This window comes from Schistocerca americana, chromosome 7 (genome assembly GCF_021461395.2).
Source record: "Schistocerca americana isolate TAMUIC-IGC-003095 chromosome 7, iqSchAmer2.1, whole genome shotgun sequence".
NCBI classification, from domain to species: domain Eukaryota; kingdom Metazoa; phylum Arthropoda; class Insecta; order Orthoptera; family Acrididae; genus Schistocerca; species Schistocerca americana.
In genome coordinates this window covers 231,334,078-231,435,340 of record NC_060125.1, presented here as the reverse complement: position 1 = coordinate 231,435,340, position 101,263 = coordinate 231,334,078, and the positions used below count along the sequence as shown (strand labels likewise).

General features: G+C 39.2%; 1 protein-coding gene across 2 annotated transcripts; it reads right to left on the bottom strand.

Annotated features, from left to right (window-relative positions):
• Positions 1 to 42,629: 42,629 nt before the first annotated feature.
• Positions 42,630 to 87,404, bottom strand: LOC124622127 (zinc finger protein 732-like). Of its 2 annotated transcripts, none has more exons than XM_047147743.1 (4): positions 87,187 to 87,404; positions 87,032 to 87,093; positions 62,236 to 62,881; positions 42,630 to 45,008 (listed from the first exon to the last, which is right to left on the bottom strand). In XM_047147743.1, the coding sequence occupies exons 2-4, from the start codon at positions 87,045 to 87,047 to the stop codon at positions 44,726 to 44,728; spliced, it is 945 nt and encodes a 314-aa protein (XP_047003699.1). In that variant the 5' UTR covers positions 87,048 to 87,093; positions 87,187 to 87,404; the 3' UTR covers positions 42,630 to 44,725. The 2 variants fall into 2 exon arrangements, with proteins under 2 accessions (XP_047003699.1, XP_047003697.1); XM_047147741.1 differs by having other exon boundaries at positions 87,222 to 87,404.
• Positions 87,405 to 101,263: the final 13,859 nt, after the last annotated feature.

Below are 101,263 nucleotides of genomic sequence, written 5' to 3'. Positions count from 1 at the left end.
CCTTAGTAGCAAAAGGTGATTCCGAAGGTGCCAATTTACCGTTTATGACGTCCCATATGTCATCCAAGTGCAAATACGCCTCAACGGCAAATTTTCAGGTCGCGTAATTTTCGCGCCCTGCAAGCCGCTCTATTTTCGGTATCTGTGTTGTACTCATTTTACGGTTATTTTCTTCTTCGTATAGCGTACACAATCCAAGTTTATACGAACTTCCGCGCACCTTTTGCGCAAATACACGTCACCTTAAAGCTTATTATTTCACTATAATCCAGTACCTGGGCCCATAACCTGTTGTAGTTTATGCAGATTAACGCATTTTAGTGAAAATGGCGGAATTTATGTTTCTTGAAAGGCAAAAAAAAAAAAAAAGATATATGTAGTTCGAAGGAACGCAGAAGAAAGGAACTGCAGAAGTTTATATAGATTTAACAATGAACACATTATTTGGCTGGCGAATAACATTCTTCCCGAAAATCACGAAAGAAGAGGCGGCGCCCTTTCCAGTTAATGCCAAATGAAAACAGCTTTGCACTATTTAGCGTATCTAGGCTTTCAGATTGGTGTAGGAAAAGTCTCAGAATACACCAGACCACAGCATCACTAACATTTTCATATGTTCTGTAACAGGTTAACAGAAAAGTACCATTGTGAATCCGACTTCCGAAAAAGTTAACGAACTGGCAATCGAAATATAAGTTTCCATGTGCGGTAAGGACCCTAGACTGCACTCACATACCAATAATGAAACCTTCTGCTCATGGAGACAAATGCGTTACTCGAAAGGGCTTTCCATCTATAAATGTGCAGGCGACGTGAGATAACAGTGAAATGTTTAATAGTGTTGATGCTTCATGGCCTGTCTCTGTACATGACGCTAGGATAAGGAGAAACTCATGTGTGTACCATATATTGTGAGAGAACCAGTGAAATGCCTTAATTTTAGGAGACGGAGGATATGGCACTTGCACCGTGGTTAATGACAGCGTTTCAAAATCCCGAAACACCTGATGAGAGTGCGTACAACTGACTTCACTCCAAGGCAGGGCTTCCCAACCTTTTCAGCTGGCGGACCCCTTCTTCAGTCAAAAATCCATGGCGGACCCCTAATCAGTCAAGAGCACAGTAACTTCAAATTTCAGAGCGAAACCCATGGGAACTGAAAGCTTCTTAATGCAGATGCCATGTTCCCAATGACCCCCCCCCCCCCCCCCCCGAAGTATCGATAGTCTTGGTTTAGAGATGAATGAAAGCAACTTGAAATTAACGATCCAATTTGAATTTCCACTGTATCCAGACACTTACTAGTGGATTTACTCCCTTTGTTCAACACACTATGGCCTGATTAAAATTACTTGGTAGTTGAAATTTCACACGATGGAGCTTTCTTCCTCCGAGAGTAATCAACGTCACGTCCAAACTGTTCGCTGTTGACAAGCTGTCGCTTATGATCTGTTCACTTCCACTATTTGGCTACTGTTGTGTAAGGAGCATGCATATTTCGTAACAGTTGTAACAGTTGTGTGTGTGTGTGTTTTTTGTGAAATCGGAAGAAAAATGTTCAATGTAGAGTCTTCCTTTGGTCGTCCTCCCACCTCATTCATTTCAACTGGAATCTTCCCTTGATGTGAAGGCGATGGAGAAACTGCACCCTTCTTCAATGATCCTGACTTCAGCCACCAATCCATGTTAGAAGTAATAAACTGGTCAAAAATCGACTTATGAAAAAGGTAGTGCACTGACAATGCAAGTTTAACATTGAAGTAAAAGTACACGTTTTTCACACGAAAAAAAAAAAAAAAAAGTAGTGATTAATTTGATTTTCACATTTTTATTCCATAATTTTACTCATTATTTTACACGATTTGGTGAAAGGTGGCCGCGGACCCCCTAGAAAGAGCCAGCGGACCCCTAAGGGGTCCGCGGACCACAGGTTGGGAAGCCCTGCTCTAAGGAAAGGGTGATAATCGAGTGGTGCTTTGGACAGGTAAAAAGGCGTTTCCCAATTCTGCAAAATAAAATAAGGCTTGCCCAAACAAAAATCCCCAGTGTGATAATAGCCTGTTTTGTTTTGCACAACGTAGCAAAATATGTAGGGGATGAGGATTTTGAGGGTCCTAGTGATGACGATGACAACAATCTTCCAGTATTGGGAGAAGAGGAAGCAGCAAATGTACGTGTACTATGAACAAATAGAAGACGGGAAATTGTTAATGTAATATGTCAACCGTAGTGTATGGGAGTCTGTCAAAACATCGCATAATTAAACCTGATTTGTGTGTGTGTTTTGTAATTACAATAATATTTCCTGATGAAAATAAAAAACAGTGCCCTGATGTTACATCATAAAATACAGTTTAGTGTTTTTCTTCATCCTCTATCATCGATTTTACTTTCAACAAAAATTGTTTAACATGTAACAATTCAAAGTGGAACAGAATTTTCAGATACTACAGTAAATAGCTTTGGACATAACAGGTTAACTTAAATTGCTGGAACCTTAATATCATTTTTGTACTGTAACTTCAGCAGATTGATGGCCACAAGTTTTTGTTTTACTTTCCCAAAAATTGTTCCAAGAATGTGGTGAAGGTATTTCCCAGGAGCTATAGTAAATAAGTGCACAAACTGTCTGACCTGCACAATTTAAAGTAGAAACAAGTTACTCTTTTTGTTTTACTTCCCCAAACATTGTTTCAAGGATGTGGTGAAGGTATTTGACAGATGCTACAGTAAATAAGTGCACAACTGTTTAAACTGCAGCACTTAAAATAGAAACAAGTTACTCTTTTTGCTTTACTTTACCAAAAATTGTTTCAAGGATGTGGTGAACCTACTTGCCTGACAACAATAAATAAGTGCATACACTTTTTAACATTTCACATTGGATTATGTTACTCTTTATTGTTTCATTGAAAAGAAATTTGTACTGAATAATTTTTGTAAGAGGAAATGGAATTCGGTAAATAAGGAATGTAAATGAACATTCACTTAGGAAACATGTTTTTATTAATAAAAGTTGCAGCTGTAATAGGACATTACACAATTTGTTCTATTGTTTATCTTCACACATCAATTTCTGCTTTCTTTTCAGTATATCTGACTGGTATAATAGCACCAGGCTTTGCAGCTCTGAATTGGACAAATTAACTGTCTCATCAGTTTCCATACTCAATCTCCATCATTTAGACACTCTCTCGTGCCCCAAACCGGGCGATTGAGCAGGTATGACGACTTCGAACCCCTTCAGATCTGTATGATATGCTGCAACAATTTGCAGTAGCTGCAAAATTGATACTGGTTCTTAGAATGTGAAGTCTGTACCAGTTACCTCCGAACTCCCACTCCCTGGAGAAGAGATGATAGTGGTGGAACCACATACTGCACAAAAAAAAGTAATAGTAGTGCGTGTCACAATTCAGTTTCTAGTTAGTATATGAATCATGGACCTTCCCCATGAACCATGGACCTTGCTGATGTGGGGAGGCTTGCGTGCCTCAGCGATACAGATGGCCGTACCCTAGGTGCAACCACAACGGAGGGGTATCTGTTAAGAGGCCAGACAAAAGGAGGTTCCTGAAGAGAGGCAGCAGCCTTTTCAGTAGTTGCAGGGGCAACAGTCTGGATGATTGACTGACCTGGCCTTGCAACATTAACCAAAACGGCCTTGCTGTGCTGGTTCTGCGAACGGCTGAAAGCAAGGGGAAACTACGGCCGTAATTTTTCCCGAGGGCATGCAGCTTTACTGTATGGATAAATGATGATGGCGTCCTCTTGGGTAAAATATTCCAGAGGTAAAATAGCCCCCCATTCGGATCTCTGGGCGGGGACTACTCAGGAGGACGTCCTTATCAGGAGAAAGAAAACTGGCGTTCTACGGATCGGAGCATGGAATGTCAGATCCATTAATCGGGCAGGTAGGTTAGAAAATTTAAAAAGGGAAATGGATAGGTTGAAGTTAGATATAGTGGGAATTAGTGAAGTTCAGTGGCAGGAGGAGATAAAAGAAATTATTCAGGTAGTGAAGGGAGACGAAAATTTAATAGTCATGGGCAACTGGAATTCGAGAGTAGGAAAAGGGAGAGAAGGAAACATAGTGGATGAATATGGATTGGGGGAGAGAAATGAAAGAGGAAGCCGTCTGGTAGAATTTTGCACAGAGCATAACTTAATCATAGATAACACTTGGTTCAAGAACCTGGAGATACTGGAAGGTATCAGATAGATTATATAATGGTAAGACAGATATTTAGGAACCAGGTTTTAAATTGTAAGACATTTCCAGGGGCAGATGTGGACTCTGACCACAATCTATTGGTTATGAACTGTAGATTAAAACTGAAGAAACTGCAAAAAGGTGGGAATTTAAGGAGATGGGACCTGGATAAGCTGAAAGAACCAGAGGTTGTACAGAGATTCAGGGAGAGCATAAGGGAACAATTGACAGGAATGGCGGAAAGAAGTACAGTAGAAGAAGAATGGGTAGGTCTGAGGGATGAAATAGTGAAGGCAGCAGAGGATCAAGTAGGTAAAAAGACGAGGGCTAGTAGAAATCCTTGGGTAACAGAAGAAATATTGAACTTAATTGACGAAAGGAGAAAATACAAAAATGCGATAAATGAAGCAGGCAAAAAGGAATACAAACGTCTCAAAAATGAGATTGACAGGAAGTGCAAAATGGCTAAGCAGGGATGGCTAGAGGACAAATGTAAGGATGTAGAGGCTTATCTCACTAGGGGTAAGATAGATACTGCGTACAGGAAAATTAAAGAGACCTTTGGAGAAAAGAGAACAACTTGTATGAATATCAAGAGCTCAGATGGAAACCCAGCTGTAAGCAAAGAAGGGAAAGCAGAAAGGTGGAAGGAGTGTATAGAGGGTCTATACAAGGGTGATGTACTTGAGGACAATATTATAGAAATGGAAGAGGATGTAGATGAATATGAAATGGGAGATACGATACTGCATGAAGAGTTTGACAGAGCACTGAAAGACATGAGTCGAAACAAGGCCCCGGGAGTAGACAACATTGCATTAGAACTACTGATGGCCTTGGGAGAGCCAGTCCTGACAAAACTCTACCATCTGGTGAGCAAGATGTATGAGACAGGCGAAATACCCTCAGACTTCAAGAAGAATATAATAACTCCAATCCTAAAGAAAGCAGGTGTTGACAGATGTGAAAATTACCGAACTATCAGTTTAATAAGTCACAGCTGCAAAATACTAAGACGAATTCTTTACAGACGAATGAAAAAACTGGTAGAAGCCGACCTCGGGGAAGATCAGTTTGGATTCCATAGAAATACTGGAACACGTGAGGCAATACTGACCCTACGACTTATCTTAGAAGAAAGATTAAGGAAAGGCAAACCTACGTTTCTAGCATTTGTAGACTTAGAGAAAGCTTTTGACAATGTTGACTGGAATACTTTCTTTCAAATTATAAAGGTGGCAAGGGTAAAATACAGGGAGCGAAAGGCTCTTCACAATTTGTACAGAAACCAGATGGCAGTTATAAGAGTCGAGGGGCATGAAAGGGAAGCAGTGGTTGGGAAGGGAGTGAGACAGGTTTGTAGCCTCTCCCTGATGTTATTCAATCTGTATATTGAGCAAGCAGTAAAGGAAACAAACGAAAAATTCGGAATAGGTATCAAAATCCATGGAGAAGAAATAAAAACTTTGAGGTTTGCCGTTGACATTGTGATTCTATCGGAGACAGCAAAGGACTTGGGAGAACAATTGAACGGAATGGACAGTGTCTTGAAAGGAGGATATAAGATGAACATCAACAAAAGCAAAACGAGGATAATGGAATGTAGTCGAATTAAGTTGGGTGATGCTGAGGGAATTAGATTAGGAAATGAGACACTTAAAGTAGTAAAGGAGTTTTGCTATTTGGGGAGCAAAATAACTGATTATGGTCGAAGTAGAGAGACTATAAAATGCAGACTGGCAATGGCAAGGAAAGCGTTTCTGAAGAAGAGAAATTTGTTAACATCGAGTATAGATTTAAGTGTCAGGAAGTCGTTTCTGAAAGTATTTGTATGGAGTGTAGCCATGTATGGAAGTGAAACATGGACGATAAATAGTTTGGACAAGAAGAGAATAGAAGCTTTTGAAATGTGGTGCTACAGAAGAATGCTGAAGATTAGATGGGTAGATCACATAACTAATGATGAAGTAATGAATAGAATTGGGGAGAAGAGGAGTATGTGGCACAACTTGACAAAAAGAAGGGACCAGTTAGTAGGACATGTTCTGAGGCATCAAGGGATCAGAAATTTAACATTGGAGGGCAGCGTGGAGGGTAAAAATCGTAGAGGGAGACCAAGAGATGAATACACTAAGCAGATTCAGAAGGATGTGGGTTGCAGTATGACGACTGGGAGATGAAGAAGCTTGCACAGGATAGGGTAGCATAGAGAGCTGCATCAAACCAGTCTCAGGACTGAAGACCACAACAACAACAACAACAACAACAACAACATATATAGCAAGCAGGTTTACGCAGAAATGTGGAAGGGGTTTGTCTAATTTGATGCATTGTATGCTGTGATACTTTTACAGAAAAGTGGTCAAATATTAGACGAATTTTACCAAACATTGTTTCATTTTCACACATTAAAAATAAGTATTTTTCTGAATCACAATTTCAAAGCATTAAGCACGTAGCAAAAAAAAATTGGAAAGTATGGGGCTTACCAGGAACTCTGGATAGTTGGGTTGCAGTCATCTCCATCTAAATACTTCAAAAATGTTTGTTCCCAATTTTTCAGGGAAATCTTAATTTTTCCTGTCTTATTTATATCCGTCTTGGCCTTTATGCGTGATTTCATATTGTGCAGTTTCTTCATAATCTGCCCATCTGTAATTTCTTTCCCAAAAATAACCCTGTAACGGTGTTGTATTTCCTTAATACAATATGCCTTCTCTCTTCTCGCAGCTGGAGTTTGTGATTTGCTGATGATTGCTGGATAATCTTTTATAATGTTCATGAAGGCTAATTCTGAATCTTCCATTTCAGCACAGAAATAACATGAGAAAAATTTCCAGTATCATAAAACACACACAAATGAAACAAACTGAGAACCAAAGATGTTTGATTTTAATCTCTTTGCTGAGAACTTACTTAGTAAGGAGGGGAGTTAGAGAGAAAATACTCCCGGGTCAGAGTTTATGCTTCCTAGTTTTTATTCATACGAAACTGAGAACTTTCTCTAAGAATGTGCTTTTGCTCTGAGTATCAACTCTGGAGAGTGTTCTCATTTTTATTCATATGACCCAATATGTCTGCTAATTTTCGTAGTTTCATCCATTCTACTGCTAGATGGCTGTTGCGTTAGACCAGTACCATTCACGGCGGATCGTCATGTAATACCAGCTTAAAGCTCATATTACACGATGCCTGCAGGCAGCTCGTGGTCTAGGGGCTACCATTGCTGCCTCTGGATTATAGGGTCCCGGATTCGATTCCCGCCCAGGTTGGGGATTTTCTCTGCCTGGGGATTGGGTGTTTGTGGTGTCCTCATCATTTCATCATCATCGTCATTTGTGAGTATGACTAGATTGGATTGTGAAAAAGAAAATGGACTTTGTAGAAACTGGGACTTTGTACGGGCGCTGATGACCGCGCCATGGAGCACACCACAAACCAATCATCATCATATTACGTGACACACCTACCACATTATTGAAACTTCTGAGAAACCTAACTTTGTGCATAATAATCAGTTATTGTTATGTTGTGCAGCTGTAATGAAATTACACTACAATTATCCAGAATTGTGGACAATGTGTTCATTTTATGTCTTGCTGGTACTAGCAAATGATTATCTGTATTTACGTCTTACAGCATTTTAGATGTTGATGACACAGTCATCTCTGCAGCATTTGCCATGACAGTGTTCCTCTTATTGGTTAAGCAAAGAGTAGAATGACGACGTATTGCCAAGTGCACAAATTGGATTAGACACTGCCTGGGAAGAAGGGGTGAAGGCAGGGCATAAACACCCCACCTCCTCTTAATGGAAGAATTAAGTCCTGAGGATCCACAGGAATTTAGAAACTTCATCAGAATGCATGTGCCTTGTCAGTGGTACATGACAGGATCCACATAAGTGACAGAGCTATTTCATTACAGTGCGACCGCAAACATGCAAAAGGATGTTTACAGTGCTCACTGGTTGCGGCAGGCACAACTGTGCAGTCCTGTGGCTATTCTCACAACACTACCTTTCCTTACACAAAAGATGCAATCAAATCAAATAAATGTTTTACTTTCTCCAGTTAAGGCAATACGTAAACATCTAAAGTAAAATTAGATGCACATTATTGTGTATTTATATAATAGAGGGAAACATTCCACGTGGGAAAAATATATCTAAAAACAAAGATGATGAGACGTACCAAACAAAAGCGCTGGCAGGTCGATAGACACACAAACATACACACAAAATTCAAGCTTTCGCAACAAACGGTTGCTTCATCGGGAAAGAGGGAAGGAGAGGGAAAGACGAAAGGATGTGGGTTTTAAGGGAGAGGGTAAGGAGTCATTCCAATCCCGGGAGCGGAAAGACTTACCTTAGGGGGAAAAAAGGACAGGTATACACTCGCACACACACACACACACACATATCCATCCGCACATACACAGACACAAGCAGACATTTGCTTGTGTCTGTGTATGTGCGGATGGATATGTGTGTGTGTGCGAGTGTATACCTGTCCTTTTTTCCCCCAAAGGTAAGTCTTTCCGCTCCCGGGATTGGAATGACTCCTTACCCTCTCCCTTAAAACCCACATCCTTTCGTCTTTCCCTCTCCTTCCCTCTTTCCCGATGAAGCAACCGTTTGTTGTGAAAGCTTGAATTTTGTGTGTATGTTTGTGTTTGTTTGTGTGTCTATCGACCTGCCAGCGCTTTTGTTTGGTAAGTCTCATCATCTTTGTTTTTAGATTTATTGTGTATTTAAAATGCTATAAGATGATGATATATGTCCGCTAAGGGCGAAAGTAAAATCTTGATGGATATACGTTCATACTGAAATGTCTTCCGCACAAGTTGTAAATGTTATAGTGAATCTAGATGTGAATATGCTTAAACTGTACCCTGTATGTATCTGACATGTCAGCAACGCTTACATATAGGCTTATGTAGGCACAAGTTACAAATGTTATAGTGAATCTAGATGTGAATATGTATAAATTGTATCGTATATGTACTTTAAGTGTCAGCAACATGTAGATATAAGATAGTGTATGCTTAGTTTAAATCATATGATGTTGAACTGTAATGCTTATTTTGTATATGTTATGTGAAACCACATACATATTGACAAAATAGACATCAAGAGGAACTATTCAATTATCAAATGTTTGATGCGTGCTATAAAAAGTTTACATTTATGTACAGGGCTATTACAAATGATTGAAGTGATTTCATAAATTCACTGTAGCTCCATTCATTGACAAATGGTCACGACACACTGCAGATACGTAGAAAAACTCATAAAGTTTTGTTCGGCTGAAGCCGCACTTCAGGTTTCTGCCGTCAGAGCTCTCGAGAGCACATTGAGACAAAATGGCGACAGGAGCCGAGAAAGCGTATGTCGTGCTTGAAATGCACTCACATTAGTCAGTCATAACAGTGCAACGACACTTCAGGGCGAAGTTCAACAAAGATCCACCAACTGCTAACTCCATTCAGCGATGGTATGCACAGTTTAAAGCTTCTGGATGCCTCTGTAAGGGGAAATCAATGGGTCGGCCTGCAGTGAGCGAAGAAACGGTTGAACGCGTGCGGGCAAGTTTCATGCGTAGCCCGCGGAAGTCGACGAATAAAGCAAGCAGGGAGCTAAACGTACCATAGCCGACAGTTTGAAAAATCTTATGGAAAAGGCTAAAGCAGAAGCCTTACCGTTTACAATTGCTACAAGCCCTGACACCCGATGACAAAGTGAAACGCTTTGAATTTTCGGCATGGTTGCAACAGCTCATGGAAGAGGATGTGTTCAGTGCGAAACTTGTTTTCAGTGATGAAGCAACATTTTTTCTTAATGTTGAAGTGAACAATGTGCGAATCTGGGCAGTAGAGAATCCTCACGCATTCATGCAGCAAATTCGCAATTCACCAAAAGTTAACGTGTTTTGTGCAGTCTCACGGTTTAAAGTTTATACGGCCCCTTTTTCTTCTGCGAAAAACACGTTACAGGACACATGTATCTGGACATGCCGGAAAATTGGCTCATGCCACAACTGGAGACCGACAGCGCCGACTTCATCTTTCAACAGGATGGTGCTCCACCACACTTCCATCATGATGTTCGGCATTTCTTAAACAGGAGATTGGAAAACCGATGGATCGGTCGTGGTGGAGATCATGATCAGCAATTCACGTCATGGCGTCCACGCTCTCCCGACTTAAACCCATGCGATTTCTTTCTGTGGGGTTATGTGAAAGATTCAGTGTTTAAACCTCCTCTACCAAGAAACGCAGCAGAACTGTGAGCTCGCATCAACGATGCTTTCAAACTCATTGATGGGGACATGCTGCGCCGAGTGTGGGAGGAACTTGATTATCGGCTTGATGTCTTCCGAATCACGAAAGGGACACATATCGAACATTTGTGAATGCCTAAAAAAACTTTTTGAGTTTTTGTATGTGTGTGCAAAGCATTGTGAAAATATCTCAAATAATAAAGTTATTGTAGAGCTGTGAAATCGCTTCAATCATTTGTAATAACCCTGTATGTTATAGTGAGTGAAAGTGTGGGTGCTTATAATGAGCCAAATATTTTCAGTTCATTTACAGCAGTGAGAGATACTAGATTTCGTTACAAGGGACCATATAAGGTGAAAAAATTTATGGACTCACCTGAAATTTGATGAGATCTCAATGTTATTCTGAATGTATGGACTAGCCTTGGACACTGAAATATATGATACACAATGTGGTTCCAGTGCAACAGGTCGGAAATGATGGCCTTTCTGTTGCAGCATCAGAAATTCTCAATCACGCAGTCGCCTACCGCACTATCCTACAGAGCAGCTATTTTGAAAACGTGAAATTCATTACTATCTCAAAACTGTAAATACAAACTATGCTGTCTAGCTGTGTTGCACCAACAGACTCAACAAGGTGTGCGCGCATAAAAAAAATGACTTAATGTGTGTGAACACTGCCCTGAAAGAGGTGTATAGTGATTACTCCGCAATAATGGAGCCACAGGCTCTAACTTTGAACATGCTCTTTGTCTTGGCAGGGACTTGGAAAATTAAGCTTTCAGAATATGTAAATAAAACTGTAAAATAATAGATAGGTCACGCCAAAGATACAATGTAAGTTATAAATGAAAATAAATTTTAATTTGGTATGACTGTATGTGGAAAGGACACTACTACTGTGAACTGTTGTCCAGTAATTGTGGACGACACCAGTATGCTGTAGGGGGCAGTTGTATTGGGACTTACCCTAGTTTTCATGTATGGGTATAAGTTTTATTTTTCTCTGTTTATTTTTATCCATTAATTCATATAAGTAGTTTATGGCAAAGATTAAAATGCTGTATATCCACAGCCATCAATCCTGTTAAGATACTGAGAAAAAAGAATGAAGAACATTAATTTTCTTGTGATTTGTAAAAACTCCTCTTGGATGTTTCCTTGATCTTGTACTGTCTGTCTTCTCTCAGCCATGATAGAGAGAGGACGTGAATTTCTGTTTAGTTCACTAATAATGTGAAATATATTAATTCTTATAGTAATAAGCCAATGTCATTTATTAGTTCTTTATCTCACCTAATCTATCTATCCGTGTCACCAGTGCCTGTAATACTGCAGTGAAGCAAGAAATTTAAGCAGAGCAAGCAGGGTGCTGTAACATTGTCTTCAAAGAAGAAGGAGAGTTAAATAAATTGAAGACTAGAAGAAATATCATCCAATATGTGTTACATATTTTTTGTTTACATATGAAATCATAAGCCTGACTGTCTGGAGTGTGCATCCTGTGCGTAAATTACCTGAGAAAGAATGCTCCCGAGTGAATGCACTATGTTGTGCCTCTTGTACAGTGCCACGAAATTTCTATCATAATTATTATTCTTAAAATTATTAATTAATCAGTAGAAGTTGTATGGGAAAGGAATGTGGGAGGGAAAGGCAGTGGGTACATGTGTGCCAGAGCCAGCCAGTGATCAAGCTGCACACACAGTAGTGATGATGTAGGTGTATGGATTGGGATGGGGTGACAGGACAGAGGCAGGGGTGACTGATTGTTAGAGGGTGTGGGTGTAAGTAGTTTAGCAGAGATTGATGCCAGAAGAATTACAGGAGTGAAAGATGTATTGCAGTGATAATGCTCATCTATGTATTTCAAAAGAAGCTGATGCTGAGGAAAGGATCCATATGGCCAGGCTTGTGAAGCAGTCATTGAACTTGAGCATGATATGCTCTGGAGTATGTTCTGCCACTGGGCAGTAAACTCTGCAATTGAGACCAGTTTCACATGGGCCATTCCTTCTGGTGGACAGCTGGTTGCTGGTCATACCCACATAAAATGTCGTAAGAGGTTGCAGCAGAGCTGGTATATGACAAGGCTGCTTCACAGTTGGCCTGGCCTCAGATGGGACAGGATGAGCCTGTATCAGCATTAGAACAGAATATGCTTGATGGATGAATCAGGCAAGTCTTTGTACCCTGGGTCTTTCACTGCAATATGTCCCCTGGGAGTGGAAGTGGTGTAGGGATGGTCAAGGATGTTTTGTATGATTATTATTATGATGATGATGATAATATGGTGGTGAGGGGATATGCCAGTATGGTCTTCAGGGCCCCTCCTACATTGTAATGAGACAAGTGTGGGTAAAGGTCACAAACTTATTAAAAAGGCAACTGCAAATAAAAAACATAAAAGTCCATCTTATGATCTTGCATGGAAATCTCATTGTCAGATCTCTCTCTCGTTCTCCCAACATAAAAGGCTAGGCCATAGTCAAGACCAGTCACAAAATTTTGAAAGCTTGATCACACTTGTCTAAAGTAGAGGACTAATCCCCTTCAAAGTTTTCTTCTGTCTTCTTACCACAAAATAAAATGCACCGAGTTAAAATGGGGCATACAGAAACTTGTATGCCACAGGCATCACAGACTGGAGGACACTCCAGTCCTCCCACCAGAGTAAAAAGCCATGCATCAAGGGACAGTACTCACTTCTGTGATGGGCAAGGGCCTCTTCATCCCTACACCATTCACCAGTAGTTTGCTTTGTCAGCTTATTCTTTATTGCTGCCAGCCTCTCCTCCTGCCACAATTGCATGGTTCTGTGACTCACCAGCAAGATGACAATCTGCAGGGAAATGGCAGATTCTGTAATGTTATGGGCCCTGTGGGTCTCCTTGGTGGCTTATTCTGCCTGTTCATTTCCCCAGATTCCTACGTGGTGCCCAACGGAATGACACTTCCTTACCTACTGCCGTAGGATGTACAGCTGGTCATGTATGAGATGGTCTATTCTCTCTGATGCATACATGTGCTTCAATGATTGTAGGACACTAAGGGAATTGGAGCAGATGAGAAAATGTCCACCTGAAGATGTTTCATCTGCTCCAGTGCTTTTAGGGTCGTGTGTAGCTCTGTGGAAAATACAGTTTAGTGACAGCAAAGGCGAATTCTTAAGACACAGTTGTGGAACATGACTGAACACATGATGGAGCCCCTTGTTGTGATTCATTAGTGTACACAACTCTGAAACAGTGATGTGTATCAAAAAAGTTAAAAAACGGAGACAAACAAATTTCGAGTGCAGTCTTTCATCAAATTCATCAGTTCATGTGTAGGAGCAAAGGTGATGATCTGCTCCAGATGCACCACGTGAAGTTGTCGCCTGATGTGAAGTTGCAGGTCACTAGTCTCAGCACAAAGGCTCACTACGGAGCTGGTTTGCAGGAGCCACAGTGGCCAGCTGAATTTCTTCATGGTGCACCACATCCAACAGTTTTAAATAAGCGTGTCACAAAGAACCATACACCGTGCATTCATAAGCAAGCTGAGATCATGCAAGGGCCCTGTAAAAATAGAGCAGGCAAGTTCCAATCTGCTCCTCAAGAATTGTAGCCAATACAGTTTAAAATAATGAGTGCTTTTAGCAACCATGTTAGTTTAGAGTTACATATGGAGCTCAAAAACCCCATTATGTCTTTCAAATTAAGAATAGTGTCCCTCATCTTCAACTCAGAAAAGTTTAAAACATGGTCTGAATAGCTAAAAAGAATGCACACCAACTTCTTCGTTGAAAATTTAAAACAACTCTTCTACTTCCATTCATCCAATGACTGAAGTGTCAGTTGCAACTAATGAGTAGTTGTTACAAGGATTGAAGTGGATCAAGAGAAAGAGAACCCATCAACAAACAAAGAACGCTGGACAGGATATTTAACAACAGATGTGATAATACTAATAGCAATGGCAAAGACAATCACACTTAAAGGACTCTTTTGAGGAACACCATTCTGCTGCTCAAAGCAGTCAGAGAGGGTGTCACCACTCTAAAACAGCGGGTTTAGGTAAAGGACCATATGAAGATGGGAAGACATCCTCAAAAACCCCATTCTTGGAGCTGCCTGACAATAATATGCCTCCAAGTGGTATCATATGCCTCCTCAATGTCAAAAAATTACCCAGGAAGTGATAACAACACAGGAAAGTGTGTTGTATAGGTGCCTCCAATATGGCTAAGTTATGTGTGTGTGTGTGTGTGTGTGTGTGTGTGTGTGTGTGTGTGTGTGTGTGTCATGTGGACAACATACTGGGTCGACTGAATAGCCTTGTATATATTATTATGAATATCTTGGATAGTATTACTGATTTAGCTGTAAGAAAAACTGTATATAATGCATATTTTGTTTCAGTCATTAGGTATAGTATAATTTTCTGGGGGCCTGAAAAAACAAATTTACTTAGAGCTTTTAGACTACAAAAAAGAATCATCCGAGCAATGGTGGGAGCAAAACCAAAGCAACACTGCAAACCTTTATTTGTAAAACTGGATCTAATGAGCATTCCTAGCATATACATCTATGAAACTCTCACTTTCACGAAAAGAAACCCACAACTTTTTGAGGGTAACCTCTTCTTGCATCAATATGATACTAGACATAGAACGAGCTACATGTTACCTACCCACCGTTTAAAATCATATGAAAAAAAACCCATACTATATGGGCATGAAATTTGTAAATAAAATATGGAAAGATATGGATGACCCAAATGTAAAAGGTACCAAAAGAGACCTGGAAAAATATCTGAAAGATAAATGTTACTGTAGTGTAGAAGATTTCATGAATGGCGACAATGCATTATAATTGTAATTAAAATACCTCTTTGAAGATGTTACACCATATATATTATTAGTTTATTGTCTATTTTTAGTATTGTTATATATAGTGTAAAACTGACAAGTCACCTATATCACAATCTTTGATTGTATAAGGCATGTCATGTGATAATAAAAATTGAATTGAATTGAATTGTGGGCGCGTTTTGGGGCTTACGGGCACTCAACGTCAAGGTCATCAGCGCCCTGACACACATTAAAAGAAACGAATGTGATGAAATTTAGTAAAATGGAAGCATACACGCAAAGAAAGTGGGAAAAGATGAAAAATGATGTATAAGAAAATAAAATGTAAGGAAAATGAGGAAGGAGCATCAAGGATGCCACAGGAAATTGTCACTGGCTGACCACTTACATAAAATATGGGCGAGCCAGTCACCCTATGAACAAATTAAGACCTTCTCCCTAAAACCTTGGTAAAAACATACATTGGACAAGTCACAGAACTTTAAAACTTTAAACACATTCATTCGAGTATTTCCTAAAAGAGATGGCAGATCTGGCGGTAAGTCAGCTGCAACCCACTGGTCAAAAAATAAAACGCAAAATCAAAGGCAGAGATACACTTCCTGAACTCACACCAAAAGTGACTAAGGAGCTGCCTGGAGTCTAAGATTCAGACAAGCAACAGTTGACCATCTGCTCCAACGTTTTCCCCACACAGCTAGTGAGGGGAAACTCTGTGATAACTACTTGGGCATTTGTGATCTTTCCCAGGTTTTAAAAGAGGCATTAACACTGCCTCTTGCCACGAGTTGGCAAATGGATCTGACGCCCAAATGACATTAAAAAGAGAGAGGATGATGTCTTTGCTTTGCCCTGTCAGGTGTCACAGCATACTGTAATGGATCCTATCATGGTTGGGAGACATGTCACAAGCTGCACACAGCACAGATCCAGATTCCACATGTAAAAGGGACAGTTGTCCCCTTCATCAGTGGTGGAACAGAAGTCTCAACTGCTCCCCTCAGCAGTCACTCTGCAGTTACAGAAAGCTGTATCCTGATTGGTGGTGACTGTAACTATGGCAAAATAGACCGTCATAGCCTTAGCAACATCTTGGGGACTGGTTTGGAGACTTCCATTCCCTATTACAGCAGCCACTGGGCACTGACCTCCTCTTCCACAGATCCTCCTCATAGCCTCCCGCACAATTGTACTTTTAGTGGGACTGTTTGGTGGTGGTCAGGAACTGTTGCCATGATCTCTTCTTGCTATCCTAATAATTTGCTGACATTTCTCTTTTACTACCCGAGAGGCTGCATGGTTCTTTCCAGTTGGCCGGGACTTGAACAGATGCACAGGCACCCACCTTGACCTGCTGCAATGTGGTATTCATCTCTCCACCAAAGGACAGCTTACTTTTTAGCAGGCCTGAAGCGTAACACATGAATGCATCAGTGGCATGGTGGATCATTTGGGTAATATGATCCAGTCATTCTTGGACATCGTCACAATGTTGAAACACAGCAAGTTGGTAGTTAATCGTTCAGTCTGCTTTACAGGGCACCACTGTGACTTCTCCCCCCCCCCCCCCCATACACCACTCTGTCTGGCTCTGAATTCAGTTCAGGTAATGATCATTTGAGTACAAATCAACAACCAGTTCCCACAGAGTAGTGTGCATGAGGGCTGGAGAGCATAGTGAGAGATCAATAGCAGTTAATGGCCCTGTTGCAGCACAAAAGTGCATGCTCTGTCCCTTGTTCAACAAACATGCACATGAGATAGCTCTCGGTTAATCCCTGGGGTAGGTGATTGCAAAGTATATTATACGCATTAAAATCACCACAGAGGCTGCAGTGGGGAGTGGGGGAATCAGACTACAGTGGTCAGAGAGAGCCTGGTCGTGTAGCACCTCATATGGGGGCAGGTAGAGTGGACATAATGTCTACAAACGACACACATGGATGGTTACAGCAGCCACTTGTACACTGGTCATGAGGGAGAGAAGTAACAAGTGGAATGGATTGTTTAAAAAAATAGTCATTCCTCTTTCAGCTCTCTCTCCACTTAGGTCATTCTATTTGTAGAGTGTGTAGCCATGTAATTCAGGGGTGTTAGGGAATTTACAATTTGTTTCTTAGATACATTCCAGGTTTGCCAAAAGTTTCCCCAAGTGAAATTCTCTGATTTTCAGACAAGTTTTAGCATTTTTCCCTGACAAAGTTTGAGATATCAAGGGTAAGTAAAGATGTTAAGTTGGCAAGAAATGGTAAGGGCTTCTGTATTTCTAAATCTGTTATTAACCCTCTAGTTTTGAATGAACAGCAAGTTGTTTCTTTTACAAGATTTATGGTCTGAAGGGTACGTAAACAGGTAAGTTACTTAAATGAAGGCCATTTTAGATGAACAATTTCTGTTTTTATCAACAAGTTAATTCTAACTTCCCATAATTGCTGACAATTAAAAAAAAATTGATACAAAAATATTTTATTCAATAACTTTCCTTCTGTTACTATTAGCTTACTTTTTTAGTTGATTTATTCAATTTTTAAATACACAGATGGTGAACATTATACTGTAAAATACTCTAGAAAAATGTTACAAAAATACCAATCCTCTTCAAGTACAGAACAAATATTGACACACATCTGGATATCTATGATGTATTCTTAAAAACACACATTTATCAAAGCAAAGAATTAAAGTGTGTACAGAAATTTTACTTGGACTGTATTGTTTTTCATCTATTAGCTATAGCAGTGACATATTATGAAATCATACATTTAAAGGAAACTTTTATGGCAGAATCCAATATTTAATTACAATTTATCACTACAAAATCTCTTACATCATGTTGAACACTTCGATTTTAAGGTGTTTATATTCAGACCATGTGATTGCTTCCATCAATGCTTTTAAAGATAAAACATATTTTCTACACAATTAAAACTTTTAAACACACATGATGACATCAAATCAACATATGAATTGTTTGAATCACAGTGAAAGAATTTAATATGAACAGAAAACTGTTCACGAGATTCAAATCAATAACAAATTTGAAGTTAGTCAAAACTGCTTTTATATCTAAAGCGCTGACAATCTTATGACTACATAAAAATGAAACAAATGTTTTTCCGTTTCATTAGGTGTTACAATCTGTGAAAATTCTGTTATTTTCAGCAAATTATGTGACACATTCAGTCGTTTCACGTAAAATTCAAACAAATTTTAAGATGTCAGAAAACAGACTGCATATATAAAATGAGCAAAGGATTCAGCCATTATATTCAGTCTTAAAGATAGTGTGTGTATTTTTACATAGCTGCAATCCCCGATAATTACAAGCAACCCCAATAATTACCGTCTGTGACTGGAGGGCTAAGCAAATGGAACAACTATACACAAGTGCTAAAGTAATGGAAGAGGACATATATATAAAAATAATAACAGTACATTTCTTCATCTTTGTATACAAGGGTTATCACATATTTTATTAGCTGCAGGCATAGGAAATTTAAAATTTGTACTTGAAGTTAAGTTTCATTTATATTGAATGTTTATCTGCTCATCATCATACATCTGAAAAGTTGTTAAGGAAGAAAATAAGAATTTTTAACAACAATTCAAATCATAACTATAGTACACATCTTTGTAACACATTGCTGGGAATGGAAATTCACCTATGCATTAACAATGCTGATTTACTACTTTTTATGTCTCAAACCATATGTCATTTTTCAAATGATGGGCTGAGGAAAAATATTGCAACTGAGATGGCATCAAAAATTATTCTTCAGAATACATCTCTCTTTTCACAGAAGATTATCGGTTATCACACACCCTCCTGACAGATTAAGAGTGTCTATTGGGTTAGGACACAAATCTACACTTTCACACAGAACTTCAACTGAATTTGGAAAGTTGAGATGCATACTGACAAACAGAAGCAGTGATGTCAGTAACAACTTGGGCTTGAAAAGGCTGTCAAGTAAAACAAAATGATTGAGAGGCTCCTTCACAACTAATGGAAATGGAGTAACAAATGTTTCAAAATACATGCATTGAAATTCTGTTTGGTATCAGTTTATGTCAGACATTTTGTAACTAATTTCTTTATGAATTTTCTTTATTTTGTATGCAGTCTACATCTGGCACATAAGCTGCCTGGCCACTATTTCCCTAAATTAGTACAGATTGTTATGGGCTGCCTGCTACAGTCAAGATTCTGGTAGTAAATGTTACATGTGGGTTTTAAAAAAATGAACACAAACTAAAGTGTATAAAACACATATTCATATCCTGACAAGCCTGATAAACTGAGCATGAAAATGTAGACAGAGGTCTTTTCAGTCACATTTTTCATTAGGTTTCTTACTTTGGTAGTACCTTCCTCCTACCATATAGGATTTACGAACTTTCTAGGCAAGATGATGCATCAGATAAAATGGACATAAAAGAAAGATGTTGTATAACATTAAAGTTTAAAAAATAAGAAGAGCACTGGGGTACATTTAGTGACTTTTCTCTAGCAAATAACAATACTCTGTATTTTCTCAAACAAACAATTCAAATCAATAAATGAAAACCAGTCAAAACTCCTTTGTGAGAGAAGGAATCTCTTCCTCAGTTCCACTCAGTACAGTGGCCCTTTCGGTCAGTATCCATACCTTTTTGACCTCGGTTCTTTAACTTGCTGGACGATGGATGTCTTCCATCTAGGTCTTTTGGCTTCTTCATCTTCTTCATGTTGCTTCTGCTTTAAAGCCTCACCATACCAATCTCGAGCATTCCAATAGTCCAGAATCATTCTCTTGTTAACATTGATCTTGAAGACAGCACCAGTTCGATTTCAGGTTGTCATATATTTGACACATGCCTACCAATGACCCACTTTCTTGGTTGACTATCATACACTCTTTATTAATGGAAAGACCTTGCTCTACAAATACTTGACCATGACTCAGAATGAGAATCTTTTGAAGAAAGCTATACAAATGCTGACAGGTGGTACTACCATCCAAAAGTGATCAATTCTCATTTTAGTCCTCCCATAGTTTGCCTAGATATTCAAAAATACCTCAGTATCATGAAGATGCATAAAGACCTTCTCAACTTAAATCACAGTCCTTAGCACTTAATCAATTCTGTGAAGAGAATTTCTGCAAGGCATTCAAGATTCTAGACTTGCTAGTTCTTGGGCTATTACTTATCACAACAGGGTCACAAAAGCTTATATATCTACACATGCTGTATGTCAAAACTTAGTTTAGAAGGAGATTCGATCAGGAAGTCCCTGTACTCGGTCCTATAAGTTAAAATATCTTTGGCAGGCACTTTTACTTTTCTGAGATCAGGCCATACAGCATGATCTTAGTTCATGTCTCTTGCAAGAATAAGAGCAGCTTTATTATCAAGTTTTATATTACACACTGATTTTGTGGCAGATTCAGTAAATCACTAGGTGGTTCAAAACAGGTAATGGGATAGTAAAAATTCGAGAACAAAATGAAAGGTGACTGGTTGCAGTAATTTCAAGGAGCCCACATTATAAATTGATCTAATAAAAGATACAACACCTCAGTTAGTTTCTAAGGCTGCATTCTTGAAACCCTGATGAATTGTGCGAAGACCACAAGATCTCATAACAATAAAAGTTGACACACTGTCCCCATGAATACTCTTCAGATCAAGACACAGATCCTTCAAGAATGTCCTATTGACATTATGCCCATCCATTGATACCTGAAACATGTTGGTAAGATTCAGATCAGAAGTTTCTATCTTGAAACCATACAACATATCCGCTGCAGTGATATGGCCTAAAAATGCAGATGAAAAATAGTGCATTTCAACTTGTTCGTTAACTTTGTGCCAATATCTGAGAGCAATATCCATTTGCTGCAGCTCGGCCACCTTGTTAAGGCTCTCATCAAATAAAGATTACAAAAGGAACATCCCCTTCAAGATCTTCAAGAACATGTTTCCTGATGTGTGGAGCTAATCCATGAACAATACTGTATAGTGTCTTGGTCTGCCCAAGCTACATCTTACTAGCTAATTATTGTTAGGGAACATGACTGGAAACAAAGCAGTTTGCTTCCTTGCCATAGGAAAGGACATATGATTTTCAACAGCCTGGAGAGTCCGTAATATTTCAGCCCTTGTATCATCATCCCGGATCAGGTACTTTGAAATATGATTGCTATCCAATGCAGCATTGGCGGTAGTGGTGGAAGTGACAACACAACTGTTAGTGACTCAACACAAGTGGCAGTGGTGGAGGTGATGCTGGGCTGCAATAGCTGGGAGGTCAACAAACTGACCGTCAACTGCCAGTTTTTCGATTCACCAATAACTGCGATCTTATCAAACATCAAGGGAGCATCTTCATTCTGCCCAGTTATTTCGCCACATGACATGGAGTGTGATCAAGAAGTACAGGCACCCTGAAAACAATCAAATACCCAAATAGAACTATGACATGACCCTTGTGATACTACATGCCTGCCAACCTCTAAAATTAAAAAAATTGGGAGATGCAGTTTTTAAAAAAATCTGGAGGTACAAATAATCAAAAATTGTAGCTCATTTTCAGTATAGCCCTGAGACAACTGATGTAAGTCTTTTTCTGTGACATCAAAAACTATATAATGACCATAAAAATACAAATAACGACACTGAAACTAACAAAAACATCAATTGCACACAAGTTATCTGTGGCGTAGTTCAATTGTGGTACTAGGTTGGGATGTTTTTTGGCCATTTCTCGTATGATTGCAACAGTTTTCATTCTTGGAGATCTGTATTTTTTCGCTATATTGCTATCTGGTAACATTTTCCTGATCAGTTCACTAAATGATCAGTGAGATTAATTGGTAAACTGTTAATGATTTAATTACTTCTAGCAATGAATTCCATTTTTTTAAATTACTCACAAACTTAACATATTATTGGTGGTTTGAAACATCAATTTTCCCACCATGTGATATGTGATTTATTCATTTCATTACGTACTATTTTCAAATCATTTGATTTGATGTACAGGAGACATGTCAAGGTTTACAAAAGAAACTTTTTTCTCTTTTTTTAAGAGAAATACAAAAGTTTAAATTATATTTTACATTTCTAAGTTACAGCTACACATGTACATAAAATAATACACGTAAAACAATCCCAGTGTCCAGACTGTGAAGCTGTCTTCAACGAATTCATTGACAGAACTAACAGCACTTTTCCACCAGAAGAGTAAAAGAGCATTCTTTTCAGTGAACCAAGCTCCATCTTAAATATATTACTGCCTTTTACTTTATTGAAAATTTTTAACCTCATATACCCTGGCATTTGGGCGTAAAGTTTTAAACAATGTGTTGGAAGTTTAAAGTTATCTCTGTGGCGAGTGCTGTAGTTGTGGTCAAAATGGAAAGTGAGGATATATAGTATTTTTAAATTTTTTAACAGTGGCCAACAGGATTTTTCAACACACGTTTCTACTTTTTTTTGTAATACTGGGAGCCTAGTGACATTTGCTGAATTTCCCCAGAAGATTATGCCATAACGAATAGCTGACTCAAAGTAGCAGTGATTAACTATCTTTCTGGTATCCATGTTTGTGGCATCTGACAAAATACACATTGCAAATGCTAAGTTGTTCAGTTTATTTGCTAAGTAATCTATGTGTACCTTCCAGTTTAAATTTTTGTCAAGATTTAGGCCTAAGAACTTCACGTGGTTTGCTTCTGTGATATCCTGATCATTGGAAGTTATCTTTATTTCAGTCCTTTCTACTGATTTAGCTTCAAATTGCATCATTTTGGTTTTAGTTACATTTAGTTTTAGTTCATTTTGATAGAACCAAGAGTCGAGTTTTTCTAAAGTATTTTTGGCTTTTTTCTGGAATATTTTCAGATACCTCATTTTCAATTAGAACTGATGTATCAACAGCAAATAAGACTGAATGAACATCAATAGCAAGTGCTATGTCATTTACGTAAAAAAGAAACAGATAGGGACCCAATATCAAACCTTGTGGGGGGCTCCTTGGGGGAGCTGTTTTCCAGTCTGAGGAATAATTGGTTTCATTTGAAGTTGAAATTACTCTTTGTTTCCTACCTGACAGGTAAGCATGGTTCACTGAATTGATTTCTACCCTTATCTAACGTGGAGCATATTTTGTGGATAAACTCATTTCTAACATTCACAGTCCTTTCACCCTGTTGGAATCCAAACTGGTTTTTAAAAATTATATCATTTACAGTAAGGAATTTATTAATTTGTTTTACTGCAATATTTTCAAACACTTTAGAGAATACCGACAAAAAGAGAGAGAGGGCAGTAAAATTCCCCATATCTTCTGTCGATCCTTTTTTGAATAGAGGTTTGATCTCAGCATATTTCAATACATTTGGAAAGCATCCCTGTTCAAAACATTGATTTATAATAATTGACAGTAGTTGAGAAGTAATATTGTACACCCACTTGATTACAGATGATGTTATTTCATCCCACCCATGTGAGGGTTTGTTTTTTAGAGACAATATTTTCTTTTCCACATCCCTTTGGGTGATTTTTGCAGTTGTTTAAAAGATGTGTTCTGGCCGTTCTCCAAATTTGTGATGCCTTGATAGAATGTCCCATCCACATCTGATCTTACTACATTTAGGAAGAATTCATTGAAACAACTTGACATCTGAACAGGGTTTACCACAATTTTATTTTCATGTCTAATTTTCAAAATCTCATGAATTTTTATTTTGGCTCCTAATTCAACTGTCATGTGAGCAAAGACAAGATATCTGTATGGAGCAAAAAGTGGCGGTTGACCCCAAATAAAGGAAAGTGTGTGGACATGCACATGAGTACTAAAAGAAATCCATCAAATTTCAGTTAGAAGATACATAATTTGAATCTCAAGGCTGTAAATTCAACCAAATACCTACACATTACAGTTATGAACAGCTTTAATTGGAAAGACTATACCGATAATGTGTGGGGAAAAGGAACCAATGACTGTGCTTTGTTGGCAGAACACTCAGAAGATGCAGCAAATCCAATAGGCTTCCTACACTAAACTTATCTGCCCTCTGTGAGAATATTGCTGCATGGTATGGGATCCTTACCAGATAGGATTGACAGAGAACAGCAGAGATGACCAAGAAGGGCAGCTTGTTTTATATTATCACGATACAGGGGAGGGAGTGTCACAGAAATGGTACATGAGTTGAGGTGCCAATCATTAAAATAGAGGTATTTTTTGTTGCAACGAGAGATATTTATGAAATTTCAATCACCAACTTTCTCCTACAAATAGGGAAATATTTTCTAGACCCACACCTACCTAGGGCGAAAGTATCATCATAATAAAATAAATTGCAGCATGAATGGAAAGATTTAGGTGTTTGTTTTTCCTGCACACTGTTTGAGGTGGATGGTAAAGAAATAATCTGAAAATGGTATATGAACTCGCTGCCTGGCACTTACAAGTGAATGGCAGGCTAGTCATGTAGATAAAGATTATTAAATGCAAACAATGGTTCTTTCCTTGGCATAATAATGCATGGAAATTGTTGCAATATTGCTCCAAGAAAACAGAATGAAAATGTTGAAATAATTGCATTGGTTGCAGCACTGCAATATATTATTGTTATTCTTGAAAAATTTGGTCACACTAATGTCTGTTAATTCATCAGTTACAATCTTATTCATATTCTAATATCTTTATGCAAATTTTCCACAAAATAGGGACCTAGTATATGTTTTATAACTGCAGTACACTTTGTTATGCATATCTGAAGTTTTCTGGCAACATCATTGTCTCAATTTACTTACATACAACTCACTCAAGTGACCACACAATATGATCACACAATGGCAAAAAATGCAAGTGAAGCCTAAGATTCTTTCAAGGTTTTGAAAGGTATTTTTGTTGATGATGCTGCAGCTGTCTTGAGGTTTTTTGTGTCACTATGGCTTATATGTCAGCATAAGGCGTTAGCGAAGTACTACGAGAAAATATGCAATACGCTCTTGTGTCGTTGCCAAAAATTCTTTCTAACCAGTTTGCAAATGTACTATCTCGTAGCCATTCAGCAAACCATTTCTGGACATACTGGCCTTTACTTTACTGCTAAAACAATGTCCAGGTATTATAGGTATGCACGATGCATGCAGCTGCAGATTTATTAATAATACTAGAATGCAGAACAATACAAGAACAAAGACAGAATACCATTTACTGTAAATGTTTAGGTGATATAAATTCAGGAGCTAGTAAAAGTTAATAAACAAAATAGTGCTACATTTTGTATGCTGAATGGTTCAAGTGATTTTAAAAGTAATTTTACCATAAAACCAGGCTAATATGTTGAAAACCTACCATAATGCCCACTTGCCACTAGACAGGTACTCAAAACCATCAGATTTAGTGGGAAAACCACTAACTCGGCATCACTGGCACAATGGCAACACACAAACGCAAGTCCAAATAGAGCACAAAACTGAGCAATATGAGTATACTTTCTACAAACTGTGCAGCAAAGAGGAAAAAAATACAGTCTACAACAGGTTGCACTTTCTGATTTCTACAAACTCAGAGAAGTACATTGATTAAAAAGACTAATAAGCAAAGGACTTTCCACATTGGCCAAAAACGAAAATGATGGGTTTTCAAACAACCATCTTAAGTTTGATGATCATTAGCCAAAAATTGGGAGAAGTAATGGAATAATTTGGAGGCGGGAGAAAAAGCTAAAAATCAGGAGTCTCTCGCCTAAATTGAGAGGGTAGGTATGTACTATCAGGGGAACACAGTGGTTGTCAATAGATGGGTATGTCTGATTTCAGAATGCACACACGATGAAGAAGAGATTAATAAAATCAGACCCCTCATCTAATGAGGAAGCAAAAAGAACAGAAACATTGGGAAAGCAGCACGGTGAGTCGTACCTTGCTGATCCCCCCTCTTCATTCAAAAATCAGTGGCAAGTTTCCATAATGAATGCCAAAACTTGACATTTGAAAAGGATACGTTACATCAAGCTGCACAAGGGCATATTGAAAATGCCAAAGTCTGTTGGTCATTTCTCAGCACCACTCTGTTAGTGTAAGGTTTTCCAGTTCAAACAATGCATTATTGGAATATCCTCTTATAGCCAAAAGCACCACCAACACAGCAGGCTATAAAAACAATGCAGTCATTGAAAATTAAATTCTTTTATGATCGGTGAGATTTTGTGGAGCCTTTAAGAGTCTACGCATCACTTAACAGCTGTAGCAGTTAACTTACTGAGGACTGATGGATAAGGTAAATATCCAATGTCTTCTTGATTGCCTTGGATTGCTTAGCTGCTCCCACATGGCAGATTATGGCCATCTTCCCTATGTTGCTGAGAGCAAAAGACTTGCTGCATACTGTGCAATACGGCTGGAAATCTGATATCTTCTTGTGGGCCTTGATGCCCTCAAACCCCTAGTGATTTAGCACTGAATTTTACCTTGCTAGATTTTACCATGATTTACTACTAGAACATTGTGTGAGTTCCCAATGACTGAGGACGGAAAGCTGTTTGTTGAAAACACTCCTGCAACAATCAAAAACTGGCACGTCTTTGAAGGCGAGATGGTACACAAAAAAAAACGGATTTTCCCCACGAGCCACAGATATTTCTGGCAGGTACTGACACCTGCAATCCTGCCTGCGTGTTTGTGAAGGCCTTGAGACTGCACCCACAGAATGCGAGAGCAAAATATTCACAGCATTTCTCATGCCTCATAAACGGCAAATAATAGCATGGAAATATCTGAGTATTTTTCTACATGATAAGCATGTGGAATTTCCTTATCTACCGCAGTATAAGAGTAACTGTAGACTTATGTAATGGAATGTCATAATTTTTTAAATCTTTTTGATAGGTGCTGAAATGAGAATTAGTGTGGCTTTGCAACAAGAAAGTAACAAAATTACACATTTATTTTATACCAAAGATGTGATTTTTCACAAAATTTTGATCTGAATTGACCACATTTACTCATTTACTAAACCACAGTTTCAGGATTCTGACACAACTGCAAGTGCATTCGGATTGTAATGTGGTTGCATTGTGCAAACCCTGACTTGTTTTGCCTAAGGAAGCAAATTTTAACAAGCAAACATGAGAAATGTAGCTGTTATTCGAAATTAGCCGCTTCTGAGTGAGTGGTCTTTATGAGACAGCAAGTTTTAAACACTACATATACAATGGAGGGGCTGGACCAGTGACCATATTGAAAAACATTCAACTATACTGTGAAATACCTCCTTTGTGAAAACTGACACACGAACACTACACAAACAAGAATGTAAGAAGAGATGTTGAAAAATTTCCAAACAGTATTCCAACTGTGGACTACAGTGTTGTTATAAAACTAATCAATAAAATCAGAAATGAAGTTTCAGAATTTTTTTTTGTGTGGTCATATTGTATGTGGCTGCTTTATAATAAGTGTAGGTGTTTCAAATCCATCTTCCAGTAGAATTAAAAAATGGTACCAAAAATCTAAAAAAAAAAATTGCAAGCAGATGGCATTTCCCGATGTGAACAAACATCTACAAACAAGTACTAACATTAACATCTTTTATAACGAAGAAAGCAAGTCAAATGGTGTGTGTGTGTTTCATTAAGACCACTATGTTATTTTATTTCAATAAAACAAAACACATTTGGCAGAAATATGCATTTCCTTGGAGTCGCAGGACTGATTTAAAATACCTCCAGTGATTTCAGAAATAACCTCAGAAAAAAGTAGGCCTCTTGAAAGAAGAGTATGAGACATGGAAGAGTTGTGTAAACCAACACCATAGGTGACTGCAAATAAAATATTGTTTCTACTATGTTTGTTATTATTAGTTATTACCCACTGTGTTATATCTATTATTTTACAGGTATTGTGAGATTTTTCTTTCAAGAAACATACGAGTACGTAGTGTACAAACCACCAGTGACTACCACAATCTTCTTATCATCCATACTTTCTAATATATAAACTATTTTCAAAGTGCCAAAATGTACTCCAATAAATAAAATGTTTATACAACGCCGCACTGTACAATGTACGAGTACTTGCAGTGAGACAATCGCAATTCTAGAAATCCATCACCCTTGGCATCTGGCCTGCCGAGGAGCACCGCAGACCTCGGTTCCTGGATAAACCATGAAAATCAGTCGCATTACACCACATACAAGCAGACCCAGCCTGCGGGCAGATTGGTGAGACTAAATCCGAAAGGCAGGGCCTGCACATTGGTGGGATATGATGAGCTTCAGATCAGCAGGCCCGATCCATTAGAGATAACCGCAAAAATGGCCTGCAGGTTTGGCCCGTCGCTGAAATCCACTTATGTGGCCAGCTATTCACTAGTCACATACAGCACATTGATGAAATGAGAAAGCGGTGATCAATACAGGCAACAGATTACTTGTGCAAATACGCTGAGAATCAATAATAATGAGGATAGGTAGCAACTCACCATAAAGATTATCGCTGAGCTGCAGACAGATATGTAGAGAAGACAATTACCCTCTCACAACAAAATTTTCAGCAATAGCCTTTGTCAGAAAATGAGAGCACATACACATTTACATGACCCCTCGGACACAACTCACACACACACAGCTGCCATCTTCAGCTGCTGGGCCTAGTCTCTGAGGATCAGATACAAATAAACCGCTCCTCATGCCTCCCGGCCTCTCATCAGCAGCTGTTAGGCTAGCAGCAAAAGTGGTGGCAGTGCTGACAGCAAGCTGAGGGGAGTGGTAGGGAGGAGAAGCAGTAGGAATGAAGGAGCAGGGAAGCGGCACATGTACTCAGCTGCACCCAGCCAGTGATGATGCAGGACGTCTCAGTAAGCAAAACATTTAGGATAAAAACAAGATTTTTCTTTCTTTTTTTTCCAATTTCCCTGACACATTTGAAATTCCCTGATTTCCAGTACTTGTAGCAACCCTGTATCCACACATTGGTCTACACCACACTAAGAGACGTAGTTCCTCCAAATGTATCCTGGACCCTTTCAAGTTTCGCTGAATTATGGAAGCCATCTTAACAATGAGGTTTTCCTGTCTTTCTCTCTGTCATTCACCCAAAGTGGGGAGATTGAACCGGAAAGAGAGGGGTGAGAGATTACTCGTGGGGGGGACTCTGGTTCCCTCAGGGAGGCTTAGTCATCCGTACCATCAATAGTATGGTCATCATCAAATCTATCAGACAGGACCAAGGCTACATTGTCTGATGTCTTTGGACCAGATTGTTTTGAGCTGTAGGTTTTAATCTGTTTTAACAAAAATATGTACTTGGTTCTTTTCTTATGCCTGCTGTGAGGGACTGTTATTCTTGCTGACATTAGGTTCAGCTGCTACCACTATTTCGGATGTAAGAAAGCTCAATTTTTTGACTTGCTGCGTACATTTGTAGCTACCTTGACAACTGGTGATAAATGTATTTTGCTCGGCTGTCAATTACTGGGTGTCAACACAAGTTTTTTTTTGTACAAGCTGGTTCAATACCAAGGTGAACAACTGCACTTGGTGTCTGTGAGGCCTTAAATGTATTCTTTGTGTTGGAGTATGAGATGCATTTAATCACTTTAATATCCTGAATTTTTTCTCCTCTTCCATAAGTAATCTGACCATTGAAATCTACGGCGATATGACTAAAATGTTGATACCTAAAGTGCCGCATTGGACAGGGTCTAACGTTCATGTGGAGATTGCCTGCTTTAATATATTCTGGCAATTTTGGTACTGAATATCAGAAAACAAAATGCAGACTCATGGAGCTCAGGAGCCAACCCTTTCCACGACATTCTAAACTTCAGTGACCCCTGTGCTTCCCCATTCTTGTTGGAGTTCTTTGGTATTCATATCCATAATGTCCTAGCACATCACAATTCCTTTACAACTGAGATCTGTGTGGAGCTCACTATTTATATGATGTTCTCCAAGTAGTTTGGCATTTAAGAACTTGTTTCCTCAGGTAGATTTCGGCATGTCTATCAGAAGCACGCCATTTATCAGCCTCTTGATAGATTTAAGTTGTCCCGCAACTATTTCCACAACTTTGTTGATATAGAAAAGTGACAATTTTTCAAACAAACCTTCTACAAGCTTATCAATGATAAGTTCACTATTTACCACAGGATGTGGTCCATTACTGTCATTGAATGCACTGATATTCACAGGCATCTCAGGTAGACAAGCCACAAGATACCTCTTCAGGTTTTGGGTATTAATACGGCACTATGATCACCTGAATCACTGAAAGTAAAGGAAAGTACGTTAGCCTAAATGACAGTCCCACAAGCAGCTAGGGAATCAAGTGTTCAACCAGACAGAGCCTCACTTGTGTGGGTAAGCCTTAGACAACTGAGGTGCAGCAGGTTCCCAGACGTTGCCTGTAATGACCATTCCACTTCAACAGTCATACATCTCATCAGTGTGCAACACACCTTCAGACTGAAGGTTTTTAATAGAGATTTTACCAACCTTGCGATCTGGATGGTTAAGCCACGATCCCTTTTCCCTGTGGCACACAAAGTTCAACCATCACACCACAGGGCAGTTGATGAAGCAACCCCACAGCTTACGGTTACAGTGCACTAGTGGCAGTAATCAGTTCCCAGCTCAGTAGACCTATAACCACCAAATGATGGCTAATTTCCTTGAGGTTATCATCATTTAGCATGACCCAGGGGCTTAAAAAATGACACAGACGTGGTGAGCATTATCCTCCAATGTTTTGTAGATTGGATGGGAGGCAGAATACTACTTTAGGAGGAGTGGGAAGAATCTTGGGTAGAATGCCTCTCATTTCTGGGCATGATGCTTTGCCTATCTACTATCATGCCTAGATATGAGAGACACCCTACCCAAGAGGCTTCAAGTGATATTTGCTGGCCACCCATCCCTCGGCTACTGCTGCACACAATCCCTTGAAACAGCAGTCATATCCCTGTGGAAAACAAGATGCAAAACCTGCCAATTCACCCACAGAGCACCTCCTAATCTAGTCGTATCACATGCTTACTCCGTCCCTCCAGAGTTAGGGCCACCTGTGAGAGCACCCATGTCATGGATCAGTTCTGCTGCAATTTTTTAACCACCAACCAGTAGCTCATCAGAATGAATGGCCCTTGCCAAACAGTGGTCAAGAGCAACATGACCACCCAGTGACAGAACACACTGCAGAGGACAATATGTGAGAGTTCAGTGGCTACTTGTGCCATCTGGATTGTTCTCCAAGTAATTGCTTTTCTGAACTACAGTGATGGAAAAGAAATCACAAAACCAAGAATGAGTTGCGTGACAAACAAAGTTGGTAGGTGTGCTTATACATCTGACAGATGATGTCTATTCAAATTTTGCCCAGTCGGATAAGAGTGGCGCTAGTAATGCCACCATTGAGGATGCAAATCAGTTTTACTTTAAATACATGCTGTAACTGTTGTGAGCATTAGCTACCTTTGAAACTGGGCATGGCGAGTTGACTTAGTCAAGAATCCCTTTAAGGCAACAAAGATGCCTTTATCACCACCTCACTGAGTTTGAACGAGTCATGTAATAGAACTATGAGAAGCTGGATGTTCCTTCTGCTTTACTGCAGGAAGACTTGGCAGGAATGGAGCCACTGTACATGACTGCTGGCAGTGACGGTCGCGAGAGGGTAGAATTGCAAGAAAACTGGGCTACCAACAGTCACAAGCCATTCCCCGAGAGGGAAAATAATCATGTTCAGCGTATGGCTCTGGAACATCATACTGTATCTACAGCAGCAATTTGAGCAGCAGTTTACACCACAGTGACACAATGAACTGTTACAAATAAGTAGCTTCAAGGACAGCTCCAAGCCAGATGCCCTATAATGTGCATTCTACTAACCCAAAACCACCACCATTTATGACTTAAGTGGTGTCAAGTGAGGGCTGGAGGATAGGTCGGAAATCTGTTGTGTTTTCTGATGAAAGCTGGTTTTGCGTTGGTGCCAGTGATTGCCGAGTGTTGGTTAGGAGGCAGGTAATTGAGGGCCTGCAACCAACTATCTGAGTGCTAGACATACAGGACCTACACCTGAAGTTACGGTCTGGGTGCGATTTCGTATGATGGCATGAGCACTCTCATGATTATCCCACGCAGTCCAACTGCAAAACTGTACATCAATCTGGTGATCCTACCAATCATGCTGTCACTCGTGAACATTCCAGGGGGTGTTTTCCAACTGGATAAAGTTCACCCACATAACACTGTTGTAACCCAACATGCTCTACAGAGTGTTGACACGCTGCCTCGCCTGCTCAATCACCAGATCTGTCTCAAATTGAACATGTGGGACGTCATTGAACGACAACTCCAGCATGACCCATCCCTGTATTGACCAACCCAGTGCAACAGACATGAACTCCATGCCACAAACTGACATCTGGCACCTGTACAATGCAATGCATGCATGCATTCAACAGTCTGAATGGTACATTGGTTATTAATGTACCAGCATTTCACATTTGCAGTGGCTTACCTTGCATTTACATTAACCTGCAATCTCGCAATGTTAATCACTCTTCAAATGCATTCCTGAAATTCCAACCCTCTACATTATGTTTTGGTGTTGCAAATTTTTTCCACCAATGTATGTGGTGCCAGTTATCCTCGCAATATGTCCTTTACTCCCGTAATCCTTCTGGCACCTATCTCCGCTTAACCAGCTTGCATCTCCATCCTCTATCCAACAGCCTCTCTGTCCTGTCATCCCCTTGCCATCCATGCCTCCACGTCGCCACCAATGTGTGCAACATGAACTCAATGGCTCTGATGCTATACACACACTGCCTCTCCCACCCGCATTCATATCCCCCACAACTGTCACCTCCATCTGTGCAAAGGCTAGCTACCCCTCCCCAGCTCCTCTTCTTTCTACCTTTACCAACCCATCCAACACAAACCCTCACTCCATTCCATCAGCTGAGCTGAACTGCAGTCTCAGCAGTGTGTGTTCAACCAATGCAATATAAGTGCACAGATCTCTCTCTCTCTCTCTCTCTCTCTCTCTCTCTCTCTCTGTGTGTGTGTGTGTGTGTGTGTGTGTGTGTGTGTGTGTGTGTGTGTGTCCTGCACCAAGAGAATGCATCTATCAATTCTATCAATCTGCTGTGCTAATAAGGTAAAACGTTACCAAGTATTTCATTAATAGTTTTATACATAATCATGGAACATGAACAAAAACCAGTTTGAACCTAAATTTATTTATGAAGGGAAATAGACAAAAATCTAAAAACATTTCCTGTCAGGGAATAAAATCGTATAATAAATTGTCCAAGGACATGAAAAACATAATTAATATGTTGAAAAATAGTTTGTAAGTAATGGATACTACTAAATTCAAGATTAATTACATGATGACAATGGAATGCAGTTTACAAGCAAATCATGTGCCCAAGATCTATAGAGCTTACTACTTCTGTCTTGTCATTCTCCTGAGCTCAGCAACTATTGTCATTCATCAAAAGGGGGATGCAGACTTTTTTCCAGATGGAATTAATGGACGATGAGCATGGGACACTGTAGTATGTGTATGGTCCTGAAGTTAAGTACTCTGTACAGATCTGAAGGAGTGCAGTGTGTAGAGCAGCATGTTTGCCATCCTGCATTTACCACAGGATGTCCATAGTGTGTGTAGTCATAGTGTGGAGAGATGTGAAGAAATAGTGCAAAACTTTTTATAAGTTAACTTCCACAATATTTTTATGATCAAAAGAACATTGTGTAATAATTCGAAACAAGCAGTTGTATGTTATCTCCACACAGTAAAACAATAAGCAGCAATCATTATGTTAACTATTTTGCAGATACTTTTAACGTAGGAGTTTCAGATGGGGTGGAGGTGTTTTGAACTATGGTTGAAGGAGACATTGGTAGAACTCGAACCTGAATTTTTCCATTTATGACACTGCCAACCTTAGCATGTGATTGTACAGTAGCAGCTACCAAGTGCTTTGCTACTCCTCTTTACTTTTTTCCCCCAATTATTTAAGTGAGTGGAGAGACTCATCTTGGTCGTTCATGGGGTTTAAATACAACTCTCACAAACCCAGAAAGAATGGTGATCATTATGACTATCTGTCAATTCTGCTTTTGTAGAGGCACAAATATGGGTGTACCCTGCAACACTACAAGAAAGGGGTGGGGCTTGTTCACCTGCACTGCTCCACACCCCTTGGGTGTTACACTCACGGCTGATTGCCACATTGTAGTGTCCGTATTATACCAGCGATTTTCCTCTCATTCTCTTTCACTAGTTCTCTTTCTCACAATTATTAATTTCTGTTCCTTCCAGCTCTTAGTCAAGTTATTGTTCTTACTGTATTTTGAATAATCTAGGGGTCATTAATTAAAATGTGTAATCAGTTCTCCAATCACAGCACATCACCAACAAATAATCCTAAAAAAAGTAAGATGAGTAGTGGAGAAAGATTATTGGGTTTCATTAGTAAATGTGTTGTTTCAGCTGATCATTTAAACAACTGATAACTGTGCAACCAGTTTATGCTTAATATTTTACATAAAAAATAATGTGCAAAATAATAAAATATACCAGAGACTACTTTTATTAGCATTCTCTTGTTACATTCATCTCATCCACAGCCACAGAAGTATTTGTTCAGACATTCTAGAAATAAAAAAGTGCCATGAACAAAAAGTAAACATCAATTAAATTTTTACACCACAACAACATGTATTTTGTATAAAATAACTACAATGGTGAATACTGACGTACATGCTATAATACAAAAAAAGGAACAAATTGAGAATATTCTCAATGTAACACCACAAAAATATATAAATAGGAAGTTCTATATAACAAATTAGAGCACCTTCACTATTAATGTTTCATTAAATTGATGCAAGTATGGTGGCCACATTTGAATATTCTCTCAAGACTTGTGTCAGTTCCATCAGTAACACAGTTAGCAGTACAAAATCATTTTAAGTACATTATCACAACATATAAATAGACATATTTTCTTTTCCTCTTGCTCTTCAAAAGACACACACACACACACACACACACACACACACACACACACAAAAGAGTGCAGAATTAAAATGAGACAGTTGAGAACACATCTATAAATTCCCTAGTCATTTACTTATATTTATCAGACTGGAAGTTGGCATAAGCCTCTAGTTTCTTCAGTTATATCTATATGTGACTAGTCATAGGCACCCTGATGTATAATTTCTTTCAAAAAGTATCTGAAATATCTTTGTGTAAAAAAAGTAGACATAACTATTTGAAGTTGTACTAAAGTTCCCAAATCCACTCCTTAATTAAAAACATACAACGAAATTGTTACACTGTCTTAAAAATCACACAATGCAGTTACCTTAAGAACACATGTAATAGGCATTTCTCTCAAATAAATACTGACTGACTAAATTACACATACTGTTGCACACACAATAAAGAACATGCTCTGCTCCTTGCTGGAAATATGTATATTGTTGAGTTTTAAAGAATGTAATATTCTTGTACTTTCTCTATATTGCACAAAGGTGTGAATCTCCAAGTCACAAAATAATTTTCCTCTTTCCTCTAAATTACAATGCTGTTTATACCAAATGATAAAACAACAAAAATTGAAACAAGTACAGGTTTGATATTGCTGAAGTATGGGATGTTTCTGTATTATAACCAATACAAACACACAAAATGTTTGAGTTACTTTGAAAGCATGATGGGAACTTCACTAAGTATAAAGCAAATCGAGAGAAGAAAAAGCACGATATGTTTTATTTAAAAAGAAATAAGAGCTACTTCAAAAATGCTATTGAATTAGTGTTATGAATACTGAAATTAATTACAGTTAAACATCACACTACATTTTCACATGTAATAACTGTAACATTGCAAGAAGTTCTGTACGAAATAAATTTTATCATGTTGAATATAAAGTACATGGATACAACAAAAACAATTATTGCCATTGTATGTGGATGTCCATTTCACCTAAACAACTGATTAGTAGTTATACAACAAAAAGTTAGATTTTCATCTGAGAAGAAATGAATAATGGATTATGACCCCGACTGTGGTCAACAAATTTATAGCATTAGTGGATTTTATGGTCACTGAAGGTATCATTTAAAACTGAGTAAAGTTACAAATTATAAGGTATACTTTGCAAGAACAACAGTAGGAAAAGTAACTGACCATCATGGGCTGCAGAATGCAGAACACAACAGTACTGTTCTTTTCTGTCAACTGCGAAAGGAAGAAAAATAAACTCTGGACAACGAGATAAGAGGATCTTTTGCAAGAATTTAATTAAAAATTCACAAGCTACACCCTCAAAAACAATTCACAAAATACTAAGCAACAAAACTGTGTGGCTTGCAAGATGTATAACCACACACAGAAACATCAATATATGGGGGGCAAAAAGAAAAAGGCATATAAGTGAAGAAGGGTAATGGCTTTCCAATCTGAACGGTTTTTGCCAAAAAGGAAGAGACTCAAAGAAGTGTTACACGCATGCCACCCCCCCCCTCCCCCAACCCAAAACAGCAGTCTTATCATTCACAATCAAATCGAATGAAAGTGAGCTCACGCAAAAGCACGTAAATTTTGCAAAATATTATGAACTATTCTGCTAATTATATCCTTTGACACCAGGACAACTTTATCCTTCATATTATGTACACACATTTATCCCTGTTATTCCAATAACAGTGAGTGCCTAAAAATGTAGCAGTACTGTCTTTCGAATCATCTGAAAAAAAAAGCACCTAGTGCATGTGAAATAAGCATTGTCTAATATTCTGAAAAGCAAAATAGAAGGCAATGTACTTGCATGTAATACAAAAATATCCCATACACAGCATGAACTTTGAACACAGTAACGACAGAACTTGAACAAACAGCAAAGTACATTGATTGAACATTGTGTGAAATATGTAGAAAAATCCATTGTTGAAGATATGACATACATACACATTTGTAGTTAAGGAGCAAATTTATTCTGCAATAACAGGAAACGGATGCTCGATCTTAAACGCAGTATCATCCCCACATGCAGATTTCTTATGGTAATGTTACTTAGTGACACTTATCTATAATTGTCACATGCGTAAAACCAATATTGACAATAAACCCAAGTTCAATTTAATGAACTTTCATTGGGTACATAAAATATATGAAATAAAAACAGACAGAGTTATACAAATATATTGATAGCAAGTGACTTGACAGTCTAATGCAACAATGGAGAGGGATATTTTTCTCAGCAAAGAACTAGTAGAAAAGTCACCTGATAAAAAAAAAATTTAAAAGAAATAATATTGACAACAAAACTGCATCAAATAATACAAAATCCAAACTGTACAGGGAAAATATAAATACAACTTTTGTATTATACCACTTCTCCATCAATATAAATATGCTAATTAAATGACGTGTCATTTACTTTGCGTAAGTTCCAGCGTTATTTCAACTCTTAATAATAATTTTTATAAACATCTCAGTGAATTTACATATTAAAACACTATTGAATTATTGTCTTCATGGAAGAATTTGTTACTAAAATAAACTGCAAACATCAGTTTTTTAATTAATTTCATCGATAACACTAAAAACTGGCCTGAGAAATCCAGTTTCCTGATGGTATAAGAGAGGAACCTTTGCTGTACCCTGAAATACAATGAAACAAATAAGCTGGCTTTTTCAAATGTCTGCAGCTCGACAGTACAGTACTCTTGTTCATAATGTGCTATACATATGTGCATTATGGACTATTACACATGTAACTCCTCAATTTCTGAAATTTACATATTTCTTTGGCTCGTACAATATTTTATATGTGTATATATATACAAAATACATCTCAAATGTTCAAATCACAGCATAAAAGAAACAATTTTATGAGAAGAATACTGAATGGTATGAGAGAATAGGCTACAGGAGGAATATTTGTGGTAACACTGGGTAATAATCATCCAGTTTGGATAAAAAAAAATTAATTTTGCAACAGGTAGTGCAGAAACTTTGTTGGTAACTGCACATATTTGTTACTGTGACATTTAAAACCAGACATGCAATACAGTAGCAAGAAACTACCATGCATATCCAACACTTCCCACCAGCCCACCCTCATCACCACAAACCAACAAAAACATAATAATCTTTGACAATAGTTCATAATTGTCCTTAAAACGTTACTTTGGACCATAAGTGGATTTATACTGTTTGGTCAGACATAAGATTATTTTTGAAATATAATTTAGTTGCCATATTTACTTACATATAAATGGAGCACATACCAACAGAAGATCAGCGACAGTCAATAAAAGAAAAAGACCCAGCTAAATCTCAGACTTTCTAAGTTAGAGTGGTGGAAAACTCACAAAGGGGCTCGACAGTGAAGGCAAAAATAATTTTAAGATAAAAAGAGTTCAAGAGGTACACATGATACAGGAAAGAAAAGGAATGTCAACACACTATTTCAAAAGCAAGATATAATAAAGATACTTCATAATGTATCCTAAAAAATAATTAAGATGTAAGTTAAGTTCCATGCATGAGAGAGAGAGAGAGAGAGAGAGAGAGAGAGAGAGAGAGAAATTGAATGTAAAATAAAAGATACAATGTATCAGTAAGAAATATGCAAAAAGAATGGATGTAAGATATTTTGCAACAGGAAATGAATGATAGAGAGCAATGAGAATTAGAGAACAGAATAAAGTGTAAACATACCTTCCTTAATGGAGGTGAGCGTTTAAAATCTGACAGATGTCTAGATCATTAGTCTATGCACTAGCTCAGTTGAACAAAGATGGACTTTTTCGAGTAACTTCTAGCATTTGTCTCAAATGATTTAGGAAAACCAAAGTACACGTAAATTAGGATGACTGGGCAGGGACTTGAATCTCATACCCCCTATATACATCATCATCGTATGGATGCATCATATGCTATTAATATGACACGAAGTTGAAAACTGAAGGGAAACCAGTTGGAATATATGGGGAATATATCAATGATACAGTACTAAAACTAATGCACATTTGATCAGAGAAACATTACAGAACCCATACTTGCACTTCACAAATTATAAACTCCGAAAAAAGCTCATATGGTGGTATTTGTTAAAATGAAACAGGTCTTGCACCTATGGTATTAAAATAGTTAGTAGCAATGTTGGATACATATTTTACGATGCAACAAAGGAGAATCACATTGTTTGGAAGGAATACCAATATTACTGAAGTGCAATAAAACAGTATTCTGTTCATTGAAGAAATCTTACGATTATGTATGATAAATCTGAGAATATATCAGTTATCAAATACAGAACTGTAATGTTATACGAAGAGTGGTTGTTTACTGCCTACAGGTATAAGAGAGAGCAAACAAATATTCCTGAATTAGCGAAACAATTGTTGGGTGGAATGAGATTTTGTTCCGTACCAAATCAATCTGCCACAAAACCCAAGTATACGCCTAGCTGATGAATTCAACATACACAAATGTGTGAAAACATCCCTCAGTTACACAACAGAACGATTCTGGTATAAGAAAACACAAATTTGTCACATGCTAAGGGGTTAAAGTCATTGAAACAAATGTAGGAAATATGATTCATGATTGGTACACAATGTAAACTAATGTCCATTGCTATCTGCAGAGCTTGGAACTCCACTCCCTCAATTATTTGGGACTGAAAACAATAATCTTTATATACTGGTTGACTGTTTGACATTTAAACAGATTGGGACAGCTGAAGAACCTGAAAACATTAGAGTGAAAACTCTTCCTTTACACTCCTTGATCATGCACTTTTGTGAAAAATATAGCTGAGTACTAATAAGGGTGGGAATTGATTTTAAAAAAAGGCAAATTAATTTTAAAATAGAACTGCATCCTTTCCCAGTAATTTTGCAAGTATTGTCCAACTTCGCCTATACTAGTTCAGTTATCACCTTGAAACTTAACGCTAATGAAATATTTTATTATTTTGTGTGACTTTGACAGTTACATTTTAACAGCCCATTTAGCACTGATGATGGACACTTCCCATCTACCTTAATGAACATCCATGTAGAAAGTCAATCACTTCATCACTTTTTTTAATGGGAAAACAAATGACAGAAAAGACCAAGATATTCTGCTAAATGATAGTTGTCATATTATTTCAATCATTATGCATGGGAAAGAGAGACAATTGCCTTATGTACCCTGCATAATACTGGGATAAAAATAAAATAATTGTAACAATAAAACCAATTACTTCTATTGCCTCCCTCCACCCCAATATCTTTAATTCTATTTCTTCCACCATCCTTCAGTCTTTGGTTAGCATATCCTAGAGATCCATTGTTCGATATCTTGTTCATAGTTACACTGAAATAACTGCTTTAATATACATCAAAACAGACTGACGAATGTTTAGGGGTTTCTCTAGCCACTGCACAGTGAAGTTGTCACTAGTTACATTACATAATTCATAAGAAATGTACAATTACACACACATGTTAAAAACAAATATGTTAATGCACTGGTTACATTCACTACTAAATGTTAGGAACATTGCACTGAACCACAAAACTAAATGCCTATTTTGACCTCTGCATTATTCTAATTCTTAATTCTTCCATTAAGCAGTAATGTATTAAATGCGACAGCAGAATGAATGCACTAGATAACAATTTGGAAATAGTCTAGTGAAACTACAAAAAACTTTTCCCAAAACTTAAAAACAGTTGAACAAAGACATTAAAAGCTTTTATGGTTATTAATAGCAAACAGCTGTTTCCAATGCCATTAATGTCACCACAAGAATTATGTGTGTGGTCATGAAACATGTAAATGCTGCACTGTTTAAATGATTAACTTATTCTTATGTATAGTACTCTGCTTGATACTCTCTTGAATAGATACGGGTGGCAACATTCTCTGTCACTATAACATCAGTGATTTTACTCAAATCTATTTATGTACCTTTCTTATCACTGATACAATACCATAAAATCAATTAAATGTGTGGAATTACACTAGTTACAGATGCAAACATGTGAATAAACTTCATCATACTGTTTACAGCCATGAAATTGTGATGATCCTCTGTACTTTATATCTCACTTAATATGTTTTCCGCCTAGATCACTAGCAACAATGTAGTAATGTAAAATTAAAAGAAACAATATTATTTTTGTAACATCCTTAAACAATAATTCAAATAACAACATCTGCCACATATATCTTAAATGCACAAACTTCATATTTCTTCAATGAGACTGTGAGCAATCAAACATTCACCTTTCCATTCAGTACTACAAAATGTATGAGAACAGTGGTATACATCAACAGTAATTTACATCTCACCATTTTCTGGCACACATATAAGCACTCAAATGTATTTTAAGATGTTTGAATCTAATGCTTCAAGAAATGTAGCACACTGTCAAAATACTGAGAAATAAATATGTGATACCTTGCACGTTCATCAACGTGGTACTTCATTGTGGCAGAAATACAGTAATTCACATTACAACAAGTAAACAATGTAACACACAGACCACCCCACAGGAAGAAGCAATTAAATCTTCCAATTGGATACTATCACATTTAATAATATTTTTAAAAAAACCTTTAACACTAACAGACACTTATAAACTAACACAAAGAAGTAAACATGTTTTTAGTACTTCGTTACTTTCTGTGTTCCCTCAACACTGATATCCCCTATTTTGACAAGATGTTATGCACGAAGTTAAATACACTGCTTATCTTTTTTGTGAGTCATGTAAATAAGACTTGGTGGTTTATAACGCTATTCTAAATTCTGTATCCTTCAATTGACACACAAATAGGTTTCCCTTTATAGTTTTCCTGAACTTTCTACAAAACTGATGACTTAATAAAAATATGTATTTTACAGAAATTCTAGTTTCAAAATTTCCCAGTGAGCTACATGACCTATACCACTGCTCTCACCCATTTAACATTAAATAATGTTTAAAATCATTTCCAGTTTACACACCAAGGAATCAGTCATCCACAGTAGACAGCCATAATATATGTTGAAGTAAACTATAGCTTTGAACATGACTAATCTTGTACTATCATAGAGCCACAAGTATATTTTCTTTTGCAATGCTCAAATTTCTCAGTTATAATACATATTCAATTCACCAACAAATATTGTCATAGTTATTGTTCAGTTACAAAAATTTCGTATTATAAAAATATTGCCATCATTTCTGAATATACAGTTATCAAAAAATTTCTGCATTAAATATGATCTATGAAAACTGTCTTGAACACCTGTGAGACAATGTCAAAGGAGGTTGGTAAATGAAATTAATTTGCACCAAAGTAGTTTTAAAAAATGTGGAAAAAATTGCTTGCAATACAGTATATTCGCTTACATATGTTCAGGGAAAACAAATAAAATTACATGGTGAGCATCAAATATTATCTTGTGTGTAATAAGAAGCTACAGAAAGAGAGACGTTGAATAAACACTTAGGTGCAAAAAAATTGATACAGTGCACTCACCAACAAGAAAGATGTTGGTTCACTTACAGAAGAACATACATTGCATTTTAGACTATACCTTCAAACATCCATTTAAAAACACTACTGTCTGTATGTTACAACTACGTCAATTCTTCCAGGACAAGAGCAATGATTTGATTAGCTATACTTTAGATATCTGTGACTTTTGAAGACTTTCCTGCGTCTTATTGTGTGGAAATCATAAAAAGTTTATGTAACAAACCATAATCATGTCAATATTTTCAGAAATCAAAATTCCTATTTAAAATAAATTAACTGGCAATAAACAACCAGGACTGTTGCAAAAACAAAAGATTTCTTTCCTTCCAAACCATATCATCATCAATACTGCATGTCTTGCTATGATTTTCAATGTTAAATTAAAGTATAAGGAGCTTAATTTGTAGATACATATTGGTCATCAATAAACTAATTGAAAATCTAATGCTTCAAACATGTCAACACACCTCTGGTGTTGATAGAGATCTATTTTTCAGGTTTTTCTTTTCGTACTTTGTTTCACTTCAAACTGGAAATCCAAACCGCTGTGATAACATACAACTGCAGACGTCTTTGGACTGACGAGTTGAAATTTTATTCCTTGCCCAAAAAATGAACATATTTAACTAATATTCAAAAACCATGATCCTGATGAAATCTGTTACATCCATCATGAAATTTTCACTGTTTTACAGCAAAATGGTGGTTTCCTCATTGCAAATGAATTATAAATGACTATCTCCAAAACAATTTTTAAGTGCACCAGCAAAAGATATAAAAACATTCAAGTAAATTGTAACACTTGGTACACAAGTACCATGTCAACGAATATAGCAGCTGGATGTAAGAAAATATTGAACAATGCTTTAAGACATTCTCAGCAAGTTCTTAAAATGTATTGTAAACTGAATTGTTAGCTGGAAAGATATTAAATGGTTTTGTAAAATAAATAAAAAAAAGGCCTTAGCCTGCAGTTGAACTTTTGCGGAAGTAATTATGAAGGCAGCAATAATATTATACCCTGACAGTTAACAATAATAATCTCAATTTTCTAGTAAGATTTAGCTGTATAAAATTCAATAAGGCTCTTTTTGGGCATTTTGCACTCCAACACGTGCTACAAGTGAATATATAAGTACTTACGAGATAGGTTAAAGGCAACGCAAATATACAGCCATGTTTCTTTCTGCCTTAACACAATTCCTAACACTTAAATCTCTTCAATTTCTATGTTGTTTACTGATGCAATGTTATCTCACAATGATTAAATAACATTTGATGCAGTCTGCTGCAATGACACTCATGCTGTTTTGTGCCTTACTAGGTATCCTTCGTGCATTTTTGCCTGGATGATGACAGTCATTCTTTCCCCACTTTTCATTTGAAACTAATCCAATTGGCGTCCATTCCTTTAAAAAGTAAAACAGGAATCTGTAAAAGTAACTGTTTTTTTCATAACCAGCTTGACGATGCAATGAAGACTTTTGCATTAGGATAGAAAATTATCTGTTAAACTAGAATTTGGGATTTCCATATGACAATAGCTCACAGATGTGAGAAATCAAATCATTACCACTGGTGCATAAATTCTGTAGCAACAGCTCACATACACGTCAGAAGACCATTTATCAGTAATACTGAACAAGTCAATGGATTTACAAAATGTGTGTGGATGGGCACAATAAAAAAGAATGGTAGAATATGTTTTTATTGTGCCTATCTGTGACTCAACGCCTCCTCCATATGGTGAGAAGCAAACTAACCTTTCCCTATTGTTTTCCATACTAGACCTGCCACAGTTTCACAAAACGTGTTTCAGACAAAGCACGAAACACCATTGCAGCGTGATGACAGTTCTCCATTGGATCTCTTTCTCTTCTTTTCCATAGTTGTGAAGTTTTCATCACTTGAATCTCCAGTGTTTAAGTTTGGACCTTCTACATGGACACGACTCTCATGTTTCTGAAGAAGAAAGTTTCGGGTAAATGTTGCATCACAGCTGCGGCATTTGAAGGGTCGTTCCCCTGTGTGTGTAAGGATGTGCCTCTTGAGATCTGTTGACCATCCAAATGCCTTGGGACAAAGACGACACGGGTACCTGTATTCAAAAATAATAATAAATTATGGTCAGTTGTTAAAAAAGTCTCTGTTACGAGAGCCTGTTGCAGTAAAGACGTTAGGATCAATAAACGAAAATATTATAGAAAATTAACTACAATAGTAAAAAATAAAACATATTTTTTAACTTTTTTTACAATGTATACTACTTTGACAATTTAAGCTCGCTTTTATAACTATTTTCAATGTCACAGTTGACATTAATTATCCAAAACTTCAACAACACATAATTAACATTACATAAAATGCTTGTTCAAGCTGTGGCAAGTTAACTGTGAAGAAATAAAAGAACAAACTTCTGTCCATTTTTGCACATACTGAGAGATTGTTACATATTTCCCATGTATTCAAAGATCAGTTCGCCAGTCAGGCGAGCAGCGCATACTCATTTTACTCTCACTGTACTACTGTAAGCAGCACAAAATGTACATGAATAATTTAATTTTTCCCATGAATTTCTGGCAATATATACGTAATATGTTACTATTTGGAACATAGTTTATGCAAGATCTGGTTAAAACTACACTATGGTAGCATATTAAAGGGAACATCACAAGTCACAGTCATTAAATCATCACTTTGTCACCCTAATAAAGTCCCCCAACGTAAAACTGAAATCCTCGTCAAAATGTTGTGCTTTAAAATGTACACAGCTAATTGTGAAGAATCTCAATGGAGCATGCCATTTAACCTAATTCCCTCTGTATTTCTAACTTCAGTTTGTCTGCAAACTGAAGAGTGATCAGGATACTCTCTTCAACCCACTGTAGCAACTACAGGACATTTCACAAAGTTATACAGCCCTTCCAAAAAGCTCCTTTTAAACCAGTGTCTACGGAGTGTTCAGAGGTGCCACGGGAGCTTTCATTTTCCATTAAATACATTCATATTGTAAGGCATACATAAATTAGTTTCTCTCTGAACTAACATCTTAGTATCTGTGTGATAAGATTAATGAATGTTGGTATTTGTTCTACTTTTTCTTTACCACTGCAGTATTGGAATGGTATGATACATTTGGTGACAAGGAATTAACTCAGTTTCGCAAGTTATCAACACGAGAAAGAATTATTTCCTGTTATTACACAGGTAACAAGAAAGTCAAAGACAACACAAACGAAGAACAGGTGACAGTCCTTTTTGATTTTAGCTATGAGGGCACTCAGCCACAGTGTAGGGCATGTTTCTTCCAATATAACTCAAATAAATAAGGACATAAATACTAGACATTAAAGTCTGCACTGTATGAATAAATGACAATGCCACACAAGCAGATCCAGCTACTGCAGACCAAGTTGCCTGGAAACCATATCAACACTGTCTGTTGATTTCAGCTCAGGAAGGCTATTTATTCACAAATAGTAAGCAAAGTTTTTGCAATAATTTGTGACATATGCAAATTTCTTGTATACTTACACAGACCATGAGCCACTGGTTACTCTCTCTGGTTCACATTCAAGCTTCACAGATAGAACTGCTTGAAGACTACAGTGAAGGCATCACATTTACATGATTATAAATATTCAGTTCTGTACAGCTAGATTAACCAACATGTCAACACAAATGCATTATCTAGATTTCCAAACACATCCCAACTTTTTAGTCAGGAAACCCTATATTTTCACAAATATACACATTCCAGAATGAGATTTTCACTCTGCAGCGGAGTGTGCGCTGATATGAAACTTCCTGGCAGATTAAAACTGTGTGCCCGACCGAGACTCCCGAGTTCGAGTCTCGGTCGGGCACACAGTTTTAATCTGCCAGGAAGTTTCAATATACACATTATTGAATACTGCGGAAGGGTTTTCATACAAACAGAATGGAAAATCTCAAAGGATCCGAATGCATCTTCTCCACCAAGGTTTAAACTATTTCCTTGTGGAATAGACTACAATGTAGTTATAGGAGTGCTACTACACACATCATGTTATTTATGGTTATTAAATAAGCTAAAGCTTTTTTATCTAGCTCCACTGAATTTGAAACTGGCATTTAAATTTGCATATTTGCCCAAGTTTTTGAACTGTAGCCACTGCCTGAAAATCACCCTTTTTTCAGGAGAGTTTGAAGGTTGGTAGGAGTGCCTGAGAATGTTGAATTCTCACATCATGGTATCATCATATGATCCCGTGAGGGCCTTTCAAGCGTTCATCACACGATCTACTTCCGGAGGCCAAATAAAAGGTCTTCATTTTTAAGATATTTTCTTATAAAAAATAGTCCTTTTTCTACACTTCTCAAATCACTTTCATGATAGCCATATTGTGATACGCTTCAAGCTAGCAATCTGCTATTAACAGAAAAATGCCAACACCACCTCTCATTACTATACTAATAACATAAATAACTTCGCTACATTTGTGGTGAAGTGACATTTACTTTGATAAAGCGTTCAATTGTGTCTTCTATGGGAAAAGTGCATACTGTTTGTACTCTAGCTCTAAGATGGAAGACTACAACAGAAAATGGACATCTCATACAGTGTACTACATGTTTGTCCAACCTCAATGCACAAACAATTGGGGAAGTATTTGTATGTCATTCAGACTGCTGATATTTCAATGGGAGTCTACTAACTGTATTAATACTAATGACTTATTATTGTATGATTCTTCCTATGAACAAAGGAGACTTTATGAAGATAAAATCAAAAGCTGTATATCCTACACTTTGATTAAAATAACTTTTAGACTGGCGGGTACCTGTGGTTGCAAACAGAGTAGCCAGCTGGTATACAACACACCACATGTTCGTACAAACAGTAATTGTGCACGAAAAAAAGCTGTTACCAACTGTACAAACCGTCGTCGTCAGTGGTAGGGAGCATAATGGTGGTAGTTGCAATAGCTGTGTATTTGGCTCTCATTCATTCCCCCACCCATCCCCACCTGGCCTCCTCCCATCCCTACAGCCTGTGTCCCTCACAAGGCTCTAGAAGTACCAGCTGGACAGGCAGCACAATCAGCACGTGAAGCCTGAGAAATATTTCCAACTGACTGATGCCCAGCTCTGTCGTATCGGCCACCGCACAGCAGCCATCAGCTCGGCACGGCGTGCTACAACACGCGCGGCACACAGCGAGTACAGCTGGCGACGCACACGATGTCAACAACTGGCGCCACTGGACGCATCGTCGCGGGGTTAGCGGCAGCGTACACACACCACTATCGATACGAATTACCCTGGTGGCACTGCCCTTGCCACCAGAGTGAGCAACCGTATAAGGGCGCCATCTACCAACACACTGATTGGCCGGACCTGCGGATTTAAGCGAGCTCCCTGAGCCCGTTTAACCAGTTCAATCTTCGCTAATGACTGTGTTACTACCCGGCTGCTGGATTCACGACGACCGAACCGTACTGTGGCCTCCCTGGCTGGAAACTTGCGACGCGTCGGTATCGACTGGTTGGCAGTGGTCTGGACTTGTATTCTCTACTAGTGAGTCTGATTTCTCCTTGGTGCTACAGCCAGTGAAGTGTTGTGTAGTCGAACTTAAGTTTTGTTTTGAGTGGCAGAAGGTCAAATAAATTTGGTTATCACGGAATATTTATTGTGTTATAGTGCGGACGTAACACAACAAGCTCCTACTACTCAACTCACTGAAAAGCCAAAATTCACTTCAAATTTTTCACGATATCCTAATAAACATTCAGACATAGGTTATAACAACAAGATAAAAGTTTCTATTACAACAGACTTCGAGAAAGAAACTAACATTTTGTGAAAATCTGTTGTTTTGTTTCTTACAATCAGTTTTAACAATGATTACAGGGTGTTTAAACCATCAGACAAATTGTTTCTCCTATACATATTCTCTTTCCTTATATATAATTTTAAACAAAACCTGTACACAAAACTATGTGATGTTTTGCTTTCTAACTCCCAGTTGGTTTTAGCAGAAAACAAAGTTGTGTTTATGGCTTATCAGCTTACGATCAGAAAACTATTATGGAATCTGAATCGTCCAAAACTATGTAATCCTACCCTTTTGCAGATTAAAACTATATCAAATATTGTTACTGAAGCTACCATCCTCACAGATCCAGCAGCAGGAGAGGTCTCTCTTTCCCTGTATACCAATAAACCCAACCGATTTACCTATTCAATGGAGGCAACTTCAGCTCCCATCAAGGTTTGGTTGGCAAGAATAATAAAACAGGATCAAGGTCAGAGAGGGGAAGAGCAAATTGACATAGAGAGCAGGAAGAAGGTAATAGACAGAGAGGCAGAGGAGGATGTAGAGAGAAACAGAGAGAGGGGTGGGGGGAGGTGGTCAGAGAAATGGGGGGAGGGGGAGCAGAATGATGGACAGAGGGGGGGGGGGAGGAGGAGATGGACAGGGGGAAAGGGGAAAGGAGATTAGGACACACATCGTATTTCCAAAAGTAATTATCATTTGCGAAGCTTCACTGGATTCGCTAGTATAATATATGCCCCACAATGAATTTGCTGTTGCAAATGGTAACAGAACTGACCAACAGGAGTAGTTCGTTAAAACTGAAGGTAACCCCACATACTACAAAGACGAGATTAGTCAGATGCAATGAATACAATGCAGAATCCTGATCCTGATCCATGGCAACTGTTCGCTGTCGCTTTGTATATCTTAATGGAGAATTTTCCTCAGAATCAGCCACCATTAATAGAAGAATATTTTTTTTATTTTTTATAAAGTATAAAACTATTTTTACACGGCCACAATCCCATCATGTCAAGGTTTGACAAAACAGCGTAACTACACTTGATCAGTCATCCGTCCAAACATCTTAACTATTGTGTAATAAAATCACAGGGAGTAGACAAAAACAATGAAATACCAAAAACACATCACTGTAACATGCCCAATGCAGTGTACAAAAACCATTGGCATTCAAAACAGCTTCTAGACATCTCGAAATGAATAACAATAAGTCCTATGTCATTTTAAAAGTAATTTTATACTACACTTCCTGCAAAACAGTGGCAAGTTCAGTTAACAGTGATGGAGGTGATAGCGATTACACATTCTTCTCTCCAAAATAGACCACAAAGGCCTCATAATATTGAGGTCTGGTGATTTTGGTGTACAGGGGAGATGCGACAATTCACAAAATCGGTCCTGGATGATGGGAGCTGTGTAAACAGGGGCCCTCAAATCTTGGAACACATCATCATCGGAGGAACAAATATTGTAAAATGGGATGGATTTGATCAGCCAAACAGGTCACACAATCCTTGGCAGTAATCCATCCTTGCTGAGTGGCCATGGAGCTCACGGAATACCATAATATGGCTGTGCAGATTATCACTGAACCCCCACCATCTTCACTTGACACCATGCAGTCTGCGTAGTAAGCATGGTATGGTGTATTCCAAATGTAAACTCGGCCAGAAGTTGGAAACAATGTGCAAAAAGACTCATCCGAATAAACTACTTTCTTCCATTGCTCTGTAGTCCAGATTTTATGGCTTCAGCAACACATTTTCCTGCCAAGAGGCATTTGCATCACTGGTGTGTGGTTTTAGAATTCCATCTCTCCTGCAATTCCCAGATTACAGAGTTCCCTTCACATTGTTTTGGTACTCACAGGATTTGCTAGTATGACTTTCATTTCTGTAGATATTTTGGGTGCTGCTGGCCTCTTATTTTTCATCACAATCCTCTTCAATGACGGTCTGTCAAACACTCAACATACGCTTTCATCCATGTCTTGACTTAGCAGATAACTTTTTCCACTTTCCCTACACACAAAGTAAATCTTCAATATGACGACTCTTTACCAATACAAAAGAAACATATCAAATACAAGACTGTGGATATTTTAAAGTTACTCTCACAATATTAGGATTGCTATTTGTTTACTGCTTCCTGTGCAAGGGAATGGCCATGCAAGAGACAAACATCATTTGCAAAAAAGTGACCAGAGGTATTTATTCACTCATTGAATGAAAATATCATGCATCGGTCATTGATAGAGCCAAGTGTACAACTGACACTGGGTATTAAAATTGATGCTTATGAAGAATTTTTGTAAAAGTTTAAATGTAAATGACATTGCTTTCACTCGCATACTTAAAGATAACACGACCGTTTGAAAAGTAAATGAAAGAAAGACTTTTTAAAGACAGTTTCGACATGGAAAAAATAGCTTTTTTTTTTTATGGAATGAAGGTACAAAGGGAAATGGAGTGCTGTCATCACAAGTGAGTAATGCTGGACATGGAAAACTGGTACTTTTGCAACAGCATACCAGAGGCAGACCACAACAACACACTGCAAATGTATTAGAATTTTAATGTTTCATTTTTTTAGTCACACATACACAAAGATCATACCCAAAAAATGAGAGCCAATCAACAAATTTAAAATTCATTTACAGGTCCTGTGACCAGAAAAACACAATGAAATTATTACCCTAATGACCCCCACATTCAACTTTGAAATTTTTAAACAAGACTATCTGTGACAGAAAATTACAGAGTAATAACTACTAGATAGTATTTGAAAATGGAAGTTTTAAAATAGTTACATGAAGCGCACTGGCACACATGAGGGTCCATTCTTCTTCTACTGCCACCGCAGCCAAGGCTACCACAACATTTCACAAGACACCATCGAGAGCCATCGCTATTCGACTCACCCGCATCACCACGATGCAGCATGTCACCAGCTGCCTGGTGGCAGCACGATCAACATCAGAAAATAGCATTGCACTGGGGCCCACACACACTGCTAACGGTCAGCATCACCTCGACCACACCGACCAACAAACCTTCACAGAACTCCGGAGTGAAGACCACTAACTCTCATTTAATATCTCGGACTCTGCTCTTGAAATGAATCACGATTTGTATCTTGGGCCGGGTCTGGCTTGTACTCTGGACTTGTACGGAATAAACCGTTCGGATTAAAACAGTTAGAACTTTGTGTGTGAGCTTAGTACACAATTGGCAATGAGTGCAGTTAAGACTCCCACGTTTCTCACCAATTTGATGACAACCATCATGTCCCTGGTGGTGGTACTACAAAGTTAACTGCAACAGCAGCTGAAAAAGCCAGTGATGTTTGGAACTCCAACAGCACGAACACGTGGCCATGTCGGACAAGGAATTGACCAGACTTTACTGGCAAAGCCACGGCAACTACTGGTCCATCTGCCTCCCTTCTCCAGCTACAATGAGTCTGCAGAGGGCTGGGAGGCATACGAGAAGCATTTTGGCCAATACTTCGCCACCTTCAAGGTAACAGACGGAAACCAATTAGGCTCTTTTTCTGTTGTGGACTACGCCCCATATCTACCACTTGTTCAGAAAGTGTGCCCTGTTTCAGGAATCCACTTCCCTATCATTTCACGAAATTTTTTGCTTACTGGTGTCTTATTATTGCTGGCATACTCATATAATTTACTGAATGGTGGAATTTCATCAGTGCAGGAAGCAACCTCATCAATCGTATCACGCTTGGGTTACAGAGTTGTATGGTCTCAGTCAAAAGTGCTGCTTAGTTACCTCTCAGTATAAGGAGTCTTACAATGATGCTATGTTCAGGACTGGTATATCATTTAGGCAGCCCCAGATGAAGAGGTATGCCAAAGGGCACTAGAATATGAAGACCCCCACCTTGGAAGAGGTCTTTTCTGCTGCTCAATCATCTGAAGTTTCTCATGCAGCAGGCCACTTGCTGGATTCTTGGGCAGACGTGGCCACTGTCAACATTGACAACAGCAGGCACTCGGGTTCAGGCACATCCTCGGAAGTGGACATTGTGGTGGTGCATCATGCCCATAAGCCATACAACACGGAAACACATCCAAGGTGGGTTGTTTCCCACGGTCACCTTTACTGCTCGTTTTAGTCAACATTACCACCATGTCTGCCCGAAGTATTGGTCCTCCAACCATCGCTGTCGGAAGGAAGGACATACTGCAGCAATCTTGGGCTTCGCCTGACGGATATTAATATCGTCAGCACTGCGTGTGCCACTTCTGAAACAGTTTCTAAGAATTTGTTAATCAATGTGTATCAATGGAAGCCACTTCAGTTGCAAGTAAATACAGATGCAATAGCTTCTCTTATCAATTCTCACAATACCTGTGCCTCAGTAAGCTGCTGTTGTCTCCCGCTACATGTCGTATTGTAGCCTACGACAGACAACAGATCCCCATTCTTTGACAATTTACAGCAGACACGGCATATGTTAGACAGTGCTTTTAGGAAGAACTTGTTTGGCCTGGATGCCTCCATGGCATTTTGGGTTCACAGTCAACAATTTGGAAAACCCAGTTTTCAACCATGTGCCGCACCAGGAAGTTTATGAACTTTACAAGGATTTTATGGACATTACTTTGTCTGGACTCAGCAAGGCTACAGATTTAACCATCCATATCACCCTCATCAGCTATGGAGGTGAGTGAACCTATTTCATCCTAGCACTTGGTACGCCATAAGTGATACTCAAAAAAATCATTTAGCAAACTCAGTACATGCAGCGATTTTAAGATCACAATCGATACACGGGCTGTGGTTGACATATACCCCATCCAGTGTTCAGATGAATTCGTGGGGAAACTGGCAGGAGGACAGCATTTTTAAAGGTGGCTCTGTTGGTGGAGTATTTGCAGCTCCTGCTTGATGAGCCATTTCAGCAGTTACGCATCATCAACACTCCCTACGGTCTCCACAAGTATAAACAATTGGTTTTTCGGATAGGAAGTGCTCCCACTCTTTTTCAGAATTTCTTGGGGTAACTCAAATGATGTGCATTTGGAAAATATTGTGGTCACAGAACCTCCCACCAAGGAACATTTGTGGTACCTTTAGCTTTATTTCAAGCTCTGCATGACTTGGGTCTCAACTGCAATCTGGACTAATGACACTTCTTTCAGCTCTCTATTGAGTACCTTAGCCACATCATTTCTCACTGGGTGATCCAGCAGATGAACAGTCACGTCACTGCCATTGGTGCTCTTCTTTGAGCCACAAACCAGGTTTTTCTGGGCAAAATTGTTTATTGTCATACAGTAATCCCACAGGTGGCTATCATCGCGCATCCTCTTAACCTGTTACTGAAAAAGGGCGTGCCATCTGTTTGGAAGACTGTGCGACCAAGCACTCACTGCTTTGAAGGACAGTCTTTATTCATCCCCTTGCCTTGACACATTTCAGATGGATAAGCAGATTGTTTTGGCTACTGATGCTTCCCAGTTTGGCCAGGGGGCTGTGGTGGCCCATTACAATTCCGACAGTACAGAGCAGCCAATAGCGTTTGCCCCCAAGACACTCAATGCGGCACGAAGGATTTATTCCCAAATTGATGAGACACTTGCTGTTATTTATGTGATGAAGAAATTTCATGTTTTTATATGGTGTGACTTTGTCATGGACCACAAGCTATTAGTTGCTGTCTTTATCCTTGCAGTGCACCTGCTGGAGAAGACCCCACAGACTGCAACTGTGCCTTTGTCCTCAGCTATTACCATTATGAGATTCACTTTTGCCCAGTGGTTCAGTGTTAGAATGTAGATGCTCTCACTTAGTTTCCTATGGATCCCAACAACAGCTTTAAATGGACGGAAATCCTTTGCTTTTATCTCAATGAGGAAGCTCAGCAGGTGGTAGACAACTTTCCACATACGAGCTCAGGCTACCTGTGTAGATTCTGTTCTCTGCCAGGTGGCGCAACACAACCAGGGGGATTGACCATAACAATCTTTGTCCTAAGTGTTGGACCCCATCCATATTTTTTTGTGCTGTCCTACAGACTGACTCCTATTGATTGTGAGACTGTTTACAACTGAACATGCTGTGCCATGGACAGTCATTCCAGATTTCCTATGGCAGGGCGTCCTTTGGCTGTTGCATAATAGTCACTAGAGGGCATCACAGGATGATGATTGGTCACTGCTACGTCTACTGGCCATGTGTTGACCAGGCAACTGAACAATGAATTACTACGAGTCCCAAATGTCAAGTCATCAGGCCTCTTAGTGGCAATGTCGCTCCCAGTGGTGGGAACCCAGGCAGCCATGGGAAGGCATCCAAATTGGATTTTGTGGGCCCTTGTCTTGGATGCATTTTAGTTGCTTGTCTTTGCTGCACACTCCCGGTTCCCATACATTATCAACTGCTGCTTCATGATCAAGGAGTCTACCATGTGTGCCCTCACCCAGTCCATCTCCACTGAAGGTCTTCCACACACAATCGTGGCGTAACAGGACACAATTTACCTTTGCGTTCACCAGGTCTAGGTGCCCCCCCCCCCCCCTTTTCACATCTAACCCAATGCGAAAGCAAAATGCCTCATATGCACATTTAAAACGCAGATGAAGTATGCTGAAGGTGTGCCAGGGGCAGAGGTGTCCACGTGTTTTCTGCCTGTGGAGGGGTGTGGGGGGTGTGGGGGTGGGGGCAGGGGGGGTGGTGGTGGTGGTGTGGGGGGGGGGGGGGGGGAGACAGTGGCCCCTGCCAGCCCCGCGCAGACCTCCCAAGCTGTCCCCTGTACCGGATCTTAGTTTTCCATCCTCTCCACCAGCCCTTGAGGCACCTTCTCTTTCTATGGTCCGGCTTTCTACACTGTGCTCCCCCACATTTCCAATGTCTTTACCCCCACAATAGTCAAGGACCAGTGGAAGACATAGTACTTCAATGGGCAAAGTAGTCGGGTGGACTGCAGAAACTGCCCCAGCATATTCCTACTTCTGCCCCAGAGAGGAGCCAGACATCCACACAACTCTCACTCTGCAGTCCCTGACAGCTGGTGTCACACTGCAAAGTGTCTGCCCCTGGAAGTTTCATTGCCAGAGCCTTCTCCAGCCCTACCACAAATAGGGAGCTTCTGCCTGTGTTGTGGGCGGTGGTATCTGATGACCAGGAGGCCTTCCTGCATATTACATGGCAGCCCATGGTACAGGGGAGGGACAGTGCTACTGCTCATCTTGTATCGCTGTCACCTGACTATAATATTTTGCACTGCAACAAAGCAAGCCTTCACTAATCAACTAACCCATGTTGGCACCAGGTGGCTCAGGGGTGGCTGCCAGATGGCAGCATGATCAAGTGTCAGAATAAAACACTGCATTGTGGCTTGTGCACACCACCGACTGTCAAGTCAGCACCACCGCCATACGCTGCTCACCAAATTCATATTACACTGGAATGGAGAGCATTCAATCTCATTTGGGTATTGTATATCCTTTTATTAACTGGGGACTCCACTCCTGGGATGAAATTTAATTTGTATCATGGACTTGGCCTGGCTTGTACTCTGGACTTACAAGATATGTTTTAACTGTGTGCACATTCAAATGGTTAGAACTTTTTTCATGTTCTCATTTCTGTGTGGACTGACGACACTTCTATATTTCCACTGGCTTAGAGTGGATATCAACACTGAAAGATTAGTGCAAGGCTATAAAGGGCATACTACTGACATCAGACAGAATTTTAATTGTATGCCCCTTGGCACCATTCTCAGCTGCAGCCATGTGCTGCTGTGTAGGCACTGGTTTATCTAGCTTGGAAAAGCAAAGACCATACCCCCTTTCCCCATGAAAAATATTATTCTCCAAACCAAAATCCCATTTCATGCCCCTCTTTACAGACAGATGTATCAATGCAGTATTGGTTTGAAGAAATTCAGGGTATGCAATGCTTGCTGACCAACAGCAAAGCCATAGCTCTTACCACAACAGGTCCCATAAACTTGATTGTGCACCTGGGCTGTGTAGGCAACAAGCACTGTAGGTTAGTCGGGCTTACCAGCACCCATAGACCTACTCTTCAATAATACTCCTTTTATAATCAGTATCACATTATAAAGTCATAATGGCTGCAGTTTATAATAACCCTAAATTAGGCTTCACAACTAATGCAAACTTTCTGTTATAAACTTATTCTGTGTTAAGAAAAAATGATTTTAGAAAAATGATACCTTTTTTGTGTTTTGAAATTTCTGTAAATGAGATTTACAATGCCAATATTTGTGCTTATAACTTGTTAAATTTTCATCAATAGCAGACAAATACACGTCAAGATAATTTAAAGTGAGCAATTCCTTGTGAGGACACCCAAAACTCTGACCACCTTCTGTTTCTTGGGACAGGAAATGTTGCTGAGATACTGAACACATTTTGCTGAATTGTTCGCCTTTTGAAACATAATTCATCAGTTCTGTATAGCAAACCATGCCTTTTCAGATTATGTATGTTCATATTGTGTGTACCTTGTAGATTCGGAAATCAAATAAATATTTACTTTGCCATGCACACTGTCTGCCAGTCCCTGGGGCGGTAAGTGTTGCTGAGAAACTGCATGAATTTTGTTGCAATGTTCGCCTTTTGCAACATCTGATATATCCATTCATTATTCGTGTCCTTCAGATAAGATACGTTTGTCTCTTTTGTCTTGTGTAAGTTAGGAAATCAAACTGCATCTAATAGATTGACTCTTTAAGCTGAAAGGAACCAGGGGCAGCTGAAGAAGAGCAGCTGACGACAGCACTGGCAGGAATACTGAAATGCAGACAACAATGAGTTGCCATTCTAAAGTGCATGTTTACTTGCTACCGCATACATAAATGCCCTTAGCTGTCAGACCTTTCTACTTGCCGGGTGTAAAAGGATGCCTATATCCTTCTGGACATTCTATCTGCTAGGTGTACATGTACACCTCTGTCTGGACACATTACCTAAACGGCACACATGTATGCCCACAGCCGCGAAACATTTAAACACAAGGTCAAAATAAGTTTTCACATAAGCAGCAAAACAATTCATACGGCTAAAATAGCCCACCCTTCTTACCACATTTTGGTATATATATATAAATTAACTGATGACAACTGCACCTGATATTCACAGAGCAAACAGGAAGAGACTTTGAAATTTAATATGAATAGCACACCAATGAACTATGTTTAATAAATCTAAATTAACCCAGCTTCGCTGGGCACAAAATAGCCATTCAGTTACTGATATAAAAAACAACCTCCTTATCATACACATTGTAGACATGGGATTTAAAATGGACATCTGGAACAATTTTGGGATTTTCACCAATAACCAGAGATTTTCAACAATAACCACAAAACACCTCACACCTCACTTAGAAAACAAACCTATATTCAGAAATTAAAAAAAAATAATTAAACTCTAAAAACTGTGACACCAAACACCCCATTCCAATCCCCCACCCCCCAAAACACACACACACACACACACACACACACACACACAAACCCCTGCACTCTTTATGCACCGATAACTTGTCATTCTCATTAAGTGAAGGCAACAAAATGCTAAGCTCTAATGACTGGCTCACAAACAATTTTTATTTACTTATTTGCCTGTGGAACATTCAGAACAACAGTATTGGATATATCAAGATAAAGGACTGGATATGTCAAGACACATTACCGAAATAATATATAAATATGTAAAACATAAACAGCATAGGGTAGGATTAGGTGCGGATAGGGCAAAAAGTTGGCCATGGGTTAATCAAAGGAGCCTTTCTAACATCCACCTTAGTCACTTGAAGAACCCATGTAAAACCCAAATCAGGATGGCTCCTGCTGAATACAAGTCCCAAGCATTAAGCTTGGTACAGCCATGATACGTAATAAACAATAATAAACCAGCTAAATGTCATTTCAGTGCCAAGAAATATTGACTTATGTCACAATCTCTGGTTTGTTTATATTCTGTAAAGCAAGTGCATGATGTTTACCTATGGAAGAGTGTGTGTAGTGTTATTCATTAACACAAATGTTGAACATAAACAATGTTTTCTAAAATGATCTATCCACCATGTGTAATCCAATGGGATCAAATACCTGTAAGTAATATCATCAAGTTGACCTTTATCATATTATTATGTAAATTACTCCAGGTACTTCGTCACATACTGTTGTTACCCATTTCATTCATTTTCTCCCTTGCCAGAGCTACAAAATGCTCTCAACTATTACTAAGAGGTGACTTCAAACTGGTAATGGGAAAATAAAAATTCTACCATCACAAAAGGCAACCAGTGCAGTTATTTCTGAAACATCTATAAATCACAGACATAGTCCTCCACATCTACAGGGTGGTCCATTGATCGTGACCGGGCCAAATATCTCACGAAATAAGCGTCAAACGAAAAAACTACAAAGAACGAAACTTGTCTAGCTTGAAGGGGGAAACCAGATGGCGCTATGGCTGGCCCACTAGATCGTGCTGCCATAGGTCAAACGGATACACACTGTGTTTGTTTTTTTAGTAGGAACCCCCGTTTTTTATTATATATTCTTGTAGTACGTAAAGAAATATGAATGTTTTAGTTGGACCACTTTTTTCGCTTTGTGGTAGATGGCGCTGTAATAGTCACAAACATATGGCTCAAAATTTTAGACAAACAGTTAGTAACAGGTAGTTTTTTTAAATTTAAATACAGAACGTAGGTACGTTTGAACATTTTATTTCGGTTGTTCCAATGTGATACATGTACCTTTGTGAAGATATCATTTCTGAGAATGCATGCTGTTACAGCGTGATTACCTGTTAATACCACATTAATGCAATAAATGCTCAAAATGATGTCCGTCAACCTCAATGCATTTGGCAACACGTGTAATGACATTCCTCTTAATAGGGAGTAGTTCGCCTTCCGTAATGTTCGCACATGCATTGACAATGCGCTGATGCATCTTATGAGGCATTGTCGGTGGATCACAATAGCAAATATCCTTCAACCTTCCCCACAGAAAGAAATCTGGGGGTGTCAGATCTGGTGAACGTGCAGGCCATGGTATGGTGCTTCGACGACCAATCCACCTGTCATGAAATATGCCATTCAATACCGCTTCAACCGCAAGCGAGCTATGTGCCGGACATACATCATGCTGGAAGTACATCGCCATTCTGTCATGCAGTGAAACATCTTGTAGTAACATCGGTAGAACATTACGTAGGAAATCAGCATACATTGCACCATTTAGATTGCCATCGATAAAATGGGGGCCAATTATCCTTCCTCCCATAATGCCTCACCATACATTACCCTGCCAAGGTCATTGGTGCCCCACTTGTCGCAGCCATCGTGGATTTTCCGTTGCCCAATAGTGCATATTACGCCAATTTACGTTACCGCTGTTGGTGAATGACACTACGTCGCTAAATAGAATGCGTGCAAAACATCTGTCATCATCCCGTAATTTCTCTTGTGCCCAGTGGCAGAACTGTACGTGACGTTCAAAGTCGTCGCCGTGCAATTCCTGCTGCACAGAAATAGGGTACGGGTGCAGTCGATGTTGATGTAGCATCCTCAACACCGACATTTTTGAGAGTCCATATTCTCGCGCAATTTGTCTGCTACTAATGTGCGGATTAGCTGCAACAGCAGCTAAAACACCTACACAGATGTTTCAAATGTGGCTGAACGCTTCTTGTTTCCTTAAATAACGTAACTATCCGGCGAACGGCCCGGACACTTGGATGATGTCATCCAGGGTACCGAGCAGCATACACAGCACACGCCCGTTGGGCATTTTGATCACAATAGCCATACATCAACACGATATTGACCTTTTCCGCAATTGGTAAACGGTCCACTTTAACAAGGGTAATGTATCACGAAGCAAATACGTTCACACTGGTGGATTGTTACGTGATACCACGTACTTATTCGTTTGTGACTATTACAGCACCATCCATCACAAAGCGAAAAAAGTGGTCCAACTAAAACATTCATAGTTCTTTACGCACTACACAAATATATAATAAAAAATGGGAGTTCCTATTTAAAAAACACAGTTGATATCCATTTAACCTAAGGCAGTGCCATCTAGTGGGACAACCATAGCGCCATCTGGTTTCCCCCTTCAAGCTAGACGAGTTTCGTTCTTTGTAGTTTTTTCGTTTGATGCATATTTCGTGAGATATTTGGCCCGGTCACTATCAATGGACCACCCTGTATAATGAAAGAAAGTTTTAATGATTTCTTCATTGCGGAAGAGACACGGATAGTTCTGGGAAGATTAATAAAGGAAGGGCAGGTCACTTCAGAACCACATGTGTGAGTAAAAGGACAGACAAAGATGAAGGGGGAGGTGTCACTGCTATTTTAGATGAGCTGAAGTGTGATGACTGGCTTGGTCACTCGGTGTATTGTAAACGAATCTACGCAGACCATTATATCAGTTAGCACAGTTTCCATCACTCTGGCCAAAATAGAGCTTTGCTGAACACACCAATGCATAAAGCAAAAAGCACATCGGACAATAAGCATCTTGGTGACACAATAAAACACCTAATCTCTGTGTTCCAACAAAATAGCAATGGAGCACATGAAATCAAGTCAGCTTGCTCTGGAAAATGCAAATCCAAACGTAGTCAAGCAACACAACAAGTCGAGCACATGATATTCCTTCGCTTCTGTGCAGCACCATCAAGTGACACTGTATGTAACTTAAAAAGACACCAGATTAAAATAATCTTTCAGGCACCTAAGAAAATCAATGAAATGTACCCTATGAAGGATAGACATGGCATCGAAGTTCCAGGTGTTCGTAACATTCCACAAATGTGGCAGTGGTTATGTGAGACAGTCCATTCAAAACCTAATCAAGTGTTTTACTGTGTGTTAGTGGCACATCAAATGAAATTTAGAAAAATCTGCAGTTGGTAAAACAGCATGACCACACTTCAAACTACTGTAACTCAATCATTGAACAGGCTATAAAAAATAGAATGTGTGTTAACTTTAACAGACATGGGACTTGCATTCGACAAGCAAAAAGTGGGAACTTGATAACAGGAGGCTGAATAGGAGTATATCCCTTTTTATACATCATTACAGAAATGAAAATGCTTCAAGTGGCATTTCATCACTAGCACTGATGTGGTTGCAGTGGGCACTACTATTTCACTTACATCAGTGTGCATAATTCCATTACTTCCCTGGCAAAGACAATGGCGGATGTTGTAAAAGGTTCTGATTTTCACAGAGAATTAATGAGACAAGTGCAACAGGAACATTTAACACCACTTTGTAATATGCTTTCATGACACAGGCAAATAGAGAGTCATGCATGATGTCAAGTAATGACTTTCTGCATAGTGGGTGCATACAACATGGTAGTATTGGAGGTCACAGAACAAATGTACTTTAAGACGGCCAATCTATTTATCCTTTTACCAACAGTAAACAGTTTAAGTGTAATAAATGAAAACAATGGAAAAAATTACCTCCTTTTGCCTGCAGATTTTTCATCTGTCACTGCAACATTCTCCATCTGGTCTTGTTCTTTGATTATGGTAGAACATATTTTCTTGGGATTTTTCTGTTTTCTGCTAGAAGAACACTTGCGTACATTTTCTGTACATTCCTTCATCACTACAATGTTTTCACCTGCACAAGTCCTACCACTGCTAGTACTAGACAAATCGAGGGCAGATTCACACAGTGCACTCCTGGATGCAGCAAGCCTCATGATACAGTTCTCCAGCCGGGTCTGCAGGTCAAGCCTCGCAAGAGCTGCTTCTTTCTTATCAACTGCGGGTGCTGTTTCACAGAAGGAACTATTTGGTGAGATCCTGGTACTAGCACTCTCACAAACAGGAGAAGCTGTGGACGAGAGAGGCGAACAAGATTCCAGTGACGATGGCTGTGTGTCAGCAACTTGACCGCTAGTATGTTTCAATGCTGTCTCCAAAATGCTTTCTTTCTCTTTTCCTTTATGTCTGTGGAAACAGTGAAGCTCACCAACATTTTCACTTGGGGCTTCGCCCTCAGGTTTTCTTTCCAGGACATGTTGTGCAAAATGCTGTAGTAAGAGAGATGCTGAACTGAAGCTTGCCTTGCAGTCTGAGCATTCCAGGCAACGTAAGGATTCTGAAAATAAGATATTTTGTAAGATCATTAAGTATGCTTGACATGTTTCATATAACTGTTAATAAAGAACACTATGTGTCTTACACATTGTATTCAACTGCTGGACTATAGACTTATGAGAACTCTACAACTCGTAACTTGATTTCACATTGTTGTACTAATTGCAAAAATGCCAACATTTGGAAATGAGTGTAACCTTCCAAGAAGTACATAAAAGATTTGTACAGCAATGTAACCCTCTTGGCCCATAGACTGCCTCTGCGCCAGTACCATTATTTCCTAGTGAAAGGGTTCAGTCTCACTCTGATTCAGTCAATGGGCCAAGGGAGTTACATTACGGTATAAATCTTTTCTGTACTATTTGGGAGGTTATAATCATTTCCAAATGGTGGTACTTTTGCAATTAGTACAACAATGTGAAATCAAGTTAGAGTTGTGGAGTTCATGTAAGTCTATAATCCAGTATGAAGTTTTTTTACAAGTGCAGGTGTTTAAGGAACACGTGGAGCCACTGTAATAAGAAAAGTATAGTAGCTAATTACATACAGAAGTCACCAAAGTGCTATGTAATAGTTTTTCTTACTGTGTTGATACACAATTTGAAACAATACATAGATCATCACAGAGGCACGTACAAAGCACTGCTACTCGACTGGTAGTGGGGAAGGTGTGGCATAGGTGTAGCAAGTGCACTTTAACTGTCAAGGCTCTTCTTTTGCTGTATGGATTATAGGTTCACAAAAGTGGAAGACTGCGAAATGCTTATGTGATTCTCAAAAGTAACCCACTGGCCCAGTTTTCAGGGGAAGTATGTTAAACAAGAACAGAAATAATTATAATATTTAACATATATTCAATAACCTTTTCTTTCACTAGTGTGGATGCTTGAATTGTGACTGTAGCTATGAGCATGCATTCAACCATCCGTACAGCTTTGTGCAACTTGATGGATAAAGTGCATTACTAAAATACAAAATTATCTTCTATTTCACAGATAAGTAAATACAAAACATAAAGTGCAGACCTCAGAATCACAATTTTACAACACACAGGTTACACACCTGTTTGGTGTACAGCAGACTTCTCATTTTATAACTACAGGGAGCCCCACATAAAACCAGTATGCCTGACATAAAAGTTAATCATCTCTAGTTGAATTGCTTGTGAAGTGGTAAAACTGTTTCAAAAGTTGGCTACACTGCATTTTATCAGAGTGTTGAGTGGAGCTGTGTGTTTGTGTGTCAGTTACGAGAAGCTCATCTTGTTGACTTGTTACAGAAATGGGGCAGTTTGCATCAGAGCAGCGAATTGATGTTGTGGAGTATTACGTAAAGACAGGTTCCATTAGAGTTCATTATTGTAACTGGCTATTTAATAGCAAATACTAACAGTTACTTTGACCCCTCACTTTACTTTATGTTGGACGAGGGCTGGTTTCATTTGTCAGATAATGTAGACTCCAAGGATTGCAGATAATGGTCTCAGGACAACCCTCATATTTTGCATGAGGATCCTCTAAACTCAGAGACGATAGATGTTTTTCTGGCATGCAATTATTGGCCCCATATTTTTCAATTACACCTTAAACAGTACCAGACACCCAGATTTTTTACTTTCTCTATGCACATCCAACCAAGGTATGGCCCACATCACCAATGTGTTCCCTGAAGACAGACGTAGAGGCCTCTGGCCCCCAAGGCCCCTGGACTGAAACACTGTGATTTTATTCATGGGACACACTAGAAAAGCAAAGTGTATGTTGGCAATCCTTGCACAATAAATTATCTTAAACAGATTACTAGATAAATTAACAACATCACATCAGCAGAATTATAGCACGTTAAAGAGTAACATCATCACACAAAGTCAGCAATGCCTGGATGCCCACGGCCAACACTTCGAGCATATCTTATTAACAGGTGACCAGTTTTTAACATTACCAATTATTTTTTAGCTAGTTCATTGTTACTTCACTCTCAGGCATGAGGTGTATTGGTGTTACGTGGGACACCTTATATAACAGATTAAACATGGAATACAACCTTTATTAATATACATCTCCTACATCTGAATTTAATTTTTTATCCATCTATGATGATCATTTTTATTCAATGTTGAATTTTCTTACACTACTAGATACCATGATCTGCAATTCCATTAAAATGCATATTTAGGCAATTCTAAACTGACACAGACTACAACAATGAGAAATATTATACGAGGGTGAGTCAAATGAAAACCTTAAATTTGTGCTGTTATCTTGTAAGATGGTAAGCGTGCTACAACCAGCGTGCAGAATGGCCTGTAGGTGGCAGCATAGTGCAGATGCACACATACTGTCGCAGTATCAGTAAAAAGATGGCCGTCCCATTTGCAACTTGCACCAGGGAAGAACAGTGTTCTGTTATTCGGTTTTTGCGTAGTGAAGGTGTGAAACCTACTGAAATTCATCGGCAAATGAAGGTTCAGTACGGTGATGCGTGTTTGTCACAGCAGCAAGTCTACGAATGGAATAGGAAGTTTGCAAATGGTGTGACTTCAGTGGAAGATGCTCCTTGTCCAAGTCAGGCACGAGTTGCAACTCCACAGAACATTGCAGCAGTTGAAGCCATAGTGAATTAAAACCGCCGAGTGACACTGAATGACACTGCAGCATGTTTACAGATTAGTCATGGGTCAGCACACCACATTGTGCATGATGTGCTCCAGTTTCACAAAGTGTCTGCAAGATGGGTGCCACGGCAGCTGACTCCTGCAATGAGAGAACGATGTGTTGATGCTTATGAAGAACTTCCTCAGCGATTTGAACGAGAAGGTGATGGCTTCCTTGCAAGAATCGTTACTGGGGACGAAACCTGGGTTCACTTCCACCAACTGGAAATGAAGAGAGCATGCAAGGAATGATGCCATTCCTCATCACCAAAACTAAAGAAGTTACGTACACAACCATCAGCAGGGAAGATTATGGTGACACTCTTTTGCGACGAAAAAGGCGTCATTTTGGAGCATTACATGCCTAGAGGGACCACTGTCACCAGCGCATTATACACTCACAGATCTACTAAAAAAACATCTGCGGCCTGCAATAAAATCAAAGCGGCGTGGATTGCTGTCAGTAGGTGTCCTTTTGCAACATGACAATGCAAGGCCCAACACTGCCCGTACAACAGTTGCAACAATCACAGTCCTGCATTTTGAGTGTCTTCCTCATCCACTAACTCATTACACCTTGCCCCAAGTGATTTCCATATGTTTGGACCACTCAAAGACAAAATGGGAGGAAAGATGTTCGATTCCGATGAAGAGTTACGCCACGCGGTGCATGAGTGGTTGCGCGGACTACCAAAAGAATTTTTTTCTAAAGGAATTTATGCACTTTGTAAGCATTGGAGGACTTGCATTGAGTGTGGGGGAGATTATGTTGAAAAGTGATACAGCTTTGTACCACTTCTGCACAATAAATAATATTTTAAAAAATATTTAAGGTTTTCATTTGACTCACCCACGTAGCTTTAGCAACTGCTGTACAACTTATGTTTATTTAGTTGTTACGCCACTTACGAGAAACTCTTCTCAAGCGCACCTGCATTTATTTAAACTCAAGGGAGAAACAAACCTTGCTGAATAGTGCTGAAACAAAGTGACCTATCTGTTTGTAGTTGTCAATTGTCTGTGCTTATTGGATACAAACTCACTCACTCATTTTACACGGCAGATCACTAAACCGGCCCCCATAGAAAGTGGTTGTGTCATACAATAAGTGTATTTCTGCCAATTATGACAAAACGTTTGTGCAAAATCATCAATAGTCTGAAAAATAAGACATGCATTCTGAACCATTAATACACACTTTATTATCCAGCTCACATTCAACATAACGCACAACACTGTTCATTTTGCAAAACACTTCTACTTGTGTTTTCAGAAAAATTACAATTCTCCATAAGTTTTATTACTTTTTACAAGAGCAAAATTAATGTATTTAATGCTTCATACAGTCAGGTTGCTAAGAGTCACCCTGGGGTAGCTCCACACTGTGCACTCCGACTTGACAACAAAAGATGAGGTGACTTACCGAACAAAAGCGCTGGCAGGTCGATAGACACACAAACAAACACAAACATACACACAAACTTACCTTAGGGGGAAAAAAGGACAGGTATACACTCGCACACACGCACATATCCATCCACACATACAGACACAAGCAGACATATATATATATGGTGTCCCAGCTATCTTGTCCACCCAAAATATCAAAATATCTCTGGAACAATAACAGCTATTGGAAAACGACTTTCACCGGTATCAATGTAGGCCTGGGGCCCATGAATGTACATATTTGGAAACATTCTAAAACGAAAGCATATGTGTTTTTTAACACAAACTTATGTTTTTTTAAATGGACCTCCTATATTTTTTCCTTCAGAAATCCATAGCATGGCAAAGCACATACACAATGGCATTGATTGCATCGCAATATTCCCATTACATCCCGAGATATTGAGACGCGAAGTTGACACTTGAAACACCCGACATGCACTGCTAGCGCACGTCCTGAGGCTCAGGCATGAACCCCCTGCTGCCCGTAGCCGCAGCAGGATGGCAGCAGACCGTATTATTCATTTCGGACCTCTTGATAAGTATGGAAGTGTGATTACGCATGTCAATCACATCGCGATTACGGGCAGCATGGTGTTCACGCCTGAGCCTCGGGACGTGCGCTAGCAGCGCATGTCGGGTGTTTCAAGCGTCAACTTCGCGTCTTAATATCTCGGGATGTAATGGGAATATTGCGATGCAATCAACGCTATTGTGTATGTGCTTTGTCATGGTATGGATTGCTGAAGAAAAAATATAGGAGATCCATTTAAAAAAACATAAGTTTGTGTTAAAAAACACACATGCTTTCGTTTTAGAATGTTTCCATATATATATATATATATATATATATATATATATATATATAGGGAAACATTCCACGTGGGAAAAATTATATATAAAAAAGATGAGGTGACTTACCGAACGAAAGCGCTGGCAGGTCGATAGACACACAAACAAACACAAACATACACACAAAATTCAAGCTTTCGCAACAAACTGTTGCCTCATCAGGAAAGAGGGAAGGAGAGGGGAAGACGAAAGGAAGTGGGTTTTAAGGGAGAGGGTAAGGAGTCATTCCAATCCCGGGAGCGGAAAGACTTACCTTAGGGGGAAAAAAGGACAGGTATACACTCGCACTCACACGGATATCCATCCACACATGCAGACACAAGCTTGTGTCTGCATGTGTGGATGGATATGTGCGTGAGTGCGAGTGTATACCTGTCCTTTTTTCCCCCTAAGGTAAGTCTTTCCGCTCCCGGGATTGGAATGACTCCTTACCCTCTCCCTTAAAACCCACTTCCTTTCGTCTTCCCCTCTCCTTCCCTCTTTCCTGATGAGGCAACAGTTTGTTGCGAAAGCTTGAATTTTGTGTGTCTATCGACCTGCCAGCGCTTTCGTTCGGTAAGTCACCTCATCTTTTTATATATATATATATATATATATATATATATATATATATATATATATATATATATATAGAAAGAAACATTCCACATGGGAAAAATATATTAAAAACAAAGATTCCATGACTTACCAAACGGGAAAGCGCTGGTAGATAGGCACAATAAAAAATGAGATCCATCCTTCATGAAATCCTCCCCACTCCACCAAGAGTGTCTTTCCACAGTCCACCTAACCTTCGTAACCTCTTGGTTCATCCCTATGAAATCCCCGAACCACCTTCCCTACCCTCTGGCTCCTACCCTTGTAACCGCCCCTGGTGTAAAACCTGTCCTATGCACCCTCCCACCACCACCTACTCCAGTCCTGTAACCCGGAAGGTGTACACGATCAAAGGCAGAGCCACGTGTGAAAGCACCCACGTGATTTACCAACTGACCTGCCTACACTGTGAAGCTTTCTATGTGGGAATGACCAGCAACAAACTGTCCATTCGCATGAATGAATGGACACAGGCAGACAGTGTTTGTTGGTAATGAGGATCACCCTGTGGCTAAACATACCTTGGTGCACGGCCAGCACATCTTGGCACAGTGTTACACCGTCCGGGTTATCTGGATACTTCCCACTAACACCAACCTATCCGAACTCCGGAGATGGGAACTTGCCCTTCAATATATCCTCTCTTCCCGTTACCCACCAGGCCTCAACCTCCGCTAATTTCAAGTTGCCGCCACTCATACCTCACCTGTCATTCAACAACATCTTTGCCTCTGCACTTCTGCCTCGACTGACATCTCTGCCCAAACTCTTTGCCTTTAAATATGTCTGCTTGTGTCTGTATATGTGTGTGTGTGTGTGTGTGTGTGTGTGTGTGTGTGTGTGTGTGTGTGTGTGTGTGTGTGTGCGCGCGCGCGCGCTCGCAAGTGTATACCTGTCCTTTTTCCCCCCTAAGGTAAGTCTTTCCGCTCCCGGGATTGGAATGACTCCTTACCCTCTCCCTCAAAACCCACATCCCTTCATCTTTCCCTCTCCTTCCCTCTTTCCTGACGAAGCAACCATGGGTTGCGAAAGCTTGAAATTGTGTGTGTGTTTTTTTTATTGTGCCTATCTACCAGAGCTTTCCCGTTTGGTAAGTCATGGAATCTTTGTTTTTAAAACTTATATATAAGACCTGTAAGTGAAGTTCACACAATTTTGACAAAAGAAGCACCTGGTATGTCTTTTCAGTATAACAAGAGTATATGCGGACTCTTAGAAGATTTTTACATCTATACTCTGCAAACCACCGAAACACATGGAAGATGATACTTGTCACGGTGCTTCATAACAGAGGTTCTTCCCATTCTATTTGTGCATGGAGCATGGAAAGAATGCTTACTTAAATGCTTTTGTCCACACAGCAATTAGTCAATCTTGTATTCACAATTCCTATGTGGGGTTATAAAACAGCCCCTTGGGCACCCTTTGCACCCCCTGAAGAGACTACATTTATTTTGTGTTTAGTTAATTGTTTAATCCCTCTCCGTGAACCATGGACCTTGCGATGGGTGGGGAAGCCAGCTAGCTCCACAGATGACAAAGAGATTGAAGAAATGTATGAAGAGAGAAAAAAATCATTCAGTTAGTAAGCGGAGATGAAAATTTAATAGTCATGGGGGACTGGAATTCGATAGTAGGAGAAGGAAGAGAAGGAAAAGTAGTAGGTGAATATGGAATGGAGGTAAGGAATGAAAGAGGTAGTCGCCTGGTAGAATTTTGCACAGAGCATAACTTAATCATAGCTAACACTTGGTTTAAGAATTATGAAAGAAGGTTGTATACGTGGACGAGGCGTGGAGACACTGGAAGGTTTCAGATAGATTACATAATGGTAAGACAGTGATTTAGGAACCAGGTTTTAAATTGTAAGACATTTCCAGGGGCAGATGTGGACTCTGACCACTATCTATTGGTTATGAACTGTAGTACACTAAAACTGAAGAAACTGCAAAAAGATAGGAATTTAAGGAGACAGGACCTGGATAAACTGAAAGAACCAGAGGTTGTAGAGAGTTGCAGAGAAATCATTAAGGAACGGTTGACATGAACGGGGGAAAGAAATACAGTAGAAGAAGAATGGGTAGCTTCGAGAGATGAAATAGTGAAGGCAGCAGAGGATCAAGTAGGTAAAAAGATGAGGACTAGTAGAAATCCTTGGGTAACAGAAGAGATACTGAATTTAACTGACGAAAGGAGAAAATATAAAAATGCAGTAAATGAAGCAGGCAAAAAGGAATACAAACGTTTCAAAAAAGGCTAAGCAGGGATGGCTAGAGGACAAACGTAAGGATGTAGAGGCATATATCACTAGGGGTAAGATAGATACTGCCTACAGGAAAATTAGAGAAACCTTTGGAGAAAAGAGAACAACTTGAATGAATATGAAGAGGTCAGATGGAACACCAGTCCTAAGCAAGGAAGGGAAATCAGAAAGGTGGAAGAAGTATACAGAAGGCCTATGCAAGGACAATGAACTGGAGGGCAAAATTATGGAAATGGAATAGGATGTAGATGAAGATGAAATGGGAGAAATGAAACTGCGTGAAGAGTTTGACAGAACACTGAAAGACGTGAGTCAAAACAAAGCCCCAAGAGTAGACAACTTTCTGTAAGACTAATGATAGCCTTGGGAGAGCCAGCCTGACAAAAATCTGGTGAGCAAGATGTATGACACAGGTGAAATACACCCAGACTTCAAGAAGAATATAGTAATTCCAGTCCCAAAGAAAGCATGTGTTGACAGGTGTGAAATGTATCAAACTATCAGTTTAATAAGTCACAGATGCAAAATACAAACACAAATTCTTTACAGACAAATGGAAAGCCTGGTAGAAGCCGACTTTGGGGAAAACCAATTTGGATTCCGTATAAATGTTGGAACACGTGAGGCAATACTGACCCTACAACTCATCTTAGAAGAAAGATTAAGGAAAGGCAAACCTACATTTCTAGCATTTGTAAACTTAGAGAAAGCTTTTGACAATGTTGACTGGAATACTCTCTTTCAAATTCTGAGGGAGGCAGGGGTCAAATACAGGGAACGAAAGGCTATTTAAAATTTGTACAGAAACCAGATGGCAGTTATAAGAGTCGAGTGGCATGAAAGGGAAGCAGTGGTTGGGAAGGGAGTGAGACAGGGTTGCAGCCTATCCCCGATGTTATTCAGTCTGAATATTGAGCAAGCAGTCAAGGAAACAAAAGAAACACTTGAGTAGGAATTAAAATCCATGGAGAAGAAATAAAAGTTTTGAGGTTTGCTGATGACATTGTAATTCTAGCAAAGGACCTGGAAGAGCAAATGAATGGAATGGACAGTATCTTGAGAGGAGGATATAAGATGAACATAACCCAAAGCAAAAAGAAGATAATGGAATGTACTCGAATTAAATCAGGTGATGAAGAGGGAATTAGATTAGGAAATGAGCCACTTAAAGTAGTAGACGAGTTTTGCTATTTGGGAAGCAAAAATAACTGATTAAGGTCAAAGTAGAGAGGATATAAAATGTAGACTGGCTGTGGAAAGGAAAGTGTTTCTGAAGAAGAGAAATTTTTTAACAATGAGTATAGATTTAAGTATCAAGAAGTCTTTTCTGTAAGTATTTGTATGGAGCGTGGCCATGTATGCAAGCGAAACATGGATGATAAATAGTGTAGACAAGAACAGAAAAAAAGCTTTCAAAATGCGGTGCTACAACAGAATGCTGAAGATTAGATGGATTGATCACGTAACTACTGAGGAAGTACTGAATATAATTGAGGAGAAGAGGAATTTGTGGCACAACTTGAATAGAAGAAGGGACCAGTTGATAGGACATGTTCTGAGGCATCAAGAGATCACCAATTTAGTATTGGAGAGCCCCTCGGAGGGTAAATATCACAGAGGGAGACCAAGAGATGAATAAATTAAACAGGTTCAGAAGGATGTTGGTTGCATTAAGTACTTGGAAATGAAGAAGCTTACACAGGATAGGGCAGCATGGAGAGCTGCATCAAACCAGTCTCTGGACTGAAGACAACAACAACAATTGTTTAATGTACAGTGTTACAATGCACCTATACCACTAATTAGTATGTTTGAGGGAACATACGTAAAATCTGAGTTTGCTGTTGTATTCTGCACTCAGTAACAAGTTTGTGAACACGCTAGAAATATTTTGTTTCAAAAAATTACTAACAAGGGAACCTCCCCATCGCACCCCCCTCAGATTTAGATATAAGTTGGCCTTGAAAAACTGAACACAGATCAATCAAGAAAACAGGAAGAAGTTGTGTGAAACTATGAAAAAATAAGCAAAATATACAAACTGAGTAGTCCATGTGCAAGACAGGCAACATCAAGGATAGTGAGAGGTCAGGAGCGCCGTGGTCCCGTGGATAGCGTGAGCAGATGCAGAACATGAGGTCCTTGGCTCGAGTCTTTCCTCGAGTGAAAAGTTTAATTTTTTATTTTCAGACAATTATTTTGCGAAGCTGCACAGGTACACAGAGCAGTATTGTTTACGTGATCGTGTGTCAGTTATCAAAGTTTAGGCACTCACACATAATCAACTTCGCTCTCCAGGACATGTTCAGGATTTGACGGTCTACACACCAAAAAATTTGAAAACGTTAAAAACATATGTTTTGACAGAGCACAGGGAAAACTGTGCGACTGTGAAACTGTTGCATTCATTTGTTGCAGTTTAGGTGACAAACTCTTATGTTTCCATCACGTTTTTGGGAGTGATTATCACATCCACAAGAAAACCTAAATCGAGCAAAGTAGAAGAATCTCTTTACCCATTCGCCAAATGTACAAGTTAGATGGGTCGACAACATATTCCTGTCATGTGACGCACATGCCGTCACGAGTGTCGTATAGAATATATCAGACATGAGGAATCAGTTGACCTATGACCTTGCAATCATATGTTTTCAGTTCCCATTGGAGAGGCACGTCCTTTCGTCTACTAATCGCACGGTTTTGCGGTGCGGTCGCAAAACACAGACACTAAACTTATTACAGTGAACAGAGATGTCAATGAACGAACGGACAGATCATAACTTTGTGAAAATAAAGAAAGTAAACTTTTCACTCGAGGGAAGACTTGAACCAAGGACCTCTTGTTCCGTAGCTGCTCATGCTAACCACAGAACCACGGTGCTCCTGAGCTCACCCTATCCTTGATGTTGCCTATCTTGAGCATGAACTACTCAGTTTGTATATTTTGCTTTTTTTTTTTTTTTTTTTTCATAGTTCCACACAACTTCTTCCTGTGTTCCTCAACTGTGTTCAGTTTTTCAAGGCCTATCCACAGTGCCAACTTATAACTAAATCTGAGGGGGGTGCGATGGGGAGGTTCCCTTGTAAGTAACTGATCTAAACTTGTTACACTGATGAGTACAAAGCTTGCAGCTTCCAAATTTATTTTCGACAAATCGGATTTGCTATTTCTGATAAACATATTATTTGGAATCCATACACATGGTAGGAACACTTTTCGGTCTTTCTTTCAACTGTAATTAACTAAAATGCAATATGTATTATTATTTTCTGGATCTTTTAAGCTACTTTGGAATTCTTAATGAAATTATGTTCGCATCCACTCAAAATTGTAAAGCATTATTTTTGCTATTTTTTTATGTATGTGAATTAATTTTGTGACACACTTTTAACTGACATTTCCTAAAATTTGTAAATCATGATTGTCAAGGTTTGTTGTAAATCATATAAATACCAGCAGTTTGCATACAGCAGGAGGGAAATTTGTTACCAACCTTCAACAGAACAGCATGTAGGACTTTGTTTACACATTTTTTGCCACCAAACATCTTGTGTGTGAATAAAGCAGTTTTATGTAAAATCTATCTCACTAGGGGTAAGATAGATACCGCCTACAGGAAAATTAAAGAGACCTTTGGAGATAAGAGAACGACTTGTATGAATATCAAGAGCTCAGATGGAAACCCAGTTCTAAGCAAAGAAGGGAAAGCAGAAAGGTGGAAGGAGTACATAGAGGGTCTATACAAGGGCGATGTACTTGAGGACAATATTATGGAAATGGAGGAGGATGTAGATGAAGATGAAATGGGAGATATGATACTGCGTGAAGAGTTTGACAGAGCACTGAAAGACCTGAGTCGAAACAAGGCACCCGGAGTAGACAATATTCCATTGGAACTACTGACGGCCGTGGGAGAGCCAGTCCTGACAAAACTCTACCATCTGGTGAGCAAGATGTATGAAACAGGCGAAATACCCTCAGACTTCAAGAAGAATATAATAATTCCAATCCCAAAGAAAGCAGGTGTTGACAGATGTGAAAATTACCGAACTATCAGCTTAATAAGTCACAGCTGCAAAATACTAACACGAATTCTTTACAGACGAATGGAAAAACTAGTAGAAGCCAACCTCGGGGAAGATCAGTTTGGATTCCGTAGAAACACTGGAACACGTGAGGCAATACTGACCTTACGACTTATCTTAGAAGAAAGATTAAGGAAAGGCAAACCTACGTTTCTAGCATTTGTAGACTTAGAGAAAGCTTTTGACAATGTTGACTGGAATACTCTCTTTCAAATTCTAAAGGTGGCAGGGGTAAAATACAGGGAGCGAAAGGCTATTTACAATTTGTACAGAAACTAGATGGCAGTTATAAGAGTCGAGGGACATGAAAGGGAAGCAGTGGTTGGGAAGGGAGTAAGACAGGGTTGTAGCCTCTCCCCGATGTTGTTCAATCTGTATATTGAGCAAGCAGTAAAGGAAACAAAAGAAAAATTCGGAGTAGGTATTAAAATTCATGGAGAAGAAATAAAAACTTTGAGGTTCGCCGATGACATTGTAATTCTGTCAGAGACAGCAAAGGACTTGGAGGAGCAGTTGAATGGAATGGACAGTGTCTTGAAAGGAGGATATAAGATGAACATCAACAAAAGCAAAACAAGGATAATGGAATGTAGTCTAATTAAGTCGGGTGATGCTGAGGGAATTAGATTAGGAAATGAGGCACTTAAAGTAGTAAAGGAGTTTTGCTATTTGGGGAGCAAAATAACTGATGATGGTCGAAGTAGAGAGGATATAAAATGTAGGCTGGCAATGGCAAGGAAAGCGTTTCTGAAGAAGAGAAATTTGTTAACATCCAGTATTGATTTAAGTGTCAGGAAGTCATTTCTGAAAGTATTCGTATGGAGTGTAGCCATGTATGGAAGTGAAACATGGACGATAAATAGTTTGGACAAGAAGAGAATAGAAGCTTTCGAAATGTGGTGCTACAGAAGAATGCTGAAGATTAGATGGGTAGATCACATAACTAATGAGGAAGTATTGAATAGGATTGGGGAGAAGAGAAGTTTGTGGCACAACTTGACCAGAAGAAGGGATCGGTTGGTAGGACATGTTCTGAGGCATCAAGGGCTCACCAATTTAGTATTGGAGGGCAGCGTGGAGGGTAAAAATCGTAGAGGGAGACCAAGAGATGAATACACTAAGCAGATTCAGAAGGATGTAGCCTGCAGTAGGTACTGGGAGATGAAGAAGCTTGCACAGGATAGGGTAGCATGGCGAGCTGCATCAAACCAGTCTCAGGACTGAAGACCACAACAACAACAACAACAACATGTAAAATCTGTGCCTGGAGTTTATTTCATATACTACACGATGAATTTTGTACAGCAGCACAGCAGAAGAGCTCTGGAGTAGAAGCGAAGCTACACCTCAACAATGAAGATCTACAAGTGATGTGAATTTCACGAACGTTTTTGGCGACATTTCATCTCTAAATTAATGAACAGTTCTGTATTTTTCAGTTCAATCAATTTGTTGAGATATTCGTACCTCCACTGGTAGAAGTCCATTTTTTTTTTTTATTCTTGTGGTTCACGTAGTTATCGTGGCTGCAAAAATTTTGGCATAAACTTTCAACTTTTGTAAGTGTGTAAATATTTAAACTATCAGCAATCCACATTGTACATATCCCAAACCACACTAATCTCTTTGCCATCAGCAGTTCCATTTCAGAGTGACACGTAGGGGGTTGTAGAATATTCTGGTTTCTTCAATCAAAACTGGTTTTTGAAACTTTGCACTTACATATTTTTTTTAATTTACTGGTTTTTGGGACGTGCCTATACAGCTATCTCAATAGTGGAATGTTAATTATTATGATACGAATGTGGGAAAACACAACATCCAGTTCCTGAGCAGAGAATTCTCTGACCCAGCCCGGAATCAAGCCTGGGCACCTTCAGTTAGCAATCTCCCGCACTGACCATGCAGCTACCGTGGCAGACCATGTATGTTTCCACAGGATAGTTAGCACCTTTCTTCAGAGGTCTGCCAATTCAGGTTTTTCATAATTTCAGTGATGCTTGTTCGGTGCCAAACAAACTTGTGGCCATTCATGCTGCCCTTCTTTATATTCATTCAATATCCCCTTTTAGTCCTTTGGATGCCACTGAACTGAAGTCTGCTATCAGAATTGCTTAGAACTGAATCTATGTGATCATTCCATTTCATATCCCTACAAACTGTTATCGCGACTCATTTGTAGGAGTCTACAGATTGCAAATGTGACTCATTGATTTTATATTCATAGGAATCGTATATTTTTCTTTCTTTCTTTTTGTGAAATGCATAATTTTAGATTACTAAACATCAAAAGCAAGCTGCCAATCTTCACACCATTTTGGAATCTGACCAAGGTCTGGCCGCATTCACTTTGTCTACACAATCATTCAGTATGAACAGCAAGGGTCTTGACACACTACCCTAGGGCACGCTTAATTTACTTCTACAGCTGATGATGACTCTCCACCCAAGACAACATACTATATCCTCCCTATCAAGAGAGCCTCAATCCAGCGACAGGCTTCACTTTATATCCCACACAATGATACGCCTGACAATAAGGGCAAATGTGGAGGAGAGTCAAAGGTCTATCAGGAGCCAAGACTTGCCTTGATCCACGGTATTCAGGATGTCATGTGAGAAAAGTGCAAGTTGTGTTTCACACCACAGATATTTCCAGACTGTGCTGATTGGCATGAAGGTCATTCTGTTCAATATACTTCATTTTGTACGAGCTCAGAATATGTTCTAAGATTCTATAACAGATGGATGTCAATGGCATTGGACAGCTGTTTTGTGAACCCTTTTCCTGTTGGATGCTAGTAATCGGTATTGACCCATCTCGAACTGCTATCAACTCCAAACAGCAGACAACGCTGTGTTTACTTAATCTAACATGTTGATAAATGTGATTAGGAAGTCAATTACACATATATTTCTGCTCTTGAACGTGTTGATGACCTAAAGAGAATTATATGCTAGTTCAAGTAGCAGTGGCCAGAAATCCATTTAAAATAGTCTGATGTCTTTTTGTTTCAATCAGATTAAGTAGTCCTGTTAACCACCTCACCAATAGCCTTCTTAGTGTGCACACACAATACATATGCACAGCTAACAACTCACAGTTTTGAAAAGCATGTAAGAGGTAGGGCATACATATTCCACAGCATTATTAAATGATGTTCATTACATGGAATTTGATTACTATAACAGTTGCGCTACATCTTTTAGTCAACTAGCCAACAGTATACCAAAGACTAAAACAGCAAGGTTTTTCTCACAGTGCTTCACAGAACAGCATCAAGCTAAAACAACACTGAAGGAAAAAATACTCTAATGGAACAAGACCTACAGTCCACAATCTTGTGATTTGTGTTACCCTTTTCCACTAGCTTCTAACAGAGGAGATACACTACCATCTAAAGAGGAGATGGTATTATTCACGCAAAAAATTGAGACATCTATTAATCAAAATCGCCTTCCTCTGATTCACACTTAACTCTGATAAACGTGTTTTGTCCAAAGCTCTTCGACATGAAAACTTACTAAATACAGTATATAAAAAAGGCATTTTGAATCTTGCCTCACCTCTCATACCCTCCACCTTGAGTAAATTTCTGCAGAGCATCATGCAACATTCAAGTGCATCACATATTATCTAAACACTGGAGATAAACCACACAGGCGAACAATGGTATGCAATCAAAGTATGCTAGATAAAGATTACTCACTGATGAGAATAGTACAAGAAAAATGCCACAATTATTTTTGTCCCTCTCACCACAAGAAATTTGGTCGCAATGCCATACACAATCCTGATGAGAGTATATAAACCCCCCCCCCCCTCCATATACACACACACACACACTGTTTCGTGTACAATACAGTTCTGAGAGATATGTGCATATGAAGAAACAATTTCTTATATGCGAGCGCAGGCTTTCTCGGCGAATTTCATATATGAAGTTTCACGGGTTGTCAGCCGAGTAGCACTGTCGCCTCGTAGCAACGTTTCGATGGAATGCATCTACATCATCTTCAGGCGAAGTGTTGGGATATCGTCGGTCGCAGGCTTATATCTCAGCTGGACCACTCTCCACTTCCCGCGGCTGGCCAATCACACGCCCGTGGAATCGGTCGATGTGCCTGGATCGGCCAGTGGTGGTGGGGACACGTCCAGCAGAGATATAAGCCCGCGACCTACGACATCCTGACACTTCGACTGAAGATGATTGAGAGACATTCCATTGAAACGTTGCTACGAGACGACAATGCTACTCAGCTGACAACCTGTGAAGACTTCATATATAAACAATTTCTTACCTATGGGCAAGCTATTTAACAATATACATAAAAAAAATTCTGGAGATATGGTGAACATTAATAAATTTCGAGAAACGGTGTGATTCAAATTAGACAGTTATAGGTATTTCACAGTAACCAAAAGTATACTGTAAAATGAAAATGTGAAGATAAACATTAACATACACTTTAAAATCCCAATTTACACAGCGTGTAACTGAAATTTGTGTTGTCAATTTAAAAGCTACATGAAATGAAGCCAGTTAATATGTTGACTGGCTCCGAACCAACAGCAGCATTTCTTGGAGCCAACCCAAACTCAGGTAATAGTTCAAAAGTTGATGAAGTGCAAAATACACACTGTAGCAGAGAGTTTATACATTATGCAACACTTGATAAGTACAAAGTTGTTTTGAATAGCAATACAACAGGCATAATCCGTACCACTTCAGGCAGGAGTGTTACCTTTTTAGTCTCGGATGTTATTGAATTTAGCCTGAGATACAGGCCTCCAAAGATGACTCTGCGAACACCATTTTGGAGATGCGAATTTATGGTATCCTCAGTTTGGACATATCTGTCAAAGTTCTTTTACTGTCGCCTTTTGAATTCTTTTTATAATTTACAGAAAAAAATTTGTTTCAAAAGTGCCAATCAAGAAAAGTTAGATTTTTTTTCTGTTGATTAGTACCATTTAGTACTACATTCTCTATAAAGGATACCTTCCCAGTTGGGCAGGTTTTATTATAATTTTTTTTAAGAGTAGCCTAATGTATTTCTTCACTGAAGTTGTTTCTTACTCATTTCTTTGTTACAATGTTTATTTCTAGTGTCTTTGTTACAGATATTTCTTACACTTTGTTGTAGTTTCTTTATCGTGGTTGTTCATTGCAGGTTTCTGTACTGACTTCTAATTTGTTCAATGAAGAGGCTTATAAGAATTCTGAGACCATCCAGTGAGTTCTGTGTTTTTCATGAGGAATTTGCCAGTTGACATAGTTGCAGAGTGTTTTGTGAAAAGGACTGTTTGAAATGTCTTCTGACTGAGGTCACAGGAGACTGAAGTGTGTTGACTATTTGCATATCCATAAAAGAGTGATACAAAAAAGAAGAAAAACATACTTTGTTCAGGTTGGGAATAAGTGTTCTCATTTGAAGACTCCGTTTCAAAGTGAAGATGTTCCCAGTGACGACTTTTTGTGTTCTAAGTGTTTTGACAGAATAACTACGACAACAGTACCTGAAAAAGGTGAAGCATCCCAAGGTGCAGGTGATGCAGATTTTGCATTGACAGAAGAAGAATTACATACCCCGAATCAGTCAACTACAGAGGTAGGTGTTAGTCATGTTAAGAAACTGTGGTCAGTGAAGTCGAGTCACAAGCTCTATGCATCAAGAAAGTGCAGAGAAATTACTAAAGCTATGGATGAATACACTACAACAAAACTGACCACACTCTTCAAAGCAGAAATTCCATCTTAGAAAATGAACCAAAGCACTCTTGCACCTCTTGCCAGGAATTTTTCACAAATACAAATTCAGCTGTTGAATACTGTGCATCCTGCAGTGAAAAGGTGCAAGTTTGAACTATTATTCCAGAGACATTTTCAAAGAAAACAATTTTGAACCACATTCAATCAGTATCAAAGTAAATGGTAGACAAAGCAAGAAATGAGGTTTGAAAAATGAGTTTTTGGAAGACCAGATCCCTATTATGGTCATCCTGTAGAAGCAGCTCAAGTTCAAATAGTGCAGTCATTTAATCTGGAAGATAAATGGGACTATTCTTGCCAGAGTGCCAACAAAAAAAAAAGACACTATAACTGTAACAGCTAAAGGTCAAAAAGTTGTGTAAGTGAAGAGGTACATGACTCGCCAGTATTAAAGAAACTTTTGCAATTTATAAGAGCACCTATACAACTTTACATTAGTAGTCTGTGACATAAAGTGAGAGACTCGTTGGTTTCAAGAATGTGGTAACAGCCGTGGAAAGGGAGGACTGTCTTTACAGACACTTGGACTGGAAGACAGAAAGGTCCCAGAACTGCTCTCATTAATAAACGGTCACAACGCTCATATAGTACTAGGGACAGAAAGTTGGCTGAAACCAGACGTAAATAGTAATGAAATCCTAAACTCAGATTGGAATGTATACCGCAGAGACAGGCTGGACAGTGAAGGGGGAGGCGTGTTTATAGCGATAAGAAGTGCAATAGTATCGAAGGAAATTGACAGAGATCCGAAATGTGAAATGATTTGGGTGAAGGTCACGGTTAAAGCAGGCTCAGACATGGTAATTGGATGTCTCTATAGGCCCCCTGGCTCAGCAGCTGTTGTGGCTGAGCACCTGAAGGATAATTTGGAAAATATTTCAAGTAGATTTCCCCACCATGTTATAGTTCCGGGTGGAGATTTTAATTTGCCGGATATAGACTGGGAAACTCAGACGTTCATAACGGGTGGCAGGGACAAAGAATCCAGTGAAATTTTTTTAAGTGCTTTATCTGAAAACTACCTTGAGCAGTTAAACAGAGAACCGACTCGTGGCGATAACATATTAGACCTTCTGGTGACAAACAGACCCGAACTATTTGAGAAAGTTAACGCAGAACAGGGAATCAGCGATCATAAAGCGGTTACTGCATCAATGATTTCAGCCGTAAATAGAAATATTAAAAAGGGTAGGAAGATTTTTCTTTTTAGCAAAAGTGACAAAAAAGCAGATTTCAGAGCACCTGTTGGCTCAACACAAAAGTTTTGTCTCAAGTACAGATAGTGTTGAGGATCAGTGGACAAAGTTCAAAACCGTCGTACATAATGCGTTAGATGAGTATGTGCCAAACAAGATCGTAAGAGATGGAAAAGAGCCACCGTGGTACAACAACCAAGTTAGAAAACTGCTGCGGAAGCAAAGGGAACTTCACAGCAAACATAAACATAGCCAAAGCCTTGCAGACAAACAAAAATTACGCGAAGCGAAATGTAGTGTGAGGAGGGCTATGCGAGAGGCGTTCAATGAATTCGAAAGTAAAGTTCTATGTACTGACTTGGCAGAAAATCCTAAGAAATTTTGGTCTTATGTCAAAGCGGTAGGTGGATCAAAACAAAATGTCCAGACACTCTGTGACCAAAATGGTACTGAAACAGAGGATGACAGACTAAAGGCCGAAATACTAAATGTCTTTTTCCAAAGTTGTTTCACAGAGGAAGATTGCACTGTAGTTCCTTCTCTAGATTGTCGCACAGATGACAAAATGGTAGATATCGAAATAGACGACAGAGGGATAGAGAAACAATTAAAATCGCTCAAAAGAGTAAAGGCCTCTGGACCTGATGGGATACCAGTTCAATTTTACACAGAGTACGCGAAGGAACTTGCCCCCCTTCTTGCAGCGGTGTACCGTAGGTCTCTAGAAGAGCGTAGCGTTCCAAAGGATTGGAAAAGGGCACAGGTCATCCCCGTTTTCAAGAAGGGACGTCGAGCAGATGTGCAGAACTATAGACCTATATCTCTAACGTCGATCAGTTGTAGAATTTTGGAACACGTATTGTGTTCGAGTATAATGACTTTTCTGGAGACTAGAAATCTACTCTGTAGGAATCAGCATGGGTTTCGAAAAAGACGGTCATGTGAAACCCAGCCCCCGCTATTCGTCCACGAGACTCAGAGGGCCATAGACACGGGTTCACAGGTAGATGCCGTGTTTCTTGACTTCCGCAAGGCGTTCGATACAGTTCCCCACAGTCGTTTAATGAACAAAGTAAGAGCATATGGACTATCAGGCCAATTGTGTGATTGGATTGAGGAGTTTCTAGATAACAGGACGCAGCATGTCATTCTCAATGGAGAGAAGTCTTCCGAAGTAAGAGTGATTTCAGGCGTGGCGCAGGGGAGTGTCATAGGACCGTTGCTATTCACAATATACATAAATGACCTTGTGGATGACATCGGAAGTTCACTGAGGCTTTTTGCAGATGATGCTGTGGTGTATCGAGAGGTTGTAACAATGGAAAATTGTACTGAAATGCAGGAGGATCTGCAGTGAATTGACGCATGGTGCAGGGAATGGCAATTGAATCTCAATGTAGACAAGTGTAATGTGCTGCGAATACACAGAAAGATAGATCCTTTATCATTTAGCTACAAAATAGCAGGTCAGCAACTGCAAGCAGTTAATACCATAAATTATCTGGGAGTACGCATTAGGAGTGATTTAAAATGGAATGATCATATAATGTTGATCGTCGGTAAAGCAGATGCCAGATTGAGATTCATTGGAAGAATCCTAAGGAAATGCAATCCGAAAACAAAGGAAGTAGGTTACAGTACGCTTGTTCGCCCACTGCTTGAATACTGCTCAGCAGTGTGGGATCCGTACCAGATAGGGTTGATAGAAGATATAGAGAAGATCCAACGTAGAGCAGCGCGCTTCGTTACAGGATCATTTAGTAATCGCGAAAGCGTTACGGAGATGATAGATAAACTCCAGTGGAAGACTCTGCAGGAGAGACGCTCAGTAGCTCGGTACGGGCTTTTATTAAAGTTTCGAGAACATACCTTCACTGAAGAGTCAAGCAGTATATTGCTCCCTCCTACGTATATCTCGCGAAGAGACCATGAGGATAAAATCAGAGAGATTAGAGCCCACACAGAGGCATACCGACAATCCTTCTTTCCACGAACAATACGAGACTGGAATAGAAGGGAGAACCGATAGAGGTACTCAAGGTACCCTCCGCCACACACCGTCAGGTGGCTTGCGGAGTATGGATGTAGATGTAGAAGATGTAGCAGAGAACTCTGCAAGAAAAATGTTGCCTTTGACAGTTCATTGATGAACTTGGTAAATGGTCAGTAAAAGCAGTAAAACACCAGCATCTGAAGAAATTGCAACACCACATTGCAGAAGTGGAAGGGTGTGTACAGGCTGAAGAACTATGTTTAGTGCTATACTGTGAGTTTGCTGAGAACTGGTCTGTAGTTCTACCACAAGAAGCACAAGGACATCATTGAAGTAATGACCAGGTTTCAATTCTTACAGGAGTGATATATTTTCAGAATTTTACAGGAGAAAGATATTTTCAGAACAAGATCACAACTGTTGCAGTTATAAGTGATGACACAGGACATGACTAAGCACACACTTTGTTAGCAATGTGCAAAATTCTTCATTTTGAAACAGGGGCAGAGAAGATCATCATTTCTGATGGTGCTCCTAGTCATTTTAAAAACCGTTAGCAGCTGTATGAATCGAGTAAGTCGCTTGTGCGAACTGACCAGGTAGATAGTGCTACTGGTCATGGGAAGGGGTCTTGTGATGGTGTAGGAGGCCTAGTGAAGCACCATGCAACAAAACAATCTTTCCAAACCAAATACTGTTGCAATTCAGAATGCTGAGAATTTTACGAGATTCATGAAACATTACACATCCACAGCCCTAATTCTTTCGTCCAAAGATGAAATAAAGGATTCCGTGAGCAGAAAAAAAGAAGAATGGTCCAAACAAACTACTCCTGTGAAGGGAATTCAGAAGACACATTTTGGGACTCAAAGTGATGGGGGAACTCATATTGCATGAACTTTAAAGAACAAGAAAGAAGAAATTTCATTCATTTGGCCAACACCTCAGAAATAGCAGGATAACCTGAGAAGGGAGATGTTTGTAGCATGTATGTATGACTGTGACTGGTGGATTGCAGAGTTTATAGACACCAGTTACGAGTTAAACGAAATTGTAGTGAACTTTATTCTACCACATGGACCAGCTGCTAGTTATATGTTTCCAGCTGAAGGACAGCAACAAAACCATCAGTGCTCACTTCCTGTTCACAATGTTTTGAAGATTCTAAGTGCTCCAGTTCCTATTGGTTCAACAGGAAGGCATCACTCTATATCAAAGGAAGCAGTGGAACACATTTTTAGTTCATTGACTGGCTAATTTAAATACAAGACACATTGCACAGAAATTGTATAAATTGAAACTTTGAAGTCTTTTGGACCTTTCACACACACTTTGGAACCATTTAAAATGCTTCAAAAATGAGTTTCTTACTCATCTTTCAAAACTAAAATTACGTTAAATAAGGCTAGGTTTTTTTTATGACCCTGTTATGTGATAATGTGGTAATAAAACATGTTTTATGTATGGCAAAAATTTCAAAAGTCCATAAATTATAAAGAGAGTTCAGAATGACGTAGTAAAAGAACTTTGACAGCTAACTCCAATTGGAGCATTTATTTGTACTCATAAAGCAATTATCTTTCAAATAAAAAATCCGCAACAAAATATCTAGAACTGCTCAACAGTGACAGCATTTTAAAATTTTTTCCAAAATTTGCATCTTCAAAATAGTATGCGCAGTGTCATCTTTGGAGGGCTGTATCTTAGAGCAGATATTTTTTTGGAGAAATAAAAAAAAGTGTGTTCCTCACTTAGTCCTTCATGTTAACAAATGCAAAATTCAGTAACATCCGAGACTATGAAGGTAAGATTTTTTCCTAGCCTGTCTGAATTGATATGGACTATGCAACAACACTTTTGTAAATGTTCCATTCAACATCTAGGCCTAATTGAACTACATAAAAAAATTTAAATACTCTGTCAAAACTAAACAATTTGGCACCTACAGTCAGATTTCTTGTGAATACACTTAAACATCATGTACAGAACACTCAATTTGCATCAAACCATTTACGTGTTCAGAAAATTATCATTTTTGACCAGCATTGAACAGTAAACTCCTTAACATGTTGCACACACAAATACCATTTAACAATAGGCTTTGTCAAGTGACAGTCTGGCTGACCACTCATATCTTATAAAATTCATCAGCTGACCTATGGTCACATGTGAATTGGATGTGTAAATTTAGTTCAATTACCATTCAACAATACACTCTTCAGGAAACCTAGTCCTGCACATTCCTTGAGTGTTCACATGATTTGTGAAACTAATTTTGTTGTTGTGTATCACAAAAATCATACAATCTGCAGGAACTATCAGCAGTGACAATTCCAGAAGATGCTCATAATTAGCACTTATCACTGAATCTGCCCAACAGTAGAATCATTAGTAACATGGCATCAAATTGACACAAGTATGGAAATAAACATGTGAAGCAATCACTCTGTGGCACACTAAAGAACTGTCAACCAGTATGTGGCAGGAAGATCCCTGACAAAAACAAAACTTTACATAAACCAAGTAATAAGTAATGAGTTGTGGGGAGGGGGATCTGCAAATATAATTTTGAAAGAAGCACTGCACTTTTTGATATGCGTACTGGTAATCAATGAAATTATAGAAATATTCTTTGTAGAATTGCTTTTTCCTTGTGTTACTGGAGCATGGAAACAGGGCCTCAGCAGTGGCCAAAAATGTGGATCAATAATAGTCATTAGGAAATACTGTGCAGTAAACAAACAGTGCAAAAATATGTAGTTGTCCAGAGAGTTACAGACATTGTTGGAACGAACAGGGTTGAACCAACACTAACTGAAAATGATAGCAATGGGTAGAAGATACACATAAGATCCTATCACATTTCTCACCATATGCTGGACGTTAACAGTAGTCCTCGCTACCACAAACACATTTGCACCTTTCAAGTTCGCTGTCTTCGCCAACTCACAACCAAATGGTCACCTTCCTACCTAACCTAGATCTCCAGCTTCACTACAGATTAGTCTGTCGCGACAATCAATCTTACGAGTGAAGGGGAGGAGGGAGGGCAATACGTAACTTTAGCCCAGCATTGTACTCTGTCGCGACAATACATACAGTTTGCCTGTATATACAACCAATCATTGCACGTCACATCAAAGTCTACAACTGACTTAAAAACCACAAAGGCTACACTTCCTCCGTAATCTCTAATTATAAAACGAAAAATGCTAACGCGATTTATTTTCATGAAAGTTATATTTGACAAGGTCCAACTTTGATAAAACAGCACTGAGTTTTGTTTACCTGTAAATGATTGCATTACAGAATACAGGGCTGTGGGGTTCCAGCGGTGGCAGCATTGAAACCTGCCGAAAAGGAATGTTATTCTGTAACTGGTGTTATATATCACATCATTCATTGTGGTATACAAAAAACGTAAATCACAAAAAGATATTTACGGCTTTAGTATTCACAATATATGTTGAAAACGTACAATCATCACGACGATGGCTTCCGAATGCCGCATTTATATTGAACAAAACATCATATCCCTCGCACAAGTAGCACTCGAACAGAATGTCAAAACATTATATTTGCGCTATACACACGTACAAATGAACCAGAACCAATTTTGATATGTCTAGCTTAACATTACATATATTCATCACACAGCTTACAAACTAAAAATTTCTGACGCCATCTTGGCAGATGTATTTCCGTTCCTTAACAGCAGGCGTGACGTTCGAAGCGCAACTTTCAAAAGGGGAAAACAATACACCTCAAGGAAAAATACGTACGCCGCTTACGACTTAAAAGTCATTTCCCTTAACGTTTGCTCCAGCAGCTGTCAAGTTTTCTAAAGCCCTGTTAATGACATATTACAATATATGAAACAACTTATATAATCAATGATATTACATATTCTTTCAATCCTTCGAGACAGCAATATAATAAGTCTTTTGCGCTGTTGTGCTATTGCTGAATATTTATTTTGCTTTGATCTTGTGACAGCGCATACAATTACAAGGCACGTCAATTGTAATTACGCTGGAGTTCCACTACATGGGATAGATGCATGGGATAATTATCCTACAGAAGGCACTTAGAATTATGGGAAATATGTGCCAGGGAAACCTTAGAAATTTGTTCAAACAATTTAAAATACCGTACCCATTGTTGATATTTGTATATACTGGAGATAATCATTACGGAAGTAAAAAGTAACAAAACACTTAATAAAGAAACAGATGATCACAACACTTGAGGTAGAGACAAATCCCACAATCTCTCTCATAGATCCTCATTTTATGAGAAAAGCCCTCACTTTGCACGCATAAAACTACTGAATTGAATCCATCCTGCCTCCAAATCGTCCATTACAGATCTAAAAAAAGATATTAAAATTATGGCTCCTAAATAATTATGTTTATTCAGTAGATGAGTCTCTAGATTTATTACACTTGTATGATGGAAGACGCCTGTTTCTAAAAATATATGAATCTCAGATCTTAGACTGAGTCACATGTCGTAAATATGTGAATCTCAGATCTGAAGACCGTGTCATAAACCGTAAATTTCTTAACCTATGTACTGCAATAGCAATACATTATGTAACATTGTTCTCCCGACTAAATGTAGAAAAATTTGTGTAGATAATAATACCAGGCTATAATATGTAACTTGAGTAGCAGGGCTCTACTTATCCAGAAGACAGGAAAAAAATTGTAATCAGTTCATATTGGATCAAAATAAAGAAATACATACATAAAAGTAATATTACTAGACACGCAGCAATCGCGTCGTTACAGTTTGGACTGAATAAGAAAAAGATTCTTCAAACACAATACATTACCATAATAAGAAATTGTTGTTATTGAACTTGAAATAAACACGATGATACGGTATGAAAGTGAACATAAACGCTTTTATTGCAGACGCACAAAAAAAAATGTAACACAAGGGTATGCGAAACACAACCATGTTAATAGGAACGTCTATAAAAGCGTCCGTAGCAACTGCGGCAAAGATAAATATGTAGCAGAGGCATAGATTCTAAATTCCAACATCCCCACTAGAAGCGATGTCTCTCAGAACTTCATTCTCGGAGTCCAAATTCTTGTGTTAGTAGCTGATGTCTGGTTCTTGGCAGTGGCTTTGTCATCATATCTGCAAGCATTCCATTTGTGGAAATTTGTTCCACTGTGATTTCTCCTGTATCTAACTTTTCCCTGATGAAATGATGCCTGGTGTCAATGTGTTTAGTGCGACCTTTGTATCCACTTGTCTTTGACAGATCAATTGCATCTTTGTTGACGCAAAACAATCTTATCGACCACTCTTTTGGGAAAGGGTATATCTCTCTTTGCAGTCGTTGCAGCCAAAGTGCTTCCTGACATACATAAATTAAAGGCATATATTCTGCTTCGGTCGTCGAGAGAGCTACTGTTGGTTGTTTTTTACTATTCCATGAAATTGCTTCACCTTGTAACATAAATAAAAAACCAATGGTTGATTTTCTATCTCCTATGTCCCCAGCCCAGTCAGGATCTGTGTAACCTGTGATGTCATGTTCTTCTTTGGAAAATTGTAGCTTGAAGTCTTTAGTTCCATTTATAGATGTTAGGATTCGCTTTACAGCTTGCCAGTGGGATATTCCAGGGTTATTATTAAACCGACTCACAACACCAATTGCGTACACTAGATCTGGTCTAGTACTTAGCCGTGCATACATTAAGCTACCTATGGCTTCTTTATATGGGACTTTCGTCATGGCATCTCTTTCTCTCTCTGTTTTTGGGCTCATTCCATGACTTATTACTTGGTTATTGTCAAGCGTAGTGGATACTGGATTACATGTTATACTTTCGTAAAATGCGATTTATGTAATGACTCTGATCCAACCATAACAGTCCAACCTTCCGATCTCTTTGTCACTCGGATCCCTAGACAATTGGATAGTTCTCCAAGGTCCTTTAGTTTAAGTTGTTCCTTTAGTTGTTCTTTAAATGCAATTTTCTGTTGCATATTGCTTCAAAATATCGGCATGTCATCTACATAAACAGCTACAATTAATATATCACTTCCTCGGTTTCTGTGATAAATATGTGGATCAGTGGTGGACCTGCTGAAATTTAAAGTTAGCAGAACTTTGTCCAGTTTGATATTCCAACAGCGACATCCCTGTTTAAGTCCATACACTGCTTTCTTGAGTCTTTCAATACCTTCATATTTGGCAGTTTCTGTCACGTAGTAAACTGTGGGAATTTTAACATAAATTTCTTCTTTCAAATCACCTTGCAAAAAAGCTGTCACCACATCACAATGATCAATGTCCGAGTCGTATTTAGCACCTAGTCTAAACAAATATCTGAGTGAATTGTATCGTGTCACTGATGAGTATCTTTCTTCATAGTCCAAACCCTTTAACTTGTGAACATCCATTAACTACAAGTCGAGCTTTGAGGCGCATTTTCTGTCCTTGTAAGTCTCTTTTTATCTTAAAGATCCACCTAGCATCAATAGCTTTTTTGCCTTGAGGCAGAATAGCTGATTCCGAAATTTTATTTTCCGCGCGTGACTTCAATTCTTCTTACATTGCTTGAAACCATTTATCTGAATCTTTGGATTGCAAAGCTTCTTCCACAATTGATGGCTCTGATTCTTGTGAATCTTCTTTAGTCCAATAGGTCACATAATCATCCATCTTCTTTGGTATGGGTATTCTGGAAGATCTTCTGAGCACTTGTTGAGGCAGTTCAGATTCTTCTTCTATTTCGACTGAGCCTGTTTCTTCTGAAATTCTGATATCTGATCTGTTGTCCCTTGAATCATCTTGAATCGTAATGTTCTCCTCCTTAGTTTTGAATGGAATAATATCTGATTTGGTTCCAACAAATGATTACATGTTCCTGGCTTGTTATTACTCTCTTGAATTAGTTCCTCTTTAAATATCACATCTCTGGATTTAATGATTCTTTGTTGAACCGGATGGAAGAACCCAACGAGTTAAAATTTCATAGAGTGGCTATAGGTCCGCCATGTTTGAAGCAAATTGAAGTTCTGGCCGCCATGTTTTCTTTAGTCAAGGCATTCGTCTGCTGTGTCCCGCCCCCTTGTAACTGCGTTTGACTTACTTGAAATAGCCCATACTAGCTTTATTTTTTCTGAAACAAGCAATAGACAGCAGTGATTTCAGTGTACACTGACAGCAAAAAGGGATGTTTTTGTCGAAATATGGCTAAACTTTTCGATGTAGATTACACTACAAGACAACTCAAATAAGTCTGTCCATCTATAACGTTACTTGTTGCCCATAAATTAATGCAATTAGAGCAGGTACCACCAGAATATTACGGTGAAACTTCTAAACATTAACTATTAGAAACAGTAACGGGCGCAGAAATGCGATATTTTTGTCGCTCTTTCAAAGTAAACAGTCAAAGCCTCAAAAACCAGTCACTGTGAACGAGAATTTATTTGAAATATGTGTTACAAGTAGTTAACACAAGCATAGTAATTCAATAACAAAGTCGAAGCGTTCTTGGGTGGGGTAATTTCACAAATTTTCGTAAGTAGCTGTATGCCTTGGCAGAATAAAAGTGTAGTATCAGGGCAAAGTTCCTTATTTGCTGAGAATAATGGCATACTTTAGCACTGCACTGAAGTTCCAATAGCTCCTTCAACAAACCAACTACATGTTCACTGTTTAACATATCAGAAACTGAACTACATAGCCTTCTTCTCAAACCAGCAACTAAAGTCTGTAACTGCACTATTCTTCTTTTGTGTCGTACACTAAGTTGCTTCATTTGCTTTATCCGCTTCTTTAGTCGCACATTCTCTGCTTGTACTCTGTTATATTGTGTTTTCAACTTCTTAGGGCTTGGTAGACAGTAATTGTGGTCAGCAGAAACAGATGTGTGTCCGACAGGCACTGAAAGAATGTAGTTACATCATAAGTTTATAACAGAGTTACACCATAAGATTATAATAGAAAGTATGTAATTCAAAGTAATAAGAACACGGAGTAAAATTAAATTATTGACTTACTTTGTGCTAATGATGTCACTGTAATAGCACTATCTTGCAAATTGTCGAAAGATCGCTTTCTGGGCTGTGGTCGTAATACTTTATCTTGCTTTTGTAAATGTGGTGGAAAGTTAAAGATAGTAGGTACTGGTTTTGACAAAAGGCGCCTCTGGACATGTGTGTGATACATATATTTCTCTTCAAAATGAGCTGAACAGAGGTAACTAGCTGTAGTTTCTCGCTTCATATTTATAACCCATCTTTTTGTAATTTCCTTATCTTTTAAAGGAAATCTGTAATTAACGATAAGTAAATTACTTCCTGCATTTGTCTTAAGCATAATTACAGTTCCAATTCAAATGACTCTTTAATAAACATTAAAAAACGTGTGTCGTATTTCGGTACTAATATACTTACTTATAATATGAAATATTTGTTGTTTTATCGCTGCGATTAGTGCAGTTGAACGCTGAACACACTGCAGGCATGTTGACTTTATATTTTGTAACAAAAAAGTCAACTAGAAAAGTTAAATATTGCAGTAATATCATAACAGCTGACACACTTCCAACACAAACAACAGTAACGCTTTCCTAATGTTTTGACTAAGGAGAACATGGCGGCCGAGTTAGCGTTGGTTGCCGCTAGAAGCGCTGTAACTAGTATCTCGGCCACTCTATGAAATTTTAACTCGTTGGAAGAACCATAGTGTAAATATCTCTGGAGTGAGCATTGCGTTCTGCGCATGTTGTCAACATTAAACCAGGACTGTCACGTGTTTTCGGGACTTCACTGTGCGTGTGTGCTTTCCGCAGCGTTTATGTTTATAATATCAAGAGCTTTTGTTGTGTTTCACCGTTTGTTGATAGTGTAATAGCGGTGGTGAATTACTGTTGTTGCTACGGATGCAAAGAAAAATATGTGAAAGGGGGAATAGTAACTTTTCATGGGTACATACCAAATAGCTCTAATTATAGTTATCGTATTAGTAAGAGACACTGTATATGTTTAAAAATTTCGAGACGCATTATAATTAAGGCTTGATTCTGTAGACCTATTTTTCTACGATTTTATGACTATATAATAGATATTATGGCTCGTACAAAAGCTTACAAACAATGGCTTCCTCTTGTAAATTTGCTAGTGGAACAGGAAAGGGAATGGTTAGTTATTTCAGCAAATACTATCCTCCATGTATTCATGAGTGACTTGTCGATTCTGTATACAGATTACTCAGTCCACTATTTATTTAATAAACTGGGAGCAAGTACGTAAAATGCGTTAAATAAATACTTCAAAGTGTCACCAATAAGAAAAATTGTGCTTTAGATCGCAAAAACGAGAAAATAAATACGCAGAAATCGCAGAAAAAAGGACGAATTAGCAGGGATATAATCGCTAACGTGTGGCAGATTCCGTGTTTTTAGGACACTTGCAAAAGTACTAGCGTACTGTCAAGTCATTTTGCAAGACTATCACTGCGAAAATGTTCGTCAGCCTCTGCAATACTATAAAGTGCCGTATCATACCGAAAACTACCAAAAATCGAGTGCATCTGAGCTGTGACACCTATCGCAAAGAAGCTGAATGCAATATCAGTTGCCCTTAAAAAGTTACGTAGCTGGTTTATTCCCGGTATCAAATGGATACTGTTAAAATGTTTGCGCAACATATATAAATAATCCACGACACGTACGAAAAGAATCCGTCTGTATTAGGGATGTAGTGACATTCTAAATATACAGGGCGCTATACGGATCCCGAGATCAGGTGGCCAGGCCGGCAATGTATGTTGACAACACGAAATCTGTTCTGTGCATGTGAATGCTCACTCCAGAGATATTTACTCTATGGGAACAACTAGTATGATTTGCTGTCTTCACAGTATCTGACGAGTATGCACTGAACACACTTCTCGTCCCATTTGCGCCTAATGGTTTTTGGTATGTGATCAAATGCCTTACTGTCGAATAATCTTAGATATCGGATGTCCGGTTTCTTTCCTGAGAAATCTTCCTCTGGCGTTATGTTGTTCAAAGCTTTTGTCGGTGATCTGTTAATGAGATAAACTGCAGTGGAGACTGCAGCTTATCGTAGGTAGTTTCGCTTCAAATAACATACATCTTCTCTTTTCCACGCTTGCTCTATTCTACCTTTCTGCAACACCATTTTGTTCTAGTGTGTAGGGAACAGTGGTTTCATGTTTAACTTCTTCCCTTAAAAATTTCGTCAGTCTTTCATTTACATATTCTTTTCCATTATCAGTTCGCAAGATACAAAGAATTTCTCCTGCCTGATTCTTTATGAACTTTTAAAAATTGCATATAATGTCAGGTACTTGGTATTCATTGTAGACAATATACAAAAAATCTTTCTAGAGAAATCGTCAACCAGAGTTAGAAGATATTTAGCTCCACCACCTGGTGTGGTTTGCATTGGACCACACAAATCTGAATACACTAACTCCAAAATTCTTTTACCTCTAGAAGTAGAGTAAGGAAATGAAAATCTAATTTACTTACCTTCTAGGCACGTAACGCACAAAGTGCCGACGGCTCCTTTATATTTGCTGCCATTAATTCTTCCGTCGCATCTGAGTGTAGGTAGGCTGATTTTCTGTGTCATAGATTCGCATCAATATACAATGATGCATATTTTGTTTCTGCACTGCGATCACTTGGTTGGTCCAGCCTATACGTTCCAATGACTAACGATGCTGTAACTATCAATTTCTTCTCCGTATGTCGAATGCGACAGCCTCTATTGTCAAAAATGACTGAGTGACCCTGTTGCACTATTTTGCTTACGGAAAGTAACTTTGTAATCAACTGAGGAACATAAAGTACATCCATCACCTTAATATTTATTTTTTCTCGGCCTGCCACAGCTTTAATATGCGTGCAACCTGTCGCTTTAACGGGTAAATTTTCGTTGTTGGCCACGACCACTTGTGAACTGGGAACTGACGAAATTGACATCACATGGATGGTTTGACATGTGAGCTGACGCACCAGCATCCACAAACCAGTCATTGTGTATAACTACTGTTGACGATGGCGTCATGAAGAATGTCTTGTAACTGGTTTCTATAATTACTGAATTTTCGCTTGCCTTGTTTTTACTGCGACAATTTTTCGCTATGTGTCCATATTTGTTGCAGTTGTAACACCCCGGACCTCTGGGATTGTGGTGTGATCTGATTCGCTTGTCTTTTTTATTCGCCTGGAGTGCCACGTCATTAACACACGAAATTGCCACACGTTTCATCCTTTACTTCCTGTAGTAATTTGTTTTTAATGGAATCGCCCGTTATCGGCGAGTTAGAGATCTCTAAACCTGTTATCATTGGTTTGCACTCATTAGGCAGCCCAGCTAAAGAGATACATCCTACGCACTCGTCTTTCACTTAAAAGTTAAGATCATTCAGTTTATTTGAGTTTGAAATTATTCTCGACACATATTCTTCCACAGACGAACAGTTCTCTAATCGTGTTGTTAAAGGTGTTCTCAACGAGCCTATTCTTTGATGAAGTCCTGAATCCTCGTAAGTTTGTTTTAATTTATCCCATGAATATTTTGCAGATGACGTGCTCTGCAGATGCACATAAACAGCAGGATAAAATGATAAGATTGATCTCACCCGTTATACACTGCCACAATTGCTCGAGCTGTAAATAAGTTTTCATTGCAAATTGCCATTTATTGCAATTTTCTCTTCCTATCAGTTTTTCAGTTAACGGCGAATTAGTACTGACTGAACTCATGATATCGGCGTTCTATGTCTGCGTTTTGATGTGACGAAAAAAACGTAGTTTTTATTCACTTCAAATAATCCGCTGGGTGACTGTGCCTGAGCCCATAACCTGTTGTTATTGAACTTGAAATAAACACACGGTTACGGTTTTAAAGTGAACATAAATGCTTTTATTAACACATTCAGAACGAATGTAACACAAGGGTAGGAAAAACACCACCATGTTAATAGGAACGCCTATAAAAAACTCGTCTGTAGCAACTTCTGCAAGTAGAAGAGGCTTCAATTCTAAATTCCAACAGGAATAAAGTACGCAAAGGAAAAACTGTTCGTATGTCAATCGGAAGTGGCAAACAAATAGAACACCTGATGCACTAATAAGATTCTTAAGAATATTTATTAACGACAAATTAAATACACACACATATTTCTTCATATAGTAAACACAAACATGGCACAAAACTGGTTGTTGTACACACATATACACTCATTGTTGAGTCTCCTCGCGATAATATAGATACTATCGATATAAATGTACCATATTTCTCGAAATTTTACAAACTTATACTTGCTCAAAGGTTTGGTAAAAGTACCTGCCACATAGTTTTCTGAATCCACTTTAGAAATGTCTGTTATTCCATTCGTGGTTACCGACGTTTTAGTTGATTGGAACTTATGACGGTCGATCAAGCCAATTAATAAACAATAATTACGTTACTGAATATTGGGTCACACAAGACAAGTACAAATTAAATATAATTCATTACCAGAGCACACTGCCTCTTTTTTCTCTAAAGAGCCCACATTTCTGTCTTTTGCTGGAAAATTTGTTTCTTCTTCTATCAAACCTGGCTCGCTCGATTGTCTTTAATTTTTGATGTTATTGTTTCTATATAACACCTTCCCCCACCCCCAGCACAAATTGCATTGTGTATGTAATTTGTAGGCTACACGTTGTGTTTCCATTGTATGCTGTAATATGCATTAGTGGAACAACAACATGAAATGTACAAAGACACACACTAAAACATGTTACATAACAGGACAACTACACTTCAGTTCATATAAGATGTTAAGAGGAAGAGGAAAAGTAAACACTTATTATACACTCCTGGAAATTGAAATAAGAACACCGTGAATTCATTGTCCCAGGAAGGGGAAACTTTATTGACACATTCCTGGGGTCAGATACATCACATGATCACACTGACAGAACCACAGGTACATAGACACAGGCAACAGAGCATGCACAATGTCGGCACTAGTACAGTGTATATCCACCTTTCGCAGCAATGCAGGCTGCTATTCTCCCATGGAGACGATCGTAGAGATGCTGGATGTAGTCCTGTGGAACGGCTTGCCATGCCATTTCCACCTGGCGCCTCAGTTGGACCAGCGTTCGTGCTGGACGTGCAGACCGCGTGAGACGACGCTTCATCCAGTCCCAAACATGCTCAATGGGGGACAGATCCGGAGATCTTGCTGGCCAGAGTAGTTGACTTACACCTTCTAGAGCACGTTGGATGGCACGGGATACATGCGGACGTGCATTGTCCTGTTGGAACAGCAAGTTCCCTTGCCGGTCTAGGAATGGTAGAACGATGGGTTCGATGACGGTTTGGATGTACCGTGCACTATTCAGTGTCCCCTCGACGATCACCAGTGGTGTACGGCCAGTGTAGGAGATTGCTCCCCACACCATGATGCCGGGTGTTGGCCCTGTGTGCCTCGGTCGTATGCAGTCCTGATTGTGGCGCTCACCTGCACGGCGCCAAACACGCATACGACCATCATTGGCACTAAGGCAGAAGCGACTCTCATCGCTGAAGACGACACGTCTCCATTCGTCCCTCCATTCACGCCTGTCGCGACACCACTGGAGGCGGGCTGCACGATGTTGGGGCGTGAGCGGAAGACGGCCTAACGGTGTGCGGGACCGTAGCCCAGCTTCATGGAGACGGTTGCGAATGGTCCTCGCCGATACCCCAGGAGCAACAGTGTCCCTAATTTGCTGGGAAGTGGCGGTGCGGTCCCCTACGGCACTGCGTAGGATCCTACGGTCTTGGCGTGCATCCGTGCGTCGCTGCGGTCCGGTCCCAGGTCGACGGGCACGTGCACCTTCCGCCGACCACTGGCGACAACATCGATGTACTGTGGAGACCTCACGCCCCACGTGTTGAGCAATTCGGCGGTACGTCCACCCGGCCTCCCGCATGCCCACTATACACCCTCACTCAAAGTCCGTCAACTGCACATACGGTTCACGTCCACGCTGTCGCGGCATGCTACCAGTGTTAAAGACTGCGATGGAGCTCCGTATGCCACGGCAAACTGGCTGACACTGACGGCGGCGGTGCACAAATGCTGCGCAGCTAGCGCCATTGGACGGCCAACACCGCGGTTCCTGGTGTGTCCGCTGTGCCGTGCGTGTGATCATTGCTTGTACAGCCCTCTCGCAGTGTCCGGAGCAAGTATGGTGGGTCTGACACACCGGTGTCAATGTGTTCTTTTTTCCATTTCCAGGAGTGTATATAATTGAAACATATATAAGAATGTTACTGACTTTAGAAATATAAGATAACAGTGGCAAGAGAATCATATATTCAACAGAAGGATGTACTTGTGAGAGAAGTAAAGGTACAATAAATGTGTCTTTTAAACCATAACAATTGTCTCTTAACACTATTGCCGTAAATAATGTTTGTGTGAGAGAAGAAAAAACACAACCCACGCACATGTACTTGTTACTCCACGGTAAATGCACGGTGAACCAAACAATTGTTTTGAACTATTCAACAAGATATTCCTCAAAGAGCACTGGGAGCCGCGCCAATGTTCACACCTCCTGATATGGCAATAGGGGCATGGTCTGGAGCGGTTCACTGCTGCTGTAATTAGATTAGATTAGTACTTGTTCCATAGATCATGAATACGATAATTCATAATGATGTGGAACGTGTCAGGTTAATAAAAGGTGTCTATACAAGCTATTACATTACACAAAATATTACATGACACATGTGAGGTGCGATTCCTCTAACTCGCACTGCATAGCAAGCGTAGTCGATGAGTGTTGTGGATCTTGTGCTGTGTCCCAGTCTTGCAGTATCCACACTGTTTTCAGCCTATGTAACGAAATTGTTGGCCTTCTGTGTAGGCTTATGTCAAATGTGTTATCGCCTCAGAGTAGCTCTTCATGTGAAGCCAAATATGGCTGTTGGAGTGATGGCCTCACTTTACCATCACGCAATATTACAGAATCACAATGTTTCAGGTTTCAGTTCTTTGTGTAGAAGTACTCAGGGAGAACCGTGAGATTTCAGGGGAGGGATTTGAATCTTGACAGTATGCATTTTTAGTCATTGGGCTAATTCAGGCAAATCTTTGGAGTCCAGTGAGGCTGCTTGTTTAATGAGTTCTGCTAGCACCTTAGTGCTTATCAGTACAGAACTTTCGCCAAGGAATTTGTAAGCCCTCCTTGAAAGCTGATCCATGCTACTCACTCTCCGCTCCCCCCCCCCCCGCGTCACATTAACGCTACTTTTAAAGTGTGATGCCGCCAGTCTACCGATCCACTGCTTTGAGGGCGGCAGTGATTGCTTCAAAAGCGTTTCACTCTGCACATTTGACAAAGGTTTGACAGTAGGACTGACTCAAACTGACGACACAGGTCTGTTGTGGTTGGATTGCTGTGGAGCATGTAAAGTGTGCTGTCCACATTTCTACAAATACTTTTGCTGTTGATTCCGCCATGATTTATGGCTGTGGAGTGGCCTCAACCCATCTCGAAACTCTGTCAATAGCCAATAAGATATGTTTCAAAATGGTTCAAATGGCTCGGAGCACTATGGGACTTAACTTCTGAGGTCATCAGTCCCCTAGATCTCAGAACTACTTAAACCTAACCAACCTAAGGACGTCACACGCATCCATGCCCGAGGCAGGATTCGAACCTGCGACTGTAGCGGTCGAGCGGTTCCAGACTGTAGCGCATAGAACCGCTCGGCCATCCCGGCCGGCAAGATATGTTTATATCCCCTCAATACTGGAAGGGGAATAACCATGTCCAGCTGTACATGCCGTAATCATCTGGCTGGAATTTTAGATGTGCCAAAACCAGGGATCAAGCGTCATCCTATTTTACCTCTTTGACATTCCACACATGCCTGTGTCCCAAGTCGGCACTGTTTTTTCATAACAGATCTTACAAAACGCTCTGTCACCACGAGTAATGGGCATATGCCTGGGTGAGCCAATCTGTACAAATTGCTAAATATGAGTTTTCTACAGTCCATTGGTACAGACAGGAGGACTCATCCTTGCTATACCATAATTTGGTTACTGTACTGATCATTTGTCAATGCTCTAATTATAGACTTGTTGTACTGTTTTTTAATAACAGTTGGAATTCCTCATTGCTCTCTTGTGCTGTCATGAGGTTGTTAAAATTAATGGATACTGTCATAGAACTGTTTCTGGAAAGGTAACCGGTGACCTTTTTATCTGCCACCTTTATGTATACATCATCTGATCAAATCCAAGTGCCTAAAACGTCATTGTGAAGAATCCTTGCAGAGGTTTTTGATCGCCTCCAGTAGCGAGCAGTGATCAGTAAATATTATAAATCTTCGTCTTTTAATGTCTTTCTCGAAACATTTAAAGGCCTAATAAATCATTCCTGATCAAATGTGGACCGTTTGTGTTGGGCCGGAGTCAACTTGTCTCTGGGTAGTGTTTTCCGCCAATAAGCTGGTGCAATACATCACCAGTCACCACATCACTAACACCAGTTATTAACGTCAATGGGGGACAATCTACTAGGTGTTTTAGTGTAACAACCTGATTTAAAATGGGTTTGATCTTCTCAAATGCTTGTTGCATGTCATCTGTCCATTTAAGCACTCTGTTCCTGTGATTATCCTTCCCAGCCATAGTATGTGTCAGATGAGCCTGAAACTGTGGTGCTAGAGGGCAATGTCTGTTTTAAATGTTTAAAGCCCCTAGGAATCGGCAAGCTCCTTTAAAGCTGGAGGTCTAGGCGCAGAACGCACTGTTTAAAGTCATGGATTTGGGGGTGTTACTGGTGCTACTTACAGAATGACCCCCAGACTGCTACTTCATTTTTCTAAGTTGGCACTTCTAGTTAATTACGTACAATGTCTTGGTTCTGAAGAATATCAAATATTGATTTTAGGTGTCTTTCACACTCTTCAGCAGTTTCTGAAAAAAAACAACAGGATATCATCCAAATAGCATAAACAGAACGAAAATCCTCTTAATAGTGAGTCAATAAAAAGCTGCCAAGTGTGGGCAACACTTTTAAGCCCATAAGGCATGTGTATGAATGCAAACGTATTAATGGTACATTGTTAATGTTATCTTAAAGAAGCAACACCGATTTTCTTTTATTTGTGTTATCTTCTATTCTTTATATATTTTGACTTTTGTTGTTTATTCTGTGTGTGTGTGTCGTTGTCCTCCATTAGTTGTAAGCTGTTACACATTTCAATAAACTCTACACAAACAGGCCTATTTTCGTGCTTCATTTACTGTATAAGGTGGTAGGCCTTCTTATAGTCTATCACACTAGATGTGTTCAACCCTGCCAGAGCATGTGAAAAATCTTGCAAATTTGGGATAGAATATCTATCCAGTACTGTACAGAAGTTAAGAGCGTGGTGAATCTCCACATTATCTAAAAGAATTGCCCACTTTAGGTTCAAAGTGAATGGGTGACTCCCATTGGCTTGCCG

Coding starts and splice junctions, on each gene's coding strand:
- LOC124622127 (XM_047147743.1), bottom strand. Junction 45,009..62,235: donor AAATCTGCAGGCAAAAGGAG/GTAATTTTTTCC, acceptor TTTTGAATACAG/GTACCCGTGTCGTCTTTGTC.